This window comes from Narcine bancroftii, chromosome 6 (assembly GCF_036971445.1).
Source record: "Narcine bancroftii isolate sNarBan1 chromosome 6, sNarBan1.hap1, whole genome shotgun sequence".
NCBI classification, from domain to species: Eukaryota; Metazoa; Chordata; class Chondrichthyes; order Torpediniformes; family Narcinidae; genus Narcine; species Narcine bancroftii.
In genome coordinates, this window is record NC_091474.1 from 192,627,746 (window position 1) to 192,771,924 (window position 144,179).

Sequence of the window (144,179 nt, forward strand, 5' to 3'; positions counted from 1 at the left end):
TGCAAAATAAAATCCAGGAAGGATATACTCGGTGACCTGAAGCAAATTAATAACAATGCTTTCCCAGGGAAGCTAAAGGTGTGGTATCTCCCTTTTGGCCTGCCACCATGACTCATGTAGGAACATAGGAAGTAGGAACAGGAGTAGGCCAAAAATGGCCCATTGAGCCTGCTCCGCCATTCAATAAGATCATGGTTGATCTAATTTATGATCTAACTCCACCTACCTGCCTTCTCCCCATATCCCCTAATTCCTCCATCATGTAAAAACTTATCTAACTGAATTTTAAATATGTTTAATGAAGCAGCCTCAACTACTTCCCTGGATAGAGAATTCCAAACATTCACTACTCTCTGGGAAAAACTATTTTTCCTCATCTCTGTCCTAAATCTACTCCCCCAAATCTTGAGACTGTGTCCTCTCGTTTTAGTTTCCCCGGCCAGCTCAAAAAACCTTCCTACATCTATCCTATCCATACCCTTCATAATCCTATATGTTTCTATAAGATCTCCTCTCATTCTTCTGAACTCGAGCGAATACAATCATAGACGATTTAATCTTTCTTCATAAGTCAACCCCTTCATCCCAGGGATCAACCTAGTAAACCTCTGGACCGTCTCCAAAGCCAGTATATCCTTCCTCAAATATGGAGACCAGAACTGGACACAGTACTCCAGGTGCGGTCTCACCAGTACCTTATACAGTTGCAACATTACCTCCCTACTCCGGAATTCAATTCCTCTAGCGATGAAGGCCAACATTCCATTTGCCTTCTTAATAACCTGCTGCACCTGCAACCTAATTTTTTGCGATTCAACATTAACAATATGAAAAGTGGCTTTATCAAACATTGATAAAATGAAGAGAATAGCCCCTTTCCTACTGCCGATTACATCTGATTAACCCGCCAATATCGCGGGTCAAATTGCGATAATCAGGTGGTGTGAAATGACATAACTGGACAGGATGAGTAGATTTTAACTGGGCTCTGATACATGGAGGAAGCAAGTGTTAGAGCCTGGCTGAGTTAACTCATTAATTGCCTTCTGGTGGTGTGAAAGCAGAACTTGCTCTCACATTGTCATCACTGGAGGTGGGACCCCCCCCCCACCTTAAAATCCCAAGTTGCAGTATTACCTGCAAATAATAATGTTGTGTGAAAGGCTTTCAGAGTCAGCTTGCCCTGAAAATTTTCACATTTCCAAGGAAGGTCGGCAGTGAGAAAGGGGCAACTGTTTAGCTCACAATCAAGGAAGAGGCTCAGACTAACTAGATATCTTAGTAGAGTAAGGTTTTATAGGGATGGAATCCTGTCATTGCCATTGTCTAGCCTTGTGGATGATTACAAATGTACCAAAGTGAGGCTGGAGATGATACTCAGGGAATCATGGGACCTGTGCATAAGAGGTTCTGCCCCAGCCTTGTCGACAGGCAGAAAATGGACGCCGGCTGCAGCAGTATGGAATGCAAAATCTGCACCCCAATACTGGGATATAGTGGGTTATGTGCAACAATGTAGATGGGGGCATTGGCTTAGAAACAAAGAAACTTCCCCGGCAGAAAGCAAGTCCACCTGAACATCGGCAACTGGTGCTGGATAAAGTGCGTCAACAAGAAAAAGCAACCTGTTTGCCAAAGCCATATCCCAAACAAAACTAGGGCAATGGACAAAATGGGAGGGCATTGAAAGGAGGAGACAAACGTGGAAGTACATGTGGATAGTGAACTTTAAGAAAAGAAAAGAATGTCAAATGCCCCGCAGTCAAACACCCAGAACCCAGGCACCCTCCTATGCCCAATTCCTTTCATTCAAGAGGGAATATGTCACAGGACCCATTCCTCCTCAATCCGAAATTTAAGCCAAATGAACATAGCCAGAGACTGGAGATTGCTTGTAGACCTTGGCCAGCAACTCATCTTTCCACCGGAAATTGCCAGCACCAACCTGAGACCAGATCTGGTACTTTGGTCCCTCTCTCAGCAGATTGTCTTCATTATTGATCTGATAGTTCCTTGGGATTAGGCACATCCAGTGAACTGGAACATATTCAAGAACATCTATAGACTTGAATTAATATCCTTCAGGTGTCACTGATTTCATCAAGACCTGCACACCCACCTGCGCATAGAACCCCTGGACAAATTAGAGGATTCACATCCTGCTGAGGGCAAGAACAAGAGTGTTCAAGGCCAGGAATCTAGATCTCTACAAGAAGTCTAGGTTGATTTGCAGAAGGTCATCTCTGAAGCAAAATGACAATTCCAGAGGAAGCTAGAGACAGAGGCAGATACACTCCAGCTATGGCAGGGAGTGCAGGCCATTACAGGCTACAAAGCAAAGGAGAACATAATAAATGGCTTTGATGCTTTATTACCCGATAAGCTGAATAATTTCTTTGCCCAGTTTGAGAAGAAGAATCAAACAGTGCCAACTAGAGTCGCTGCAAAGGCTGAGGACCCTGTGATATCTGTCTCTGAGGATGATATCAGAACATCATTCGAAAGGGTGAACCCTCGCAAGGCATCAGGCCCTGACGGCGTACCTGCAAGGTACTAAAAATTTATACCAACCAACTAGCTGGAGTCTTCACGGATATTTTCAACTTTTCATTGCTGCAGTGAAAGGTTCCCACCTGCTTCAAAACAGCATCAAACATCCCAGTGCCCAAGAGGAGTAGTATGAGCTGCCACAATGAATATCAGCCAGTAGCACTAACTTCTTCTGATGAAATCTTTTGAGAGGCTCATCATGACCAGAATTAACATGTAACTAAGCAAAGATCTGGACCCACTGCAATTTGTATATTGTCACAATTGCTCCACTCTGGATCACATCAAAAAATTCATACATACAGCTGCTCTTCATCGACTGCAGCTCAGCCTTCAATACCATTATTCCCTTAGTGTTGGTCAAGAAGCTACAAACTCTGGGTGTCTCTACACCCCACAATACAACTGGATCCTGGACTTTCTCATCAGAAGACCACAGAGAGTATGAATTGAAAACAACATCTCCTCCTCACTGACATTCAACACTGATGCACGTCAACGATGCGTGTTTATCCCACTGCTCTTCTCATTATACACCCACAATTGTATGGCCAGGCACAATTCCAATGCAATCTACAAGTGTGCTGATGACACCACAGTTGTCGGCAGAATCACAAACGGCAATGAGGAAGTGTACAGGAGGGAGATAGATCAGCTCATTGAATAGTGTCTCAATAACAACCTTATGCTCAATGTTAGCAAAACCAAGGAGATGATTATGGACTTCAGGAGGAAGTCAAGGGAACATGGCCCAGTCCTCATTGAGGCCTCAGTAGTGGAGAGGGTCAAGAACTTCAAATTCTTGGGTGTCAACATCTCCAAGGATCTGTCCTGGAGGCTCCATATTGATGCAATCACAAAGAAGGCTCACCAGTGGCTATCTTTTGTGTGATGTTTGAGGAGATTCTGTATGTCACCAAAGACAGTCATAAACTTCTACAGGTGTACCGTGGAGAGCATTCTGGCTGGTGTCATCACTGACTGGTTTGGAGGTGCCAAATTTCAGAATAAGAATAAAGTCCAGAGGGTTGTTAACATGGCCTATGACATCACAGGCACCAGATGTCACTGCATCAAAGACATGAGGTGGTGTCTTAAAATTGCAGCTTCTATCCTTATAGGCCCCACTACCCAGGCCATGTCTCTTCATTTTGCTACCATCAGGAAAAAAAAGGTACAGGAGCCTAAAGACAAGCCCTCAGCGGCACAAGGATGGCTTCTTCCTCGCTGCCATTAGATTCTTGAATAATTAGTGAACCAAAGACATGGCCTTTCTTTTTATGCACTATTATTTTAATTTTTTATAGTAATGTTGTAAGATGGTTATGATATCCATGTTTACACTGTGATGCTGCAGCAAAACAGCTAATTTTATGACTTGTTCATGACAAAAATTTCTGATTCTGTCTATAGAAGAAGCAGTGACATGGTAGTGCAGAAGGATTATAAACCAACAGACATTGAACAGCAAAATGTGAACATAGAAGTTTGAAAATCCAGACTACTTGGGAATTAGGTCAGTCCAGATTTTCGGATTCTCTGGTTTCCCAGGCAGTAATTTTAAAATTCAAATGTAAGGCAGAATAAAGACATGATGAATAGTTTATTCCTTACCAAATTCAGCATGCTTCATTTATCAAAATGAGCAGTTTTGTAGAACAATAAAGTTGTCACTTGTTGCCACTGTGCATGTGTGGCGCTTAAGCACATACTCACACAAAAGCTCACTAAATTTAAAAAATTTGAAAGTTTGGGAACAGTCCAGAATCTTGGGTGGTTCGGATTTCTGGTATGCGGATTTTGGACTTTTACTGCTGATCAACCCTGAGTCCACTTTGGAATTCAGCCAACATTTCCTACAAATGGCAGCATTTAATTCGTATTCTTTTGAAATCTTTCTTCCTGGAGTGGAGGAGCTGCCTTCTGTGACATCTGATGATGAGATCGCTACTTGTTATAACCTGCACATAGAGGCACGCCCACTTAAAGACTGAGAGGATTTATTTTCACCTATGCCAAAGAACAGCGATGTGCTATTCATTCAATCAGCATTATCATAGAACCAACTGATAGACACATTTGGCAACCTTCAATTTCTAGGTGGTTAGCTTTCAAGAATTAATTAAATCAAATATTTCAATTTGCAGTAAGTTCAAGGGGTGTATCGAGCAATCAAGAAAAATATAACCTGTGCAATTTGTTAGTCAATTGTAGGTGAATATTTCCATTAAGATAACTGGTTACAGTGACTCATTACAAATTGTAGATAATCTTCTCTTACTTCAGGTTAAAACACTTAAAATAATATATAGAGACACAATATTCAATGCTGTCAATTTTTGTTTTGATAAATGAAGTGATACTTTTTAATAAGCAAGAAGGGAGGTTGCGGTAGTTCGCTGAGGACCCACAGCAGTTTTTGTGTTTCTGTGTGCTAAATCTACAAAAAAAACTATTTGTGATTTAAAAAATGGTTGCAATTTGCTGCAACTATCTCTAATAATCAGCCAAGGTCTGTTTGACACTGGATTTGAAAAGGAGCATCATCATCTTTCAATCTTAGCAAGAACCCTGGAGAGTAATCGATTTTATTTCTTTAACTTTACATGAGCTTTCCAAATCAGGAAGTCAGCAGTATTTTGAAAGTCTGGGGATATTTACAGCCAGTTGGAGTTCTACAATTTCCACATGGGTAAAAGACCAGTGTTCACGTAGAGAAAACAGCAAAATACTCTCCATCTTAGTGGATGCCAAACAACAGCTACATTGCCTTGGGTAAAATTACTCAAGCTTATGGTGTGAATTTCAGTAGAAGCATGGTACCAAGCCAATTGGAATAAACGTGCATAGGATACATACCAACAACGGCTTGAGATTTGACAGATTGGAAATTGACAACTTACAACATTCAATTGGTCCAAAAGGGTATTATGATATAATTTGGGTTGTCAGTTAAAAACTGACCTCACCACTATACAGGAAAAGATGCATTTGTCAAATCTGTCTACAAGTATGACATTTTAGAAATTGAGAGAAAATTTCTTTGCATTTCATATTAATATATATATGGTTCTAGCATATTAAATTCATTTTCATATTAGTTGGCTTTAGAACAATTTCAGGTTTCGTCAGCCCTCAGGTTGATGCAGATTCATGTATTCTTTAATTGGCAGCCCCATTCTGGAATGACATGTAAAACTGCATAAAGAGTGACATGATCACATCTTGGGCACAGAACTACTGCTGCTATTTAAATAACTTTATTAGCGTAACATTAGTATTTGCTTCTGTCTCCAAGGACATGAACTGAAAACATATAAAGCTTGCGTGCTCTGGGATACAATTATTTCCATCAGGATTTTAGTAGCATAAAAAAGGCAGTGAAAACAAAAGCCTCTGTTGAGTTCTTTATGCCTGCTAAGTTATATTGAACCAATATCTGAGATTTTACAATTACAGGCCCAGCTAAGGGAAAATAAGTATAGCGTGAATTTCCTTTCTGTAGTGCCAAAATATTTTTATTTCTGGCACTTAACATGAATGAGTATCATGTGAAGAAATAATTTGTACTGGCCCCAATTCTCTCCACTTGACAATTTATTAGTTCAATGTTAAATAAAGACATTAAAGAACATGAAATTAAAGTGGATAAATGAAAGTAAGGTACAGATCAGCCACCACCTAACTGAACAGCAAAGGGAAAAAAACAGCATATTCCTGTTCTAAAGATTAAAAAATAACAGAGAAGGCTCAGTGTACTCAACAAGTTAGGCCACACCCCTGGAGAAAGAAGCAGAGTTCACGTTTCAAATCAGAATGACTCTTGTTCATGTTTAATAATTTTATATGGCATAATAGATAATGCCTGCTGCTCATGGAACATTACTCTGGTGCATGAACTTCTAACATCCCTTTTCATGCCAGTCTTACATTTGTACTCATTATTTATTTGGAAAATGAACTGTGTTTAGGCTCTGCATTGTCACCTTAACTCTTGTGTAAATAGGGTGCAGTACCTCCTTTTTTGGTTTAATTTTTCTTCATTTTCTTTTTTTTTTGGAATTTTTTTAAAGTTTCCATACATGTATTAATGTCTAGATACAGAAAATATCCTTCATACATCTCAAATCAGTAATACATAGTATGATATACCCACAACCCTTCCCACCCCTACCCCCAAATAATAATAATGGCCCCAAAAGCATAAAATAAAAGCAAAAAGAAAAAAGAATAAGGAAAGAAAGAAAAAGGAAGAAACACACTTGGTTACTTGAGTTTCAATATATTAAATCAAATTTTGCATTTACAATATTAAACAAATACTAATTCCAATGAGTTGATAAGGTTCTTGAGGTTTAGGGGATAGTTTTTATAATGTAATATCTACAATATGTAAATATTGGCACCACATTTTTAAGAAAATGTGTTTATTTCTTAAATTATATGTAATTTTTCAAAAGGTGTACAACTTTGTATTTTAGCATGCCATCTGCCCATTCCCAAACATGAATCTGATTTCCATGTCCCTGCTATACATTTTCTTGTGACTGCTAATTCACTTTACATGAATTTCTTTTGAAACATATTAAGTTTCAGTTTTGGCTTTGTACCAGATATATTACCTAATAGGAAAAACAATGGATCTTGAGGACATTTAATTTTAATGACCTATTCTAAAAATGGTCCTAATTCTGTCCAAAATGGACCCATGACCAAGGGGAGTGTAAAAAAGTACCTCGCTCTTGATAAATCATTTATTTGATAAATCTGATTTTAGTCTATTTAATTTCTGTGGGATAAGATATAATTGATGTAAAAAGTTATATTGAACCATTTATATCTAATGTTTATTGTCTTTGTCAAACTATCATGACATAATTCCAAACAAATTTTCTCCCCAATACTAATGTCTTGATCAGTTTCCCACCTTTGTCCAAATCTGTTGGATTCCTTTTTTTTCTGCATCTAAAGCCACTACTACACTTACATCTCCTCCTCTCTGTGCCAAGTGTATTATATACTGATCAATCTAGTCACTTTATCTACTGACTTTCTTGTTTTAACAAATCTGGTTTGATCCCATATTTAATAACTTTGGTAAGTATTTTGCCAACCAATTTTCTAACATTTTTGCTACTATTTTATAATCTGCATTTAACAAAGATATAGGTCAAAATGAAGATGGCTTTAAAGGAACTATTTTTTGGGAATCACTGTTATTATTGCTGTTTTAAAGGGTTCTGATGATGTATGTGTTTCAGCTGCCTGGTTTAATACTTCCATAAGTATAGGAATTAATAAATCTTTAAACTCTTCATAAAATTCAGGCAGGAAACCATCCTCTCCCAGAGACTTATACTTTGTAAAGAGCGCAGTGCCTCTCTAACCTCTATTAATGTGAAAGGAGCAGCCAACTCTTTTTGATAATCCAAATTTAATTTAGGTAAATTAATTTGTGATTTTAAAAAATATCTATTTTATGGTCATTTTTTAAAATTCTGATTGATACAGCTTTAATTAAAATTGTTTAAAATTATCATTAATTTCTTAAAGTTTATATAAAATTAAATTTAAGTCATTCTTTGTTGCAATAATCATTCTTGAGGCTTATTCTGCCTTTAATTGCCATGCAAGAACCTTATTCGCTCTTTCACCTAATACATAATACTTCTGTTTAGTTCTCATTATCGCTTTCTCTGTTCTGTATGTTTGTAAAGTATTATATTGAAGCTTTTTTATTTATATCTTCATTTATCCTCACTTACTTGACTCTGTAAATCTTTTTTTTCTAAATTTATTATCTCTATCTCCAATTGTTTTAATTCTGTCATATAATCCTTCTTAATTTTACAGGTCTAACTTAATATTTGACCTTGTATATACACCTTCATCGCATCCCATAAGTTAAATCTATTTGAAAATAAAGAAACCAAGTTAAATAACCAAAGACCCCCAATAATACACAGCATTCCCCCCCCTCTACTTTATGGCTAGTGGCCAACACCACAAACACACACATGATTCAATAGATGTCAGTCCATATTTCTCCTGCTCCCCTGAATGTTCATTTTTACTTCAATTCATATTCAACTTTAGTACCTCCTTTAACAGCAATCTTTTCTACTTCTACTTCTTCTATTTCTTCTTCTATTTCTTCTTCTTCTTCTTCTTCTTCTTCTTCTTCTGTTCTTTTTATTCATCCTCTTCATCACTGGCCTGAAGTTCTGTTAAATATTCAGCTTCTACAGGTAGCGATTAAAACAAGCTGCCTTCCTTAACTTGACTTCTCACGCATGTGCAGTGATGTGTCTTCTTCCTCCTCATTGCCCTTCCGTGACTGCAGCTGAGTTAGTGCTGCAGTTTGCTGTGCTACCTCTTGCCACTTGGGTAGGAGTCTTCACCACAGTGCCTGGATCATCTGCAAGATAGACCTCTCTTCTTGCCCTTGCTGTTTTATTTGTTGCCCTTCCAATGGGCTAACAATGTTTTTTTTTAATCCTTTTTAGGTGACATTTGTAAAATGCTCTCTGTCTGTTTAAGAACAATTTCTAAACATTTTCAGTCTCTTCATTTAAAAAAAAAACTTTTTCTCCGGAGAGCCAGGTTCTTACATCCTGGCTCTACCTCATAATGGGATGTTTCTTCACCCCCAAGCCCCCCACCTCCCCATCCAACAATTTTCTTCTTTTGTCTAACATGATATGAAAACCAATAAAAAGATTGACAAACAATAGGTCCTGCATTCAAAAAGGCCAATCTAAAAGAATTTTTAAAAAGTCATTAAAGTTTAATCTCAATAAGCACAATTTTTGCACAGAATAAATTTTGCCATGAAATCAACCCTGAATTTGCAAAGAAAAATAATCAAACATTGCAAAAAGTTATAATTAAATATTTTCCCACTCACTCATTATGTACAGTTCTAGCCAAACTGCCCTGTCAACTGCATTGCTCAGTCTAATGATCTTTTACCCTCCACTCTGCTGTATCCAAGTCGCCACAATTTTGCAGCTTCTTATTTGGTCATCTTTATGATTCATTTTATTCTGCAAATACCTATGCTTATTGCAAAGGCTGATTTTTTTTTTATTCATTAAAGGGATGTGGGTTTGCAGGCGGAGCCAGCATTTCCTTGCCCATTCCTGATTGCCCTTGAGAAGGTGGCTTTTTAAACTGCTGTAGTAGTTGAAGTGTGAGTAAACTCACTATGTTCCGATGGAGCGACTTCCAGGATTTCATCTAGTGATGGTAAAGGAAGGGCAAGGTATTTCCAACTTAGAATGTTGTGCTGCTTCTGGAAAAACTTGCAGATGATGGTTTTCCCATACTTTTGTGGCCCTGGTTCCTTTCATCCATTTGGCAGATGCTGTAAGAGGTAGTAAGAGAACAAAGATGGAAGTGGAGGGTTGTTTTTCAGACAAAAGGCTTGTGACCAGTGTCATGATGAGCAAGTTTGTGGATAACACTAAAATTAGTTGTTTAGTGGAGAGTGAAGAAAGTGATGCGTTAGGAGGTCAAATAATTGGGAATGTGGACAAAGAAATGGAAGATTGAATGAAACTAAAAAATCTGTAATTATGAGGTCACAGAGGGTGCTGGGTATACGGAATGAGCTGACCGAGGAGGTGGTAGAGGAAGATTGAAAAGTTTAAGAGACACTTAGAACATAGAATATAGAACAGGGAACTCTACAACACAGTACAGGCCCTTTAGCCCTTGATGTTGTACCAACCCATATATTCCTTTAAAAAAAGTACCAAACCCTCCCTACCACATAACCCTCTATTCTTCTTGCATCCATGTGCCTGTGTAAGAGTCTCTTAAGTGCCCATAATGTTTCAACCTCCACCTCCATCCCTGGCAAGGCATTCCTGGCACCCACAACTCTCTGTGTAAAAAACTTACCCCTGATGTCTCCCCTACACCTCCTTCCCTTCACTTTCTACATATGTCCGTAGTATTTGCTATTCACGTCCTGGGAAACAGGTGCTGGCTGTCCACCCTCTCTATGCCTCCCATTATTTTGTAGACCTCTATTAAGTCTCATCTCATCCTTCTATGCTCTAAAATGAAAATTTCCAGCTCTGATAACCTTCCCTCATAGACATTTTTGCAATCCAGGCAACATCCTGGTAAATCTCCTCTGCACCCTCTCCATAGCTTCCACATTCTTCCTATAATGAGGTGATCAGATTTAACACAATAACCTAAGTGTGCTCTTACCAGAGATTTGTAGAGTTGCAACATGATCTCTTGACTCTTGAACTCAATTGGCCTATTAATGAACCCCAATATCCCACAGGCCTATCAACATGCCTTGAGGAATGTATGGATTTGGACCTCAAAGTCCCTCTGTTTATCCACACTCTTAAGTAACTAACCGTTAACCCTGAACTTAGCCTCACACTTATCTGGATTGAACTCAATCTGCCACTTTTCTGCCCAACTCTGCATCCAGTCTATATCCTTTTGTAATCTATGCCAACCTTCCACCCTGTCCACAACTCCAACTATCATATCATTTGCAAACTTACTGACCTTTCTGCCCCTTCAGCTAGATTATTTATTTTAAAAAATCACAAAGGCTAAGGGTCCCAGAACAGATCTTTGCAGAATTCCACCAGTCACCGACTTCCACACAGAATACTTTCCTTCCATTGCTACTCTCTGCTTTCTACATTGCAAGCCAATGTTTTATCCACACAGCTAAGGGGGATCCCATGCCCCATGACTTTCTGAACAAGTCTCTCATGAGGAACCTTGTCAAATGCCTTAGTAAAATCCATATAGACCATATCTGCTGCTCTACCCTCATCAATTTCTTTTGTAACCTTCTCAAAAAACTAAATTAGGCTCATGAGGCACAACCTTCTTTTCACAAACACAAGCTGACTATCCTTGAGTAGACTATACTTCTCCAAATAGTCATAGATCCAATCCTTAAGAATCCCCTCCAATACTATGCCCACCTCTGATGTAAGACTTATCATTCTATAATTCCCAGAATTCTCCCTATTAAACTTTTAAAACAAGGGGACTACATTTTTTATTCTCCAATTCCCCCAGCACCTCCATTGCAGCCAAATAGGATTCAAAGATCATAGCTACTGCCTCAGTTATCTCTCTCACTTCCCACAGCAACCTAGGGAATATTGCTTCCGACCCTGGGGACATCAATCTTCATTTGAAGAAAATCCAACGCTTCCTCTTCCTTAATATCAACATCGTCCAGCACACAAGCCTATTCTATTTTGACCTCACCCTGATCAACTTCTTTATCTCTTGAAAATACTGAAGCAAAGTATTCATTTAGGACCTCCCCAACCTCCTCCACCACCAGGCACATTTTCTCCTTTATACGCTAATGGCCTCATCTTCATTCTCGTCATCCTTCTGTTGTGTTTTCTTTGGCTTGGCTTCACGGACGAAGATTTATGGAGGGGGTAAAAGTCCACGTCAGCTGCAGGCTCGTTTGTGGCTGACAAGTCCGATGCAGGACAGGCAGACACGGTTGCAGCGGTTGCAGGGGAAAATTGGTTGGTTGGGGTTGGGTGTTGGGTTTTTCCTCCTTTGCCTTTTGTCAGTGAGGTGGGCTCTGCGGTCTTCTTCAAAGGAGGTTGCTGCCCGCCAAACTGTGAGGCGCCAAGATGCACGGTTTGAGGCGATATCAGCCCACTGGCGGTGGTCAATGTGGCAGGCACCAAGAGATTTCTTTAGGCAGTCCTTGTACCTTTTCTTTGGTGCACCTCTGTCACAGTGGCCACTGGAGAGCTCGCCATATAACACGATCTTGGGAAGGCGATGGTCCTCCATTCTGGCGACGTGACCCACCCAGCGCAGCTGAATCTTCAGCAGTGTGGACTCGATGCTGTCGACCTCTGCCATCTCGAGTACTTTGACGTTAGGGATGAAAGTGCTCCAATGGATGTTGAGGATGGAGTGGAGACAACGCTGGTGGAAGCGTTCTAGGAGCCATAGGTGATGCCGGTAGAGGACCCATGATTCGGAGCCGAACAGGAGTGTGGGTATGACAACGGCTCTGTATACGCTTATCTTTGTGAGGTTTTTCAGGTGGTTGACTTTCCAGACTCTTTTGTGTAGTCTTCCAAAGGCGCTATTTGCCTTGGCGAGTCTGTTGTCTATCTCATTGTCGATCCTTGCATCTGATGAAATGGTGCAGCCGAGATAGGTAAACTGGTTGACCGTTTTGAGTTTTGTGTGCCCGATGGAGATGTGGGGGGGCTGGTAGTCATGGTGGGGAGCTGGCTGATGGAGGACCTCAGTTTTCTTCAGGCTGACTTCCAGGCCAAACACTTTGGCAGTTTCCGCAAAGCAGGACGTCAAGCGCTGAAGAGCTGGCTCTGAATGGGCAACTAAAGCGGCAACGTCTGCAAAGAGTAGTTCACGGACAAGTTTCTCTTGTGTCTTCGTGTGAGCTTGCAGGCGCCTCAGATTGAAGAGACTGCCATCCGTGCGGTACCGGATGTAAACAGCGTCTTCATTGTTGGGGTCTTTCATGGCTTGGTTCAGCATCATGCTGAAGAAGATTGAAAAGAGGGTTGGTGCGAGAACACAGCCTTGCTTCACGCCATTGTTAATGGAGAAGGGTTCAGAGAGCTCATTGCTGTATCTGACCCGACCTTGTTGGTTTTCGTTCAGTTGGATAATCATGTTGAGGAACTTTGGGGGACATCCGATGCGCTCTAGTATTTGCCAAAGCCCTTTCCTGCTCACGGTGTCGAAGGCTTTGGTGAGGTCAACAAAGGTGATGTAGAGTCCTTTGTTTTGTTCTCCGCACTTTTCTTGGAGCTGTCTGAGGGCAAAGACCATGTCAGTAGTTCCACTGTTTGCGCGAAAGCCGCACTATGATTCTGGGAGAATATTCTCGGCGACACTAGGTATTATTCTATTTAGTAGAATCCTAGCGAAGATTTTGCCTGCAATGGAGAGCAGCGTGATTCCCCTGTAGTTTGAGCAATCTGATTTCTCACCTTTGTTTTTGTACAGGGTGATGATGGTGGCATCACGAAGATCCTGAGGTAGTTTTCCTTGGTCCCAACAAAGCTTGAAAAACTCATGCAGTTTGGCATGCAGAGTTTTGCCGCCAGCCTTCCAGACCTCTGGGGGGATTCCATCCATACCTGCTGCTTTGCCACTTTTCAGTTGTTCGATTGCCTTATATGTCTCATCCTGGGTGAGGGCCTCATCCAGCTCTAGCCTTAGGGGCTGTTGAGGGAGCTGGAGCAGGGCGGAATCTTGGACTGAGCGGTTGGCACTGAAAAGAGATTGGAAGTGTTCTGACCATCGGTTGAGGATGGAGATCTTGTCGCTGAGGAGGACTTTGCCATCTGAGCTGCGCAGCGGGCTTTGGACTTGGGGTGAGGGGCCGTACACAGCCTTTAGAGCCTCGTAGAAACCCCTGAAGTCGCCAATGTCCGCGCTGAGCTGGGTTCGTTTGGCGAGGCTAGTCCACCACTCATTTTGGATCTCCCGGAGTTTGCGCTGAAGATGGCTGCATGCGCGACAGAAGGCTTGTTTCTTCTCTGGGCAGGACGGCTTTGTAAGGTGAGCCTGGTGGGCAGCTCGCTTCTTTGCCAGCAGCTCCTGGATTTCCTGGCTGTTTTCGTCAAACCAGTCCTTGTTTTTCCTGGAGAGAAGCCCAGTACCTCTTCAGTGGATTGCAGTATGGTAGTCTTCAACTTATCCCAGAGGGTTTCAGGAGACGGGTCCGTGAGGCGGGTTGAATCGTCGAGCTTTGCTTTGAGGTTTGCCTGGATGTTTCCTCTCGCTTCGTCTGACTGCAGGTTTCCAACATTGAACCTCTTTCTGGGGGCTTTACTGTTCCTGGGCTTTGGCTTGAAGTGAAGGTTGAGCTTGCAGCGAACCAGCCGGTGGTCAGTGTGGCATTCCGCGCTGGGCATGACCCTGGTGTGGAGCACATCTCGTTTGTCTCTTTCTCGCACCAGGACGTAGTCCAGGAGGTGCCAGTGTTTGGATCGGGGATGCATCCAGGTAGTCTTAAGGCTATCCCTCTGCTGAAAAAGGGTGTTTGTAATGACAAGCCGCTGTTCAGCGCAGAGCTCCAACAGGAGGCGCCCATTGTTGTTGCACTTGCCGACGCCATGCTTGCCCAGGATTACAGGCCAGGGCATACACATCAAATGCCTTGGGGTTATCCTTAATCCTACAAGCCAAGGCCTTCTTATGCCCCATTCACGCTCTCTCTAAATCCTTCCTTAGGCTTCTTCCCAGCCATGAGCCCCACTTGTTTTCTGCTTCATTGGCTGTGTTCATGGATAGAAAATGTTCAGAGGGGGTATGGGACAAATGCAGGTAAATGAAACACACTTTGGTTGGCATAGATGAGTTAGCCTGAATGGACTGTTTCCTTTCTACATTATTTGATAACTCTTTTATAAAACATCCTGGGTGCTTCACTGGAAATCAATCTGGCAAATATTTCCTGCAAGCTGAGAAATGAGAAACTGGAACATGTACCAACATTTTGACTGAAGAAGCAAATTCTGATGAGTATTTTTAATGAGGAGAAGAATTTGAGAAATAATTCCAAAGCTTAAAATGTAAAAATGTGAGGCATGGGCACAATAAGGGTGGGTGGGGTGGGGGGTAGGTGTTGCAACGGGGACAGCAGATACACCGCAGGTTAGAAGTGTTGCCAATGGACTGTGTGGCTAAAGGAGATGATAAGAATCTGAGGTGTGAGACCCTGGAAAGACTGAAACTTGAAGATAAGAGTTTTAAAATCAAGATTCAGTCACTGCGGTTGTTTGAACATGGGAATGAAGTGCCTTAGAGTATGCAGAGTAGAGTTCTGGTTTAAACCCAACAGCATGAATATTGATTTTTGCAAATTCGGGTAACTCTCACTTTTATCTGATTCCACTGTTTTCAAATCTTCTTTTCCTACTCCTGTTCTTACTTTTCTCTTTAATGCTCCCCCCATCCCAATGGTCTCTTCAAGTCTGTACTTCCACCTTCTGTCCAGTACCCTATTACCTCTTAGCCCCTCCTTAGCTTCTACTAACTCCTGCTGACTTTTTCCTGTTTGATATACTTTATATTACCCTCTTCCTATTTTAGGCTAGATAAAGGGTCCCAACCCAGAACATTGACAGACCATTTCTTTCCATGGGTGCTTCCTGATGCTTTGAGTTCTACCAGCTTCTCTTTGGCTAGGTGTTTGGTATGCGACAGTTGGACTGACATAAGTGGTTGTTTCTCCTGTTCAACTGTTCAAAATGAAGCCATAAAACCTTTTGCATATATTTGAGAGAGGCTCACTGTCTCATGAAAAAGCCAACCTTCACTGCAAAGTCTCTTCGAGAGATGTCTCATACCTTGTCAAGGAGCCCAGGCCTGAAACTTTGGTTACCCTTTGCTCCCTATGGATACAGCGTGACCTGCTGAATTTCTCGAGGACGTTTGTGTTGCATGTGACCCTCACCAGCAGGATAGGTTTCCCTTCGTACTGAACCTTGTGGCCCTTGATCTTGTGTTCAAGTCTCTACTGCAGAATTTGAACTCGTCTTTTCACCCAGAAGTGAGAAGGCATGACTCAACGAGCGCTCAACACAATGTCAAAATATTGATTAATGAATAAAATTCATTTATTTATCCCTAATTTATAATAATTTAGTATTAAATTAGTTGACAAACCAATCATAATTATGCCACGAAGATGTATGAAAAGAAATCCCTATTACAAGTCATGTAAAGATTGATCAAGTAAAAATAAGTAAATCAAGTGTCTTTTTCTTCATCAGGGATTTATTAATTTTTCAACAAGTATTCTCTCTTCCTTGAATGCATTTATTTAAGAAAAGGCATCAAAGCATTCAGTTCTTAATGGTTGGGTCATCAAGTGGAACAATCATGCAATTTAATTACATTGTAGTAGAAACCATTAAGCAAACTGAGCAATGAACTATTTTAAAATTGTAATTACTTTCCTCTTTATAATCGAGATGATGATACTAATCATGTGCTACCTAATTATTTTTCATATTATTGTCATATTATTTTTCTTTTCAGCCATGTAAAATACTAGCTAAAATTTGGTTTAACTTTCTTTGATATAGCATGAAAGGAAGACGAAGCAGGAAGATCTAATCATGACCAACTTTCTTTTAATAGTTGCATCATGTCTGTCAGCAATACCAAAAGTTATGAGACAAGCTTACTTCTGATTTCTGTGTGTGATTTCACAGCTTCCTTTGACAGCTATTTCCATTAGAATCGCATAGCTTTTTTTTTAGTAGGATTTCACAGTTCTCTTCCGTTCTGTTGGAGTGAAACATTGATAATCAGCTAATGCAGCAAATTGGAAATCCCAGTGGCTCATCTCACCAGGTGATGTTTACTGCATTGCCCTCCAGCTCACAGGACACCTGTTCCCATAATCCCTTTCAGCTCACTGGGGACTGTTTTTCCCAGGCTCCCCTCCAGCTCATTGGAACCTTGTTCTCATGATCCCCTTCAGCTCACAGGATTCTTGATCCCACATTCTCCTTCAGCTCACTGGGGACCCTTGCCCCATGCTTCAGCTCACAGGACCCTTGTTCCCAAGCACCCCTCCAGCACACATGGCCCTTGTTTCCATCTCCCCTTCAACTCATTGGTGATTCTTTAGGTTTTCAACAAGTCTGACACCCACCACCCCACCCCACCCCCTCTTTCCACAGTGCCCCAAATGTGGCACAGAAAATCTGCTCGTCCATGCTAGATTATCGGAGTTTTACTGTCCTCTAGAATTTCACTTCATTGCGGGAAATTATTAATGCAGGGGATATATCACATCCCCTTCAGCAGTTTGGCTGGTTAAGTCCTTCCAAAGCCAAATATTAAAGTAAAAATATAAATCATAGGAAGAATATATAAAAACAAAAAAACAGTTAAGATTTCAGCTCAATGTCAGTTCATCAGACTTCTTGCTTTGTTCTCCTAATTACAGACCATCCAAGTACCAAGTATCTGTCCTGCTTGATGGTTGCAGCTTCTTTAAATATCTTTTCAGTTCTGGTTTATTTGTTCTATTCAAGCTTCACTAACTAAGCAAATGAAGGAAAAATATTGAAATGAAACTCGTCAAGTTTATTATCATGTGATTGCACAAGTGTAACCTGATGAAACAATGCTCTCTGGTCCACAGTACAAAACGTGCAAGCACAAATAAAACACATACAGACAAAAAAATACAAATGTAGAACAAGTATTCCTATATATAAATTAACACATAAATATTGTTCCACAAATATTAGAGCCTCGGATGGTTAGTGTGAGCTGTTCCTTTGATAGTTTAGCATTCTCACTGTCTGTGGGAAAAAGTTGTTTCTCAGGCTGGCTCTGATACTCCTGTATCTTTTTCCCCAACTTGTGCAGTTGAAAGATGTTGTGTGAGGAGAGGAAGGAGTCCGCAATGATTTTGCATGCCATCTTCAGACAATAATCCAGGTAGATCATGTCAATAAGGGGGGAAGGGGAGAAGGGGTGCTGGTGGGAGGTGGGTGGAGGGAGACTCCAGTGTTCCTCTCTGCCACTCTTATAGTCCTGTGGATTGACCTCCGATCCATTTATCTGCAGTAACCATGGCACACTGTAATGAAGCCTGCCAGGGTGCTCTTTTTTGAGCTCATATGGAAGGTCAATACAACTTTGGCCGGTAGCCTTGCCCACTTCATTCTTCTCGGGAAGGGCAATCACTGTGGCACCTTCCTGACAAGTGAGGAGATGTTGTGTGTCCATGATAGGTCACAAGTTAAGGGTGCTCCAAGGAACTTGGTGTTTTCTACTCTGCCCACTACAGAGTTATTAATGTGCAGTGGAGAGAGTGGAGAGTATCCAGTTCCTTAGAGCCCAAAACATGAGCTGTTTTCCATATTTTAACTGTGTTTTGAGGCAATCATTGTGGTTAATTTCCAGAATGAGCCCTACTCAAGATGTTCAGTAAGTAATGCACAATTGCTACAGGATATGTGTCTGGATGATGCATTTCACCCACCAGTTAAAATGGAAACTTTCTTCCCCTCCATGAACTCTATCTACATCTCCTGCTGCTTTGAAGAAACAACCAACATACTGAAGGTCCTATCACTCCCTAGACACATTTTCTTTTCCATACTCCCATCAGGGAGAAAGCTCAAGAGGGTGAATGCACTTAAAGACAGTTTCTTCCCTGCAGTTATCAGGCTCTTGCATGAACCCCACAACAGGGCTATCATGTACCCTTGCTTTGCACTAATTAATCTTTTTTGTCAATGTAACTCTATTCTCTGCAATTGTGCTCTGATTGTTCGACTTTATATGGCCATATGATTATTATAGTTAACCTATTCTTCTAACCTGTTAGAAGAATCCTTCTCGATGTACCAAGTATAAAGTGACAAATAAACATAAACATCTGTTCATTTGTTCACAGGAATTTATTAGTTAAATATAGATGGGACTTCTCTAAAACACTAAGCATTAAGTAGATGTGTTTCATCTGGATGTAAATTAAAGTTTGAAAATTGTTAAGATTACTAACAGAATTGCTGTGGGCTAATTTTCAAATTCATGCAGTTATGTGTTGTAAGTGAGGAACAAGTATCCACCCAAAAGGTAGAATCTGTTTGGGACAAAATTTTAGCACCAGGAAAAACTGAATTCAATGGTCAGAAATGGGCGGCATGGTTAGTATAGCGGTTAGTGCAATACTATTGCCTCACCATGAACAGGGTTCATATCCAGAACTGTCTATGAGGAATGTATACATTCTTCCTGTTTTTGTGTGGGTTTGCTCCAGATTCTCTGGTTTCCTCCCACTCTCTAAAATGTATAAGGTTTGTAGATTAATTGGTCATATGGGCGTTTGGGTGGCACGGGTTCGTGGGCCAAAAGGACTTATTACTCTGCTCTAAATTAAAATTCTTCTTCTTCTTTTCTTCTTTGGCTTGGCTTCGCGGACGAAGATTTATGGAGGGGGTAAAAGTCCACGTCAGCTGCAGGCTCGTTTGTGGCTGACAAGTCCGATGCGGGACAGGCAGACACGGTTGCAGCGGCTGCAGGGGAAAATTGGTTGGTTGGGTTTGGGTGTTGGGTTTTTCCTCCTTTGCCTTTTGTCAGTGAGGTGGGCTCTGCGGTCTTCTTTAAAGGAGGTTGCTGCCCGCCAAACTGTGAGGCGCCAAGATGCACGGTTTGAGCGTTATCAGACAAAAGTAGCCAATAATAAGCATTTCCAGATCATTTAACAGTACTCCAGAAACTAGAATAAGTACTGTTTGGTGTGAAAGACATTTGTCATCTGATACAACTTCCATGTGGAAATATTGCTGGGGGAATTAGTAATTGGTATTCCTGTGATAGAATCACTGCATGGACTGAACCCCACTAAGGTAAAGCACACTAGTTATATGCTCTTCATTAGTCTCCATGGCCCTCTCCCCACTATTGTGCAGAATTCCTTAACCTAGCTGCCCCAAATCTTTTCCCACAAGCTTTCTGCTGGAGGCCTACATGAAAGATGTTGACGCACACCTCAAACATCAAGACCTTTTCAGGGTTCTTTGATGCAGTTATTTTTCCTCCTTATCACCGTGCATTGATTGTGGTAGATTTTAATGCAGCAATCAGACTGCTACCCTTGAGACTGAGTGGGTCTCTGTCACTAGTCCATCATCACACAGACATTTTTTGCGGCCCCAACAGACCTAATCTTGCCCTGAATCTTGTATTTTCCTTCATTTACTCTGCATGAGATAAAGGGATGTTTGTATTGCCTATTCAGAAAAAACGAAATGCTTTCATTGACCTCATGCTATAATTGAAACAAAGTATAATTTTCCAGGCCATTATGAGAAAGCAGTTATATTATTCTGATTATTCTTCTTTGGCTTGGCTTCGCGGACGAAGATTTATGGAGGGGGTAAAAGTCCACGTCAGCTGCAGGCTCGTTTGTGGCTGACAAGTCCGATGCGGGACAGATACACTGGCATGAAAATGCAACAAGGTTTTGGTTGGATAAGCTTGGTATTACATTTCTGATGTATTTTCTCTTGTCAATATTTCTCAAATAAATTCATTTATGACATTATACATTCGCCTGTAAATTGAAACCAATGACTTTTCTTTGATGTATTCAGGTTAGTGGAATTCAGTTCTAAGCAAAATGATTGTGGTAAATTGCTCACTGGAGAATTGTAAGGATGCATTTAGTCTCTTACCAGTCGAAATGACAGAGTGTTTCATCCAATTATCTTGTGAATTTATTTACAAATCACAGTGTGGTTTTATATAAGAGACAGCAGAAATTAAAGCAGCAAATATGCAGGGGGTATCAAAGAGAAGGTGCAGAAATAATAAGGTTTAATGGTAATTGATTTTAACTTCTCTATTATTGGATGGGATTCCCAAGGCACTAAGGGCTTACCTGGGTGGAATTTAGTGTTCCATGAAAGTTCTCTCCGACCTAATGTGAATGGCCTCATTACAGAGGAGATGGCATCTAATCTCCCATTTGGAAAGGAGACAGGGAAGTTTCAGTGACCCTGTGGCTAAGGCCCTCAAGTTTCAGTGGGGGAACACTTTTTGGACAATTAACCATAATTGTATTGATATTAAAATAGTTATAGAAGCCAATAGGATTGGTTCACAAGTTGAGAACTAAATTAATGCAAGGGTCATTTTCATGGCTTCAGACTTGCAAAGAATGATTGGAAGAGGCTATCAGCAGGTAAAGTAACACCTGGCAAGTGAGAGCCTTTTCAAAATGAGATTGGGAGAGTCCAGGGCCAACATGTTTCTGTGCAAGTTATGACCAAGGCTGGAAAGTTAGGGAAGTAAAACACAAAACTCTACAGATATCGTGGTTGAAGTAAAAACACAATGCTGGAGAAACTCAGCAGGTCAAATAGATAAAGATAAAGATAAACAGTGTTCTTTATGTAGCAAAGGTAAAGATATATAACCAATGTTTCAGGCTTGAGCCCTTCATCAAGGCAGGTTAGGGAACTCTGGTTTTAAAGGTTATCAAGTGTCTGGCCAGGAAAATCAAGGAAGATATATGTCAGGTATTGACAGCTGGGATCAGTGTATAAGAGATGTAGGAGTACACTTGTGAGGGAAATCAGGAGGGAAAAAAGAGAAAATGAGATGGCTTTGGAAGAAAGTTTAAAGGAGAATCTGGAGGTAGTCCAAGTCATGTACGAAGAGCAGGATGTTAACCATCGTAAAAAAAAAAACAGTGGCCTTTGTAGACCAACAATGTTGCCTTTGTGTGGAACTACAGGAGATGAGTGAGGTCTTAAATAAAATAAAAAGTTGTGTGGGCTAGTTGTGTGAAGAGAAGAGTGATGTGTTGGATCAGATCCACATTACAGAAAGAATCAAAGACTTGTTGATCCAAACCAAGGCTTTTATTAGCAAAAGACAGGAGCTCTTCTGACCTGGCTAGGGACACAACCCTTTAAGGCCCAGACAGTAGGCATGGCTTAGCTCTCAGCCAATCGCTGTAAGCACAGTCTAGATACTGTAACTATATACACTATATACATTGGTGATAGATCTGTACTATCACACACTGATAGTCTTAAAGGCTATGAAGTTGGATAAATGTATAACATCTGATGAAGTGTCTCCTACGATATTTTGGGAGGCTTGGGAAAAAAAATTGGTGGTGCCCATGCAGACACATTTCAGATTTATCAGATTTCAGATTTATGATCAGAATATATACAGTACATGACAGCACATACAACCCTGAGATTCTTTTTCCTGTGGGTGCAGCAGAATTACCACTAATTGGTAGTGCAAAAAAAACCTGTATACCATGTAAACATGTAAACAAAGGAATTTAAACAGATAACAAATGTAAACAAAATGACTGCAATGCTGATAGAATAAAAATGAAAATCAATAAAGTGCACAAGTAAGAGTACTTAAATGAGTCTCTCACTGAGTTTGTTGTTGAGGAGTCTGATGGTGGAGGGGTAGCAGGTGATCCTGAACTTTGTAGTGAGTCTTGTGTCACCTATACCTCTTTCCTGATGGCAGCAGCCAGAACAGAGTGTGTGCTGGGTGGTGAGGGTCTTTCATAATCGCTGCAGCTCTCCAATGGCAACATTCTCTATACTCAATAGTGGGAAAGGTTTTGTTAGTGATGCCCTGGACTTTTGGAGGGCTTTATGGTCATGGGGTATTGGTGTCCCTACACCAGACCATGATACAGCCAGTCAGCACACTTTTCATCACACCTCTGTAGAAATTTGCCAGGATTTCTGGTGTCTTACCAAATCTCTGCAAACTCCTGAGGAAGTAGAGGCGCTGAAGTGCTTTCTTCACAATGCCATTAGTGTGTTGGGTTCAGGAAAGATCCTCCAAGATTCTCCCAAGAACTTAAATTTTCTCACCCCCTCCACATCTGATCCTTCAGTGATCACTGAATCATGAATCTCTGGCTTTCCTTTCATGATCAACAATCAGCTCCTTAGTTTTGGTGACATTGAGTGAAAGGTTGTTGTTGGTGCATCATTAAGCCAAGTTTTCAACCTTCATCCTGTATGTGGACTCATCTCCTTTCCTTTATACAACCCACTACTCTGTATCGTCAGCAAATTTGTAGATAGGATTATTGTCATACTGAGCCACACTATAGTAGGTATAAAATGAGTACAGCAGGGGGCTAAGAACACAGACCTGTGCTTTTCCGATACTGGTGGAGATTGTGGAGGAGATGTTCTTACCAATCTTCACTGATTGTTCTCTGGAGGTAAGGAAATCAATGATCCAATTATAGTGGGATGCTAACTCCCAAGTCTTGTAGTGTGCTTATCAGTTTTGAGGGGATGATGTTATTAAATGCGGAACTGTAGTCGATAAAGAGCATCGTGATGTATGTATCTTTGCTGTCCAGGTGTCCAGGGTTATATGTGGAGCCAGTGAGATAGCTTCCACCATAGTCCTGTTACTACAATCGGCAAAATGGAATGTAACCATCTCGCTGCTCAGACAGGAGTTGATATACTTCAACACCAGCCTTTCAAAACACTTCATCACTATTGATGTAAGTGCTACTGGTCGATGTTCATTAAGGCAGGTTAATGCACTCTTCTTGGGCACTGTTTGAAAAAGGTGGGCACCACTCCCTGCTGGAAGGAGATAACGAAGATATCTATGAGTTGGTCAGAACAGACTTTTAATACTCAGCCATGTACTCCATCCAGGCCAGATGCTTTCCTTGGTTTCACTCTCCTGAAGGCAACACGCACGTCATCCTCAGAAACAGACAGGATGGGATATTTAGGGGATGTGGGGGTGAGAAGGGGTTATTCTTTGCTGTTACTCTGGGAGTGAAGCTTTTCCATCTGCTGCTTCACCGGATTTAGTTTTGTAACAGGCATTTAGGCCCTGCCACAGCTGTCATGTCCCTTGTTGTTTCTATTTTCACCTGGAATCTCCACTTTGCCCAGGAGGTAGCTTTCCACAGGTCACATATAATTGTTAGCCATGGGTGATGTTCTGGAAGACTGGAGAATGGTTAAGGTTACCCCTTTATTTCAGGAAGACTGCAAGAACAAGCCAGGAGACAACAGGCAGGTGGTGGGAAGAGAGAATTCTGAGTTCGTGTGACTCTGCATATGGGAAATCATATCTCACAAACGCAAATATGTGTTTTGAAGAGGCAACCAAGAAGGTAGAGAGGAGCAAGGTAACAGATGTTTTCCACATGGAATTAGCTGGCCTTTGAAAAGGTCATGAATGGCTGGCTCATCCCAAAGGTCATATAGCATGGAATCCATGTTGAGCTGAACAAACGAAAACAAAATTAGCTTTGTGGTAGGAACCACAGGCAGATAATGGTAGGTTGTGTTGCTTTAGAAATACAGAATGGTTACAGGCCCTTCCTGCCCATGATCCCAATTAACTTACAATCCCCATATGTTTTAAAGGATTGGAGCACTTGGAGGAAATCTATACAGGCATGTAGAGAATGATGTACAAACTCCTTACGGACAGTGCTGGATTTGATCCCAGGTTACTGTCACTGACACCTTGAGGGCCTTAGCCACAGGGTCAATTGTTGTTCTTTATCAAAAATTGACAGTTTGGATAAGAATATGATTGGTGTGGTTAGTAGGCTTGAAGATGACACCAAAATCAGTGGTGGAGAGGACAGGGGTAAAACTTATCTGAGATTAGAACGGCATACTATTCAATGAGGAAACTTTGCCAAGGAATGGTAGATCAAAATAAAATAGGAGGAGTTGCATTTTCAAAGGTTAAACTGGGAGAGGACTTGCACAGTAAATGGAAGAGATCCCTGAAAGAGGATTCTTTTTCCAAGAATAGAGAAGTCAAAAATTAGAGGGCCCAGATATAAGGTGATAGATAAAAAATTTAAAGGGGATCTGAGTTTTTTTACAGTAAAGGTTGTGGGTATGTGAAACAGATGCCATTGGAAATGGTAGAGGTGGGTAAAATTGCAATATTTAAAATACATTTTGATTGGGGCATGGATTTAATGGGATATAGGCTAAACTCAGACAAATGGTACTAGCTCAGGTAATCATCTTGGTGGGTAAGGCTGACCCAGGCTCTGACCTTCCATCCATTGAAGATGTCAATGTAAGGTACTGTCTCAAGAATGCAGCAAACCTCATAAAGGAACCTCATCACCCTCATCACAACCTCTTATCGCTGCTATCTTCAATTAGAAGATGCAGAAGCCTAATGACCAGCACCTCTAGGTTCAGGAACAGTTTCTTTCCAATGGCTATCAGGCTCTTGAACTTCCCCTTGTTACACTAATCATGGACTGCTCCGAAACCACCAAAAGGCCTGTCTGCAATATTGGAATGTGACTTTTATTTGCTGTATAATAATTGTGATTATTTATTATTTATCTAGCTTTTATATTTATTATATCTTTTTAATTTGATTTAACTTTTGTTATTTTTTTTTTAAATTTTACTTATCATTTGTATCAATACAAAAAGAATAATTCAATAATGAAGTAATCATTGTAATTCATACAAAATTAGACAAAAAATATTCTCCCCAACACCCCTCCCTCCCAAAGGAAAGAAGAAAATGAAAGGAAGAAAAATATTTTTTATAGTTTCTAATTCAGAGGGGTGGGTAAGTGGAGAAGGTGGATGGAATTTTATTCATAAAATCCATATATGGTTTCCAAATTTTATAAAAGTTTTCAGTTCGATTTCTTAAGCTATATGTAATTTTTTCTAAAGGTATACAATTTTACATTTCAATATACCATCTGCCTAATTGTACCACACTCTCAAATTTCCAAGCCACTGCTATACATTTCTTTGCCGTCGTTGTTGCTATATTTAACAATTTTTCTTGAAATTTGTCCAATTTCATTTTTATAACTTTTTTGTGTACATTCCCAAGTAAAAATATTTTTGGATCTTTTTGTATCTTTGTCCTAGCAAAACACTCAAATCATTCCAAAATCATTGCATTTTCTCACAGGACCATACCAAATGTAAAAAAAAAACCTCCCTATTTCCTTGGTACATCCAAAACACTTATTTAAATAATTAGAATTAAACCCATTTAATTTATATGGAGTATAGTATAACTGATGAAGAAAATTATATTGAACCATTTGATATCTAGCATTAACTGGATTTGTAACACTCATTTGACACAATTTTGACCATATTTCCTCTTGAATTTGTATATTTAAATCTTTCTCCCATCGTATAAATCTTTTTACCTTGTAGTTTCTTGTAATTTTATATACATATTAGGAACTAATTTCTTAATAATAAGTGCACCTGTTATTACACCTTCAAAGTGACTTTGTTCTGGGAGTCTCAAATCTGTTCCTAATTTCTTTTTTAAACACCGTTTTAATTGATAAAATGCAAAAATTGTATTGTTTTGTATATTAGATTTATCTTTTAATTGCTCAAAAGTTAAAAAAAGAAAGATCCTAAAAAACAATCTTTTATCCTCTGTATACCTTTACTATACCAATGATCAAATAAATAATTATTCAAAGTGAAAGGAATAAGTTGATTTTGTTTTAATAACATTTTAGGTCATTGATAATTTTTATCCCTCTCTCCATATGCACCTGTTCCATATTTTCAATATACGTTTTAAAATTGGTACTTCTATATTTCCTTTCAACAATTCTCTATTCTATTTATAGAAAATTTGTTCTCCAATTTTCTTCATTTCAATCTGAACTGAAGCTGTTTTTTTTCCCTATTGATAAACGGAGGACTAAATCCTCAATTGAGCTGCTTTATAATATTTTTTTTAATTCGGTAATCTTATTCCTCTCTGATAAAATTTCCATGTTAATTTTTCAAGACCAACTCTTGACATTTTACCTTTTCAAATAAATTCTTGTATAATTTTATTCAAATCCCAAAAAATAATTCTGCTACATGAATGGGTAACGATTGAAATAAATGTTATATTCTCAGAAAAAAAATATTCATCTTAATACAATTCACCCGTCCTATTAACATTATACTTAACTTTTGTTATTGTAGCACTTTTTTTTACCAAGTACCTGTTTAGCAGCAGCAAATTTTTAAAAATGGTGTATATGCCCATTTTACACTGTATATTGACAACAAACTCATTGTCATTATTATCAGTTGTATGTAACACACACCTAAAGTTCAATACTAATTGTTTAAATAGGGACAAGTTTCTCATGGAGCCTGCAGATCTGAGAGTTCTCTATTGAGCCCTTCCTATTTGCCTGTCCAATCCTCTCTTGTAGCTTCCTATCATGAAACACGTGTTCAGGATGTCGATAATAAGCCAGCTGCTCTGATATTCTTTCACCGCTTTGAGTGAAATATGGAAGTCTGCAGACATTGTGGATGTAGTTCTGCTGAGTTCCTCCAGCATTTTTGTGCTTTTACTATGAGCTTCTTTATCTGTCTGGCTGCCACTAACAATCAGTATATAAAGTATAAATGAAATTTGAAGAGCCAATCTAAGATATCTTGATCACACCTTGATTACATTGATTATGTATTTTTACCTTTGCTATATAAAGGATGCTGTTTGACCTGCTGAGTTTCTCCAGCATTGTGTTTGTACTAAGATTTCTTGGTTTTGGTACTCAAAGATTTCTGGCCAAAAAAAGAATTCAGTTAAACTCACCCTTGGCCACTTCAGGTATTGAAGAAAATTTAGGTGGCAGATTCTAACAGACATTATCACAATTAGAAATGATAGAAGATCATTTGCATTTTGCAAACTGCACTTTTAGGCAGTATAAAATGATTTATGATCATTACTAGTCTGGAGAGGTATTTGCATGAAAGTTTTGTAGGTCAGCTGAAATGTTTTAGAGCAGCAATTAGTGTAAATCCTCTGCAAAATGGATGCAGTATGCTGGTAATATTATTTTGGACTGCAGAATTTCAACAGCCAGTTGCAAACTAGATGCAAACTAGAGAACCAGCAGGTAATTAAGAAATAGTGTGCTCTTATTTGATTGGAGAAGTTTTTTACTGGGTATTTTCTTTTTCCTTTCTACCTTCAGAGCAGTTGGAGCCTGCAGATACACAATGTATCAGATCTGACATACAGACAGGTAAAAGATTCCAATTTTACACTGATTTAGAGGCGTAAGCCAAGAAACCGTGCTTGTTCGGTGCTCATAACAGGAATACTGCCAGAAGTATCAATCAGTCTCTATTTTTTAATATTTTATTTAAATTTCTGTACATGTATTAATATCCAAATACTGAAAATAAGTCATATATTTCAAATCAATTATACATGCTACATATTATACCCCAATGAATGCCACCAATCCCCTCCCCCAAATAATAATCCCCAAGGAAAGAAAAAGCAAAAGAGGAAAAAAAGATAGAAATGAAAATATAAAAAAGTTAAGAAAAAAAACAAACCCAGTTACCAAAATATCACTACCATTCACACAATGTTGCCTTTCCAATATCATCATTTATATATCCCAAGGAGTTAACAAGGGTGTCATAAGGTTCAGGGAAAATGCTTTATAAATTAATACCTATGGTATGCGAGTATGGGCACCAAATTTTCAAAAAGGTAGCTTATTTATTCCTTAAATTAAATGTAATTTTCACAAGAGGTGTACATCTATATATTTCCGCATACCATCTTTGCATTCCTAAATGGGAATCTGATTTCCATGTCACTGCTGTATATTTTTATGCAACTGCTTTTCACAAATTCCTTTTGAAAGAAAAAATTCAATTTCAATTCTGACTTATTTAACCTAATTTAACCCCTTTCTAATTCTAAGTGCAGGTGTATGTAATGTGTGTGTAAGTTCAGAAAAGTTATTTGGTTAGGAGTCCAATCTTACTTCTCCAAGCTGCAGACAATTCTTATATTGTGCACAGAATTTAACATTTATAAAGTTCACCAAGCTTTAATGGTAAATGGTTACCTCTCAGGAAGGTTCTTATCAATTTTCAAAGAGAGATTCATTGTTCCAGGACATCCACAACTGATGTACTTCCATCAGCCTCTTCAGTGTCTTGCTGACAAAACTTTCCCCTTCAGAGTTCTCCAGATGATAACCTCTTTCTTTCAGGTCACCACAGAGTTCCTTTTTGTTTTACTTATTCCAAGTCAAACATTAGACAGCCAGTCATCTCCTCTTGCATGAACCACAAGGGCTTTGACCAGGCCATCTTCCAAATGGCTTTCCACAAGCTTTCCAGCTTGTCCTGTTCCAGTCCCAGCTAATTCTGCTGGATGTAATACTTTGGAAGTGATCTCTGTATGTCTCTCTCTCTCTCTCTCTCTCTCTCTCTCTCTCACTGAGAGAAAGTCTGTTTGACTCTCTCTGCTTGCAAGACCACATGACCCTCTTAGAATATCTCCAGACAGAATGCGGTTTCGACAAGATCTTTCATCTGTTGCCATTTGTACACAATAATCCATTAGTGAAGTCTCTTGAGCACTCTCCAAAGCTCTTGCAAAAGCTGTGGAGCTGGAATGAGGCAGAGCTCCAGTATTTTAAATAAGATCTGTCTTGAGGTGTTTGTATGTAACCTACTTTAACAAAGCTTTCCCAATTTATCTCCCAAAAAACATTTCTATAAACTCTGTCACACTATCCAAAATGGTCTCAATTTTGAACATAACCACACAGAATACAAAAAGATCCCATCTCTGGACTACACCTAAAATATTTGTCTGATAAATCTGATTTTATTCTATTTAATTTTTGTTGAGTAAGATACAATTGATGTAAAAAGTTATATTGAACCTATCTACATCTAACATTTATTATATTTGTCATACTATCATAACATAGCTCCTGTCAATTTTTCTCCACAATACTTATATTTAAGTCCTTTTCCCATTCCTGTCTAGACATATGGATTCCCTGCTTCAAGGTTCCCTTTTGCAATAATATATACATAAAAGATATAAATTTCTTAATAGATCTATTGCAAAACAAATTTCTATTTCACTTCTTTCAGTCAATAACATTGTTGGACCCAATTTAACTTGTAAATATGCTTTAATTTGTTAATAACAAAATATTGTGTTATTTTGAATCCCATATTTATTTTTTAATTGATCAAATTACATTTCGCCCTTCATAACAAACTGCTATATTTCTAATTCCTTTAGAGAACACAATATTAATAAGTCAATTATTCAAAGTAAATGGTATGTCTATTTTGAATTGAAAGTATTTTAATTAACCCAAATTCTTTATTCTCATTTTGTTATTTACTTTATTCCATATATTAATCAGATGCTACATTAGTGGTGTATTCCTGTCTCCAGATGTTAATCTCAGTTCCCATTTATACATGAAATCTTCTAGTAACTTCTCTCCTATTATATCCAGCTCTATTTTAATCCATGCTGGTTTTTCTCTCTCTCTTCAAAAAAAGTAGAGAAATCTCATTTGTACAACTTTATAATATTTTTAAAAATTTTTAAGTTGCACATCTCCTAAATCATATTTCCAAGTTAATTTTTCTAACAAAACTCTTGGCATCTTATTCATGCATCTATTAAATTTAAATCATTAATTAACAATATGATTTTAGCTGTATTTTTCCTTGTTATTGCTCTTGTAGATCTAGCTAAAATTGGATCTAAACAAAAATAAAATCTCCACCTGTTAATATATTTTCATGTGCATTTACTAAATTTATAGATGTTTCTTATATAAATTTTAAATGATTTACTCATAAATACTCATGTGTCCAATATTCTGAAAAAATATTGACAATGTACCATAACAAATTTCCCTGCAGGATAGGTAATTACATTTTATATTTTAACTGAAATATTCTTATTTATTAAAATTGCCACTTCCCTAGATTTTGAATTAAATGACAAAACCCCAATCTCTCTTTAACTTCTGATATATTTTTTCAATTAAGAGCTATATCAACCTTCATTTTCTTAATGTATGACAAAATCCTATTCCTTTTCACCGTGCTATTATGCCTGTTAATATTAAACCTTAAATTATTCAATACTTTATTCATTGGCATCTTTTAAAAACAAATGGAAGCTGCACCTCCCCTTCACCTCTTCTCCCATCTCTTTGCTATTTCAATTTTTTAAACTCTTGTGCTAAGGCTTATCTGTCTTATGAATCTAGGTAAAAAAAAAGATAAAGAAGGAGGAAGAAAGATAATATAAAAATAAAAACAACAAAAAACTCTATTAACATTGTTCAAATAATACACATTACCCCCCCCCCCTCTGTTTTAAGAGTTGTGGCCCATGCCACATAAACATACATGATTCGATAGATGCCTGTCCATTTCCTTCCTGCCCCCTAAATATTCACTATTAGTCCAATTCATTTCCATTTGACTGATTCAAGTAATTTTAATTCATTCCTTATAAATCAAGAAAAATTTCAGACTCCTGCTTGCTATACTGCTCCCGATCAGCTTTTTGATGAATAGTCGGTAAAATATCTGCATATTCCAGGGTCTGTAAAAACCTTGTTCATTCCTCTTTGCACAAATATCTTGAGAGTTGCGTGGTGGTGTAGAATAAATCTATAACCTTTTTTCAACAAGGTATTCTTTACTGGATTGAACTCTTTCCTTTTCTTCAAAAACTCAAAACTAATTTCAGGATAAAAGAAAATCTTGTTTCCATGATTATTTCATTGGGCCCTTTCTCTCTTGAGCTTTCTTTGCTGCTACCTCTAATACTTTCTCTCTGACCTGATAATGAAACTTTATCAATGTAGACCATGGCTTTTGATCTGGTGATGGTCAAGGCCTTTGTGACATTTTGTATTTTATGTCGTATGTTTTAAAGGAGATAAATTGTGGCAGGTTTTTTTTTAAGTGTAGGTCACATACAAACACTTCATAACAGATCTCATTTAAAATACTGGAGTTCTGCTCACGCCAGACAGTCTGGCTCTGAATGCCTTTGCAAAATCTTTGGGGAGTACCTATAGAAACTTCACAAATGGATTGTTATTTTGGAGGGCAACAGATGAAAGAACTCAAATGATTAGTTCCAGAGCTGCAGGCTATCTGAGTGCAGTTTGCTGTTCCAAGAGGGTCATGTGGTTTTGCAAGCAGAGGGAGTCAAACAAGTTTTTCTCTGAGGAGAGAGGGAGAGGGAGAGGGAGAGGGTTCTACAGTTCAGCAGCAGCACCTGGGCCTAGAACATGACAAGTTGGCAAGGTTGTGGGATAACCACATTTTGAAGGGTGAGTTGTGAGTTCTTAGTTCAGCCTTGTTAAAACCCTTGTGGTCCATTCAAGAGGAAAGGACTCACTGCCTAATGTTTCACTTGAAATAAGAGAAACAAAAATCCGTGGTGCCTGAAAGAAAGAGGTTGTCATCTGGAAAACCCTGCTGGGGAAACTTTCTTCGGCAAGACACTGATATGGCAGATTAGAAGGAATCAGTTTGTGTCCAGCAAACAATAACTCTCTCTGAAAACCAACAAGAGAACCTTCCTGAGCGCTAATCATTTACCTTTTAAACATCAAAGCCTAGTGAAAATTTATAAATGTTAAATTCTGTGCACGGTATAAGAACTTGGAGGAATGAGAAGTGAGATTGGACTGTGAATCAAAGAACTTTTCTGAACTTACATACACATTACATACACATGCACTTAGAATTAGAAGGGGGTTAAGTTAATTGTAATAAGTTAAATTTTGATCCTGTTTTCATGTTTAAAGATAATTAAAAGCAACTTTTGCTTAAGTAACCATTTGTCTTTGTGAATATCTATTGCTGCTGGGTTTTGGGGTCCTCTGGGCACCTTAAAGCCCTGTGTACACTTTCTATTTCAATATCACCATGAAACTCATTCTTTCCAAGAACTTCAGGGATACATCATTGGAAAATGGTGCTTATATTATTCCCTTCTTTAAGGTGAATAACTTTGGTATTGTTCCTTCTACTAAAATTCTCTATAACTCCACAATCTCACACAATTGTTTATTCAGAGCAGCAAGTTCATCAGTTGAATTCTCCAAATTATCCATTCTATCCTGAACCATTTCTACAGCAAATTCCACATTTTAAATTCTTTCTTCCATATCTTCAAATCTTTTTTGCATTCTGCGTACTATATCATAATATTTCTTAATTTTCTCATCTGATTTTTTAAATATCTAATCTCACTTGTTTAAGCTCTTTCATCAACATCAGTGCTTCTGTACTTAAACACTAAGTTTTTATTTTTATTTTAAATTCGCTACCTCCTTAGTAACAGTCACTCCTACTTCTTCTTCTTCTTGATTCTCTTCTTCTTCATCTCCTTCATCGCTGACCTGCAATTCAGCCACGTATTCTTCTTCTGTAGTCAGCATTTCAAACAGGGTGGCCTCTCTAGCAACTCCTTCATATTCTTTTGATCTGTGCACATGCTCAGCGACATTTCTTCCTCTACGATGCCACTCTGTAACTGCAGCTATGACGGTGCTACAATTTATTGAATCGCCGCCTTTAGGACTCTTGTCAGTTGGCTGGAAGCCTTCACTACAGTACCCAGATCCATCTGTGAGGTAGGCCTTTCTTCTTGTCCTTGTCATTTTCTTTGTTGCATTCCCGATGGGCCAACAATGTTGTTTTTCTTTTTTTCAATGACATTAAGAAAATTCTTTTGGTTTACTTTTAAACAATTTCTGATACTTTGATTTCGATCTCTTTACTGATTTTACACTTTTTTAAACTATTTTTTGGGAAAGTCAGATTCTGACTTTCTGACTCTAGGTCATCACATGACATCCCCCAGTCATCCTCTCTCAAAGGATCCCTGGCAGTGAGGCACTGAGTGCAAAACCTTATACCAGCAAAGTGACCAACCTGTGATGCAAGAAGCCCAACATCTTCAACAGGGCAGCAAGATTGCATATCAGCCATAAGCTCTTTTCACCTTTGATCATCAACATATGGTTTTATCCTCTAAAAGTGCCCATCATGTACATTGACATCTATACAGTGTGAAGGGAGGAAGGTTTAGGGGAGACGTCAGGGGTCAATGTTTACTCAGAGAGTTGTCGGTGTCTGGAAGGCATTGCCAGCAGCAGTAGTAGAAGCTGGATCAATAGGGGCATTTAAGACATTCTTAGATAGGTACATGGATGAAATAAAAATAGAGGGCTATGAGGTAAGGCGGGTTTTGCTTTTGTTTGTAAGTATATATGGATTGGCATCATACCATAGGCCATAGAGCTTATATTTTGCTGTAGTGTTCTACATTCTATCAATGGCATGCATAAATAAGAGAAATGTAAAATAGGGGCTTGGCACATGTATCTTCTTTCTTCAACCAGGAAGGCTGAATTAAGATAAGAACTCTATCTAGGTTACTCCCTTAAATGATCCTCAATAGGAAGGATATATTTGTTATGGAGGGAGGGCAATCATTTTTTGCCAGATTGTTTCCTAAAATTGTTCATCCTTCATGGATAGATTTAGCAGATTGTCCTATCCTCTCAAGATTTTTGAAGAAAGATTCACACGTTATTTTTCAGGGGCATTTATGATATTGATATTTCCCCTGGCTGAGATATCAGAAACAAGCAATCACAATCACAAAAAAATGTCCAATCATTCAGGGGAGAGCTGAGAAGAAATTTCTTCATCAAGAGGTTGCCAAATCTTTAAAATTATCTGTGCAAATTGGTGGTGAAAGCACAATTGCTGAGAATCCTCAATATTTTTTTTAATAATATGCAAATTAAGGAACATATGTTATTGCAGGAAAGTGGAACTGAAGTAACAAATTAATTGGGATCATGTTAAATGTTGGAGCAGATGTGAATGGTTTACTCCTGCATTTATTTCTATTTTTTATCTATCTTATATTTTTATCTAATTTGTATGCATTTTGCCTTATTCATGCAGTTAAACAGAAGAGCAGTAAGGTTCTAAGTAATTAACAGTTAGTGTTCTTGCTTAATGATGCCTGAAGTAGCAGATGCAGGGAACATAAAACAAAACTATCAGTCTGATTAATTAATAGTGGTACAATAAATATTTTTTTCAGTCAAATGTGTCTCTTGCAAAAAAAGCTACATCAACCTTCATTTTTTTTTAATATATGCCAATGCCCTTTTTTTCTCTTAATCGGATTATTAAGCCCATTAACATTAAAGTATCAAAATTTAAATTAGCTATTAAGTCATATCTTAAACACCCCACCATAAATGGCGAAGCACCTCCCTGTGGCTCCAATACAAACAAAACCAAAGATCTCCTCAAAGAAAGGAAAGGAAGAAATAAAAAAAACATTAAAAAACCCACAAAAAAACAAATAATATGATTAATATTACCCCCTCAATTAAATGGGAGTGACAATTGCCACAAAGTGGCCGATGACTTTGGAAAGATTGGTAGTTGAACCACCTCCCCCAAATAAATCAACAAAAAATAAGACATAAAAATCATTTCAATTATGAAATGCTTATTCCAAATCTCGATTAACCTGATCATCAACAATTCCAATATCAATCAACTGGTGAGATTCCATCTCTCGCTTCCCATTTTTCCCTTTCAGAACCAAAACAAGCTGTAGAGGAAACCTTTCTTGACTTTGCACCTGCTTATTATCAGATAAAGAATTAGCAAATGTAAGAGCTTCAGCATCATCAGTAAAAAAGTGAGAGTGATAATCTCCATAAAATACTTTAAGTACATAAGGATAGCGCAAGGCAAATTTATATCCTTTCTTCCACAAAACAGCTTTAATTGAATTAAATTCTTTACAATGTTTAATTACAGCTTGACTCAAATCAGCATAGAAAAATACTCTATTATTTTTAACAAGTAAAGGATCCTGATTGCTTCTCGCATTCTGTGCAGCAAGTTTTAAAATCAATTCTCTGTTCTGATAATGCAAACATCTATCAAAATAGAATGTGGAGCTTGACCAGGAAGCGACTTCCTTCTTATTTCTCAGTGGCCTCTATCCAATTCCAGAGCATTCAGGAAATATGCTGTTCCCAAAACCTCGGGAATCCACTTCTGGAAAAAAAACTGAACCACATCTGGACCTTCAAAATTTTCTGGAAGACCAATGATTTTAACATTATTTCTATGACTTTGATTCTCCAAGGCATCAATCTTCTTCAACAAATCACTTTTCTGAATTTCCCAGCCAGTAAACAAATCCTCCATCCATCCCATCCTTCCTTTACATTGGTCCACATCATCTTTACAATCAATAAATTCTTCTTCAATCTTCTTAGATTTATCCTGAACCTTATCCACTGCTTTCAAACATTTTGCCATATCCATTTTAATAGAATATATTTTCCCCTTCATATCAGCAAACTGTTCCTTCATAACTGAGAATCCTTGACTCATTTGTAAAGCAAGTTCTCCATTTGTTTAGACAGATCAATAGGTAAAGTTGGTTCTGAATGGTGAAGGTCAGACTTAAACTTTAAAGTCTGCCTCACCATGGGCCTACCCTTATATAAAACTGTATTCTTCTCCTCCATAGGTTGTTTCTCCTCCTTTTCCAGTCCAGCTATATCCTCCTCTTCCTCACCCGTCGATATAGAGGTCATCTCGACCAGACTACGGATACAGACTCCCCCCCCACCCCGAGAGTCCAGGATCACTGGACCGAGGGAGGTCGGGTCCATTCACAGCCTGCACCATATTGGGTGTAACGCACATGCGTGAAGTTTCACGCAAGCGCAGTTGTTTGACTTGATCAGGAGGAGATCGATGTCGGGCACTGGCACCATCTTCTGCAGCAGTGCATGAAGTCTGTGCCGGTGTAGTATGCACCTTACCAAAGGACTGCTGACATTGCAATCGAGGCTAAAAAGAAATTGAGTCCCGATGCTCCGGAGGTTCCACTTGCATGGTAGGCAGAGATTCTTCAGTAGTTGTTATCTGTTTAATAGCCGTTTTCTTTGCTGGTTGAGTTTTAGTTTTCCTCATAGCTGCTTGTAGAATACTTCAACAGTACAATCAACAGGTTCTAAAAATATTTTTAAAACGTGTTTTGAATAGTTCTGCCAGGGGGAGATGTCTTCCCATGTCTTCTCCCTATGCCATCATGTCATGCGCCCCTCCCTCCCATGAGAAATACTTTATGTAAAGTTAATAAAGGCCCTATATGTGATTAAACAAAACCTCAATTATTGCATAGATGAATGCAATAAACTCAATTAATGTTATTGTCATTTATTGAGTACATCAAATGTTTTATTTTCAAATGTTTTCAAGTCATTATTGTCTGTATTCACTTTTATAAACAAGTGCTTGGCCAAAGTGACAGAAATCACCACTTTATCCTTAGTTATTTTTTGTTAAAATATATTAATCCTATTTCCTTAATAAAGTTAGACAGAAGTGGTACCACTGGAATGTTTTTACATTAAATATTTCATATTATATCTGTCAATCATCAAAATACAAAACATATTTTAGATAGCGAACTTTTGTAAAGTTTTGAGTTTGTTCTTTATTCAATATACAAAGGGAACTCCTGCTGTGAAAAATTATGAGCCTGGAATTATCCCCAGCTGCAATATTGAACTGAATATGGGGAAGGCTTGATATGTTAACCAAGTGTTGTAGTTTGCCTTGTCAAATTGAACTCTAGGGATGTATGGGCTACTATCTGCCTCATTATATCACGAGGCAATTTTGGAAGAATGTATTCATGGTTATTTCTGGACTTCCACAGAATGCTATCTCGATAATTGGAAGGCTAAGAATAGAGAGTAATCCTGTTCTAAGCTGTGAGCCCTCACAAAGTTACTCCTCAGTAATTCATTTCTAAATTCAAATAATTCATCTGCAAAATGAGCTAGATCAATAATATTTCATTCTGCTGCACTTGTGCCCTTCAATACAAATTGTGTGCTGTAGAGATGAAGGAAGATAGGAATGTTGCAATTATCCTCAGTACACATCTAGACATCATATTTCTGTAATGATAAAAATTGAATAACTGTAATGACTTCTGACTGTTTTCTTCATATGTTATTCTGATTCTGGTCTCATCCATCCTGTCCTTCTGAGAAATGCACAAAGTACATAAAAGTCACTGATAAGGAGTGCTTCTTTCCCAGGACTGGTGACCTGTGGACTCAGCATCACTGATAGTTTTGGAGCCATGGAAAGGAACACACAGCAATATGCTTAAAAATAGGAACAATGTCTTAATTACATTTTATTAAATAAATTGCCTGTTGGGACAAACAGCAGGAATTGAGTATGGAACTTCACTGCATCCAGAGAGCTGCAGACAGAGTGTGAGAGATTTTACTCCATGCCGTTGTACTGAATATTAAAGTTGAGGGGGATATACTACTTATAATATTGTAAAAATCTAAGAGATGCATTGAATGTAAAGAAACAGGAAAAGTATTGAAAAATGAACACAAAACAATGTCACTGACACACAGTGAAGAACAGGCTATTAATTTATGGTAAATAATAAATATATATAAGCATTAAAGTTAAAGAAAATGATAGGATTAAGCATCCTTTTTTATTAAAAGGGCACCTGCCTGATATAAATATGTTTAATACATAATTGCACTATGATGCAATAGAATTTTATTTATTAATATTGCTGTATTTTTGAAGTCTGTAGTTACTATTGTTATCTATGGCTATGTCTCCCCTTAGAACTCTGCTCAACATTTATGCCCCTCCCTCCCTGTGAAGGAGTCAAGTTTAGTTGGTTTCTTCTGTACTTCTCTCCTACCAAATACATAAAAAGCATAACAAGTATTTTATGATTTCCAACTGTGATCTCTTTAAAATATGCTGAGGCCCCTGGGGTTGGGGGTGGGGGGGGGGGCTTATGGCATCTGTTGAGTATGGCAGGTCTAGAAGAACAATGATTATAACTTGAGATTGTTGTCTCACATTCGAACAGCTACTTGGTGACAAGATTTAAATTTCACCCAGAGTGCGATGAGATTCCTGTCTAAGGGAATAAAATCACTACAAAGTGAAATACAATTATTTATTCGATGAAGTTATAATTTCAATATTGTTACAGGCCCAGAGGATCCCAAAACCCAGCAGCAATAGAAATTCACCAAGACAAATGGTTACTTAAACAAAAGTAGTTTTTAATTTTCTTTAAACATAAAAGCAGGATCAAACTTTAACTTATTAGTATTAACTTAACCTAACTTAACCTCCTTCTAATTCTAAATGCACATGTATGTAATGTGTATAAATTCAGAAAAGTTCTTTGATTCACAGTCCAATCTCACTTTTCACTCCTCCAAGTTCACTGGTATCAGGCAATTCTTATACTGTGCACAAAATTTAACATTTATAAAGTTTCACCAAGCTGTGGTGCTTAAAAGTAATCGTTTCCCACTCAGAAAGGTTCTCATTGGTTTCAGAGAGAGATTCATTGCTCGTTCGACACACACATACTGATTCCCTCTAATCAGCCACTTCAGTGTCTTGCTGAAGAAACTTGCCCCATCAGGGTTTTCCAAATGATAACCTTTTCTTCTGCAGGTCACCAAAGTTCCTTTATGTTTTCTTTATTTCAGGTAAAACACTTTAGCCAGCCATTTCCTCTTGTATGGAAGACAAGGGTTTTCAATAGGCTGAACTCAGAACTCACAACCTGTCTTCAAAATAGGGATTCAACAAGCTGTCATTCTGGCATGATTGCAGAAACCAGTTCTCTCTCCCTTTCTTAGAGAAAGCCTGTTTGCAAAACCACATGACCTTCTTAGAACAGCAAACTGCATTCAGACAGATTGCGGCACTGGACTCAATCTTCCGAGTTCGTTCATCTGTTGCTTTCCAAAACAATAATCCATTACTCTACAGCATGTCCAATTAATGCCTGTTTGTGAAGTCTCCATTGGCATTCTTCAAAGTGTTTGTAAAGGTGCTCAGAGCCTGGACTGTCTGGCTTGAGCAGAGCACTGCCATTTTAAATGAGATCTGTTTTGTTAAGTGTTTGTGTTTGTTTGTGACCTACACTACTTCCACAATCTATCTCTTTCAAAAACATATTTATATATATAATATAAAATCCATCACAATATTAATTAAAGTTCATTATGATAATACTATCTAAACCTTGTAATTTCAATGCATTAGAATAATCCTATATCCATTCCTGCACTCTGCCAATTCCACTACCCAATCCCCTCCAAACAAGTCTAAGTGTCTAAATGTAAAATCACATAAGGCTGGAGAGACTGAGCAGGTCAAAGTGTCCTTTATATAACAAAGGCAGAGGATAGAAATGTAATATCTGAAACGTAAGGACAGGCATTCAATCCAATTGATATTTGCCAGCATTTTTGTTTCATTTGAATTGTTGCCATGCTCTTGACTTTTCAAATCATGTCCATGAGGAGCTGATGATTGATACAGTCTTGGAAGGGCAAATGACCTCTTTCTATGTTGTTTCTCTCTTTGACCCTGTGCTTTAACCACTCCATCTCAAACTTTACATTTTTCACTGCCATTTACTTTCATCACAATGAGGTGTTATTTTATATTTCATTATTAAAAAATAATGTGCTTGGATCTTTTAATGATTGCACTTTACATGTCATCTTACAATTCTTGGAACTTACTTCAAAATAGTCTTCTGTTGTATATGGTCAATATCCAAGTGGAATCAAAACAAACTATTCTACAAATGTAATGTTACCTTCATCTATTAATATTTTGCTTCATTTGAAATAAGCAAGTGCAATGACAGGAAAGTCTACATGAATACCACTAGAAGTGAGGACGTGGCCCCATCACTTGGCAGAGATACAAGTTGTGCCCTGGATGAACTATTGTAGATATTTTAATACATTTTTCCTTATTATGTGTGGTCTGGTAGGTGTATTAATTTGCACTCTCAGAATTGTTTGACTTGTCAGAACAATATTTTGTCAATTATATTCAGATCTTTTTCGGATTTGCCAATTCATAATTTTGCTGGATGATTTGGATGGATATTGGAAGGAAGTAGATTCTATCTGGTGTTCTAATATTTTCTTATTAGCTAAAATTGGGAATGTGAAAAGACTTGATCAGATCTCATTTTATTTAAATAATCTGGCTTTGCTTGTTCCATTATACCACCTTCATCCAAAATGTTTGTCGAACAGATGCAAGTGAGAGAAAAGTCTTGACGTTCACTTCCTCTAATGGAAAGAAACATCTGATCATTATTACATCTGGTAATGCACCTGCAAGGGCAGTTTAAAATTCTGTTAGTAAACTCAAATTCTTACCCCTAGAATTGATTTATGTAGAAGAGTGAAACCCTTGCAAAAAATGTTGATAAGGCATTGAAATAAGAAGAAAATTAAACTCAAAATAAAATGGATAAAAATGTCTTTGACTTCTGAAGAAAGAATTGAATGGTATCCGGTAATGGTAATAAGCCGACATAGATTATAAACATATTTGGACAGATTCATTACACAAAGCCATCAACCCTTTGACTATGTGAGAATTCCTGCCATAAATTATCCTGACTTGAATGGATGCTGTTAAGCAGAAGCCATTGATAGCAGATGGTTGTGATATATTTTGAACTGTGATTGAGGCTTTAATGATTAGAATTTTATGAATTAATGGTCCTTTGGCTATTGCTTAGTGCTTTGTCTTGTAAAGGTATCTTTCAGGATATTGAAGGAATTTTGGTACATTTGTATTTTTGTTTGCATTCATGATTAATAACCCTGGCAAGGGAGAATTAGCTAATCTACTTGGCGACAGACAGTATTCCTACTGATTATTTTAGTTTGCTTATTTACAAAGATATACTTTGGAATGATAAGGATAAGAAAAAAAAACAAATAAACTGCACTCCAATTGTTCAATAAATCTTAAAGATGTGTGATAAGACTCCAACAATATTTTCTGATTCAGTGTTAAAGAAAAGATTTGGACATTCCTTTGAAACACAGGCCAACTATTTATTATATTAATTATATGGTGTTCTGATGCCTTCAAATCAATTGAGTTGTTGAATTGTTCAATTTATTGTTTGTTATTTATTGCTGATTGGTAGTTATTTCAGCCTATCTAGTGATTAGATTAGTTAATTTTTAAGCAATCACTGTAAATGACTTTATAGTTACGTGAGGCAAGCATAATGGTTCAACCCAAATGGATTAGGAATTGCATTCAACCTGAGAACTAAAATATAGTGTCCGACTGAGATGATTCAGTGCGTTGGCATATGGCTAGTAATATTTCTAGGGATCAGCCCAACATCCACTTGCCCTTCAAAGTCTTTACACTGACCTGGATAGTACTGTTGGAAGGTTTACAAATCTGTACATGTTTTAAGACATCAGAGGAATCCAATCATAGACAAAGAGATTTAGTTGCACAATGTAGCCAGACTATGCAAACTACAAAAGATGTTAAGCTTTTCTTGCCAAATCAAAAATATTCCACACTAGAAATTTGAAATTACGCCAGAATATGCGTGAGGGATCATTTTAGGGTAGGCAACCTCTGCAGCAATAGCTTTTCATTACAATTCCTATTCAAGTTAATTCACCTGAAAACATGGAAATAGATTAAAATGGGAAAATATCCAGTTGCAGTGGTCAAAAAAGTGAAAGAAAAAGGATCAGGCTCGTACACTGTACTAGAAAGATGTAGCTGTGCAAACAGTATAAATGGGTTAAATTAGCAAATAAGTGATGCAGGGAAAACAAGTTACTTGTACCTCTGATAACAGTCCTAATCAATAGAAAACATTTAATTTTCTATGCTCAATAAACACAGAATTTTCTTATGGATCAATGATGGGAACATTTTGAAGAAATTGATTACCTTTTATCTTCAATAAATTGACAATATTTGAAGGTACATTATTGTTTCTGCCACAATGTCATCATCTATCTATTGCTTACAGCAGGTAAATACTTGAGTATTAAGATGATTTTGACACCACTACTATACTTTTTATAATTAAGTAATTGTCACAGGGATGTATTCCTGTGACAAGGAATTTTAAAGATATATTAATAGATATTAATCACAATATGATTCAATGGTCAGTTAAAAATAATTATCATGGAAATAATTAATTGACCAGGAAATACAATATTACGTAGAAAATGAGGCAAGTTTATAAACATGATAATAAATAGAATGAGTGAGTTACCTAACTATATGTTACTAAGTGCTTTTTAAGATGACCTTAAGCAACACACAAACTGCTGGAGAAAGTCAGCGGGTGAGCAGCATCCATGTAAGGCAGTAGAAAATCAATATTTAAGGCTGAATCCTTTCATCAGGAATAGCAAGAAAGAGGGCAGAAGCCCATGTCCACTCGTTCATTTATCCCATCTCACTGAACACCTCCCCTGCCACTTATCGCTGTGACTGACCAAGTGATCCACATACACCCACATCTCCTCCCTCACTACCATCCAAGGCCCCAAACAGTTCTTCCAAGCGTAGCAACACTTCATCTGCAAATCTGCAGGGATCCAATGCTCCCAGTGCAGCCTCCTCTATATTGGGTAGGACAGGTACAGATTGAGGGAATCATTCCATTGCTCCAGCTGCTGGAGAGGGTTCAGAGGAGGTTCACATGGATGATTCTGGGAACGAAAGGATTATTGTACAAGGAGCGTTTAACAGCTCTTGGCCTGTACTCATTGAAATTTAAAAAAATGAGGGGGGATCAAACTGAAACATTTTGAACATTGAAATGTGTGGATAGAGTATATTTAAAATGGGTTTTTCCAATGTTGGGAGAGTCTAGGACAAGAGGGCACAACTTCAGGATTGAAGGATGTCTGCATAGAAGAGGTGCAAAGGAATTTCTTCAGCCAGAGGGCAGTAAATCTGTGGAATTTGTTGCCACAAGCCATTGTGTAGGCCAGGTCATTGGGTGTATTTAAGGCAGAGATTGATAGGTTCTTGTTTAGCCAGGGCATGAAAGGTTATGTGAAGAAGGCCAGGCAGGGGGGTTGAGTGGGAAAATAGATCAGATCGCAATTAAATGGGTGGGCAGACTCGATGGGCTGAATAGTCCTATGTCTATGGACTTATCGTCTTATGGTCTGTCTGACCCACTTCATTCCTCCAGCATCTTGTATGTGGCTCCACTTTTCCAGCATTTGCATTCTTTCTTGTTTGCCTTCTTTTCTTAAGATGGGGACAATCAGGGTACCTTTGCTCCACCTGCCTTGTTAATAAATTTCTCCATTCCTGCATTCCTAGCAATTCACCAACTAGTATTTTTTATGGTTCCAGTTATCTCCAACTTTAAAAAAAAATACTGTTATGCTTTCAATTTTAAAAAAATAAATTGCAAGTGTAATTCACTGGTTCACAAATAATAAATCATCAATTACTAAGTTCTAACCTAATGAAAATAAGTCAACTAGCAATTCTGGATCCTGTTTTTATATTAAAAATCATGTTTGAAGTCTGTTTAATGCCTTCTCTTTGCTAAGAACAGGTTGCTCATTAAGCTGTTGCATATGTTCTGGTTCATATGAAAGCGATGTGATTTATGGATCTTTTGGAATTCATTAGGATGTAATCACTGAAGTGTCTTGGGATTTTTAAAAAATATATATTGTTTTACAAACTATGAGTATTTAAAGTGACATTTGCAAGACTGACACATAAAAAAAATTATTTCTGCATCTATTTTTGTGAATTACATGGATTAAAAATGCTAATCCAGGGCTTCAATTTATTTGTCAGGAAACTTTATTACACAATGATATGAGAGAGTGAAGAATTCATATTTTTTTTTCAATCTATATTTTTAAATTCCAACCTGCCAGCACAGAGAATTGCAGGTTTATTCAGATGTCTTCAATAAAATTCTTAAATTCAGTGCACTTTAATGAAGGAAAAAATAGTCAGTAGTTCACTTCAGAACTGCTTGTGTGGGGAGATTCTTCCCGCTCTTTGAAATAGAAGGATCTCTTGGAAACATTGCTGGAAAAATCTTTGAACTGTTAAGGGAAAACATATTCAACAGATTAATGAGAACTAATCAGTTCCATTACCTATTTCTGGCCTACCTGCACAGTATGGTACACAGCATGATATAATGCACAGACCAATATTTTCCATTTCCATACTCTCCACCTTGTGGTTTGCCTTTGTTTTAGAGCAAATGAGTAGAATATGGCAAGCCTGACATAAATAGAAGCGGAAAATACGACCTCAATATCAGCGTGCAACCAGCGGAAGTCAATGTGCACAGGAACTGGAACTTATCTTCGGTTTTAAATTGAAGACCAATTCCCCTAGCATGTTGTCTCTAATTATGGGGAAAGGGTTTAGGTTGGAGTTCATAACCCACCTAGCAGTTGTGTCCTTTCATGTTATTCCAGCAGACCGAGGAATAACCTAATTATTTTTCTGTGGAGTGTCTTGCAATTAAGTTGATCCTAACCTAGCCCTCTCTTTCACCTAGATTGTCATAGAACACAAAGGTTTATCAGCATTCTAGTCCACACACAACGACTGAGTGAGACTAATTAAAGTTTTGCATGATAAAGATTCAGATTTTACAGTTATGCTAAGAACAGGAAATGGGACTAATTTTTTTCTTTGGCTTGGCTTCGCGGACGAAGATTTATGGAGGGGGTAAAAAGTCCACGTCAGCTGCAGGCTCGTTTGTGGCTGACCAGTCCGATGCGGGACAGGCAGACACGATTGCAGCGGTTGCAAGGGAAAATTGGTTGGTTGGGGTTGGGTGTTGGGTTTTTCCTCCTTTGCCTTTTGTCAGTGAGGTGGGCTCTGCGGTCTTCTTCAAAGGAGGCTGCTGCCCGCCAAACTGTGAGGCGCCAAGATGCACGGTTTGAGGCGTTATCAGCCCACTGGCGGTGGTCAATGTGGCAGGCACCAAGAGATTTCTTTAGGCAGTCCTTGTACCTTTTCTTTGGTGCACCTCTGTCACGGTGGCCAGTGGAGAGCTCGCCATATAAGACGATCTTGGGAAGGCGATGGTCCTCCATTCTGGAGACGTGACCCATCCAGCGCAGCTGGATCTTCAGCAGCGTGGACTCGATGCTGTCGACCTCTGCCATCTCGAGTACCTCGACGTTAGGGGTGTGAGCGCTCCAATGGATGTTGAGGATGGAGCGGAGACAACGCTGGTGGAAGCGTTCTAGGAGCCGTAGGTGGTGCCGGTAGAGGACCCATGATTCGGAGCCGAACAGGAGTGTGGGTATGACAACGGCTCTGTATACGCTTATCTTTGTGAGGTTTTTCAGTTGGTTGTTTTTCCAGACTCTTTTGTGTAGTCTTCCAAAGGCGCTATTTGCCTTGGCGAGTCTGTTGTCTATCTCATTGTCGATCCTTGCATCTGATGAAATGGTGCAGCCGAGATAGGTAAACTGGTTGACCGTTTTGAGTTTTGTGTGCCCGATGGAGATGTGGGGGGGCTGGTAGTCATGGTGGGGAGCTGGCTGATGGAGGACCTCAGTTTTCTTCAGGCTATTTAAATAACTTTCAACATTCACAATGGGCAAATACTGTAATTGAAGTATGGATTTGCCTTTTCCAAAAGAATTTGTCATTAGAATGTATTTTTATTCATTCAAATGGTTTCAATCCATCTCATATTTCATAAGACAATTAAAATGTTGTTTATCATCTCTAAATCTCATGATTTTCTTCCCTTGTCCATAATTGATAAAATCTAAGACAGAGAATGGGATGGTATAAGGTATTAAACGAACAGGCAGGATGCATTACTGAAAGTGTTATCAAGGTATTACGAGAGGCAAAGTGCTCCCTTAATTAATAAATATTTGTGATGTTATTTCTTATGAATATAAATAACTGGGGCACAGATCTGCAAGGTAGGTCAGGTTCCTGGCAGCAGGAATTATAGTTGTAGCAATGAGTGTGTGGCAGAAGAATTATATCTTGGAGAAAAGAATGAACAACAATGAAATATATAATGAAAACGATTCTTCAAAGCCACCAAAACAGGCTGATTGCTTATGTGGGTCATAGCAGTATTTAAAATGGTGTCCATATTCAAAGAACATAATAAGAACAACTCCAATGGTCTTCCTTGGTAAGATTTTGAAATGTTCATTGGGCTCAAAAGCTATTGTATAAAGCTCAAGGTTGGTTTAAAGTTCTGGACATGGTATGATAATGTTTCTTCCCTTGAATGATTAATAGCTTGAAATTATGATAATCTTGTATTGAGATTTTTGACAGACAATTAAGGTTGCCCAAAAACACATTGAAAATACTAAAAAGGTTGGCAGCTTTGGAGAGGGAGAAAAGAGGCAATTTCAAGTTGATGAGTTTAATAAGGTGCCATCGCACTCGCATGCAATTTTGTAACTGTGATGGTGTAATTCAAATACCACACAGACATGCTGGGCATCCATAAAAGATGTGATACCATATATCCAGTGTTGCAGCAGGAAACAGGAAAACTCTTGTAGTGCAACTTCCACTGACCTTAATTGCAGTGGCTAGGTAGGAAACATTTTAAACTTGACTGTTTTGGAAAGTAAATTGCGTTTCACATCAGGAATTTTTCTGAGCTTGTGCGTGTAATCAGTAAAAGACCTCGAACAGAGGATAACTGAAATCCTACAAGGACAGCAAGAAATTTCCATGAACTTCATGATACCCTGTCACGTTGTCATTTTTTCCAGCAATGTGAAAACAGCTTGCCTGCATGCATTTCAAAGGTGAAATTGTCTAAAGGAATCAAGGGAACAAAGATAAAATAATAAACCAGAAAGCTAAATCCTTTCATTATATAACTTGTTTATTCAATCAAGGACACTTCAGTGGAAAGATTATCAACATGTTCTGTTTCATTTCTTATCACAATTTTTAATGAATAATAAATATGGAATATATTATCATTGAAAAGCTTTGGCAACCTTTTTAGATTTTATTAACATTGTCATTATTTTCACTTTCTATCAATCAAGAGAAATCTCATAAAATGTAGAATCACCCAGGAGTTTGTCAAGAGTGGTTTGCTATGATATGGAAGCAATGTTTATTAGCATTTTCAACAAGCTTTTCTCATATATTATTAGGACTTTCTCCCAGTTTTGCCCTCTAAAGCCATTTGAATTGGTAAAACAATGTTATATTTTTGCATCTTCTGAAGATCATTTTCAAATCATTATTTTTGAAATAATTTAATAATTCAGGTCCTTGTGATATTCTTGCTATAAAGCAACCGATCCTGACAAGAAAATTAATTCAGTAAAAATTTTGTGAACACTAGACATTTGCTGTTTCCAATCCTCATTGAATGTCTTAGCCACAGCACTAGGAAGAAAAACTATTGCTGATATATCATAGTTTGGAGCAGGATAACAGCACAGAGAAATTGAGCCTACTCAACCATTCAATAAAAAAATGGTAGATTATGCAACCCAGTGACACAAATAGCAGAATTGCTACCACACAGTTGTAGCAACCCAGGCTCCAGAGCTTGGAGAAGTTTGCATGTTCTTCCTCTGGGTGCTCCAGTTGCCTCTCACATCCTAAGGAGGTTAACTGATCACTGTAAATTGCATCTAATGCGTGAGTGAATGGTAGAATCTGGGTGAAGATGATAGGAATGTGGAGAAAATTAAATTGGATTACTATTAAATGGGTGGCATGAAGGTATGTATGAACTTTGTGGGCAGAAGAGCCTGTTTCTGTGCTGCATGAAACTATGACACGAAGATCCACCACAAGGTGAATGGTGAGGATTAGAACAGATAGGCTTATCCCTTATGTTGATTCATCAACAACTTATCTGTTTTCTATATATATATTCCTCTGTGAACAGGAGAATGGGGCATTTCATCAATATCTTGTCCCGAGCTATACATTCTTCAGTAACTTCCATATTTGTGGCTATTCCACATTAGGTCCAGTGCCAAGCACTTTTACTTGCCAGAGTGAAACAAGATGCTGGTTCTGAGAGGAATACACAAATATGTTGAAGAAGCTCAGCAGGTCATACACAGCCATAGGAAGTAAAGGGCAACTAACATTTCAGGCCTGAGCCCTTTGTCAGGTTTAAGTAAAAGCAGATATGTTCCTGAATATCAAGGTAGGGGGAGGAGGAAAGGAGAGGGGGGAGGAAGGGGCAAGGGGAAAGGCACAGGCTAACAGTAAAAGGTTAGCCTGAGAGGGTAGAAGAGACATGCTGAGAACTGAGAGGGGAAGAGGGTTGAAGGTAGCTCTCTGATAAAAGAAGGCATTATCATTGACCTCCAATTTCCGTAAAACCCTTTGTCTAGATTATTCTCTTTCCCTATCCTCCTGTCTCCTTTCCTCTATCTACTGACTGCTGCCCTTCCTTTTCTAATCAAGAGTTCTCTTGATTTATGTCCTAAATATCTGGTCTATTATCTTGTGATAATGACCCCTTCTTCCAGATCCTCTGGGTACCAGGTCATTGTCATTAGATTGGAGCTTGGGAAAAGCCCTGAATTTTATGCAAGAACATGAGAATCAATGTTGCAGTCATCTTGAACCTATTTCATCCCCAATTCTCAGAACTTTTCATTGCCAATCATTTCAAAGATGGCCCCTCCAAAAAAAGTCAACAAATTTTCTATATGTATCTATGAACAAATACTTCTCCAGATACATCATGCAGAGGAACTTCCCAAGATTACGAGAAACTGTAAAGAGTTGTAAATGCAGCTCAAAGCATCATGCAAGCCAACCTCCCCCACAGTTATAAAGTCTAGATTCAGTTTCTGTTGGTTTGGGAAAGCATCCAACATATTAAAGGACTCACCCACCCTACTCATACTTCTTTTCTCTCTCTCTTTGGGCAGGAGATACATGAGTGTGTAAACATACATCAGAAGATTCGAGGAAAGTTATTTTTCTGCTATTATCAAATTCTTGAATGGAAATCCCATAAGTATAAAAAGATAGTTTTCATTGACTATATAGAACATAGAAAATACTGTAGAACATAGATCATTACAGCACAGTACAGATCCTTTGGTCCTCTTTGTTGTGCTGACCTACATATTCCTACCAAAAAATATCTAAATGCTTCCTACCTCATAACCCTCAATTTTTCTTTCGTCCATGTGCCTGTCTAAGATTCTCTTAAATGCCCCTCATATTTTAACTTCCACCACCATCCATGGTAATGCATTCCAGGCATCCACAACATTCCATGTAAAAAAATGTACCCCTGATATCTCCTCTGAAATTTCCTCCTTTCACTTTGTACAAAAGGTCCTCTGCTTCTTGATATTCCTGCCTTGGGAAAAATGCACTGGCTGTCCACCTTTACGATGACTTTCAAAATATTGTAGACTTCTGTCACCTCTCATTTTTCTTCACTCCAGAAAGAAAAGTCCTAGCTCAGCTAAACTTTCCCCATAAGACTTGTTTTCCAATCCACGGAACATCCTGCAAGTCTCCTCAGCACTTTCTCCATAGTTTCCACATCCTTCCTGTAATGAGGTCTCCTATTACAGAAGACCATGAATTTGTATTACTCCAAGTGTGATCCCACCAGAGGTTTCTAGAGTTGCAACATGATTTTTCAACTCTGGAACTCAATTCCCCCAACTAACGAAGCCCAGCATCCCATAGGCATTCTTAACTAGCCTATCAATGGAGTGGCATCTTGAGAGATGTATGGATTTTGACCCCAAGGCCTCCACACTGTTAATTATCTGACCATTAACCCTGTACTCATTCTTCTGTTTTGTCCTTCAAAAACGCATCACCTCATACTTATCTGGATTGAACTCCATCTGCCATTTTTCAGCCCAACTCCTTATCCTGTCTATATCCTCCACTCCTCCAATCTTCGTATCATCCATAAATTTACAAACACATCCTTCTGCTTCTGCATCAAGGATTATGTCATTTATATTAAAAAAGTATTTTCAACACCATACTTTTTTTAAATTGTAACATGCTGTGTTATATGGAGGCCAACTTTTCCAGATAGCATACAAAACAAAGTTTATCACTGCATCTTGGCACAAGTACCAAGAAACAATTCAAGTTTTGCTGTCAATGTTCCATAGGAGTCTGGATTATTACCAGAGAACCAAGAACTCATATTCCTTTGTCAAGCCTGTCTAACCTTCCAAAGGGGCATCTTCTTAAGGGATTTTCTTTTTAAATGGGTCTTTCAAAACCAATATTGTGTAATATGGCACATAATTCCACCAATGCATTCTCAATCACATAATGAGATATTGCCAGTGAAGTAGATTAGTGACATTATCAATGTCCTCCTGTATACTAATGCATTGTTCTTTGTAGCTTCAAAGCTCTTTCTTTAAGTTTGAATAGTCTTCAAAAGTATCATAATTCATGTTGAAGCCAAGTCACTCAAGTTCCCAAGTGCTAACACAGCATTCATGTGTTTTCTGTGAACAGCTGGGGAAATGATGACTCCTTCTGTTGTCTGTGTTGCAAGCAGTTTTTAGAAAATAGGCATCATCTTACAAATGTTCCATTAGCGGTCATGTATTGCTCAGAAACAATAATCCCCACAGATGTACAAATTAAGAGCAGGAGTCAGCCACTTGGCTGCTCAAGCCTGCGCTGATATTTGATGTGATTACGGTCAATCTAGTTATAACCTCAAATTCCTAATCCTGTCACCGCTTGCTCATCAAGCAATTATATTTTTCTAATTTAAAACTGTTCTGTTTCCACCTACCTCTGAAGAAGAATTTCACAGATTTATGATCATCTGAAAGAAATAAGTTTCAAGTCATCTTTATTTAAATGGACAACCCTCAGCTCAAGATTGTCCTACAAAGGGAAGCAACCTCTTCATCATGAGTCTGTTAGGATTTTATATTTTTCCATCTTTCACTCCAGCAGAGAGAGAATACATTTACAAAAGATATAAGAGTTAAAAGTGGCCATGAGATATCCCTGACAGATATGATAAAGGAGAATCCTAACATTTTATTTAAGTATATTAGGAGTACAATTGTAACAATGGACAACAGAGGTCCTCTTCAGGATCTGCGTGGTAATCCTTGTGTGGAGTGAAGGAAATTGGGTGAGGTATTAAATTAATATTTGTACTTAACATGGAGTAGACCTGGAAGCTAGTGAATTCAGGAAATGAACATAATGATATTATTAAAGACAAGATATTGGTGGTCTTGAAGTAAATAAAGGTGGATAAGTATTCCAGCATGATCAGGTATATCCTATGATATTGTGGGAAGTAACAGAAAAAATGATGGTGGCATGGCAGATATATTTGGATTTTTATTAGGAATGAATGAAGAACCAGAAGACTGGAGCATGGCTAATATGCCTTTATTTAAAAAGTGCAACATTGACAAACCAGGGAGGATTCTGAGAATACACTTGAAAATACAAGGACTGTGTATATACAGTGGAAACTTGGGACTATTTTATGCTGGAGCATGAACATTGCAAAACTTTAAGAGCCACATCACACTTGATTGGTGAGCATGCTCAGTGAGACACATTGTAAGAGCCACATCACACCGAGTGGTGAGGATGCTCAGTGCGACAGTGTATTCATGCATGACCAACAGCCTGAGATGGAGAAAAGGTTTGTGCTGTAAACTTACAAGCTTCTCTGAGTGTTTATTAAAACTTCAGATGGTACAACCGAGGACATAACATGGTGGCAGCAGCGGGATTAAAAGAAACCCACATCATAAAGGAAAAATAAAATCCCTATAAACCTAAATAAACATGAAGAGAAGGAAACAAAGAAAAAGCAGCATTACCTGACTACCAGAGCTGGAGAAGGTGATGGCCACAGCAGCAGCAGCATTTCACCCAATCATGGACGGGGAAGCCGACGACATCATAGAGGCTTTTAAAAAGTTCAAGCAGAAGTGCAACCTGGCATTCAAATATCTCCTCAAGGGAATCACACCAGAGGAAAAGGTTCGTTACATCCTTCTTTGGACGGGGGAGAGAGGACTAGACCTGTTTAACAGCTGGGAACTGGCTGAAGGGGAAGAAAATAACCCAGAAAGGATATTTGAAAAATTTTCCTCTCATCTGGAACCGAAATTCAACCATAGAATAAAGCGATATGAATTTCAGGGATTAAAACAAGAGCCTGATGAGTCAGTAGATAATTTCTTCACAAGGCTAAAGAACATTGCACCAAAATGCAAGTTCAAAGAAATAGAGGAGAGAATAGTAGACCAAATAATTTGGGGAAGTGCTCATCCTGAAGTGCAAAAAGCTCTCATAGGAAAACACAGCTTGAAACTAGCAGATGCCGTAGACGTAGTTAGGGCCTTCAAGGCCACTAGGAGGCAAATGCAATCCCTCTCCATGAAGGTCAACATGCAGCACAGTGAAAGAAGGATCAAAGCCATAAAGCACACGCAGACAAAGTTGCAGACATCCGAGAACTGCAGGAGGTGCGGCAGAATACACCCCTTCAATGACTGCAAGAAATGCCCTGCATATGGTTCGAAGTGCAGGACCTGTGGGAAGGTCAGTCATTGGGAAAAGATGTGTAGGTCTGACGTGAAAATAGAAAGAAACCAAGAATACAGAAGGAAAGTACACCACATCAAGGGAAGTGACAGCAGTGACTCCAACTCACTGACGCTCGGCATCGAAACAATACTCCTTCATGAGATGTCCAAGAAAGGGAAGGGAGAAAAAAATGAATTGCACACCATGATCCAAGTTAAAAGAAAGATCAGAAATAAACCAACAACATTCAACATGAAAATAAAGTTGGATACTGGATCACAAAGCAACATTCTCCTGCTTAGACTGTACCACCAAATGTTCCCCGAGTACATAAAGAATGGGTCCCCAGAGGAAGGCGCACTAGAAGCCGCAAATGTCATGCTCACAGTCTACGGTAACCCTGTGATTAAACAACTAGGAAAAGTCCAAATAAAAGGCAAACATAAAGGAAAAAGCATCATATGCACATTCTTTGTGGTTGATGCCGACGGACCAGCAATCCTAGGCCTGAATAGTTGTCAAAAATTACAGCTAATCTCTGTAAGCAATGAGATCAGGGAGAAGAAAATGTCCAAGAGGATCAATAGTGACACCCCACTTGAGCAACACCCTCCGATCACAAATAAGGCCAAGCTCATGGACATGTACCCTGAATGCTTTGCTGACACAGTTGGGTGCTTTGGGAACTTCGAATACCACAATACTATAGACCCAAAATACAAACCAATAATCCATGCTCCATGGAAGGTGTCAATAGAGCTGAAACAAAAGCTAAAGCAGGAGCTGGAAGAAATGGAAGAAAAATGAGGAATAGCAAAAATAGTAGAGCCAACTGACTGGGTAAATTCTATAGTAGTAAAAGAAAAACCGAATGGCCACCTAAGAATATGTCTGAACCACAAAGACATGAAATCCCAGGCAGAGCTTCTGAATGGCAGAAAGTGCAAGACAACCCTCCCAAGCAAAATCCATCCAACAGACGACCAAGAGGAAACAAGAAAGTTGACTAACGTACAAGAGGAAAGTCGTCAACATTATAATAAACATGCACAAATATTACCAGAACTCTTCCAAGGGCAGCATGTGCATGTTCAAGAGCCAGTGATAAAAACCTGGAGTCCAGCAAAGGTTGTTAAAGAAGCTGAGATGCCAAGGTCATTCATAATTGAGAGAGAATCTGGCAGGCAGCTGAGACGAATCAAGAGCCACATTCGCCCGACCACAGATCTGGCACGGAAAGCGCCAGAAGGACCAGAAGCTTCTAAAAATCCAACAACTTGTGAAGGAATATGAGTAGAAACCCCAGCCAACAACACTGTAACAACTGAACAGCAAGCAACAGGGTAACCGAGGCTAACAACACCACCACCCACAACCGTACTAACACCACCGAAGCAAACAGACACAACAAGGTCTACGAGGTGGAGAAGCAACATCCTACCACCAGTGCTATTCCGCTGAAAACTGCAATTGTATAATTAGAATATTTAGTTCTTAATGGCAAGTGCAGGTAAAGAAGCAGTAACAATTTATTTTTAAGAAATTTAAATCTTAATAAATCTTTTAGTATTTAGACTTTTTTTTAGAGAAGGAGGGGAGTTATATAGAGTGGAAACTTGAGACTATTTTATGCTGGCGCATGTACACTGCAAGACTGTAAGAGCCGCATCACACTTGATTGATGAGCATGCTCAGTGAGACACATTGTAAGAGCCACATCACACTGAGTGGTGAGCATGCTCTGTATTCATACATGACCAGCAGCCTGAGATGGAGAAAAGGTTTGTGCTGTAAACTTACAAGCTTCTCTGAGTGTTTATTAAAATCTTTGATGGTACAACCGAGGACATAACAGACATGGTTTTTCACATGGAAAATTGAGTTTTACTGAATTTTTGAAAGAGGTGACCAAGAGGGCAGAGAAGTAGATATTGTCTACATGGATTTTAGCACAGTTTTAACAATGTCCTGAATTAAAGCCTGGTCCAGAAGATTAGGATGTCATATGTGGTGTAATTAGTATGAATGGACATAACACCAAAATTGGTAACATAATGGACAATAAAGAATATCTAAGATTAAAATAAGATCCAGGTCCACTGAAAAAGTGGACAAAAGAGCGTCAGATGGAATTTAACTCAGACAAATACAAAGTTATATGTTTTGGGAAGTTTGACCAGGCTAGGACACACACACTGAAAGGCAGAATTTTGGGGAGTATTGCTGAACAGAGAGACATCGGGGTACAATGGATAGTTCGCTGAAAGTGACCACACAGGCGGACAGAGTGTGTGTGTGGCATGCTTGATTTGATTGTTCAAAGCACTGAGTACATGAGATGGGAATTGTTTGTTATAATTGAACAAAATGATAGTTAGAATGCATTTGGAATATTGTGTGCAATTCTAGTTGTAACACATTAGGAAGAATGTGATTAAGCTCGTGTGGGTGAGGAGAAAGTTCTCAAGGATGCTGCGGGAGTGGAGAGTTTGAGTTGTAAGGAGAGATTGAATAGGCTGGGGTTGTTTCACCTCATGAAGGAGGTCCTTAGAGATGTTTTCTTAATTGAGATTATAGAGAGTATAGATATCCAGCATCCACAAATCTGGAGAAAATAGGTTTAAGGAGAGAGGGGAGATGTTTGAAACAGATCTGAGGGGAAAGTTTTTCTTATTGAGGATGATGGTTGTATACAAAAAGGAGTCAGGGGAGAAGGTAGAGGCAGGTACAATTACAGGGATGAAAAGTCATTGGGAATAGAAAAGGAGTGGAGGGATAATGGTAGCAAATGGGATTAGAGAGGAAAAGGCTTTATGGACCAGTTGTTTCTGTGTTGTATGAATCGATGAATGTGAGACAACACACCCATGTATTCATCCTGTAAGCATTCAGAGAACTATATCTGAGGTCTAACAGAAGAAATTCCCCAAGTAATATACAATAAAATTCTGTTGGCTTTCTTTAATTACTTGTTGCAGCTACATGCTCGCCTTTCCTGAATGATGCTCTGAGTCACCCAGATCTCTCTGCACCTTAGAACTCGGCAATGACTCACTATGAGATCATTTATTTTTGTTTCTGTATTTTCCCATTTCACATTCTTTCACATTGTACAGCAATTACATTTCCCCTCTCACTTAACCTATCCAAATCAATTTGCAGCCTTTGATGTTCTCTTTCCTATCCATCTTCATGGCACCAACAGATCATACCTTTGGGGTCTGCATTCAATTCCATTGTATAAATTGTTGGCCACTAAGGTTTTCACACCTGGGTGATGCAGCAGAGTGCACCTTACCTACCAGAAGAAAACCCATTTTCACCTCCACACTATTTTCTTTTAGCTAGATGGGTTTTTTTGTTTCCCAGAGAACTGATGTGGCACCTGCTCAGATATCACCAGTGTCCTTTTACATATTATTTCCTTTAAGAACTCCAGAAATTGGCCAAAATTGATTTACCTTTGACACTGACTCAGATTACTGATTACTGGAAGTTTGACGCTGATTACTGGAAGTTTTTAAGTGTTTTATCCTCATATATTTAACATAAAGATATATAATTAAAGGGCAGTATGGTTAGATTAATGGTTAGCACAGCACTACTACAGCATTGTGACCAGGGTTCAAATCTGGAACTGCCTGTAAGGAGTTTGTATATTTTCACCATATCTCTACTGGTTTCTTCAGGGAGCTCCAGTTTCCTCCCACCCACCACAAATGTGTGTGGTTTGTAGGTTAATTTGTGTATTTGGGCAGTATGGATTTGTGAATCAGAAGGGCATGTTTCTGTGCTATATTTCTAAATTTAAAATATGATATGATGAATGTTAAGCTAACTTTAGTCATTTCTGAATCCCTATTTTGGATAAAGGAGTTACATTTGATATATTGCTGTATGAAGGAACTTGTCCTGTATGCAGGGAATCTTGGAAAACCAAAACTAATGCAGTAACTCTTTCAATAGTCACCTTCATCATGGCAGATTTCAGTTACTTCTTCAACTTTTCCACTAACAGTCAGGAATACTATAATTATCAGGATATTTCCACTTTAAAAGATCATGTTTCTTGATTTTTGGGCCATTCTGGTTTCCCAGTGGTACCAATGGTATTCATTTAAAAAATAATGGTGCTCTACCACTCCAGTTGCAATGGTGAGCAGAGCTCCAAAAGGGTCTCAGAGTTAATAGCCTCCTAATCATATCAGCAGTTTTCAGCCAGTGGCTTGGATGTCTAGGGCTCCTATAGAGGAGATAGATGCAGAGGTTATGGGACCACAGGAAGCAGCATCATCACAGAAGGTGGTTGGATTTATGGACACTCAATAACTCTCATTTTTCTTCTTGGTAGGAGTTCTGGACTAGAACTATAGACCCATAGAACATTACAGCAGAGAAACAGCCCCTTCTTCCCTTCTAGTCTGTGCCAAAATATGTTTTTTTTCATCTAGTCCCATTGACCTGCACCCAGTCCATAAACATCCATACCTCTCCCATCCATGTACCTGTCCAAATACTTCTTAAATGTTAAAATAAGCCCACATTCATCACTTCAGCTGCCAGCTTGCTCCACACTCCCACCACTCTCTGTGTGAAGAAGTTCTTCCTCATGTTCCCCCTAAACTTTTCTCCTTTCACTCTTAACCCATGTCCTCTGATTTGTATCTCACCTACTCTCAGTGGAAAAAGCCTACCTACATTTACTCTGTCTATCCCCCTCATAATTTTAAATACCTCTATCAAATCACCCCTCATTCTTCTATGCACCAGGAAGTAAAGTCCTCTCATGTGTAACCTTTCCTTGTTGCTCACTTCCTGAAGTCCAGGCAACATCCTAGTAAATCTTCTCTGTACTCTTTCTATCTTATTGATATTTTCCTGTAGTTAAGTGACCAAAGCTGATCAAAATACTCCATGTTTGGCCTCATCAATGCTTTATACCTTAACATCCCAGCTCCTATACTCAATACACTTTGATTTATGAAGGCCAATATGCAAAAGATCTCTTTACAACACTATACAACTGTGACACCACTTTAGAGAATTATGTATCAGTATTCCTAGATCCCTCTGTTCTACCGCACTACTCAATGCCCCACTGTTTACCATGTAAGTTCTTTCTTGGTTTGTCCTTCCAAAATGCAAAACCTCACACGTGTCTGATTAAATTCCATCTATAATTTTTCAGCCCTTTTTTTTTTACCTGGTTCAGATCCCTTGAAAGCCATCTTTGCTGATAACCATGCCTCCAATCTTAAATGACAAAAGACAATGGTCCCAGCACCAATCACTAAGGTAAACCATTAGTCACAGGCCTCCAATTTGAGAAGCAATCATCCACCACTACTCTCTGGCTTCTCCCATCCATCCATTTCACTACTTAAGCATGAATGCCTAGCGTTTGAACCTTCCTGACTAACCTCCCATGTGGAACCTTGTCAAAGGCCTTACTAGCTTCATATAGACAACATTGACAGTCTTTCCTTTGTCAACATTCCTGGTAACCTCCTCGATAAACACTTAAGATTGGTCAAACATGAACTACCTCACATAAACCCATAATGACTATCCCTAATCAGTTTCTGTCTATCCAAATAATTGTATATCCGATCTCTAAATACACCTTCCAATAATTTACTACTGATGTCAGGCTCACTGATTTATAATTTGCAGGGTTATTTTTGGAGCCTTTTTTAAACCACGGAACAATGTGAGCTACCTGCCAATCCTCTGGCACCACACCCATGGCTAAGGACATTTTAAATATTTCTGCCAGAGCCCCTGAAAATTCTACACTAGCCTCCCTCAAGGCCCAAGGGAATATCTTGTCAGGCCCTGAGGATTTGTCCACCCTTATTTGCTTTAAGACAGCAAATACTTCCTTCTCTTTAATCTCAATTTGTTCCATGACCTCACTGTTTGTTTCCCTTACTTCCCATGACTCTGTGCCTGTTTCCTGAGTGAATACTAATGGATACAAATAACATTTAATATCTCCCCCATCTCTTTTGGCTCATGCAACCTAATGTGACTCAAGAAGCCTCTTTGTGTGCGTTCGCGGGCAGACAGAAGTAAACAAATGTTGTGTATATATTGACATGATAATAAAAGAATCTTGGAATCTTTACCTTGGCCAAAAATAACTGAAAATTAGAACTATTAACTTTTAGCAAGAATAGATATTTACTGTTTGTTGCGATAAATATTTGGTTAAAATAAAATCAGAGCAAGTTGAGAACCCAAATTATCTTTGTTGATGATATTCCTCAATAAGAAAAATGAATTTTACAGCAGGAAATTAGTACCATACGGAGAAAGTTTTTAATATTATCTGAAGTTACAATACAAATGAAACAAGAGTTTTACTGGCTTTACTTGAAAATTTGGAGGTTGATGGTAAAAAATACTACTTAATTTGTATGTATCTCAATTGAATGCAAAAACACACTAAATAGTTCAAGGATTTGCCAAATTCTATGTAATAACATGGTAAAATATCACATTGTTTTTACTCCATCAATCTCCCTCAAAGAGCTAAAAAAAAAGCCATTATTTTACTTCATTTATCCAACTTGTAGCCCCAGATGCCAAAGGGATCTTTGTACTTAGTCTGTAGCCTGATTTGCTTTGATCTCCCGCTACTGGACGATAGATATACAGTTGAAAACTTAATTAGATTGTCCCCCGAGATCTCTCAACAGCTGTAATTAGGTTTTCAAATGCAAAATTTATAAAAAAAAGGAAACAACTAACATCCATCAAAATACAAATCAGGTTTGAATAATTCTCTCAGAATATTATCATTTGGAATATTTTCAAATCAAAGAAAAAAATTACCTGGTCTAATCAAAGTGCTCATGATGACTTTCATAAATGACATCCAAGAGACAATTTTGCAAGCTGCTTTTGACACACCTATTTAAACACAGTGGTGGGGGGGGGGGGGGGGTCGGAATTATGAAGAGCAGGAACTACTTAAAGGAGGAATAATTGATTATCTAAATAGAAGTATAGATTAACAAGGGAATATCCCTCAACCCAGAGACAATATTAAGACTGCTGCATAATAATGACCCCCCAATGTTCCTTCTATTTTTGATGAGTGGATGCCTTTCTTAACTTTGCTTTCACTAAAATGTTATGTTGATCTTCCTTATCAGACAACATGAAAAGATCATTGAAAGTTGAAAGTGACTGGTGGAAGTTAAAATCTCAAGTATGAAATGGTGTTAGGATTAGCAGTTAATTACCAATAGGTTTTCAGAAGGTGAGCTGCAGTATTGGATGAGTACTGCAATGAAACAAGCTAACATTTCAGGTGTGGCTTTTTATTCAGATATGTTAAAAACATCTTTACAATTGAACAATACTGAAAAAATATCAGAATATAACAAGTGAGGGAACAGATGTGTGGACATTCTAGTTATGTATATAAATATGATCCATGAGAGAGAGAGAGATTTACAATGGTGCTTGATACTATTGAAAAGCTGTCTTTTACAGACAGGTGGTTGATGTGGCAATTCTCTTGTTTTAAAGGCAGGCTGTCAATGGTTGAAAATCTGTCGCCAGCAGACACTAGATTTGGGATGGATATGATTACCTTCTGATTGTTGTCGATGGGTTGCTACTACTGTACAGCTGTTAGAATCCATTGTAATTCAAAGAAGCAGGTAAAGGTAAGACAGCTATTGACAAGTGTTCCCATTTGCAAGAGTGAAATACTATGATGTGTGTTGAAAGGAAGCAAGCTGTTATGTGAGATTTACTATGCTCACGTTAATGGCATTAATGCTAAATAGCTGATGAGCTTGCATGAAGAGTAATGTGGCCTTGATCTGTAACTTAAGGAAAGATCAAAAAAAAATTTAGACTTTAAATCTGGAATTTCTATTCAATAACACATAATAAATTAATTTGATGGCAGTGGCCCTTCTAAAGGTTGCTTCTCCAAGAAATGGTGACAAATTGATATTATGGATCAAATTCTCAAGTTGATAATGAAAGTATATTCACTAAAGTGGGAATCACATAGTATCAGATTCTGGTTCTGCCCATGTGACAGGGAATAGTAGCGAAATGGTGACTCTCTTGAAATTCTGATCTGATGATAGTTTAGGATTATTATAAAATCTATCTTTCCATCTAATATATACATATTATACATATACATTCAACCAAAATATGACCAGAAGACTTATTTTACAATATATTGAGAAAGAGATGCAACTCATCCCAACAGGAAGAAAGCAAAGTGTTGCAAATGCTGGAAATCTGAAAGAGAAACACCAAATATTGGAAATTCACAAGTTAGGAAGGATTCTTACAGGGAGAAACAAGAGGCTAATGTTTCCTTCACCAGAACTGTTAAAAAATAGATTTTAACATGAATTAAGATGTAAGTAAAGGTAATGGTGGAATAAAGAAGGACATCTACCACAAGGTGGAAGGTTGATAAGATTATGGCAGCAAAAAGGGTGGTGGTTCAAGATTGGTGATGGGACAAACAGGAACAAACAATATAAAAGCAAACTGCTGGAGGAAATTATTGGACTACATAGCATCTGAGTTCTTCCAGCAGTTTGTTCTTTGCTCCAGCTTGTAGCATCTGTCAATAAAAACAAGGCATCAACAGGAGAAATTGAATCAACAGTGGAATTAACTGAAGAATAAAATACCATTTCCAAAGCCTACCAAACTCAGCACTGAGGAACCATTTCAGATAATCACTATTTCCATCAGTTTTTGTTTCAGAAGTTTATGCAATTTCTTTCAGTGATTAAGGGAAATTACTTTGTTTCTCCCTTTTATTCCTCTTCATTAGCATTTTTTTTCATCTTCCAATATCATCCCCGCGATGATACTATTTTCTGCCTTCCATATCAACATAGACCTTGCCTTGCTCAGGCTCAAAACATTTGTGGCAATCCACATAATTGTAGCGGCGAACCGTCCTCGCTTGTCACGCATATTCAGCGGGGCAACCACTGCAAAGATGGTGTCGTGGGTCCTTCTCTTCCGGTGCAGGCCAGAAGAGCACATGCGCGCTTATATCAACATGACATTAGTTCCGGAACGTGAGGGGCGGGCTGAGGACGGCCTTAAAGGCTGCAGCATGAACTTTAAAGTAAATAATTTGTGCTAAACAAGCTCACTGCTTGTTGTCTCTGATTTTTCACTGCGCTCACGCACAAGACACTCCCAACAAGTTTCCACAGAATGAAGACTCGGCAATAATGGACCCTGCTGCTGTAGGTGCTGTTGCATTAAAGCTGCTGACCTTCTGGACCACAAGGCCCCGCACTTGGTTTGGCCAAGAGGAGGCCCAGTTCCAGATCAAACAGATAACTTCTGAATCGACGAGATACTTTTATGTTGTCAGCTCGTTCGACCAGGAAGTCGCTTCACAGGTTGATGACCTCATCCAGGCGCTGCCAGATACATAGCTCTTAAAACCCTCCTCATTAGCAAGTACAGACTTCCATGGTGCAAGAGGGCCAACATTCTCTTTCACTTGGACGGCCTAGGGGATAGGACTCCATCCATCCTCATGGACAAGATCCTCACCCTGGCAGAAGGCCACAAGCACTGCCTCATGTTCAAGCAGGCGTTCCTCGAGTAGATGCCCAAAGACATTAGGCTCCTATTGTCCGAAGCAGATTTCAGTGACCCACATAGATGCTGAAAATACTACTGCTCTGAAAATCTCGACTGCTCCAAGTGCAAGACCATAGACACAGTCAATCGCATTATACAGCCACCACCCAGGATAACGCCCAAGGCCAGTACAACATATGAGCCGGCCACCCCCCTCCCGAGAACTGAATGATCCGAGCCAAAATGGTTATTCTACGATCAGCGATGTGGTGCATCGGCACGCAGGTGTTGCCAGCCATGCTCATTTCTGGGAAATGACAGACCCAACCATTACTAATGGTCATGGCATCTGGCCAAACGAATACCCTGCTCCACGAGTGCAACAGGATCATGAGCAGCAGGTTCCTCATGGACACAGGGGCAGAGATAAGCATAATTCCCCCTACATTGCTCAAGACACACACAAGACCTCATGGCCCCACCCTGCATGCAGCTGACAACACCGCCATTTAAACTTTTGGCAAGAGGCAAATTCCTATCCGTTTCGGCGAGACCACTTTCAATTGGTCATTCATGCTGGCTTCTGTGGACAAGTCTCTGTTAGGTGCAGATTTCCTGCATGCACACTCTCTACCAGTGGACCTCCTACACAAACGACTAGTCAATGCAGATACTTTCCAGATGGTACCCCTTGGCACGTCCAATGAGCCATCCACCCAGCTCACCTCCGTGGAAACTCCACACAGCCAATACAGCCGCCTCCTCTCTAGCTATCCCTCCATCCATCCTGCGCCCTCAGTTCACCGCCATCATGCCGAAGCAGTGTCCAGTGCCACATCGCGACCAAAGGCCTGCCATTGCATTCTCGAGCCCATCGTCTAGCCCCTGACAAACTCAACCTCACCAAAGAAGAGTTTAAATGCATAAAGTAACTCAGTATCGTCTGCCGTTCTGACAGCCCAAGGGCTTCACCCCTCCACTTGGCGCCCAAGTCCAACAGCAGCTGGCGACCCTGTGTAGACTATAGACACGTCAATGATGCAATGACACCAGACTGCTACCCAATCCCTCACGTCCAGGATTTCTCAGCAAACCTCCATGGTGCACAACCTTTCTCTCAGGTTGACCTGATTGTTGAATACCACCAGATCCCTGTCCACCCAGACGATGTTCAGAAGACCAATATCATCACCCCTTTCCTCATTTTCAAGTTCCTTTGCATGCTGTTTGGTTTGAAGAATGCAGCCCAAACATTCTAGCGCCTCATGGATGTAGTTGGGCTTTCCTCCTCATATACCTGACGTTATCCTGGTAGCGAGCAAGTCTCCTGAGGAGAACATCTTACATCTTCACCAGCTATTTGACCAACTTGCTGAGTTCAGCCTCAAGGGGATTGATTTTTTTGGGCCACCGAATCACCAGAGACTGCGCCATTCCTTTACCCGACAAGGTAAAGGCTATATGGCAGTTCACAAGGCCAATGACTCTGAAGGGGCTGCAGGAATTCATCGGCATGGTGAAGTTTTATAACAGGTTCTTTCCCGCAGCCACCAACATCATGTGCCTAATTTTTGCTTTAATACCGGGCTTCACAAAGGAACTCAGGTGGACAGATGAGGCGCACTCTGCAATCAAAAAGACCAAGGAGACCATGGCTAATACCATGATGCTGGTCCATCCATGCATGAATGTACCCACAGCCCTCACAATCGACGCATTCAACACAGCAGTAGGTGGTGAGCTGGAACAGTTCTTGGACAACACCTGGAGGCCCCTTGCCTTTTTCAGCTGCCACTTGCGACCACCTGAACTGAACAACACATTCAACAGAGAGCTACTAGCCCTCAACCTCACCGTCTGCCAGTTCCACTACTTTTGGGGGAGCGACCTTTTGCGGTCTACATGGACCACAAGTCATTGATGTTTGCATTCTCCAAATCTTCCAACCTGTGGTCTGCCCACCAGCAGTGACACTTATTTTACATCTCCGAGTTCACCAACTCCATCTTGGGCAAAAAGAACGTTGTTGTCGATGCACCCTCCAGGCCAACAGTTAATGCCCTGTTGCTAGGCATCAGCTACCATGAACTGGCTCATGCCCAATAAAATGATCCCGAGACAGAGAATTTCAGGATGGTGATCATGAGTCTGCAGCTCCAGGTCCTCCCACTAGACACCAATGGTGCGACTAATTTCTGTGACATCCCCGTGGGCCAACCCCAATCCCTTGTCCCCACCCAATGCCGAAGAACAGATTTCAACACGATACACAGCCTATCTCATCCCTCTATCCGGATGATGGTACGGATGATATCCTCCCGTTTCATCTGGCACAGACTACGCAAAGAGGTTACAGAGTGGGCAAAAACCTGCATGGATTGCCAGACTGCAAAGGTCCAGCGGCACACCAGGCCCTGCCTCTAACATCAACTCACAGGTTCCAGCACGTCCACCTCAACATAGTAGGCCCCTTGCCACTCTTCCAGGGATCACGTTACCTGCTCACAATGGCAAACAAGTTCACTTGATGGCCAGAGGCTGAACCCATCCCGGGCGTCACCATCGAAACATGCACCAGGCCTTTTCTCTTCGCCTGGTTCTCCCATTTTGGAGTCTCTATGCACATTACTCCCGACCAGGGGGCCCAATTCATTTCTGTCCTTTGGAATGAACTTTCCAAACTCCTGGGCACCCAGCAACATCTCACCACTGCTACTACACTCAGTCCAATGGCCTGGTCAAGTGTTTTCATCATCTCCTTAATGTCAGCACTAATGGCATGGTTCAAAAGGGCGAACTGGTTAGATGAACTATCAGGGGTCCCTGATAGCTTCACAGAGCACCTAAGGATGACCTCAAAGCTTCCCCAGCTGAATTAGTATATGGTGAGACCATTGCAGTCCCGGGCCAGTTCCACCCTTCAGCACCCGGCCAAGACACCGACACTGCCATCGTACTGGAACAACTGAGAGAAAAATTGGGCTTACTCATGCCACCACCACCTTCACGACACTGTCAACCACCCTCCAATTACCCCGCAGACATAAACTCCTGCGAATATGCCTTCGTGCGAATGGCCAGTCACAGGACGCCCCTCCAGCGTCCCTATGAGAGACCCTACAATGTGCTCCAAAGAAATGCATTCACTTTCACTCTTGACATTGGGGCAAAGAGAAACTTTTGACACTGGACCACCTCAAACCAGCCCATCTGGACATGTCAGAACCGGTAAAGGTCCCACCGCCAATCCCACAGCCACCGAAGCAGCAGATCTCACTTTGAAACCACCAGTGCTGGTTCTGGGGGAGGTTGTGTGCCAACGCACATAATTGTAGAGGTGAACTGGCCCTGCTTGTCACATGTGGACAGCGGGGCAGCCGGAACAAAGGTGGCATCGCAGACCATAAAAGCACATACACGCTTACATCAAAATGACGTCAGTTCCGGAACGTGAGGGGCTGAGGACTGTCTTAAACTTCAAAATAAATCAGTTGAGCTAAATGAGCTTACAGCTTGGTGTCTCAGTTTTTTCACTGCGCTCCTGCACAACAAACCACAATATATCTTTACCTCCTACGGATGCTTCAAGACCTGCTGAGTTCCTCCAGTGTTTCTGTGTTTTCACTTAGATCTTGCCTTTGTGATTCCATTCCCTTATTTTTTTTCTCTGCCTCTTCAACCTGTTACCCAGTTCTGATGAAAGGCCAAAGACATCAACTGTGAAATCTGATTGGGGGGGGGGGGGGGAGGGGTGTGGCCATGCTGGATGGCTGAGCTCTCTGAGAAAAGTTAATAAAAGATGACCAAAAAGTGGTTTTGATAGATTTTTTTTGACTGGAATAAATGTGGATATACCTTCTGAAAAAAACTGTTGAAGGATGACTGGAAAATCGCATGGAAAAAAACCAAGATCAATGATGGAAAAAAACTCTGGCATCACCAGCCATTTCAATGGACAATGTGGGTGGATATGTTTCCTCTTCCCAAAGAACATTGGATCTGGAAACTCTGTTACAAGAATTCAGAGGTCTGGGACAATGTTTCACCAATGTGGGGATTGCTACTAAAAAGTTTACCATTTCAGTGAAAGAGGTGGGTGAAGACATTAGCAATTTAACTAGATGAATGGATAGTGCTGAGAGAGATCTCGGCAAACATGACAAACAAATTGAAGAATTGCAAAAGTAAGCCGAGAAATGGGCGACAAGTAAGCAACTTCTTCTGGACAAACTGGATCACATGGAGAACTTCAGTCAGAGGAACAATGTGAAAATAGTCGGCCTGAGGGAAGGTGCAGAAGGCAGAGATGCTGTGAAATACTTTGAGACTTGGATTCCTCAAGTTCTTCGCACCAAAGAACTCAATGAACGTGTCCATTTTGAACGTGGTCACCGAACTCTTGGACTGATGAGAATGGGTGAAGCCCGCCCTCGACCCATTTTGGTGAGATTGCTGAGCTTCAAGGATGGGGAGATGATCCTGAGAGTTGCTTATGTAAATACACAGAATTCTCATTCCCCGATAAAGTGGAACAATGCAGAGATCATATTTTTTTCAGGACTTCAGCAACACGGTAATTCAGAAAAGAAGAGAGTTCGACTCAGTCAAGAGGCAGCTTACGTGATGTTGTACCCAGTGATGTTGAGAGTGGAAATCTCTGAAGGCAACAGAAGATACTTCAAACTGAAAGAGGAGGTGTTAGAAGGAAAAGAAAAGGAAGACAGACACAAGAAAGATTGACTGTCAAAAGAATGGTGTAAATAAGATATTTTAAAGTTTGTTTTAGTGAAGGTCATCTTAAATTTATTAAGAAATGTCAAAATTTTATCCTATCTACACTTCTCGGGGAGCTCAAAAAAGTAGAAAGAAGGTACTGAGGTAACAATATGGTTCAACTCTGGTTTAAGCAGGGGAGTTTAGTTTTCAAGATGGTGCTTTAGGGTGGGGTTCTTCTTTTTCCTCATCCCTGGATGCTTTCACAGGTTTTTTTTAATTTTATGGGCCTCAGGGACTTACTGTCTATGTCACAGTCAGAGTGGAGGTTGCATAATTTTTTGCGTGAGGGTAAAGATAATGAAAGTGTTTACATATTTATTTATTTGAACAGCATTTCTATGGATAAGACTTTGATGTTTATAAGTTTTAATGTTAATGATTTGAATGGGAGTCAAAAGGAAAATAATATCTACATATTAAAAAAAAAGATAAAAGCTGATGTGGTGTTTCTCCAAGAAACACAGCCTATTAAAACAGAACATGATAAACAAGTGGTTATGGCATAGGGGTGGGGGGCAGGTCTTTTCTTCATCATTTAATTCAAGAGCAGTGGGAATGGCAATCCTGATTATTAAAAATTTTCCGATTACCATAGAAAATATTTCTGTGGACCAAGCGGGTAGATATGTAATGATAAATGGCAAACTTTTTTCAGAATCTTGGACATTGATGAATATCTATGACCCAAATTATGATGATGAGACCTTTATGAAGGATGTGTTTCTAAAAATGGCAGAGGGAAGGCAAAATATACGGATTGGTGGAGACTTTAATTTTTGTTTAGATCTAATTCTCGATAAATCTGCAAAAATGGTAACAAGAGCTAAGGCAGCTAAGTTGACTCTTTCATATATGAAAAACTTAAATTTGATGGATGTGTTGAGGCAGTCCAATCCAAAGGAAAGATATTACTTGTTTTATTGAAAAAGATATGATCCACATACATGAATAGACTTGTTTTTATTATCATCGAGTTTGAAGGACAGAGTAGTAGAAATTGAATACTTACCCAGGATTCATTTGGATCATTCACCACTAACTTTAGTCATACAAATATCAGAGAAACAGGAAAACAAATATAGGTAACGATTGAATCCGATGTTGCTAAAAACTGAGGATTTTAGACAATTTATAAGATGGCAGATTGAATTTTTTGTGAAACAAATTTGGGATCGACAGATAATAGTTTTTTTTTTAAATATGGGATTCATTAAAGGCATACCTAAGAGGACAAATGATTTCATTTACAAACAAAATTATAAGAGAATTTAATGTAGAAATAAATAAACTGGAGAAAGAAATAGGTGAATTAGAAAAAGAATATCAGAGAACAGGGGAACAGAATAAATATAGAATAATTGAAAATAAGAAAATTCAATACTTTATTTTGCAAACAGAGATGACAATATTAAACACAAAACAGAAATACTACAAATTTGGAGACAAGGTACATAAAGTACTGGCATGGCAAGTTAAGGCTGAAGAATCAGCAAGAGCTATAAATACTATACATAAGGAAAATGATACAGTTACCTATAATCAGAAAGAGATAAATTAAATATTTAAACGACATTATAAAAATTTATACAAATCTGACTCGCCGGGAGACAAGGCTGAAATAGAGAAATTCCTGGATGGTGTGGAACTCCTGAAGTTGAATGATAAGGACAGACAGGAGTTAGATTTACATTTTACTAGGGAGGAAATAGAAAGAGCATTAGGAAACCTTCAGGCTAACAAAGCTCCAAGCGAGGCTAGATTCCTGGCTGAGCTTTATAAAGAACTTCAGGATTTGCTAATGCCTTTATTCATGGATGTATTAGAGCGAACAGTAGAAACTCATACATTGCCAGATTCCTTCTCAATGGCAATAATTACTGTACTGTCAAAAAAGAATAGAGACTCTATGAAAACAAATTCTTACCCACCAATATCTCTTTTAAATGCAGACTACAAAATAATAGCAAAAGCACAGGCTGGGACAGTATTTACCTAAATTAATACATACAGATCAAATGGGATTTGTTAAGAGTAGACAAGCATCAAATAACCTGGTGCAATTATTTAACATAATACATTTAGCTCATTCAAGGAAGGACCCCAATATAGTAGTATCACTAGAAGCAGAAAAAGCATTCGATAGACTCAAATGGCAGTTTTTGTTTAAAACATTGGAAAGATGGGCAGCAGTTCTGGTAGTGAATATATTGGAACAATCTTGGGCTGAATCGTATAAAGATGGGGTAACTTCGATTATCAATGCGAGATATGGTTTGGTGCAATATAATTTTTTACATCAATTATATTTGACTCTGCAAAGATTACTCAAATCAAAACCAAAACTATCAGACAGATGTTGTTGATGTGAAATAGAGGAAGGAACATTTCTTCATTCAGTGTGGTCAATTTCTTTCTGGCAATAAGTGTCAGAAGTCTTAACAAAGATCACTGTAGTTAATTTTCCTGATAACCTGAAATTATATTTATTGGGGAATTTTATAGATATTAGTAATCATTCCGCAAAGCAGGACGTCAAGCGCTGAAGAGCTGGCTCTGAATGGGCAACTAAAGCGGCATCGTCTGCAAAGAGTAGTTCACGGACAAGTTTCTCTTGTGTCTTGGTGTGAGCTTGCAGGCGCCTCAGATTGAAGAGACTGCCATCCGTGCGGTACCGGATGTAAACAGCGTCTTCATTGTTGGGGTCTTTCATGGCTTGGTTCAGCATCATGCTGAAGAAGATTGAAAAGAGGGTTGGTGCGAGAACACAGCCTTGCTTCACGCCATTGTTAATGGAGAAGGGTTCAGAGAGCTCATTGCTGTATCTGACCCGACCTTGTTGGTTTTCGTGCAGTTGGATAATCATGTTGAGGAACTTTGGGGGACATCCGATGCGCTCTAGTATTTGCCAAAGCCCTTTCCTGCTCACGGTGTCGAAGGCTTTGGTGAGGTCAACAAAGGTGATGTAGAGACCTTTGTTTTGTTCTCTGCACTTTTCTTGGAGCTGTCTAGGGCAAAGACCATGTCAGTAGTTCCTCTGTTTGCGCGAAAGCCGCACTGTGATTCTGGGAGAATATTCTCGGCGACACTAGGTATTATTCTATTTAGTAGAATCCTAGCGAAGATTTTGCCTGCAATGGAGAGCAGCGTGATTCCCCTGTAGTTTGAGCAGTCTGATTTCTCGCCTTTGTTTTTGTACAGGGTGATGATGGTGGCATCACGAAGATCCTGAGGCAGTTTACCTTGGTCCCAACAAAGCTTGAAAAACTCATGCAGTTTGGCATGCAGAGTTTTGCTGCCAGCCTTCCAGACTTCTGGGGGGATTCCATCCATACCTGCTGCTTTGCCACTTTTCAGTTGTTCGATGTTTGGCCTGGAAGTCAGCCTGAAGAAAACTGAGGTCCTCCATCAGCCAGCTCCCCACCATGACTACCAGCCCCCCCCACATCTCCATCGGGCACACAAAACTCAAAACGGTCAACCAGTTTACCTATCTTGGCTGCACCATTTCATCAGATGCAAGGATCGACAATGAGATAGACAACAGACTTGCCAAGGCAAATAGCACCTTTGGAAGACTACACAAAAGAGTCTGGAAAAACAACCAACTGAAAAACCTCACAAAGATAAGCGTATACAGAGCCGTTGTCATACCCACACTCCTGTTCGGCTCCGAATCATGGGTCCTCTACCGGCATCACCTACGGCTCCTAGAACGCTTCCACCAGCGTTGTCTCCGCTCCATCCTCAACATCCATTGGAGCGCTTACATCCCTAACGTCGAAGTACTCGAGATGGCAGAGGTCGACAGCATCGAGTCCACGCTGCTGAAGATCCAGCTGCGCTGGATGGGTCACGTCTCCAGAATGGAGGACCATCGCCTTCCCAAGATCGTGTTATATGGCGAGCTCTCCACTGGCCACCGTGACAGAGGTGCACCAAAGAAAAGGTACAAGGACTGCCTAAAGAAATCTCTTGATGCCTGCCACATTGACCACCGCCAGTGGGCTGATAACGCCTCAAACCGTGCATCTTGGCGCCTCACAGTTTGGCGGGCAGCAACCTCCTTTGAAGAAGACCGCAGAGCCCACCTCACTGACAAAAGGCAAAGGAGGAAAAACCCAACACCCAACCCCAACCAACCAATTTTCCCCTGCAACCGCTGCAATCGTGTCTGCCTGTCCCGCATCGGACTTGTCAGCCACAAACGAGCCTGCAGCTGACGTGGACTTTTTACCCCCTCCATAAATCTTCGTCCGCGAAGCCAAGCCAAAGAAAGAAAAAAAAAAGTAATCATAGAGTATCATAGAGTATCATAGAGTATCAAACATTGTTTACCAAGATTGCACTGGTGATAGCCAAGAAATGTGTGGCAGTCACATGGAAGTCAAATACACCTATCTCTTTGGCAAGATGAATATCAGAAATGGACAGTTTTCATATGGAATAGATCACTTATAATTTGTGAAACAAACATGATACATTCCTCAAGATATGAAAACCATATTTGAATTATATTGGTGCACAAGGGTAATATTGTTGTTGTAAATTCATGATCTTCCTTTGATTTTATACTATTTTTTTGAAATGAGCCCAGAGGACCCGAAAACCCAGCAGCAATAGATATTCACTAAGACAAATGGTTACTTAAACAAAAGTTGCTTTTAATTATCTTTAAACATGAAAACAGAATAACCCTTTAACTTATCACTATTAACTTAACTAACCTAACTTGACCCCCTTCTAAGCACATGTATGTGTAATGTGTGTGTAAGTTTAGTAAAGTTATTTGAATCACAGTCCAATCTCACTTCTCATTCCTCCAAGTTTACTGGTTGCAGGCAATTCTTATTCTGTGCACAATATGAAGTTCACCAGGCTTTGGTGCTTGAAAGGTAAATGGTTACCACTCAAAAAGTTTCTTGTTAGTTTTCAGAGAGAAATTTGTTGTTCTTGGACACCCACAACTGATTCCTTGTAACTAGCCACTTCAGTGTCTTGCCGAAGAAACTTGCCACATCAGAGTTCTCCAGATGATAACCTCTTTCTTTCAGATCACCACAGAGTTCCTTTTTGTTTCTCTTATTTCAAGTGAAACATTAGGCAACCAGTCCTCTCCTCTTGCATGAACCACAAGGGCTTTGACCAGGCTGAATTAAGCAGTCACAACCCATCTTCAAAATGGTGTTTTCCACAAGTTTGCCAGCTTGTCCTGTTCCAGTCCCAGCTGCTGCTGTTGACTGTAAAACTGCAGAACTGAATTCCCCCCCACCTCTCTCTCTCAGAGAGAACACCTGTTTTACTCTCTCTGCTTGCAAAACCACATGACCCTCTTAGAACAGCAAGTTCCATTCCAGACAGCCTTTGGCTCAGATGAGTTCTTTCATCTGTTGTCTCTTTTTAAACAACAATCCATTAGTAGCATCTCTTGGGCACTCTCTAAAGCTTTTACAAAGGCTCTTGTTCCGGCCTGTCTAGCATGAGCAGAGCTCTAGTATTGTAAATAAGTGTTTGTATGTGACATACACTTTAAAAAAAACCTGCCATAAATTTCTCCCAAAAACATATCTATATACAATTCAAACACAATGTAATCTGTCACATTTTTTAGACTGTAAGCTCCGGTGGTGGATGGAAAGACCCTGTATCCATTTATCCTGTTTAAGTTAAGGGGAGAGGTGATAGCGGGGGGAGGGGGGCTTGAATGTTTATTGCTTGGAAAGTTTATTTTTTGGTTGAATTTTGTTACAAATATTTATAAAAATGTGAATTTTTTATTTTGTATGTAAGTGGCATATAGACTATTTTACTATATTTATGTAAAAAATGTATATTTGATTTATATTTGAAAATCAAAATAACATATTCAAAAAACATGTGAAATCTGATATTCTTTCTCCACAGATGCTGCCTTTCTATTGAGTTATTAGTAGCATTTTCTGTTATTTTTATCATAGATTTCCAGAGGAGCTCAATTTTTTATAAACAAAGAGTATCTCTTTTTATTTAAACAATTAAGAAAGGTAAAAATATTCAACTAACTTTGTTTCTTTCTTCTCATATGGAGTCTTAATTACTTTTTGAAACCCCCATTGTATTGCATCCATTGGATGTAGCTCATAGGCAGATAATTCACCTAGCAGTGAATAGTTCATATCCAATTAAGAATGAAATAAAATTAAAATCTATTATACTCTGAATAAACGTGTACTTCAGGGCATTTTAGCTATTGTAATTGAATGTGGCTTTGTTTGACATTTAACAGAAGTGCAAATAATGCAGAATGAAAATTATAAATGTGTTTTTTTTTTAAGAAACACTGTTAACTCTCCTGCTGGCTCAATGTCAGTTCTGAAACTAAGCCAAGAATGATAGAGGTCCCTAGTCCAAACTAAGTTAATGATCTTAATAGCTTGATACTTGATAGCTGATTCAACTCAGCAAGGGTTCTTTAATATTATCATCCAAATCCATAACTTATATAGTCTTAGAACCCACCAACTGGAAGTTCCACTCTGGAACATGCATCATCAAGGTTTGATCATTCATGTTGTGCTTTCACCATTAATGTGTCAAAGTACTGGATCTCATTACAGAGTAATTCATTACAGAGACTGCAGATGGTCAAGAAGATGGTTCACTTCATCAACTCAAGAGCCATTAATAATTATACAATGAGTGAAATCATTGCTGGTGTCACTTATATCCAACAAATGAGTAAAAATACCATGAAACATCTGACAGGATTCCTGACTATTGCTCCTTAACATTTACAAGAACTTGTGGAGTATATTAAGGTTTCCCACTTCTGGAATTTTGAAAAGATAATGGGTTTTGATGGACTGCCACTTGCTTGATGATAGTAGAACCAATACCAAATCTCAAAGGTCTGCACTTCAGTAGCACGAATACTACATAATTCATATGAGAACTAGAAGCAAGAGTAGCCCATACCATTCTTTCAATGAATATATGGCTTGTATAATGCCTGGCAAATGATTTTAATTCCCAGTGACATTCATACTTTCAAATGCAGCATGGTTAGAGCAGGAGTTACCACAATGCCATTACAGCACCAGCTCGAATTCGGCATTGTCCATAAGGAATTTATATGTTGTCCCCTGACCTGCATGGGTTGTCATTGATATTCCTGTTTCCACCCACCCTCCAAAAATGTTCTTGTTTAGTAGGTTAATTAGGTGTGATTTAGAGTACTCGAGATGGCAGAGGTCGACAGCATCGAGTCCACGCTGCTGAAGATCCAGCTGCGCTGGATGGGTCACGTCTCCAGAATGGAGGACCATCGCCTTCCCAAGATCGTGTTATATGGCGAGCTCTCCACTGGCCACCGTGACAGAGGTGCACCAAAGAAAAGGTACAAGGACTGCCTAAAGAAATCTCTTGGTGCCTGCCACATTGACCACCGCCAGTGGGCTGATAACGCCTCAAACCGTGCATCTTGGCGCCTCACAGTTTGGCGGGCAGCAACCTACTTTGAAGAAGACCGCAGAGCCCACCTCACTGACAAAAGGCAAAGGAGGAAAAACCCAACACCCAACCCCAACCAACCAATTTTCCCCTGCAACCGCTGCAATCGTGTCTGCCTGTCCCGCATCGGACTTGTCAGCCACAAACGAGCCTGCAGCTGACGTGGACTTTTTTACCCCCTCCATAAATCTTCGTCCGCGAAGCCAAGCCAAAGAAAGAAAGAGAGGCACTGGTGTCAATGGCTAGTATCAGCTTCTTCTATGTGAAGTGGAAAATCAAGAAATACCCAGTCAAATGTGATGCCAAAGGTGGTAATGGTTTATGTTTATCACAAGTGATGTTATGTCTTGATATACACAGAGAGAAAAAAAATCATCCATTAAGTTTGATGGGATGGTAAGTCTATAAATAAGACCTTGTATAATTCCAAAATTTAGGAATAGCACAGAAGCATCAATTATTTATAGGCTAAAGGCATGATGTTGTCAGAATAGACCACATCATGACCTACAGGAAATGGAAGCTCTCTGGACCCAATATATCAGCAGGCACTGAATTTAACATCAGATGCCTCTTTTCATTTGCAGTGTGAATTTGCATATCACAAATAACATATCACATGTTAAAGGCCTTTTCATTGCTGAAAGGCAGATCAACAAGCAACGGTAGGAGTTATATCTGTCAGTGAAGGTAAAGGTATCATCATGATGTTTCTCTTTTTCTCAGCATGAGAGGCAATTAAGTTGTGTAATTAAAGAATACAATTACTTTGTTGTTGATATGTTCGATGTACCACCAGTTGGAGTGTCTCGTTGTAGCCCTTGGAGTCATCCAGCATGGAACAGGCACTTCAGCCCAACTCAATGATGTTGACTAAGTTGGCAGTCTGGGCTAGACCCACTTGTCTGCATATCTTTCAAAACCTTCCTATCCATATTTCCAAATATTGTAATTGTAACTGCGTCCAATGCTTCTCTTGGCAGCTTGTTCCAGATACTGACTACGTTTTGAGTAAAAATATTGCTACTCAGGCTCCTCTTAAATCTCTCCCCTCTATCCTTGTACTTGTGTTCTCTCACCCTAGAATCACCTACCCTGAAAAAAGACTGAGAGCATTCACTTTATCCATGCCCCTCTTAATCTTTAAACATCCATAAGGTCACCCCTCATCCCCCTACATTCTGGGGAACAATGACCCAGCTAATCCAACCTCTTACTGAAACTCAAGCACTCCAGTCCCAGCAGCATCCTCGTGAATTTCATCTGCACTCCTTCCAGATTATTGATATCCTTCCTATATCTGGGAAAGCAAAATGATTAGCCTAGGAGCAGCACAGTTAATGTAGTGGTTAGCGCCACACTATTACAGTCCCAGCAACATGGTTTGGATCCATCACTGTCTGTAAGGAGTTGTTTGTTCTCCTCGTGTCTGCATGGGTTTTCCCAGATGCTCTTTTTTCTGCCACCCTCCAAAAATGCACAGAGTTTACAGATTAATTTGGATGGCAAAGACTGGCAGGACTTGTTACCATGTTATATCTTTAAATTTAAAAACGACATATGTGTGGTGTCACCAACACTTTGCACAGGTGAACATGTGGACCCAATCTTTATAGTTAATACTTCACCTAATGAAAGTGAATGTGCCAAACAACCTCTTCATCATCTGGGTCGCCACTTTTGTAGAATAATGCAGTTGTTTTCCACACTTCCTCTGTTCAACAACTCTCGCCATGGCCCAGCCATTCACTGTATTAGTTGAAGACTGATTTCACTTACCAAAGAGCAGCACCTCACACAGTTACATTTCATGCACATTCCCATCTAATTCTGTTGTAATCTTGAATAGCTTTCATCACTGACCACGTCATGACAAATTTTGGTGTCATCTGCAAATGTACTAACTGTATAAAATACAAAAGCCCATCATGAAGTGAACATACCATCTTGTTTTTAAGCTCTTGAAGTCCTGCAGATATTGTGGTAAGTGGTTACCACTATTCCCCCCACAAAAAAAACTGCTCAAAAATATATTATCGTTCATAATTTAAAAAATCAGCAAAAATGACATGGAAAATGCTGAAAATGGCCAGCAGTTTTAGAAAGAGAAATAGTTAACATTTTAGGTCAAAGACCTACATCTGAGCTAGAAAAATGAGCAAACAAGTTAATTTTAGATTGCAGAAAGGATGAGTTCAAATTAAAGTTTATTGCCAGAGTAAATGTATGACATTGCATACAACCCTGAGATTCTTTTTATGTGGGCCAGGTACAATTTCTAATCACCAGTAATGGTAAACTATACTCAAAAAATAAATAAATGTAAACACTGTGCAAATGCAGATATATAAATATACTGTAATGAATAATTAGAAATATATGAGTCCTTAAATGAGTTTGTTGGGTGTCTGATATTGAAGGGTAGCATCTATTCCTCAACCTAGTGGTACATGCCTTGTGCCATTTGAACTTCATTCCTGACGGCAGCAGCGAGGACAGAGAATGTCTGGGGTAGGTCCTTGTTGAATGCTGCTGTTTTCTGAAGGCAATGTTCCATACAGATATTCTCGATGGTGGGGAGAGTTTTTCCTGTGGTGTACTTGGCTGTCCACTAGATTTTGTAGGATTTTTTGCTCGAAGATATTGACCCCACATCAGGCCATGATGCAGCTGGTCAGCACACCTTCCACCTCTGGCATCGCTAGTGGGTTGGACTGCACCAGGTGACACCCTCAAAGAAGTGACACCAAGATGAATCAAGTGGTTTTGTCTGCATGCGCTACAAGGTCAGCTTTGCAGCCCCACCCCCCAACACCCAGTCAGCACTGCCGCTGTCACCCTGGGGTGGGGGTGATACCATGAGTTACCACACTGGATGATACCGACCCTAGTGATGCCACTGCTTTCCACTACATTTCTTTACAAGTTTGCCAAGGTTTCTGATGTCATACCAATCCTTTGTAAGCTCCTTAACATTTGTGCTCTTTCACAATGGCATTAATATGACGGGATCAGGAAAGATCCTCGAAGATAGCAACTCCCAGGAATATAAATTTGCTCACCCTCTCTAATTCTAATCTATCACTGGATTGTCTACTTCTAGTTTTCCTTTCCTAAAGTCTACAATTAGCTCTGTGGTTTTGGTGACATTGAGTGCAAGGTTGTTGTTAGTGCATCATTCAGCCAAATTTTCAATCTTCCTCCTGTGTGCTGATTCATTGCCCCTTTTTATACAACCCACTATCACCAGCACATTTGTCGATAGAGGTACACGATCCTTCATCCGGACATCTAAAATCCGGAAAGCTCCAAAATCCAGCAAGTGGGGAGAGACACGGCAGTGTGAGTTGGGGGGGGGGGTGGATGGAGGGGAAGAGACTGGCAGCGTGAGTTGGGGGGGTGAGGGGAAGAGACCGGCAGTGTGGCTCAGGCAGGTGGGTGAGGGGAGAGTCTGGCAGCACAACTTGGGTGGGCGGGGGGAGACACTGGCAGTGCGAGTCAGATGGGCAAGAGGGGGAAGACCGGCAGCGGGAGTCGGGCGGGCGAGGGAGGAAGACCAGCAGCACAAGTCAGGCGGGTGAAGGGGGGAAGACCGGCAGTGCGAGTCAGGTGGGCAAGTGGGTGGGGAGACCAGCAGCGCGTCGGGAGGGCAAGGGGTGGGGGAGACCGGCAGCTCGAGTTGGGCAGGCAAGGGGTGGGGAGACGGTAGCATGACTGAAAGGGGGTGGGGGTGGATACGGCAGCACAATCCAGGTGGGTTTAAATCTGGCTTTCCGAAATCTGGAAAAATCCAAAATTCGGAACACACTGTCCTCCAAGGGTTCCGGATAAAGGATCCTGTACTTATAGTTTTGTTGTCGTAATGAGCCACAAAGTCATTGGTGTAAAGCAAGTAGAGCAGAGGGCTAAGTAGGCAATCCTGTGGTCCTCCAGTGCTGATGGATATTGTGGATGAGATGTTTTTGCCTGATCTGCACTGATTCAAGTGTGGAGGAGAGGAAATCCAGGTTTCCATTTACAACTAGGGTATTAAGTTTGCTGATCGTTTTGAAGGGATGATGGTATTGAATGCTTAACTGTAGTCGATATAGAGCCTCCTAAATATATGTGTATTTGCTGTCCAGGTGTTCTGGGGCTTTGTGTAGAGCCAGTGCCATGGTATTGGCCAGAGACCTGTTGCTGCAGTAGGTAAATTGGAACGGATCCATGTTGCTGCTCAGACAGGAGCTGATATGCTTCAACACCAGCCTCTTGAAACACTTCATCACTGTGGATGTGAGTTATTTAAGCAGGTGGGTGGTTAGGAAAGGGGAATATCATGAACACAAAGGAACATGTTACATTTAGGAAATTCAGATCAGAGGTCTTAATGAGGGAAGATTATCCCCATTGTCCTCCTAAACTGCTATTTCCTCATGGCTAAAGTGTCATATCCTGACTCTGTCAATCATCTGCTCATTTACTATTTGCCCTAGGATAATCAATGGTGCATCCCAAATGCATTGGAAAGACTTTCACCTGTGAACCCAATTATAGAAAATGGAAATAATAAACTTCAAATTGACAGAAAATATTCATAATCCTTGAGTATTATTGCTTTAATAGCAGCTCCATGGCAATCCAGAGTTTTGAACATTGGAATAATTTTAGGTGCAGAATATTTGTTATCAAGAGACAGGGTTTTCTCATGACACTTCTTTCAGGGAATTGTATTCCCAAATCCCTCTGTTCTACCTCATACATGTCTGCATTAAACTCAACCTGCTCTTTTTCTGCCCATTTCACCAGCTGGTCCAGATCCCTCCTCAAGCTTTTAAAACCTTCTTCGCTGTCCACAACACCTCCAATCCTAGGGTCATCTGAAAACTTGCTGATCCAGTTTACTACATTATCATCTAGATCATTGATAAAGATGACAAACAACAATGGTCCCAGCAGACCGCTAGTCACAGGCATCCAATATGAGAAGTAATCTTCTATCACTAGTCTCTGGCTTCTCCCATCCAGCCATTGTTGAATCCAGTTCACTACTTCACCATGAATATCTAGTGTTGGAACCTTCCTGATTAATCTCTCATGCAGGTCCTTGTTAAATACCTTACTAAGATCCACGTAGACATCATCCACAGCTTTTTCTTCATCAAGTTTCCCGGTAACCTCCTCAAAAAGCTCTATAAGATTGGATAAACACAACCTACCATGCTCAAAGCCATGTTGATTATCCCTAATCAGTCCCTGGCTATCCAAATAATTGTATATCTAATCTCTTAGAACACCTTCTAATAATTTACATACAACTGACATTATAGCAGAGCAGAGAGTTTCTGAGATCAGTCTCAGATGGAATGCCAGCTGTGATATTTCATAATAATTATTTAAAAAATACACCAGTTATTGGTTTGGTTTGTTTTCTTTCAATTCCAATATCATACAATTCCCTGCTGCATGAATAATTAAATCATCAGCCTTTTTGTAACCACCCTGAATGTCCTGGAGGAACTCAGCAGGTCAACAGGTATCCATGGAAAGAAATGTACAGTTAACATTTTAGATTGCAACCCTTCATCAAGTTGCCCTAATAAGAGGGTGGGAGGGGCAAGAGGAATGTATACCGACTGGTAGTGATATGTAATTACAGATGGGAGGGAGGAGCTCCCAGTGTGGTCTTATCTACATCAAGGAGACTGGATACAGGTCGATGATCACTTAATTGGCACCTTTGCTCTGTTTCTTGTCACAGCAAGGTCGTTTACGTGGCCAGCCACTTCAATTCCACTTCCAATTCCCATAGATACATGTCTGTTCATGGCCACCCATCTAACATGACCTTTACCCACACCTTCCTCTAGTTCCCCACCCTATCCCTTCCTTTCTTCTCATTTGTCTGGCCATTTTCCTTATCGCTTCTTAGCTCATTTCTTTTCTTCCTTCATTCACCTTTATTCACCTATCACCTTCCAACCTGTGCTTCTCTTCTTTCCCTCTCCCTCCCTTATTGGTGCTACTGCCTGATTCTCAGCAGTTGGAATGAAGGGCTCTGGCCTAAAACTGTCTATTTCTTTGCACGAATGCAGCCTGACCCACTGAGTTTCTCCAGCACTTTGTGTACTGTTCAAAATTTACTGCATCTACAGACTTCTTGTTTACAATGACCTGTTTGTAGTGTTTTGTGTAGAGCAGTGGTTTTCAATTTTTTAAATTTCCACTCACATACCACCTTGAGTAATTCCTATGCCATAGGTGCTCTCTGATTAGTAAGGGATTGCTCAAGGTGCTATGTGAGTTGGAAAAAAAAAGGTTGAGCATCACTGCTCTAGACCCAATTGTTACTGAAATATTTTGCTTGAGGAAAATTGTCATTGGCCCATTTCCTTTGGAGTTATGAATCCATGCACATAACGAGTCAGTTAGGTACGATTAAAACAGTAGTTTTCATACTTTTTCTTTTCACTCACATCTTTGGCTTGGCTTCACGGATGAAGATTTATGGAGGGGTATGCCACGTCTGCTGCAGGCTCATTGGTGACTGACAAGTCCGATGCGGGACAAGCAGGCATGGTTGCAGCGGTTGTAAGGGAAAATTGGTTGGTTGGGGTTGGGTGTTGGGTTTTTCCTCCTTTGTCTTTTGTCAGTGAGGTGAGCTCTGCGGTCTTCTTCAAAGGAGGTTGCTGCCCGCCAAACTGTGAGATGCCAAGATGCACGGTTGGAGGCGATAACACTGGCGGTGTTCAATGTGGCAGGCACCAAGAGATTTCTTTAAGCAGTCCTTGTACCTCTTCTTTGGTGCATCTCTGTCTCGGTGGCCAGTGGACAGCTCGCCATATAACACGATCTTGGGAAGGCGATAGTCCTCCATTCTGGAGATATGACCCACCCAGCGCAGTTGGATCTTCAGCAGCATGGATTTGATGCTTGCGGACTCTGTCAGCTGAAGTACTTCGATGTTGGTGATGAAGTCATTCCAATGAATGTTGAGGATGGAGCGGAGACAGCACTGATGGAAGCATTCTAGGAGCCATAGGTGATGCTGGTAGAGGACCCATGATTCGGAGCCGAACAGGAGCGTGGGTATGACAACGACTCTGTACATGCTGATCTTTGTGTGTTTCTTCAGGTGGTTGTTTTTCCAGACTCTTTTGTGTAGTCTTCCAAAGGCACTATTTGCCTTGGCGAGTCTGTTGTCTCTCTCTTTGTCGATCCTTGCATCAGATTCCACCTTAACTAACCCCTTACTAATCACAGAGTACTTATGGCATAGGGAATGTTTAAGGTGGTTTGTGAGTGGAAATAAAACATTTCAAAACCACTGGTGTAGAAGTTTTTAATATTGCATGCTAACAATGTGCTTGAATACAATATTATTTACAAAATTCTCAAAAAGAACTTATATTTAACCAAGATCTATAACAAAAAATGCTCACCAAGCACACAATACTTGTGTACTCAATGTTGAATTCAACATGCTATTTTCAGAATTGACAACCATAACTGAAGGTTCCATAAAATACATTTTGACACCTTATCACTAAATTATCCATGCCACAATTTCACTATTTTTAAGTGAATCAACTTATATTTCTTGGCAGAAAATTGTGATTATCTGTGAATTGTGTTAAAGCCAATATACAAATAAATGAAAGAACTCATTGTTTACTTTAACCCTTGAGTTCTGAATCTCATTTGAAACACAGAAAGTTATGTTTCTTGTAATTAAGCCGAGGTAAATTGAGCACAGAAGGTACCAGATATGTATGACTAATTTCAATCAGAGAAGAGGATCTGATTTGACAACATTGTACCTCTTGAGAGAAGAGCTTGCCGCAAATATACTCTGGACGTGAAGAAATAAAAGTATTATAATAATGATTTAAGTGCAGGAGATTTTGTTATGATCAGAATTGTTCATATTTACATTACAACATAGCAATACATATTTTTGAATTGTCTCTATCAGAGAGTCAGCTGTAATCTATCATACTAAATATTAATGAAGTCAGTGATTTATTTGTTTTCTATAGATACCAATTTTCTGAGATTATTTTCAAAGGAGAAGAAATACTGCAACACCTTTGTTTTGCCTACGAAAACGAGTTATCATCTTATAACATTTTAGTATATCGGGGGGCATGGTAAGATGGTGTAGAAGGAAGACGTGTATTCCACCTTTTCCCAGTTGGATTACTAAATACCCAGTTTTAAAAATGTATAAAAGTGGTTAAAAAAAATATTTACAGTTGTTTAAATAACAGTGATTTATGATGGCATCATCTTCAGAAAAAATTACCATACAAAAGTGCTGAAGAGTTGAGGTCTACCTGCATAGCTGAATCCACGGAATCATCGTTGGGAGTCTCCAAGCCCCAGAGGACTCCAGCCCATTCAAGTTTGACGTTGGCGCCGATCCTGCCTCCCCAAGATGGCACCGACACTTTGGTGAGCTCAGCCGTTGCCGACCTGCATTCACGTGAAGCCATGCACGTGGGTGGCATGGCTGACAAGGGGACCCGTAAACTCGTGACCTCACTGGGTGGCCCGGGGTTGCGCAGTGTAGTGTCGGAGGACGATCCTGTGCGTCCGGTGGCATTGCCTGGCTTGCATGGGGCATCCCAGGTCTGAGAATTGCGGATAAAGTATGGGCTGTGGGGGAGCCTGAACGCCAATGTCTGAATAGGTCGGGGTACCGGTGTCGGGTGTCCAGACCTGCAGTCGTTCAGCTAAAGGATCTATGATGACTGAGGAAGAAGAGGAACTTATCTTATTGGAATTTGTCCAGGAGGAGGAGCTTGTAGTTAAAGGAGGTAGACTTCAAAAAGTGGAGGTGGAATCTGGAATGGATTCAGGGTTTACTGTTGTGGAAGGGATTGCTTGTCAAATGCACAATGTGACAAAACAAATATTAATACAGGTGAATCAAGGATTTATGGAGATGAAAAAAAAATGAATACCCTGTGTGATGAAATGTCAACTATAAAACAGGAAATGACTGTAGTTAAGAGTGATATTAATAGATGTATAAAATTAATTGATACTGTGCAAGATAATTTTAAGAAAATTGAAACAGCATTTTCTGAGTGTCAAAATCAGGTGGAACATAATAGAGAAAAAAAATGGAAAAAGTGAAGATCCTTTTGTAGATTGGGGAATTCAAAAAAGAGATTTATTGAAGAAGATTGATTAGTTGGAAAATCAAAGCCGAAGGAATAATGTGAAAGTAGTTGGTCTTCCAGAGGACATTGAAGGTTCCAATCCTATAAAAAAAAATTAAGCATTGGATCCCAGAGGTGCTGGGTAAAGAGCTTTTTCCTGAAGGCTTGGAATTGGATCGGGCTCATAGAGCTCTGAGAAGAAACCACTTTCAGGACAAGCACTGAGGGCAGTCTTGATTCGTTGTTTAAAGTACCAAGCTAGAGAAATTATTCTATGTATGACAGTACAGAAAGCACGGCAGAATAAGTCTCCATTAATGGTTCAAAATAACAGTGTGTTTTATTATGCCGATTTGAGCCAAGAGGTTATTAGAAGAAAACAACGAGAATTTAATATGGCCGAAGATGTTTTGTGGTGAAAAGGCTATAAGTTTGTTTTTCGTTATCCTGCAATTTTGAAGGATTTTATAGAAATTTTCAATCTCATTTCTTTGAGAATGATCATGATGTTTTGGTTTTTGCTAATTCTTTGCCGGAACTGTGAATGGGTGTTCTCCTCCACTGTCTCCTAAGAGGAGGGTAAATGGAAATGCAAATAATCATGAGTATAGAAAGAATGGTAAGTATGTAAAGAAAGAAGAATTGACACAAAGTCTTCTTGATGTTGAAGATCCAGAGCAGTTGTTGGGCGTGGAATCATTGGGCTGAATATATGGACTATATTTTATTGTGTTTAATTAAATAATAAATATGTATCTGGCTGGTGGGGTGGATGACAATGAAAACTTTGACAGTCATCTGCTGCTAGTGGGTTTACCACACCCAGATTTTTAGGGTATTACTACCTTTGGGTGGGTTTTGTTTGTGTTTTTCTGGTTTTTATTTTTTTTTTAGGATTTTTTTGAAGAATTATAGAGGGGAGCATTATTTTATAGTGTGTAAATACATTAGTAGTTAAAAAAAGATGTCTACATTGAATTTTACAACTTTTAATGTTCAGGGATTAAATAATCCAATTAAAAGAAAGAGAATATTGCCTTATATAAAAAAATGAAAATTGATATTGCTTTTTTACAAGAAACACATTTGACTGAAAAAGAATATTTGAAATTGAAAAGAGATTGGGTTGGTCATGTTTTTTCTTCTTCTTTTAATTCTAAGGCAAGAGGAGTTGTGATTTTGATTCATAAAAAATTACCATTTGAATTGGAATCTTCAGAGGGGTATGCTGGCAGAGTATTAGGAGTGAACTGTAAAATTTTTGCTGAATCTTGGACTTTGCTAAATCTTTATGCCCCTAATACAGATGATGAGTGGTTTATTTCAGAACCTTTTTTACTGTTAACTCAAGCTAGTGAAAATGTCTTAGTTGGTGGTGATTTTAATTGTGTTCTGGACCCTTTATTGGACAGAAATCAAAAAGTATAAGGAAATAAAAGATGGCAACACAAATTAATGCATTAATGAAAGATTTAAATTTGGTGGATATTTGGAGAAAAGTTAATCCTACAGAGAAAGATTTCTCTTTTTATTCTTCATGTCATGATTTGTTTTCTAGAATTGATTTATTTTTGGTATCAGGACATTTGCAAGGTAGAGTATTATGAGCTGAATATAAAATTAGAGTTATATCAGATTATTCATTATTACTTTTTTCTTGTGAAAGTTCAGAGGTAGTAAATCCATCATTTAGATGGAGGTTTAACGCAATGCTATTGAAAAAAAACAGAGTTTGTTACTTTGGTTAAAGAGTATATTTCTTTATTTTTGACCAAGAACGTTAATTCTGTGGATAGTCATTTTGTAATATAAGATGCTTTAAAAGCTTATTTGAGGGGGCAGATTACTAGTTATTCTACGAAAGTTAAGAAACAATATATGGAAGAAAGTTTAGAGTTAGAAAATAAGATTGCTAAGTTAGAGAAAGATTTTCAGAAAGGTGTAACAGAAGATAAAAAATTTGCATTAGTGAGGTTGAAATTACATTATAATACTTTACAAACTTATCAGTTTGAGCACTTAATTAATCGATCTAAACAACATTATTATGAGTTGGGGGTAAGATCTCATAAGGTTCTTGCTTGGCAATTGAAACCTGAACAGACATCTCGGACTATTAATACTGTTAAGAAGAATTCAAAATTTACTTAAACCTCAGGAAATTAATGACCAGTTTTATTCATTTTATCTAAAATTATATACTTCTGAAGGGAAACAGGATAATGGTTCTATTGACTCTTACTTATCTAAATTAAAGTTACCAGTATTAGATGGAAATGATATTCAGGAATTGGAATCTCCATTTACAGATTTTGAAATTAAGGAAGCTATTCAGGAAATGCTTAATGGAAAGTCCCCAGGGGATGATGGATTCCCTGTGGAATTTTATAAACTTTTTTATGATGATTTTTCTAATGTATTTGGAGAAGTGTTGAATCAAGTTACTGAAGATCAGAAGTTACCAGAATCATGTTCAAGTGCTTTAATAACTGTATTTCAAAAAAAGATAGAGTTCCATTAAAAGTGTCTTCATATAGACCTATTTCTTTATTAAATGTAGATTATAAAATTATAGCGAAAGTATTAGCTAATAAACTTGCTAAATATTTGCTCAAATTGGTACATGTTGATCAAACAGGTTTTATTAAGAATAGAAATGCATCAGTCAATATATTTCGGTTAATTACTTTGGTCAACGCATACCGAAAGCAACCTAAACATTTGATGCAGAAAAAGCTTTTGATAAGGTTGAGTGGGATTTTTTATTTAAGGTGTTAGAGAAATTTAAATTTGTTCCTTTTTTTATTGGTTGGGTTAAGGCTTTATATACAAACCCGATTGATAGGGGGTGACAAATGGACAGATGTCTTTACCATTTAAATTGTCTCATTGAACTCGACAGGGCTGTCCATTGTCACTAGCCTTATTTGCGTTGGTTATTGAACCATTAGCTCAGGCTATTAGACAAAATTAAGAAATTGGAGGGATGAGGGTTAAGAATTAAGAATATAAAATTAACTTTTTTGCGGACGACGTGTTGGTATACTTGACAGAACCGGAACAGTCATTGAAACAATTGCAAGAAGGTTTGTTGAAATTTGGAGAATTATCAGGATATAAAGTTAATTGGGATAAAGGTAAAATTTTACCAGTTGGAGTGGGAGATTATTCTGAATTTAAAACTATTACAAAATTAAGGTGGACAAGTAAAATTAAATATTTAGATGTGTTTATGGATACTAATTATCAATTATTATATCAATTAAATTATGTACCTATATTAAGATGGATTAAAGCAGATTTAATTAAGTGGAAAGATCTTCCAGTAACTTTGATTGGTCAGGTTAATTGTATTAAAATGAACATTTTTTCCTTGAATTCAATATTTATTTCAGTCAATACATTGTTAACTTTCTAAGGGCTTTTTGCAAGATTTGAATAAAGGAGTGCAAGAGTTTTTATGGAAAGGTAAATTAGCTTGAGTGACGTGGCATAGACTTACATGGAAGTATGCATTGGGCAGACTACAATTACCACATTTTCAAAATTATTATGAAGCGGCCCAGTTGAAGTTTGTTAGTACATTGATGGATCTAGATCAGCCTCCTAGCTGGGCTAAAGTGGAGATGGCGTGTATTTCTAGGGTTGAGACACATGAATTTATATTTCATTGGAATTTGATTTTGTTACAGCAAAATGATATACCGATATTGAAACATTTGTTAAAGATTTGGATTTAAAAAAAAACAGGATGTTAAGGTCGAAAGATAAATTAGTAATTTTAACTCCATTGTATAATAATCATCTTATTCCTTTTTCAATGTTTAATAATCATTTAAAGGTTTGGGATTCTAAAGGTATAAAGACAATACAAGATTGTTTGGTAGAGGGGAAATTTCTTTCTTTTAATCAATTGAGAGAAAGATTTGATACACCTGTAAATTCTTTGTTTGCATCTTATCAACAGAGCTTTGATAAAAGATAATTATGGTAGAGAGATGATTTTACCTATTTTGTCAAGATTTGAATCTTTGATTTCCTCTATACCAAAAAAGGGTTATATTTCAGTTATGTATAATTTGTTACAAGAAGAAACAAGCCTTCTGTCGCACATGCAGCCATCTTCAGCGCAAACTCCGGGAGATCCAAAATGAGTGGTGGACTAGCCTCGCCAAGCGAACCCAGCTCAGCGCAGACATTGGCGACTTCAGGGGTTTCTACGAGGCTCTAAAGGCTGTGTACGGCCCCTCACCCCAAGTCCAAAGCCCGCTGCACAGCTCAGACGGCAAAGTCCTCCTCAGCGACAAGATCTCCATCCTAAACCGATGGTCAGAACACTTCCAATCTCTTTTCAGTGCCAACCGCTCAGTCCAAGATTCCGCCCTGCTCCAGCTCCCTCAACAGCCCCTAAGGCTAGAGCTGGATGAGGTCCTCACCCAGGATGAGACATATAAGGCAATCGAACAACTGAAAAGTGGCAAAGCAGCAGATATGGATGGAATTCCCCCCAGAGGTCTGGAAGGCTGGCGGCAAAACTCTGCATGTCAAACTGCATGAGTTTTTCAAGCTTTGTTGGGACCAAGGAAAACTGCCTCAGGACCTTCGTGATGCCACCATCATCACCCTGTACAAAAACAAAGGCGAGAAATCAGACTGCTCAAACTACAGGGGAATCACGCTGCTCTCCATTGCAGGCAAAATCTTCGCTAGGATTCTCCTAAATAGAATAATACCTAGTGTCGCTGAGAATATTCTCCCAGAATCACAGTGCGGCTTTCGCGCAAACAGAGGAACTACTGACATGGTCTTTGCCCTCAGACAGCTCCAAGAAAAGTGCAGAGAACAAAACAAAGGACTCTACATCACCTTTGTTGACCTTACCAAAGCCTTCGACACCGTGAGCAGGAAATGGCTTTGGCAAATACTAGAGCGCATCGGATGCCCCCCAAAGTTCCTCAACATAGTTATCCAACTGCACGAAAACCAACAAGGTCGGGTCAGATACAGCAATGAGCTCTCTGAACCCTTCTCCATTAACAATGGCGTGAAGCAAGGCTGTGTTCTCGCACCAACCCTCTTTTCAATCTTCTTCAGCATGATGCTGAACCAAGCCATGAAAGACCTCAACAACGAAGACGCTGTTTACATCCGGTACCGCACGGATGGCAGCCTCTTCAATCTGAGGCGCCTGCAAGCTCACACCAAGACACAAGAGAAACTTGTCCGTGAACTACTCTTTGCAGACGATGCCGCTTTAGTAGCCCATTCAGAGCCAGCTCTTCAGCGCTTGACGTCCTGTTTTGCGGAAACTGCCAAAATGTTTGGCCTGGAAGTCAGCCTGAAGAAAACTGAGGTCCTCCATCAGTCAGCTCCCCTCCATGACTACCACATCTCCATCGGGCACACAAAACTCAAAACGATCAACCAATTTACCTATCTCGGCTGCACCATTTCATCAGATGCAAGGATTGACAACGAGATTGACAACAGACTCGCCAAGGCAAATAGCGCCTTTGGAAGACTATACAAAAGAGTCTGGAAAAACAACCAACTGAAAAACCTCACAAAGATAAACGTATACAGTGCCGTTGTCATACCCACACTCCTGTACGGCTCCTAGAACGCTTCCACCAGCGTTGTCTCCGCTCCATCTTCAACATTCATTGGAGCGCTTTCATCCCTAACGTCGAAGTACTCGAGATGGCAGAGGTCGACAGCATTGAATCCATGCTGCTGAAGATCCAGCTGCGCTGGGTGGGTCACGTCTCCAGAATGGAGGACCATCGCCTTCCCAAGATCGTGTTCTATGGCGAGCTCTCCACTGGCCACCGTGACAGAGGTGCACCAAAGAAAAGGTACAAGGACTGCCTAAAGAAATCTCTTGGTGCCTGCCACATTGACCACCGCCAGTGGGCTGATAACGCCTCAAACCGTGCATCTTGGCGCCTCACAGTTTGGCAGGCAGCAACCTCCTTTGAAGAAGACCGCAGAGCCCACCTCACTGACAAAAGGCAAAGGACGAAAAACCCAACACCCAACCCCAACCAACTAATTTTCCCCTGCAACCGCTGCAACCGTGTCTGCCTGTCCCGCATCGGACTTGTCAGCCACAAACGAACTTGCAGCTTACGTGGACATTTACCCCCTCCATAAATCTTCGTCCGCGAAGCCAAGCCAAAGAAGAGTATGGATAAGTCGGATTGGGAGAAATCTAAGCTTAAATGGGAGAGTGATTTAGTATTTATTTTTCCCGATGATGATTGGGTGAATATGGGTCAGGATAATGTAATTAAATTTACTAATGTAAGATATGGATTGGTTAATTATAATTTTTTGCATCAATTATATTTGATCCCGGAAAAGCTAAGAAAAATATGGGCTTAGTAATTCAGATTCTTGTTTTAGATGTGGCTCACATATTGGAACTTTTCTACGTGCAGTTTGGACTTGTGTTAAAGTTCAATCATTTTGGCAAGGAATTAAAATTGTTTTGGAAAAATTATATAATTTTATATTACCATTAGATCCAATGATTTTTTTGTTGGGAAATTTGTATTCGTTAAGGGGAATGGGAATGGACAAAATTCAAATTGCTTTTGTACGTTTGGTGTTATCAATAGCGCGTAAATGAGTTGCTAGTACTTGGAAAGATGATACTGAGATAATATATCATGTTGGCACAATGAATTGAAAGTATGTATTGTCATGGAAAAAAATTACTTATAATTTACATGATAATTATTCTTCTTTTGTTAGTAAGTGGTCTCTGTATTTGAAATATATGCATTTAGATATACTTTGAAATGTTATTAACATTTATAATATTTTCTTTTTATATATAATCTATTTTTTTTTTGTTCCCCTTAAGGGAGCTGGCTGAAGGGATGGGAGGTTGGGGTGGGTGTTAATGTAAAATCTTTTTTTTTATTACTTCTATACTGTATGTTATGTTTTTTTCTATCTTTTAAATAAAGTTAAAAAAAAACATTTTAGTATATCATAGTTTCAAAAGGATGATATCTTTTAGCTTTCTGCTGAGCCTTGAAACAAAGTCTTATAGTGTTAGACAGCAGAGAAACAGGCCCTTCAGCCCAATTCATCCACACTGACTATTGTAGATATCTATCTACTCAAATCGCATTTGCCTGCATTAGGTCCATATCTCTTTATGCCTTTTCTATCTCAGTAGCTGTCCAAATATCTTTGACTCTGATTGTCTCCTCCTGTACATTCTTCACTGGCAGCTTGTCCTAACAAAAATCATGATTTTTTTTTTGTGTGGAAAACTTACACCAGATCTCCCCCCCCCCCCCCCCCTTATCTTAAACATATTCCCTCAAAGTTTGGACTTCGCCACTAAAGGGGAAAAAAAACCTCGATATATCCTCATAATTCTGGTTAAAATCTGGCACTCTCTGTAAGGAGTTTGTACATTTTCTCCATGCCTGTGTAGGTTTCTTCCTGTGTTCTATTTACCTCCCACTCTACAAAAGCATACCAGATTTGGAGGTTAATTGGAGGTATTTGGGCGGCACAGGCTGGGAGTGCCTATTACCATGCTGTCTGTCTAAATTTAAATTTAAACATCTATAAAAAGATTTGGCAACACTACATACCTTCTTACTTTCTTCCGTTCACCCTGCCAATCCCATTCTAGCTTACTGAGCCATTCAGGCTGACTGGCAAAAAGGACTGACAACTTCCTGCAGGATCCAGAGTTGTTCCTGTTGGGAAACATAATGGACATAAGACTTACAATGAATCTGTCCAAATTTCAAATCCAATTCATAATGATCGCATTGGCTGGGCCAGGAAGTGCATAGCAGTTACCTGGAAATCCGACTCATGCTTGAGCATTACTCATCGGAACACAGAAATGCAAAGCTGTGAACCCCCAGAGAAAAATTACTTACAACTTAAGAAAAAAATATAACACTTAAAAAAAAAATTGTCAGCCATACTTAAATACCATAAAAACACGACTATAGTGTGGACCATCATGCCTCGCCGCCCTACCTTCTCTATCTATCCCTCAATTGGTTGTGGGGGGGGCATCCCATTCCAACCAGGAAAAGTCAAGAAAAGAAAGCAGCCTGAGTGCTGACTGCCGTGCGCTGACAAACCCATAAATCCCCGATATATGTTTCACACCTTGGTTGTGAGTGTCTTCAATGTTGTGTGTAACTGTGGTTAGTTAAGTGTTAATTGCTGAGGGTGTGGCAGGGGAGGGGTGGGGGAGGGAGGGAAACGGAAGGAGCTTGAACTCTGCAGAAAACTTTATATAGAATTGATAAATGTAAATTCCTGATACTCTTAACATTGGCACTGATAATGTTGATAACTATTTGAGTTTATGTTTGGAAAATCATAAACAAAATATTCAAAATAAAAGGACAGACAATGTCATTCATTGGAATATGCGGATAGGATAAATCAAGTTATATTTTGAAGAAACAGTGCATCGAGCCGCATCAATGGGAGAAAAAGAATTGTCAACATTGCTTGCCAGAAACCTTTAACAGGGCTGATCTGGTCCAAACCATTTGTTAATCCTGATATTTCTGATGAAAAGGCTTGACATCCTGAACTCTATTCTTTTTCTCCAACTGATGCTGTTTGACCCACTGTGTTCCTCCAGCAGATTGTGTTTGGTTTCTGATGCATAATTCAGTTTCTTAGCAAGAGCATTTGTTTAGGCTCAGCTGAATATACAAATAAATGAAAGAAAACTTTTTTTTTAACTTTAGGGCTTGATATTTTGAACCTTACTTGAAATGCAGAGAAGGTTATTTCAGTTCCAAGGTTATGGCAATTTTTTTTGTGTGTGAGTTGATAAGGTGTGTACGTTGTTATGATTCTAACACCCACCATGTGCCACACTGCTGTTGTTAGCATTGCCATTTGTGAGCGTGATGTACCTACTGGGCTTGCACGTTTTAAAAAAAATCAGGAAAATCATTTCCCAGTTGCCCACCATCACACAGTGGCTTGGTTCAAGTTTCTTGCCAGAGACTTGAGCACAAAAATCTAGTAAACTCTGAAGTGAATAAGGATTGTACTGTCAAACAAAATTTCAAAATGTAAGTTTATTGTATATGGATAAGAATAGTACACTGATGCTCCAAAATTCTTATTTGTTGCAGTTGAATAAGTAAATAACTTACTCCAACTACAATAGAATACATTAAATTTCCAAAACAGAAAAAGAGATAATAAATTTAAAAGAATAGAAAGATAAATGCTCACAGTTGCAGTTAGTGCAAGAAAAAAAAGTGATGTTTCTTTTAGTGATCCCGAATTAATTTATGATGAGGTTCAGGAGCCTGGTAGTTGTTTAATAAAAAACTGTTCTTGAACTTCGAGGTGGTGGATTTTAGACTTCTGCACTGAAGGTGCAGCAAGAAGAAGTTGTAACTAGGCTTATGGGGGTCCTTTATGATGTTGGCTGCCTTCTTGAGTCTGCACCTCACATTTATGTCTTCAGTAGATGTGAGGTCAGTGCCCATGGTGGTCATCCAATTTTCTGCAGTCTTTTCTGTTTCTCTGAACTTGAGTTACCAAACCAGTCTGTGACGCAATCAGTCAGTAAACTTTCCACTGTACACTTGTAGAAGATATGAACTACCAGGAAACTGAAGGAACTAACTCTCTCCTCTGCCATCCCTTCAATAACGACAGATGCATGGTCCCTCGGCATTGTATTCCTAAATTCCACAATAAGCTCCTTGGTCTTGCTGATGTTGAAACAAAATTGTTGTTCTGGCACCACACAACCAAATACCCAAACTCCACCCAATATTCTGACACATCATTTCCCATTATTCTATGAACACTGCTATTGTCAACACATTTTTAGATTGAAATTGAGCCAAACTTGGCAATGGTCATGAATCTGTAACAACAGAAGTATGATGAAAGCGAGAAAAATAACTCCATGCCTTTGAGGGAAAAAATGTTTCAACTAATATTACTAGTCAATATCATATTCCTTTTTAGGAGATTATTGTACATAAATTGAGAGCAAGGTTTCCAATATCACAACAGTGACTATACTTCAGAAACACTTTTATTGGCTACAAAACATGATGGCTTTTCAAGGAGGTTGTGTGACGTACTTGATCAATAGAATTCTTTGTCTTCAAGTGATCTTCAATTTCTTGCAGATTATTCACTGGGTATTTTCTAAAAGACTATGATCCTAACACATTTGTTGTTAGAGATGTGGCAGGTGTAATAGCATCTTTATGGGACTGTGGAACTGTTTCTATTGAGCAAGTTCCATGTCAGCCTGATTCCATCAGACATGCCCAGCTACTTCTGCTTGACTACTGACGTGAAGTTTGTAACCATATGATGCTTAAGACGCATAAACATTTAGCTCCATTCCCAATGTTCAAATTCAATCCACCTGGACTTATTCCCTTACATTATTGCCCCATTCTTTTTTTTAACTTTTTCATGCATTTATCATTCATAAATTATAGCAGGTACCATTGTTTCTGTGAGGGCATTCTACATGGACATTACTGATGTTGACTTGCTCTTATTCTTGAAACCATCACCACTTGTATGCAGCTGGGTTACTTCAAGACCACTTCAAGGAATAGCTCAAAATCTATTGGATTGGGATATAACCGGTATTACACATTTACCAAAAAGGACTTTCTTTCCTTAATGTTATTTGGGATTTAGTTCAGTTTGTGTGGCAATTCTACAACTGCATGGACACTTTGATGGCCCTTTTATTCCAGATTTCTTTTAACTGACTTCAAAACAACCACAACTATTATCAGAAGATTTTTTTTTTTAATCTCCTAACCTTTTCCTTTATTATTTTGGTAATGATGATCCATCTAAACCAATGGTTTTCAAACTGCCCCCCTAAACTCACATTCCACTGTAAGCAATCCCTATGCCATAAATGATCTGTGATTAGTAAGTGAGTGGGAAGATTGAGATCTGCTGCTCTGGACCCAATTATTATGCAATATTTTGCTTGAGAAAAATTGTCATTGGCTCATTTCCTTTGGAGTTATGAAACTATGCACAATTAGATATGATTAAAACAGTGGTTTTCAAACTTTTTCTTCCCACTCACATACCATCTTAAGCAATCCCTTGCTTAAGCCCCTATACCATAGAGATTTTTTTAAGTTGAATGTGAGTTTGGGGGAAGTTTGAAAATCACCGATCTAAATGTTCAATTTTCTGACTTCTTCTCTACTGGAAAAATGAGGAAGCATGTAGGAGGGTTTCACACCAACAGCCTTGCACTCAACATTAGCAAGACCAAGGAGATGATTGTGAACTTCAGGAGAAAGTCAGGAGGACATAAGGTCTCAGTAGTGGAGAGGGTCAAGAACTTCAAATTCCTAGATGTCAACATCTCCGAGGATCTGTTTTGGAGACTCCATGTTAATGTAATCAGGAAGACGGCTCATCAGTAGATATACTTTTTGAGGTGCCTGAGGAGACATGGTATGTCACAGAAGACTCTAGATAAACTCTACAGGTGTACTATTAAAGACATCTATAAGAGGAAGTGTCTTAAGAAAGCAACCTCTAATTAATTTAGAGTCCCATTTATATACAAATTCTTCTGCCATCTCTTTTTCTACCATGTGCAAACCAATTGAAACCTAGGAAGAAATGACCATATGATTAAAATAAAATAAGCAACAAATCCAGTCTGTGCAGCTAAATAATATTTCTTAAAATCAGCTAATTTTAACCCTCCCAATTTGTAATCCCAGGTCAGTTTTTCCATGGAGATTCTAGATATCTTGTCTGACTATAAAAATAAAAGAAACATGTACATTTAATTTTTTCTAATTTGTAGGTAATGGGATAGGTAATGATTGAAAAAGATATTGAGGTCTAGGAATTATTTTCATTTGAATTCAATTGACTCTTCCCAACAGTGTGATAGGCAGATTCATCCATTTATGTCAGTCCTCCTCAATTTTGTGCATCAAAGGGAGATAATTAAGTTTATATAAATCCTTCAAATTACTATTAAATTTGATCCCCAAATATTTCATTTCTGTTTTAACCCAATTAAAATGAGTGCAATCTTGATATTGAGTATAGTCCGCATTGCTAAAGGTAAAATTTCACTTTTATCTCAATTTATTTTATAACCAGAAGATATACTATAATTATCCAATACAGTCTTGAGCCTAACCAAGAAACCAAATGGGTCACCCAAATATATTAGAATATCATCTTCAAATAAATTAATTTTTTAAATTCTTTTTGCTCCACTTTAAACCCTTTTATGTCTGGATCCAATCTGATAAACTCTGCTAATGGCTCTATTGTCAAAACAAATAGAATGAGAGACAATGGGCAACCTTATCTAGTGGATCTATATAATAAGAAAGTTGATGAAATCTGTCTATTAGTAATTATTTTGGCTTTAGCTTGATGAAAGAGAGCTCTTATCCAATTTATGGATGTTTGACCTAATTCAATTTTCTCCATTGTCTTGAATAGGAAATCCTATTCAAGTCTATTGAAAGCTTTCTCAGCCACCTCCACGCTTGGGTCCATCTTTGTCTTAGCTAAATATAACGTAGTTAACAATCTGCAAATTTTGTCCGATGATTGCCTATTATTGATAAATCCAAATTAATCAGGAAAAAAGCAAATAATCTTCTATTGAGGCATGTATTTGATGTCTGGGACAGGATTATGGCACATAAAGAGTGATTATCCTCAAATACACATTCATTTCAAAATAATATAATACGCATGACTTTGGGAAGTAAAATGTTAAACATCTGGTACCAAAATGGTATCAGGTATATTGAGGATTATTTCAATCAACAGATTGAAAGTCATGTCTTTCGAGAAACTAAAAAATAAATATAATTTGACTAATAGAACATTCTTCTGCTATCTCCAATTATAATCTTTATTAAGGGATAAGTTGGGACCATCATTCCTCCTACCAATGTGCACAGATATGGAGGTTCTAGTTAAAATTTATTTCTACTATGTATTTCCTACTCCAAGACCCAAAAATTGGGTTATGAAGATCTCAGGAGAGATGGGAATCAGATTTGGGTTTTGTAATTGATCAACAATGCTGGTCAAATTTATACTTAGATAGTATGACAGCTCTTATTAATTCAAGGTATAGAATTTATATCTTAAATTCAAAAGTTATATAATAATAAATCTGAAATCAAAAATCTGTGTTTTAGGTGTGGCATAGATATTGGTACTTTTATACATTCTACCTGGTTATACATGAAATTAAGAACTTTTTGGATAAATTGGAGGAAATATCAATGAAAATTATGGGGATCAAATTCCCTCTTGATCCACAATTGTTCTTTTTGGGGAATTTGGCTGACCTGAATGGTAACTCCCAAAGTAAATCCAAATTTACTAAAATCACTTTGGCAATAGCCAGGAAATATACAGTGGTAACATGGAAATTCAATTCCCTCTTACATATGGAAATGAAAAGTTGTATAACCCTGGAGAAAATTACTTAGAATCTTAGATATGAAACATAACATATTCACAGATATTTGGCAGCCTTATTTGAATTATTTAAGTCTATTTATTAAATATTTTATATTTAATTTTCATCCCGTATTAGTAATTGAATATTTTTATTTTTATTTATTTGTTGATTGTATTAAATGGAAATGCCAACTCTTTCCCATTTTCCTTTTTCTTCTTCTACCCCTCTGTTCAGTGTTTCTTTTCCTTTCTCTTAAGTACTGAGGTTATTTCTAGGCTTAATGTGCATTTTAAAGATATAATTTTTTTGTATATATTTGTATATACATTAATTGAGTCCTCTGTGTGTGTGTGTGTGTGTGTGTGTGTGTGTGTGTGTGTGTGTGTGTGTGTGTGTGTGTGTGTGTGTGTGTGTGTGTGTGTGTGTGTATGAGAGATTTTTTAAAATCTTTTTCTCCTAAAAGTTAAACAAAATATAATAATAAAAAAGGAAAACTGCCTCTATCCTCAAAGATCCCCACCACCCAGGCCACGCCCTCTTCACTCTGCTATCATTGGGAAAAAGGTACAGGAGCCTAAAATCGAGTACTCAGCAGCACAAGGACAGTTTCTTCCCCACTGCCATCAGATTCCTGAATAATCAATGAACCAAAGACACTGTCTTAATTTACTATTTTTTTAAATTTATTTTTGTAAGGTGGTTTATATGAATGTTTGTACTGTGATGCAATAAATGTTGTGACTTGTTCATGACAATAAATTCTAATTCTGATTCCAACAAAACTATTCAAGGTATCATAACATCCTATCAGCTGCCCTTTTTCTTTATTCATTGATATTAATTGTTGCTTCTTTCATCTCTCCATATCAGTCTGTTATCTTTTGTCATCTTGGTAATTTTTTTTGTTGCTACTTTCAAAAGCATTGCCATTCTTCCCAAAATATAGTGGCCTGAGGTAGATAAAGTAGGAATGGTCTTCTTTTGCATTCTCAGCTCTAGATTATGTGTTTAGAATTCATATATTTTTTACTTCTTTTCAAAAATGGCTATTTTGCTTTTGTCAATTCAGAAGGCTGATTTATGCCATTGCATTGGTACCATATGTTCATTCTACTAAACAGCATTAAAAAAAAATGAAATAAAACACAAAAATGTGTAGTCACCGTGGTTGAAGTAAAAACACAATGCTGGAGAAACTCATCAGGTCAAATAGTGTCCTTTATATAGCAAAGGTAAAAATACATAACCAACGATTTGGGCTTGAGCCCTTTATCAAGGTATAGAAAAATGTTGGCAGGCATCTGAATTAAAGAGTAGGGGAGGCATGATTGCAAAGGCAGGAGATGATAGGTGGAGAAGGGAGGGAGCGAACAGCAGCAGGCAAGGAGAGGAAGGATGGCTGGGTGAATAGAGTGGGAAGGGGAAGAGAGCTTGAAGGTTAAAGGGAAGGGAGGAAGGGGAAGTTGAGGAAAGGAGAGCAGGTTAGCAGAAACCGGAAAAGTTGATGTTAATGCCATCTGGCTGGAGAGTGCCCAGTTTGAAAATCAGGTTTTGTTCCTAGATGTGGGAATATGACACAGAACTGAAATGGTTGACTACTGGGAGGTCTCTGTCACTGGTGTGGACAGAGAAAGGTGCTCAGTGAAGCGATCTCCCAATCTGCACCCAGTCTCTCCAATGTAGAGAAGGCCAAAAAGGGAGCACTAGATGCAGTAAATCAATCCTGCAGATGCACAAGTGAGGTGTTGCTTCACTTGAAAGGCCTGTTTGGGGCCCCGGACTGTGGTGAGGGAGGAAGTGAGGGCGCAAGTGTGACAACTTTGTGGCCACAGGGAAAGTGCCAGAGGGCAATTGGTGGGGAGGGAGTCACAGAGGAAGTGGTCCCGACAGAAGGCAGAGATGGGAGGAGAGGGGAAGATGTGTCTGGTAGTAGGATCCTGTTGTAAGTTCCTTAAATTCTGGAGGATAATGTGTTAGATGCAGAGATTGGTGGGGTAGTAGGTGAGGACAAAGGGGATTCTGTGTTTGTTGCATCTGGGGCAGAGAGGGCCAGGACAGATGAGTGGGAAATGGAGGAGATGCAGATGAAGGCTGAGTGTATGGTGGTGGAAGGAAGCCATGTTTGTGAAAGAAGGCAGACATTTCGGAAGATCTGAACTGGAAGACTTCATCATGGGAACAGATGCAGCAGAAACAGAAAAATTGACGGAAGGGAATAGAATCTTTACATGGGGACAGGGTGTGAGGAAGTGAAGTGAAGGTAGTTGTGGGGGCTAATATATGTTGCTGGAAGCTTGTCTCCCGAGAAGGAGACAGAAAGATCTAGGAAAGGGAGAGTGTTGTTGGAGGTGGACTAGGTGAGTATGAGATTGGGGTAGAAGTTGGTCGCAAAATGAATGAAGTTGACAAGCTCATCATGGTTGCATGAGACAGCCCAGATATAGTCATCCATATAATGGAGGAAGAGTTGAAGGTTTTGCCTGTGGAGGCTTGCAGCAAGGATTGGTCCTCAAAGCCCACAAACAGACAGGCATATCCTTTGATTTGCAGGAAATGAGAATGAGTTAAAGGAGAAGTTGTTTAAAGTGAGGACAAGTTCTGCTAGGTAGAGGAGGGTAGTGGTAGAGGGTGACAGGTCAGGTCTCTGGTCCAGAAAGAAGCAAAATGCTTTTAAGACCTTTTGTAAGGGGGATGAAGGTATAAAAGGATTGAACATTCTTCGAGAATATGAGGCAGTGCAGTTCAGGGAATCTGAAGTCATTGAGGAGATGAAGGGCATGTGAGGTATCGCGGATGTAGGTGGGAAGGGATTGGACCAGGGAGAAATGATGGAATCAAGCTAAAATGAGGCAAACAAGAGGAAACAATGGGTCTACCTGGATGGTTGGGTTAGTGTATTTTAGGTAGAAGGCAGAAACAAGGAGTGTGGGGATGGGAGAAAATTAGATTGGAGGCTGTGGGAGGGAGATGTCCAGAGGTGATTAGATTGGAACTGGTGTTGGAGATTTTGGCTTTTTAAAATTTTTTTTTAAATTTTCACACTGAGAACCATATCAGTCAAAATACTTACCAACATTTCCCTCTTAAATATACACAGTGGCATTTTCTCCCCTTTTTTCCCCCCTGCCTTCCCTCCCCACTTCCCACCCCCCTCCAAACCCATTAAACGTTCAACGTATACAATACAATAAAACCATTAAACAATGTCATCACACAATGAAAATAAAAAAATAAATGGTGTCATCGACTTTTACACACTGGATCAAGTCATTTTTTCTTCTTATCATGCTTGATGAGCTGTGGTGGGGTCCTTTAGGAGAGGTAGTGTCTGAGAGCTGTCGTCTGTCCTCAACAAGGTAGATGTCAGTGCACCAGATGACAACAGCACCACCCTTGTCTGCAGTTTGATGGTGAGGTCGGGATTGTTGCGGAGAAAGTGAAGGGAAGCACATTCAGAGGAAGTAGGATTAAGTAGGAATTAGAAAAAATATAAATAAATATGTCTTTTCTCAGTTAATTTGAGGAATGCATTTTATTAGGAAACATTCAACACTAGAAATCCAGCCTTGTTTCATGAAATCTTGGACATTAAAACAGTTGGAAAGAATTCCAACTCTTGAAGCAAATAATTTGTCTATTTTTAATAAATAGCTGGATTAAAAGAACCAGCTCTTGCACAAATTACTTTTAAAATTTATATGACAATTTTGCTCCAAAAATGCAGTGAAGAGTAGGAATCTAGTTTCAAACCCATTAAATGTTGATTACCATTAGACACAGACAAGACTGCAGATGCTGGAGAAGCAGCGTCAGGGAGAGAGAGAGAATGGTTGAAATTTCAAGTCAAAACTGTCACAAAAATTCTTGAAAGGAAATATATTTGAAATAGTATGCAGAGAACTTTAAGCCCATAGTTTCTGATCAGATCTGAACAAAGACTATGAGCAAACAAAGAACTACCAAGGCCAGACATCATCGATGGGTAGAAATGGTCAATCAACGTTTTAGGTCAGAACCCTTTATCAAGTCTAAAGGCAAAAGGTGTAAAGGGGAGGGGAGGAAGAAGGTGAGGGAACCAGAAGTGATGAGGAATTGGACAGGTGTGAGAGGTGGCAAAGTAAAAGATCATTATGAAGGAAGGGGAAAATGTAAGTACAAGAGTAGGTAAAGAAAAGATGGAAGCAGTTGGACCAGATAAGGGATGGGGGGTGGGGTTACCTAAAATTTGAAAAATCACTGTTCATGCATTAGATTTAAAGCAGTCCATGTGGAATATCCTCCTTGCCCAGTTTCTCGTGGTCTCTTCCTTAATCTGTCTCTTCACTTCTCGCACTTTGCCCTTATGTACACATAAGATATCACCACCTCTATTCTGTCTTGATAAAGGATCCAGACTTGAAATGAGGACTGACAATTTCTACCTATGGCTACTGTCTGACATGTTGAGTTCCTCCAGCAATTCTTTGCTTGCTCAGGATTCCCCAAGCTGCAGCTTCTGTGTTTTTTATTCTGAAAAATACAGCTGCCAACATAGATAAAATCTGTTGAAGCCCACCTTGATCAGACTATCATAAAAATCACTGGACTTTAAGCAAAATAGTTTTATCAGAAACATTTATAAAGTTATATAAAGTACAGTATGTTTTTTAGAAATAAGAATGCTAAAAAAATCAAAGGAAAAAAGATATGACAGAATTTTTTGTTTCCAGTTTATGATATAGTTATGTTAATTAAAGGTTGGAATTCAGTGTTTCCAATCAATGAAAAGGCTTTGCCCATTGGGAGAATAGTGTGTGAGTGCCACTAACTTGTCTACCTGGTGAAATAATATTGCCTGTGAAGCAATGAACTGAAACTAATCATGTAAAATTTGAGATAACCCTCTGATACTTGTCTTTTTTTCTTTGTACTTGAAGAAATGGAGCTGCTCTGTGGGATAAAGTCGCTGGATTTCAGGCAGAAAGTTTTGATTTTATGGTCTTTTAGCCAGCTCAGTAAATAAATAAAATACTGTGGTTCCAGATTTCACCAGACAGAATTGATTGGGATTATCAACAAGGCAGCATTTCCTCAAAGATTGACCATTTCTACCCATCGATGATTAATTTTTAAAATTAATCCCCAGGTCACAGATTGATTTAATATTTATCACTATTTCAGAGTTTATACAGTGAGAATTCCCCCCCCCCCCCCCAATCAAAGTTATTGAATTTACACTTTATGGAAGAGAATTCAAATTGAAAGAAAAATGTGGTAAATATACACAACAAATATCAGATATTAGATACATGTGTGTTTTTCTGAAGTGCTGTGAACTTTGATTCTTGTAAAGATAAATTCAGATACTACAAACCCAAAAGACAGACATCAATGAGATAGCTCATGTCAGCTATAGAACAAAATGTCTTTTGGTAGAGGATGCAAGCAGACTAAAGTGCACATTGAAGTTTTGCAAGATTAACAATGAGTTCATTAAATTCAGCAAAAATATTCCATCTCACATTTAACAGGTGAGGACAATTTAGCCCTTTAGCCATTAAACTTCAGTTGACTCATTCATAAATTGAATGCTTGAATACAGTAAAATCTCTATTATCTGGAATTCAAGCAACTGGCAGCCTCAAGCTGAAAATAAATAGGTATAATATATAAAAGTTTAAAATTGGCACCCCCCAGTGGTTAGTTCACCAATCCCGCAACCCACAATCTCAAGCAACTGGAAAATTCACTTTTCCACCATCTACCAATCCCCATTGGTGCTAGATACCTGGGGTCTTACTGAAGTTACATTTAGATATATTGCCAAAGTATTTGGGAGAATAAGACTTCAAATAACCCTTTCAAAAGTAAATGAGTTGATACAAGTCAAAATAATTCTATATGCGAGAAAGATGAACTATTATCATTAGACAATTCTGATTATATGCAAGTAATGCAAAATATCACATAGATATTCTAACAATGAGAAAATCACAGCTAAACCTTCTTTCCAAGGAGATAATTTCTCAACAATCTTCTGTCCAGGTTGTGCTTTATGAAATCGAAAGTAGGTGTTGTATGATTTTTCTAACCATTTGTTTAGTGGGCAAGAGTCAGAGGATTGTGATGGGGAAATATATTGAAATATAATGAACTATTGGGCATTGATTCACAAGCCTGCAAAATTGCATTCACCACCGGCAACTGTTGACTATTTCATGAACATTATGTTCATTTATAAATTAAATTCTAATATGTGGAGATACTGTAAACAGAAGCATATACATTTTTCTATCTTTACTGTATGTTTACATACTGATTTTTTTTTAATACAAGAAAGTACTAAATAATAGTCACTTAAATTGGTGCAGACTAGAGGGGCTAAGATGGCCTATTTCCATACTGTGATTGGTTATATGGTTATATATGATATGTAGTCACCAATTTCATTGTGGAAAAACCAAGCACTGATTAAAATTACTTAAAGGCCCAAGAATCCGGAGATGCTGCAATCTGATGCCAAAAATAAAAGTTGCTGGAAGAACTCATCAGGTCAGGCAGCATCTGTGGTGTGAAATGGGGAGTTGAGCTTTCCAGTGAAGACCCTTCATCAAGCCTGGTGAATAATCTTGATGAGGGATCTTGATGAGTGGGTCTTGACAGAAGTGCAACCTCTCCATTTCCCTGCACAGATGCTACTAGCAGCTTGTTAAAATAACCAGTCTCCTTTACTTTCTAAGTGTTGACTGTTAACATTTGAGCAATACAAGAAAAATCAAATGGATTCCCAAACTGTCCCAGACCAAAACCATAACATTAGGTTTACATATAAAAATAATACATAACAGCCTGTCAGTGTTAAAGGGAAGAGCATATTTCATTTTTTAACCTTCCCTTTTCATATCATAACTGTTCTACTGGGCATTTATTGCTTTTGCTTATAATAAAATCATAATAAAATCATTCATATTTATGTTTGAGCTCTATATTTCACTTTATTTCTTTTTCCATAAACAGTCTGTTGAAACTTCAATAAACTTAGCTACAGATATAAAAAGAAGAAAGGCTGGAAACTCCCAGCAGATCAAGGCAGCATCTATGGAGAGAGAAACAGAATTAATGTCTGGATCTACTAACTCTTTAAATTATTGCATGTTGGTGAAGCAACAACTGGAATACTGCATTCAATTTTGGACCCCTTCTCTAAATAAGGATACAGTAGAATTGGAGAGCTCAAATTTATTAGAACTGATCATGCCTAGGTTTTCTGATATACTGTATATTTTGACAGATAAGATGACCCCTGAACACCCAAACATCACCTGAGAAAAAGGGGTTGTTTTATAGGCCAGATAAAAAAAACAAGTGATTTTAAAATTCTGGCCAGAAAAGCAAACTGGTCCTGACCACGTTCTCACAACTGCCGCCACTGGTCCTGACATCTCCCCACCATCGCTGCAGGTCTCTGACCACCTCCCAACTGCCTCTGTTGGTCCATGACACCTCCCCCCCCCAACCACAGCATAGCCCACCCAGACATTTTACAATTCTAACTTGTAAAAGAAGAATTGTAAAGTGGGAGGTCCTGCTCCTGTCTGGGAACCCAAGGTCCCAGCTCCTGCCTGGGAGCTCGAGGTCCCCATTCCTACCTGGGAGCCCGAGGTCCCCACACCACCTGTGAAACTGAGGTCCCTGCTCATTCCTGGGAGCCCGAGGTCCCCACTCCTGCCCAGGAGCCTGAGGTGACTTCTTGATATAGATGGCACCACACCCAATGTTGGGAATGGAGTCCCCATCACCAACTCCAGCTGCAACCGATGCTGAAGACTTGGACTTCAGCATCTTCCAGGGCAGAAGCAAAGATTTTAGTTTAAAAATAAACTGTTATTGTAATCATGTTTGCTTAATTTACAGATATGTTACTTGGAGATTGGGGTGCTGTAACAAAGTTTGGATTGCTGCTGGTAGGCTTGGACACCAGTCTCTGGCATGATTGTAGCCACTCCGAGGCATCAAGCAGAAAATTGGTGGGTCATATTATACAACCCATATGTGCTAAAACCGTGAAATTTCAGACTGAAATTGGGGTTCAATCTTATCTGAAGGTCGTCATGTCTACCAAAATATACGATAGCTCTGGTGAGGAAAGAGATTCACCTCTTTTGACACTCACTCTTTTAGTCATTGATTGCAGCAGTAATTTATCATATCCAGTTTACTTATCATTAAACTAGTGGTGGAAGTTGGAGAACAGAGTACTTTCATCAGGTTTCTGCCCCTACCCAAAATAAACCACATTGGGCATTCAGGAAGATCATACTTCAGAAATAACTAATGAAGTGTTGCAGTTCAGCTTGTTATCAGAACATGAATTATTACTGAGTATTAATGGCTGTAGCTGTTTCTAGAGGAGCATTTGAATTCAATAATTTGTTCACTAATTAAGTGGAACGCTTGACTTACTCAAACCATACAACTCCTATTTATAAGGAATCATAAAAATGGATATTATGTATGGTTTTAATATATTTCAGAATAATTTGATTTTAATTGGAATTTAAAGGAGGCTCAGTGGCATATAAATTCAGATTCATGTGAAAACATACACTAAAATGGAAATGCACACAACCAAGTCCAGTTTCTCTGGATGGCGCCAAGAAAGGGGGCTTGTCAGGTCAGCCCTTGAAAAGGTTCATTACATAAACACTACTTTTTCAAATTGCACACAGTAGCCAGATATAATTTGAAAGGATACAAAGTGTCCTATGTGCTCCCATCATTGAATGGTTGAAGAGGCTGTTTTGCTGCATCAGCTGGTGGAGAGACTTGGTGTGTGAGAACTCCCATGGCAGACATGGAAGTCAATCTTCTACTACTCCAGAAATAATTTAGATTATGTGATGGCAGAGGAATGGAGAATTCCCAAGAGTCTCTCATCTGCCCCTCACATCTACACAATTTCAGTCCTCATGGACCTGATCCCATGGGCTACTAGTGTGTTAGACTACCCAACAAAGATGCATCACAGGAACAGACCTGCTTTCCTGTTAGTAGTCCACATAATGCTTCTTTATGCATAAATTGTCCAATGTGGTAGCAATAGAGTAACATAGACACTATATAAAGTTTATCATCACTGCAATGTGCACAGCAACCTTTGTATATATGCATGGATGTGGATGATGCAGAGTTTCAGAATGCATTTCGTTCATTGCATGGTCTGCATTACATTCAGTAATCAATATGACTCCACATTCGCATTTCATTGTGTATGAAAAGGAGCATGCACTGAATTCTTGGTCCAAAATAACTAAGAGTTGTTTCAGTTTCTGACAGCAATATATCACAATACTTGGAATCTAAAATAAATTCACTAGATTGAGCAACGTCAGTAGAAAGAGAAAAAATATCATGTTGTGTATTTATCACACTTTATGTTTGTAATGGATCTGTATAATTATTAATATTTAGATTAATGTTAAGCTTAAGATGGCATCATAAATTGGGGGGGAGAGGGGGGAACGTCATGTGTGCTTAGGATGTAAAATCCTGACCCTCCTTAAAATCTGTTTAAGAAAAGTGTCTGAAAAGTAATGAAACGCATAAAAACTCAATTAAATGACATTTGAATATCTCTACATGCTCACAACTATGGGGAAAAAGGAGAAAACTGCTGCGGCCTACCTGAACAATGCAAGGAAGGCAAAAAAACAAACGGGCAACAAGGCTTGATCTGACTCCAGAGCCAGGGACTAGCGCTTCTGAGATGAGTGGCTAGCCTCCACTGCTGCAGCGAAGTGCGCCAGGCCCGGTTGAGCAGGATGATGGCACCAAAGATGAAAAAACCAGAAGTCAGGCTGGAAGTCGGGCAGGCCCGTCCAAATCAGCATCGGAGTCAGGGAGTTCCTCTTCAGAAAGTGATCAAAGACAAGGTGATGATCAAGAAGAAACAAAATCTCCTATTATTCCTAGGGAAGTGAGTAATGTGGACTTATTTAAGGAAGGCTGAAATGAAAAGAGACATAAGTAAGTTAACTGAAGCTATGAATAAGAGGAAGAAATATATGGATAAAACTAATCATAGTTAATGAAAAGAAGATGGGGAACAAGTTAAAGATAGAATGTCTCATGTGGAAAATAATGAGACTGCTTGGACCATTATAAATCAAAAAAACTTTGTCAAAAAGTACTCTGTAGCGGCTACTCCTGACGGTGCTACTGAAATGAAGCACGTCCACACAGCATGAGGATGAACCAGTAACTGAACTTTATTTGAATCTCTCATGCTGCTTTAAGAAGATGACTCACTTCTTGTCTGGGGCACACTGGTCTGAGGGAGTGACGTCAGCGCATTGTGGAGTCCAGCCCAGCAATACACAACCAGGAAGTGGCAACATCTCCCAGGCAATGCGTGTTGCCAAATGCAGGCTTCTCTTGAGAAGTGAAGGGGGCCCCGCGCCATCTTGCCTCAACTGATTGGGGCGGCGATTTGGCCTGCCTAACCGTGTGGTCGCTCGGCCCGCTTCAATACCTTAGAAAATTATAGCATAAGAAATAATATTAAAATTATGGGTTTGAAAGAGGGGAACAACAAGGTATGCCACAATTTTATTATCAATGGATTCCAGAGGTATTGAGCCAAGAAAGTTTTGTGGGGTAAATTGAGATTGAAAGATATCATAGAGCCCTTAGACAAAAACTACCTCCCGAACAAAATATGCGTTCAGTGTCCATAAAATTCCTGTGTTAAAAACTACCTCCCGAACAAAATATGAGTTCAGTGTCCATAAAATTCCTGTGATAAAATCTACCTCCCGAACAAAATATGCGTTCAGTGTCCATAAAATTCCTGTGTTAACAGGAAAGAGAAAAGGTTTTGAGAATAGCTGCTCAAAAAGCTCGTCAGAGTCAAGGGCTGCTTGAATATCAAGGAAGCAACATTTTATTCTGCCCAGATATCAGTGAAGATCTTTTAAAATGAAGTATTCAATTCTGTGGAAAAAAAAATCTATTATAGGAGAAAGGATATTGTTCTTTTCTGCGACACCCTGCAACCTTGAAAATTTTTTTTATGCCAAATGGCCATAGCAAGTTCCTTGCTATCTGGAAGCAGAGAAATTTATTGGAATCTTGCCAAATCTACAGACTGGATGAAGACCTTGAAGACTAAATATGATATTTATTTTTTTTATATTAAACCTGTGTGTGTGGGGGCGTGGCAAGATGGCGTAAGGATCAGACGTGCCTTCCAGTCCTCTCCTGACTCTATCTTATTGTTTTGTCTAGAAATGCCCGTTAAAATTCTTTAAAAGTTTAGATAATTTCAGTGCTGTTAATTTAACTTATCATGGTACAATTGGTGGAAAAGAGCAAAAAAAAAATGACAACAGATCATCAAAAAACTACATTTTCCAAAAGTTCAAGTTTTGGAGCCTACCTACAGGAAAGACACCGGGACTCAGCGTGAAATAGATCCCAGGAGAGAGGTACAGTGTTCGGATGTAGAGCTCTATGTTACATTGGTAGAGCCCCCTAAAGAGGGCGCCAAACAGCCTTTAGAACTCAGAGGCATTTGTCATCTGTAGAGGTGGCGCTGCAAACTGCATCTCTTGAGATACAAGAACCTATACAACTTGATGTACTGGGAGAATTTAATACATTATGGACTGGGGAAAGCCCCGGCCAGCGTCCTCCAGTCATTGCTGGAGAGGCTGTGGCTGGGGTTTCCACACGCAGTCATACTACAAGGAAGGCAACCAGAATGAAGGAAGGAATAGAAGATCCTTTGGAGAAGAAGCAGGAATCTGTTGAACCAAAATCTCTTCCAATTGAAAAGATTTTTGTGAATCTTGAATCTAAATTATCTTATACAATGCAGGGATTATTCAAGATTATGGCTGAACTTGGTACTAGGTTTAATACTTTGGTGAAAATACATTCTCAACAGATGGCTGAGTTTGGAGCTTTTAAGCTTGAATTGAGAGATAAATTTAATTTGTGTGAAGAAGATATAGACGAAATACGGGATCAAGTTTTTGATGTGACCAAAATGGTCGAAGACTTACAAACTCAAAATAAAAATTTGGTGAAAACGATTGACTATTTGGAAAACCAATCCAGACGGAACAATATAAAGATTATTGGTTTGCCGGAAGTCATGGAGGGACCAGACCCAAGAAAATTTTTTACTGAATGGATTCCGCAGGTGCTGGGTCAAGAACATTTCCCGGAAGGTATAATACTGGAACGTGCTCACAGAGCCTTGCGTAGAAGACCTATTTCAGGTCCAAGTCCAAGACCTGTTTTGGTTCGTTGCTTGAATTATTACGACAGAGAAATAATTTTACGAGTGGCTATTAGAAATGCACAACAGAGAAAATCACCCTTGATGATTCAAAATAATCGAGTTTTCTTCTATGCGGATTTGAGTCAAGAAGTTATGTTCCAACAAACGGGAATTCAATCCTGCTAAAGAGTTGTTGTGGAAGAGAGGTTACAAGGCAACCTTTAGATATCCAGCTGTTTTGAAGGTTTTTCCAGATGGTTGCCAACCAAAGTTCTTTGATTCTCCAAAGGAAGCTATAGCATTTGCTCAAGAGCTGCCAATTACTCAGTTTCAACAGAGACATAGTCCGCCGCGATCTCTAAGAGATGGAAGAAAAGAGCCGTGCTCCAAGAAGGAATGGTTGTAATGGTGACTCGGCAGTTGGAGCTGATTAAAAGAAGAGTTGTCCTTTTTTTTAATGTTTTTTTTTTAAAAAGGGATATTAAATAATGAGGATGTTAGTTTAAGATGAAGTGAGAGTTGGGGGAGAGAACTGGATAGGCACTATTTCCTGAAAGTCATCTGCTACGTGTGAGTTATCTCACACCCATTTTTTTTGGGAGTTACCGCATTGCGCGGTTTAGACGGGAGGGGGTATTTTTAACCTCCTACCTGTTTTTTTTTTCCTTTTTTTTTGTATTATTAGATTAAAGAGTGAAGGGGTTTTTTTTGTTCAAATATTAAAAAAAGCATAAGAAAGTATTTGATTGTTTAAAATACTAAAAATTGATGTGGTTTTTTTTGTAAAGTTTATTCAGTAGATAAGGAATATCTGAAATTTAAATGTGAATGGGATGGATAAGTTTTTTTAAATATTTTTTCTTTAACTTTAAGGTGAAAGGAGTGGTAATTCTGGTGTATATTATTTTGCTACTTTAGTTATAGAACGAAGGGAATAATGATGAAAGTTATAAATTGAATTGTACAATTCTTAATGAGGCTTGAATTTTGTTTGTGGTTTATGTTCCATTTGTTGAAGATATAGATTTCGTTGTAGATGTGTTTTTATTATTTGGATATCTGAATTTTAACGTAATGATTGGGGATATTTAAATGTGGTATTGGAGCTTTTATTGGATAACTATTCAAGAGTAAAAGGGAAAAATGGTGGAAGAGTACTAAAATTGAATTGTACAATGCTTAATGAGGTTTGAATTTTGTTTTAAGATGGTGGTTTATGTGACTAATATGATGATAGATGTGAAGTTAGTTGATATTTGGTGAAGGTTTATCTCTATAGAGAAAGTTTTTTTTCATCTTTTTTTTCATGCTACAATTTTTTTAAGAATTGATTATTGTTTAAGAATTTTCGGTAGATAATGTTACTAACTTTACTAATTTTTTATATTAAGTTTGAGTTAAATATATGTTTCATCTTAACTCTGTTTGTTAAATATATGCATTTAAGTTTGATTTAAATATGTTTTTTAAGTCTGATATCTTAGTATTAATTACTTTTTTTTGTTAGTATTTTAATCGGTTATGGTTTTTTTTGTAAGTGGGTTTTTTTTCTCACATATATTATTAACTTTATTAATTCTTCACTCTTTATTTTGGGGGGAAGGGGGGGTTGGACTAATTTGAGTTGGGTTATTAATGTGTAATAATTATTGGGGAGGGTATAGTTTATTTAGATTACTGATATTGTATTGTAATTTTATTATTTTATTCTTAATTTTTTTAAATGTAATCCTATATGTTATTCATGTTATAAAATCTTAAATAAAGTTAAAAAAAAAAACCTGTGTGCGTGTGTGAATAATAGCTAATTTTGGTTAAATGTTTTCTGGAATGGCCATTAGGAATGTATTTTCATTTTCTTGCCCTCTTTCCTCCCTCCATTTTCCTGCACAGAAAATGATTTGTCCATGCAGACATCTTTCAGTTGGTACCCCTTGGAACATCCAATGAGCCAAACACTCACCTAGCCGCTGTGGAGACCTCAGGCAACCACTACCGCCACCTGTCTACCAGCTACCCTGCTATTCTGCACCCAGGACACAGCTATCGTTCACCCTGTTCCAATCCGTATGACTCCAAGTACAATTCACATGCAAGAGATGGAGCTGGATGAAGACCTTGAAGACTAAATATGATATTTAATTTTTATATTAAACCTGTGTAACCGAAAAGAAGTTGAATTATGGTTATGAAATAGTTTGTTAAAAGAAATGTACAATAAATCTCAGGAGGATTGGGAGAGGTGGAGGAGGTGCGAACCCCTGCTGATTCATATGTTTATCGGTCACAGCCTGCACAGTGGAAGGTGATAGTGTTGCTGTGGTGTTTTTTTACTCTGTTATATAGTATTGTTTTAGTAGTGAATCATAATTTACTCTTTTTCTGCACTTTCCTTTTTTGTCTTTGGATTGTCAGATGGGCCAAGGGAAAAAACCAAGGACAACACTGTCGCCTGAAGAACTTGGTGCATCATGGCCAATCCTAGTACAATCCAGTAGTTTATTTTTTTCCTTTCTTTAGTATGTTACTATATAACATGAAAATGAATAAGCAATAATCGATTTTGTTTTGGGGGATTGAGGTTAGGGAGGGTATTAATTTTTAAGGGAGGGGGTATATTTCCTTTTGTAGTCAGGACTAATCTGCACTAATATGAAGGAGCTATACAAATTATTTTATTGTGGTGATGCACAGGTGTACCGGAATGAACTGGCCCCACTTGTTATGCGCGATCAGCAGGGAAACCATGGCAAAGATGGCAGCGCGCATCCATCTCTTCCGGTCAAGGCTGGAAGTTGGAATGAACACTTGCTTCAGCGTGAGGCAAGCGGCGGAATGTATGTGCAGTCTGGACTCTCAGCCTGAAAAGCAAGCAGGAAAGTTTTAAATAAACATTCTGTTTATTCCAAGCTAGCAGCCTGCATCTCCAGTCTGTACCACCGCTCTCTCACAGTGCTCTACTGTGGAAAACCTGATGAGTCTCCACGCTCTGAAGACTCAACAAGATGAACTCCGCACCAGTAGATGCTGTACCATTAAAGCTACTGACCTTCTGGACTAACCAGCCCACACTTGGTTGGGCCAAACAGAGGCCCAGTTCCAGATTAAGCTTATCACTTTCAATTCAACGAGGTATTTCAACGTCATTAGCTCTCTTGACCTGGAGACTGCCGCCCTCGTAGATTACCACATACAAGCTTCGCCGAAAGAGGGTAAATATATGGCTTTAAAAAAACCTCCTTATCAGCATATACGACCTTTCCCAATGTGAGAGGACCATTAGACTCCTGCACTTAGATGCTGACAACACTTGTTAACACATGCCAGAGGACATCAGGCTCTTGCTCGCGGACACTGATTTCAGTGACCCACATAAAGTCGCAGCAAAAACTAATGTCCTCTACCACACCAAATGCGAGACCCCCAAGACGGTCAACTGACTGACCAGGCTGCAGCACGAGTCCACCCAGAAGGCAAGACCCCATCAGAGTGCTGCACCTGCCACCCAAGCCAAGCTCCCACAGATCAACGTCTGTGTTTCTACCATCAACGTTGAGGGGGTGAGGCTTGAAAATGTTGAAAGCCCTGCTTATTTCAGGTAAATGAGCAGGCCAGCTGCCATTAGTGGCCGCAACTGCTGGCCGACAGAACAGCCTGCCTCATGCGTGGGACAGCATCTCGGGCCACAGATTCCTTATTGATACAGGATCCAAGATAAGAATCATTCCATGAGACCACAAGGCCCCTTCCTACAAGCAGCCAACAACACAACCATCCTGACCTTTGGTCGGAAGCTCAAACCCCAGCGTTTCGCCGAAAGGGATTTTTAGTGGCAGTTCACGCTGGCAGCAGTGGACAAACCCCTGCTGGGCATAGATTTCCTTCAGATTACTGGTGGACCTGCACAGAAATGATTTGTCCATGCAGACACCTTTCAGTCGGTACCCCTTGGAACATCCAATGAGCCAAACACTCACCTAGCCGCTGTGGAGACCTCAGGCAACCACTACCGCCACCTGTCTACCAGCTACCCTGCTATTCTGCACCCACTGTTCACATCCACACAACAATGCCATGGTGTCCAGCACCACATTAAGACCAACGGAACCCAATCCACTGGTTGGCCTGTCAGCTGGCACCCGACTGACTCAAACTGGCCAAGGAGGAGTTCACTCACATGAAGGAGCTAGTCATTGTTCATAGGTCCGACAGCTTGTGGGCTTCACTCCTCCACATGGTGCCTAAAGCCAACGGCAGTTGGCAACCCTGCGGTGACTACTGTCATTTGAATGATGCTATGGTTCTGGACTGCTACTCAATGCCTCACATTCAGGACTTCACAGCCAACCTTCATGGAGCCATCTGTTCTCCAAAGTGAACTTGATGCGGGGGAATCATCAGATCCCGGTCCAACTGGATGATGTCCAGAAGACGGCCATCATCACTCCATTTGGCCTTTTCGAGTTCCTGAGGAAGCCATTCTGAATGAAGAACACCGCATAGACATTCCAGAGGTTGATGGATGCGTAGGACATGACCTACCATTCATTTTCATTTACCTCGATGATATCCTGGTGGCAAACAGCATGCAGGAGGAACATGTGGTGCACCTACGACAACTATTCTCTTGACTGGCAGATGTCGGTCTCATCATCAACACTGCAAAGTGTGAGTTCGGCCACAAGGAGATTGATTTCGCTTCACGAAAGATGGTGCAGTGCCACTCGCAGACAAGGTAGAGGCAATCTGTCAGTTCCCAAGGCCATCCACTCTCAAAGGCCTTCAGGAATTTGTGGGGATGGTGAGCTTTTACAACAGAATCATCCCCATGGCAGCTGTTATCATGTGCGCCCTCTTTGACCTGATGACTGTCTCCACCAGAGACCTCGATGGGACAGATGAGGGGTTGCCCACTTTCAGAAGTACTAAGGAGGCCCTGGTGCATTCAACTATGCTAGTGCACCCTCAGATGGATGCACCCACAGCACTCATGATCGACGCATCCAGCACTTCTGTGGGCGCAGTCCTTGAGCAGTTAATGGACTATACATGGAGGCCAGTTGAATTCTTTAGTCACCATCTCCATCCACCAGAACACCAGTATAGCACCTTTGACAGGGAGTTCCTCACCCTCTACCTTGCAGTTCACCATTTCCGCTATTTCCTCTAAGGCTGGCCCTTCACAGTCTACACTTACCACAAGCCACTAACCTTCACCTTCCACAAGGTTTTGGATCCATGGTCCATCCGCCAACAGCGGCCCCTGTCATACATTTCGGAGTTTACGACCTCCATTCCCCATCTCACTGGAAAACACAACATAGTCACAGATGCCCTCTCCAGGCTAGCAGTGTGTGCCCTTTCGCAGGTCGTTGACTTCTACAAGTCGGCCTGGTTTCAATAATCTGACCTGGACACAGAGTGTTTCTGCACAGCCATCATGGCCTAGAAGACACCACCACCATCCTGTGTGACATTTCAACAGGAAGCTCTCCACCAAAGAGGCAGAAAACGGTCTTATTCACAGTTTGTCACACCCCTCCATCCGTACGATGGTTCAGATGGTTTTTGCCCAGTTCATCTGGCATGGCCTTCACAAAAAGGTCACAAAATGGGCAAAAGTGTGCGCAAACTGCCAGATGATGAAGGTTCTGATGCACACACGAATGCCTATCTAGCAGGTCGAGCCCTCCTCATGCCAATTCGAAGATGTAAACGTGGACATTGTGGGCTCTCTGCCTGTTTCGAGGGGATACCACTTCCTACTCACCATGGTGAACAGATTCACCCAGTGGCTGGAGGTGACCCCCTCCCCTTCCCAAAATAGCCACCAACACGTGCGCCAGGGCTCTATTGTCCACCTAGATCTCCCATTTCGCCATCCCAGCCCACATAACCACCAACCACGGCCTGCAGTTCACATCCACCTTATGGGGTGAACTTTCCAAACTCCTGGGGACCCAGGTACACCACTAAACTTCCTATCACACCCAATCAACAGCCTTGTGGAGCATTTCCACCCACACCTGAAATCAGCCCTCATAGCAGGACTCAAGGGTCTGAACTGGGCAGACAAGCTCCCTTGGATCCTCCTGGACTACAGCCCTCAAAGGCAACCTGCATGCCTCAACTGCTGAGTTGCTTTATGGGGAACCCCTCGCTATCCCAGGTCAGTTCCTGGCCCAGCCCAGGACCCAGGGCACACCCTGGAGCACTTAAGGGACAAGCTGGGGTTCTTTGCACCCCCTCAACCCTCACAACACTGCCAGCCCCCTCACATGTTCCCCACAACCTAACAAATTGTGCTTATGTCTTTGTATGCAGGGGTAGTCACAGACCACCTTTTCAGCATCCCTACAAGGGACCCTATAGAGTGCTCCACAGAATGGGTTCCATCTTTGCCTTAGAAATCGGGGGCAGAGAGAAGCTTTTCACTGTGGACCATTTGAAGCCCGAATGCTTGAATATTAACAATAACATTGTTTATAGCATTACTTAATAATTTATTATCTTTTCATAAAAAAAACACTTCATGAAATTGCTATTTTATTTCACTTAATTCAAAAGTACAAGCAATTGGCATGGTCAGAGTCCAGCAGCCAGCATGCAGAGGCAGGCTGCCAAAACAGCAACAGGTGCCATCAACGCAGCAGGACATTATTGGTGCAGGTTCAGCGGGGGGGGGGGGGGGGGGGGGGGGGGGGAGCGGGGGTGGAATTGTGTGGCAGTGCACAGGTGTGCCGGGATGAATCAGCCCCACTTGCTACGCATGGTCAGTGGTCCAGGCCGGAAGTTGGCATCCAACTTTCAGCCTGAAAAGCAAGCGGGTGAGTTTTAAATAAACATTCTGTTGTGATACATGAGCTAGGAGCCCGTGTCTCCAGCCTGTCCAGCCGCTCTCTCACAACGCACTATAATATATAACGTATGAAAATTTTTAAATTAAATATTCAAAAAAAATGGCATCATAAATTTTATGAATCCATTATTTTTTATTAGGAATAACACTGTTTATAGCGTTACTTAATAATTTATTGTCTTTTCATAAAAAAATCACTTTTCAATGAAACTGCTATTTTATTTCACTTAATTCAGAAGTACAAGCAATTGGTATTCCCAACCATAAATTTATTGAGAAATAATTTAGACTTGATTAGCAGGAAACAATGTGATAGTATGCATGGTAAAAGAGAAATAGATCATTGTTAACCATTCAAAATTTGCAGCCCTTTTTGAGGTCCACATTTTATTTCAGATCATATTAATTGGGGTAGCCAATTTTCAAATTAAAGAATAAAATTAGTTACAAAAAGTAGGCTATGCATCAGAGCAAATGTTCATGGAAATAGACTATGTTTGGTGACCATTGACAACTGCTTCTCAAGATGGGTTTTTTCTATATATTCTGGAATGAAATGCATTTCCAGGAAATATACAAAACACAGATTTAAGGTTGGCACATAATCAATCACTTTAAATGATGGTTAGAGTGATTTGAATGGCAATCTTGTGGTTAGTTAGCTATGAGATCATAAAACTCCATTGATTTGATTGGAAGATTGTGACTCCCCTCTGTATGTTTGATTGCTGGTAGTGCACTACCAGTAACCACAAAGAGGGAACGATAGGCTTTAAGTACAGAAGAACCTTGCTGGCCCAGATCCAGGTATAGGATTGGTGGGAATGGAGAAGTGGCACAACCTTTATGGCCCAGGACCATGGGGGAGGAGTCATAGGGTATGAGTCATCAGTGGGCGGGCCAGCTCCATATATACAGTACTCAATCATAACTATATACAATGGAGGAAACCTATTGCCGCACTGAAAAAATGTTTTGCTGCTGCTTAAATTGGCTGCAAAATTATCATTTTCATTGCCTCTACATCGTGACATCAAATTGTTTTACTTGTAGAACACAGTGGCATAGGCACTGAGGGGAAGTGTCCTGGAATTTGTGGCTGTTTGTCACACCAAACCACATCACATCTATAAATTATTCTCAATATTGGAGCAGAGTTAAAGTTAAATCCCTGAAGTGGAGGGGGGGGGGGGGGATATTAGATGTGTATCAGAGCAAATGTTCATGGAAATAGACTATGTTTGGTGACCATTGACAACTGCTTCTCAAGATGAGTTTTTTCTATCTATTCTGGAATGAAATGCATTTCCAGGAAATATACAAAACACAGATTTATTAACCTGTGACATAAACAGCATCTCTTAATTTAGATTTTGGTTTGCAAAGCAATGATTCTGATGTGGGCACTGGATGGGGAAGTGAAAGATATGTTTTATTTTCAAGATCACATTCACATAAAGTATTATAATCCAAATTCTCTCCATTTATCAAATTGACTAACCTAATATTGGTTTTAACACCTTCAGATTTTCAGTTTTTTTTTATTTGCTTGACTTAAAATCCCATGAACTGGATAATAGAGTGGTGCAGCTAAATCAAGTTGCAGTCTCACGTCTCTGGTGACCTTGGCTCAACCCCGACCCCCTGGTGCAGTTTGCATGTTCTCCCTGTCATCATGTGGGTTTCCTCTGAGGACCTTGATTTCATCCCACATAGCAAAGACATGCAAATTGGCAGATTAATTGGCCACAGCAAGTTGTCCCTAATGAACAGGCAAGTGCTAGAATCCGGAAGGGATCTGATAAGAATGTGGGGAGAATAAAATGGGATTAGTTTAGGATTAGTTTAAGTGAGTGCTTTATAATTAGCTTGGAATTGTTGGTTGAAAGGCTTGCCTGCTGTCTGGTTCTATGACTACAATATCTGTGTGTCACTCCTCCCTGGACTCCAACAATTGTATGGACAGATGATACCACCGATAACTTCTGATTCCGATATGGCCAGAATCTATGAAATAACAAAATGGTATTCAACCGAGAAGGGGAGAGAGGGGGACAGAAGCGGAGAGAAGGGGAGAGTCTTGTGGCTTAGTACCAGGACAACAACTTCTCTCAACACTAGTAAGACCAAGGATCTCATTATAAGAGGGGCAAAGCTCACATCCTGGTTTACATGAATATTGCTGAGATGGAAATAATAGGCTACTTTAGGGGTAAACTTCTCCAATAACATCTTAGTCTAAGCATGCTGCTGCAATGGTCAAGAAAGCACACCTATGCCTCTTCTTCCCCACTAACATGAGGACATTTGTCATGTCATAGCGTCCCTTAATAACCTCTACACATGAACAATTGAAAGCATCCTATCAGGATGGATCACTGCATGGTATGGGAATTGCTCTACCCATGCCACAAGGATTGTGAACATAGCTTGGTCCATCATACACAAAACCTTCTACTTTATATATTCCATCTATAACCCCCATGCTTTGGAAAAACAGTCAACATATTAAAAGACTCGTCCCCCCCTGGACACACCTTCTTCATTCTTCTCCCAACAGGAAGAAGATTCCATCAGCAGATTTAAGCATAGTTTCTTTCCTGTTATTATCAGACTCCTCATTGAACCCCAAAATTCTGATATTAAGTTTCTTTTACACCGTACCAACTAATCTCTTTCAGTAAATCTGCCCCTTTGCATAATTGCTTTGTGCCTTGCTTGTCTTACTCTTTTTGAGATGTCAACTGGTTTGCTCACAAAACAACCTCAGTCACTGCATTTTCAATACATATAGCAATTTACTTGAATTTGACATTAGATCAAAGGAGAAGTTGCATTATAAACATGTTTTGTGCTATTTTGTGTGATTTTACCAAAGTGGTGTTAAAACTAATTATTTTATTAAGTAAGAAATAGGTTAAAAAAAATGATTAAATCAGTTCAGCTTCTACAGCTGATAAAACACTGACCTGGGTTGTCCATACCTTGCAGAGTCACAATGAGACCACGACTGCTTAACCAGACACCTGAGGCTCAGTCGCTGAAATGACCATAACTAATGGAATCCAGGGTGCAGAGGGCCTGTTAAATGGGCTGTCAACTCACAGTGCAGGCAAGACTGAGTCCATGTGTAATGGTATGGATTATATGTATTTGTTGGCCAGGAAAGGCTCGGGCTGGCCCGCCCCCTAATGACACTCTCCTGTGACCCAGGCCATAAAGATCGAGCCACCTCTCCCTTCCCTGCACTTCCCTAGCTTGCATCTGGGCCAGATCAAGTCTTATGTACAATAAAGCCTATTGTTCCCCTCAATCTTTGCCCTTATGATTACTGGGGCAACTGGTTGTGCCCAACACCATGAACAGTGGGTGCTTAGAGGAGAGAGGGGGTTGGTTTACCATAAGCAGCAGTACTGGTCAATGTGATTTGGCCTTCTGGAATTAATTATATTCAATTTGGGTTTTTTTTAAAAAAAACAATACAAATCAGTACTCTTTTTAAATTACAGAGAATCTAGGTTGCTTTCTTTGCCATAAAATCCCAGTAGAGACTAATAAAATGCTACAGCCAATTTGTTCTCAATTGCTCCAAAACACTTAACTTTCCACCTCCCATTACCAGTCTTACTACTCTGATCTGAGTCCAGAGACTGGTATAAAAGTAAACACACTATGTTGGAGAAACTTAGCAGGTCAAATAATGTAGTTAATCTTCTTTGTCTTTGGCTTGGCTTCGCGGACGAAGATTTATGGAGGGGGTAAAAGTCCACGTCAGCTGCAGGCTCGTTTGTGGCTGACCAGTCCGATGCGGGACAGGCAGACACGGTTGCAGCGGCTGCAGGGGAAAATTGGTTGGTTGGGGTTGGGTCTTGGGTTTTTCCTCCTTTGCCTTTTGTCAGTGAGGTGGGCTCTGCGGTCTTCTTCAAAGGAGGTTGCTGCCCGCCAAATTGTGAGGCGCTAAGATGCACGGTTTGAGGAGATATCAGCCCACTGGCGGTGGTCAATGTGGCAGGCACCAAGAGATTTCTTTAGGCAGTCCTTGTACCTTTTCTTTGGTGCACCTCTGTCACGGTGGCCAGTGGAGAGCTCGCCATATAACACGATCTTGGGAAGGCGATGGTCCTCCATTCTGGAGATGTGACCCATCCAGCGCAGCTGGATCTTCAGCATCGTGGACTCGATGCTGTCGACCTCTGCCATCTCGAGTACTTCGACGTTAGGGATGAAAGCGCTCCAATGGATGTTGAGGATGGAGCGGAGACAACGCTGGTGGAAGCGTTCTAGGAGCCATAGGTGATGCCGGTAGAGGACCCATGATTCGGAGCCGAACAGGAGTGTGGGTATGACAACGGCTCTGTATATGCTTATCTTTGTGAGGTTTTTCAGTTGGTTGTTTTTCCAGACTCTTTTGTGTAGTCTTCCAAAGGCGCTATTTGCCTTGGCGAGTCTGTTGTCTATCTCATTGTCGATCCTTGCATCTGATGAAATGGTGCAGCCGAGATAGGTAAACTGGTTGACCGTTTTGAGTTTTGTGTGCCCGATGGAGATGTGGGGGGGCTGGTAATCATGGTGGGGAGCTGGCTGATGGAGGACCTCAGTTTTCTTCAGGCTGACTTCCAGGCCAAACATTTTGGCAGTTTCTGCAAAGCAGGACGTCAAGCGCTGAAGAGCTGGCTCTGAATGGGCAACTAAAGTGGCATCGTCTGCAAAGAGTAGTTCACGGACAAGTTTCTCTTGTGTCTTGGTGTGAGCTTGCAGGCGCCTCAGATTGAAGAGACTGCCATCCGTGCGGTACCGGATGTAAACAGCGTCTTCATTGTTGAGGTCTTTCATGGCTTGTTTCAGCATCATGCTGAAGAAGATTGAAAAGAGGGTTGGTGCGAGAACACAGCCTTGCTTCACGCCATTGTTAATGGAGAAGGGTTCAGAGAGCTCATTGCTGTATCTGACCCGACCTTGTTGGTTTTCGTGCAGTTGGATAATCATGTTGAGGAACTTTTGGGGGACATCCGATGCGCTCTAGTATTTGCCAAAGCCCTTTCCTGCTCACGGTGTCGAAGGCTTTGGTGAGGTCAACAAAGGTGATGTAGAGTCCTTTGTTTTGTTCTCTGCACCTTTCTTGGAGCTGTCTGAGGGCAAAGACCATGTCAGTAGTTCCTCTGTTTGCGCGAAAGCCGCACTGTGATTCTGGGAGAATATTCTCGGCGACACTAGGTATTATTCTATTTAGTAGAATCCTAGCGAAGATTTTGCCTGCAATGGAGAGCAGCGTGATGCCCCTGTAGTTTGAGCAGTCTGATTTCTCCCCTTTGTTTTTGTACAGGGTGATGATGGTGGCATCACGAAGATCCTGTAGTTAATAGAGCAAAGTTAAAGACACATAACCAATGTTTTGGGCTTGAGCCCTTTATCAAAGTATAAGCAGAATGTAGTCAAGCTCATAATTAAATTGTGGGACTAACTCAATGGGCTGAATAGCCTATTTCTCCTCTTGTGATATCCTGTATTCTAAAAAATAATTGACCAAAACGCTGACCCCTCCAACACACCACTGGTAACTTGTAGCCAAGCAAAAATGGATCCCTTTATTCCCACTCTCTGTTTCCTATCAATCTGCCAATGTTAGTATCGTTCCTGTAATTCCATGGTTTCTTATCTTGTTAAGCAGCTTCGTGTATGGCTCCTTGTCAAGGCCATTTGAATATCCAAATATAAAACATCCACACCATGTTCTTGGTCTAGCCTGCTTGCTACATGTATTTTTGTTCTTGATTACAATTTAAAATGATCGATAAGTAGAAATTCTGCATGGCTCACAAGAAAAAAAGAGAATCTCAGGGTTGTATGTGATGTCATGTATGTATTCTGACAATAAATGAACTTTGACTGTTGAGTTACTTAGCTCTGGAATGCTTCTGGGATAAGGAGAGCAGGACAAAGAGACTGGGGCAGGGCAGCAATTTCTAACGGGCGGAGATGTGAGGGACAATTCAAACTGGGGCAGTCTGTTATCACTTTGAGCAGTGTCTTCCAGTCCAAAGAATGACCAGAACCAAGTAGGGTACATAAGTGGCCTTACTGCTTTCCCCAAACCATCAATCAATGAATGTCATAATTAAAGTTCTAATTCGAGTGCTACTGTAAATTATCCCTTGTCTAACTTTGTAAGTCTCAATAGTTCAAAATATGACTCAACTGAATAATGTCTCCGAAGGAAAACCAGAGGTGTACATTGAGGGAAAGGTTGCTTTTTGTATACCATTCAGCCAAGGTTTGGGGATTTGGTTTGGAAGAAGAGAGAATTGTATAGCAGGTATAGGTGACATGGAGCCAATGAGGTACTTGAGGCATATATAGAGAGCAAGAAAAACCTCAAGAAAGAAATCAGGAAGGTTAAAGGACATGAGGTTGCTTTGGCCGACAATGGGAAGGAAGATCCTAAGGATTTCTACAGGTATATATAGAACAAAAGGATAGTAAGGGACAAAATTGGTCCCCCTGAAGTTCCAACTGGTTGGCTTTGTATGTATGGAGCCAAAGAAGTGGGGGAGATATTAAATGCTTTTCTTTTAAATCCATCAGTATTCACTCAGGAAACAGGCACAAAGTCATGGGAGGTAAGGGAAACAAGCAGTGAGGTCATGGAACATATAAAGGTTAAAGAGGAGGAAGTATTTGTTGTCTTAAAGCAAAGAAGGGTGGACAAATCCCCAGGCTCTGACAAGATATTCCCTTGGGCCTTGAGGGAGGCTAGTGCAGAAATTGCAGGGGATCTGGCAGAAATATTTAAAATTTCCTTAGCTATGGGTGTGGTGCCAGAGGATTGGAGGGTAGATCACGTTGTTCAGTTGTTTAAAAAAGGGCTCCAAAAGTAAACCTGCAAATTGTAGGCCAGTGAGCCTGACATCAGTAGTAGGTAAATTATTGGAAGGTGTTCTTAGAGATCGGACATACAATTATTTGGATAGACAGAAACTGATTAGGGATAGTCAACATGGCTTTATGTATGGTAGGTCCTGTTTAACCAATCTTAAGAGTTTATCGATAAGGTTACCAGAAATGTTAATGAAGGAAAGATTGTGGATGTTCTCTATATGAAGCTAGTAAGGCCTTTGACAAGGTTCCACATGGGAGGTTAGTCAGGAAGTTTCAGACACTAGGTATTCATGGTGAACAGGATTTGATAATGGCTGGATGGGAGAAGCCAGAGAGTAGTAGTGGATGACTGCTTTTCAGACTAGAGACCTGTGACTAGTGGTGTGCCTCAGGGATAGATTCTAGGAACATTGTTGTTTGCCATCTAAATCAATGATCTGGATGATAATGTTTGCAAATTTGTAGATGACACTAAGATTGGAGGCCTCGTGGATAGTGAAGTAGGTTTTCAAAGCTTGCAGGTGGATCTGGACCAGCTAGAAAAATAGGCTGAAAAATGGCAGATGGAATTTAATGCAGAAAAGTATGAGATGAGGCATTTTTAATGGACAAACCAAGAAAGGACATGCACAGTGAATGGTAGGGCACTGAGGAGTGCGGTAGAACAGAGGGACTTGGGAATGCAGATACATAATTCTCTGAAAGTGGGATTGCAGTTAGAGAGGATTGTAAAGAGAGCTTTTGGCATATTGGTCTTCAGAAATCAAAGTATTGAGTACAGGAGTTGGGATATTATGGTAAATTGTATAAGAGGCCAAATTTGAAGTATTGAGTGCAGTTTTTGTCATCTAACCATAGGAAAGGTATCAATAAAACAGAAAGAGTGCAGAGAACATACAAACCAGAGGACATGGGATACGAGTGAAATGGGAAAAGTTTAGGGGGAACTTCTTCACACAGAATGCTGCCTCAATTTTAATATTTAAGAAGAATTTGGACAGGTACATGGTTGGGAGAGGTATGGAGGGCTATGGACTGGGTGCAGGTCAGTGGGACTAGACAAAAAAAAATGGTTCAGCACAGACTAAAAGGGCTGAAGGAGCCTTTTTCTGTCCTGCAGTGTTCTTTGCATTATACAGGAAATATCTTTATTCCAAAACATCATATCCCTGAGGTTAGTTTTCTCCCAAAAAGCAGCCTTTGCAATGTTTGAAGTTGCAAATCTCTAAACTGCAGGGAATTATCAATGTCACAAAAATTTCAAAGTTTTCACAATCACTGCACACAAAATGTCTATAGGCATCTTTCTTTTAATGAACTAAGCAAAGACCAGGAACAATGTAGAAAAAACACTGTATTTTAATTAATTGACAAACAAAATAAATTAAGCAAGAAATGTAATCATTTTGCATCTGAAATGCCTAATAATTCTCATGAGAGGACATGAAAAAAATTATTTGTGATGAAAACATAATCACCAATTTTTGCATCAATTCTTAAACATTAAAGGCCAGGTGTTGTCTTGTGGGGAAGGTGATATCTTTGTTGCAAAGCAAGAGGAAAGTAGATTGAACACTAGTTTTGTTTTTAAATGAAACATTTTTAAAAATCTAAAAAGAAATGCAATTAGAATAATGGAATAAACACAGATTCAAAATGAACTGTAAACAAATGATCCTTATTCCTGATTTTTTGTTGTCTATTGGAGATATGGCAATATAAACTAAAGATTTTCAGACCTTAAGCTCGGTCATATTTCAATTTGTCATCTAAGGCTGCCTTTTCAAAATTCACACCATGCGACAAAATAACCCAAATGAAAGTTGGCAGTTAACTTTCTCTGTGACTGGGATCGTGGGTTGCTTTCTAACTGTCTTGAGGTACTATTAATTAATTCATGCCTGTTTAGCTAAATGAGACCTTATTTGTGGTTATCAACTCACTAATCCTCCTCCTACATGCTTGCTGCCCTAATCATTTTGTCTGGCAAAGTTCAAGGTTTAAGAGGAGTCTCTGAAGAAATCATGATGCCTCTCGAGATGCATTTTCAAATGGTACATGCGGCAACCATGGTATACTGGCGATAAAAAGGGATGCTTAAGTTCATCAATAGTCCAAGTCAAATTGACTGATTTGACCAAGGTGCTGCCAAGGTCTTGACTTTCATTGCACCTATGCACATCCATGAAGAGGACAGAATTCCTTCAAACTCGCAACTAGTATGTTGTTGGTAGTAAATAAGAAAATAACTGGTGAGAAATTGTGCCATAATACCCACCAGAACTCTTGCACCTTTAGATGGGTCATTTATTAATCCATTTCAGATCTGTTTAGAATCCTTGTTGGGAATTTGGAAATGATAAATAATTGTTGGCAAGATTGGAATTGGGAAGGAAGAGATGGGTCAGATTAGATTCTCTCTTGGTTGGACGTGGTGATTCCATGATATTTATGTGTTGCAAATTTTTTTGTCCCTTATGTTGCTGAGCCAACATGGCCATTCATACCCCACAGCTAATGGACATTCTCGACCCCAAAACCTGCTCCTGAAACAATTTTTGACTTTACAATTATAATGGAGCCAAGTGGAAACAACTGGGCAAGCTTATTAATGTGAACAGTGACTGTAATCTTGCTGAGGAACTGATTATTGGCTTTTGTTAACATCCCAGGTTTAATTCGAGCCATTGGAAAATCTCGATAAGCATTTCCTTCATTTTTATCACAGCTAATTAACAGCATTCTAATTCAAGGGGTGACCTTATATCAAACACTATCAATCATACTGTGGGTTTCATGTTCATATTGTTTTGTCACAAATGTAATATGTTTAAACTGGTGTCTCTTTTGCACTTTAGAGCTGTGAACAGATGCTCGATTATGATGGTAATAACTGAGAGAAGAACGTTTCAGATTAACAGGTTTTCTAGTTTAGTTTTAAAAATTTGAAGTGTGATATTCTGAATGGCACTGTGAACATTTTTAAAGTTTACAAACAATCATTATGATGGTCCGTTTGCATAAGAAACAGTCAAAAACAGATGTCTACTGCCACCACTTTGGTTAAGGCTGAAGTGTAGGCATCCAGTGGTGACATTTGAACTTCAGTCATTTTCACGTTGCAACGGATACACAGCTGGTAGAGATTGCATCCAGGGCTGAAACAGGACTGGGTGAGACTACGTAAATTCCCCAATATATGCTCACAGTGACTTATGTTTTTATTATCTAATTCCCAAAAAGAAACATCCGAAATGGATGAATGAACAGCCTAGTGAAAGGAGCATGTTAGATGGTAGGTTTAATCAAGAAAGTCTGCAGAATCTGGGGTTGAGTGCAATATACAAATATGCTGAAGAAACTCAACAGGTCATACATCTACAGGAAGCAGAGGGTGGAGGGGAGGGAGGAAGGATGAAGAGGAGTACAGAGGGAGGGACAGGGGAGGCGCACAGGCTAGCAAGTAAGAGGTTGTAGGTGGATACAGATGGCAGGATAGAACTGAAAAAAAAGCTGAGAAGTGATAGTGGGAGAGGGTAACTCTCTGATAGGCAAGGGGAGGGAAGGTGGTGAAAGGAGACAGAGGGTTAGGGAAAGAGAGAGACATGGAGGAGGTGTTTAATGGAAATTGGAGAAGTTGATGTTAAAGCCTTCTGATGGAGAATGCCCAGACGGAATATAAGGTGTTGTTCCTTCAATTTACAGATAGGCTTTGTTTGTCATTATGGAACAATTGGCTCACCTAATGATTTACCATATCCTCTCCACTTCCTTCAACACACCAACTGGGATTTTAATGCAAGATTCTCACTTAATGGATTGATTATTTCATTCATTAATGGTTATGAGCAGAATAAGTAAATGGAACAAGTAACATTTCTGACTGCTCCAGGGTGATTGATCTGTTTCTATTTGTCGTCAATCCATGATAATCTACTCTAGGGACACAAACATTGTCACTGCTTTCTTACCAATTGCAAATTGATACAGATGGGATTTTGTCTGTCATAGATGAAACACGACAATGACTTCAATTTTAAAATGATTCAAACTGGAAAGAACATAATTCCATTATTAAGTTCTAACATTATTAATAACTCCATTATTAAGAGTTGGCTTTTGACAACTGAATGGCAACCATAATTATGAGCAGAACAAATTAAGCATTGATAAATAGGGGGAGTACTCTCAGTAATTGTGGTGGATAACATTCAGCAAGCTTCAGCAATTTACAGGATTATATGCTATACCTGTTATCTATATTATCAGAAATATCCTGAATACGCAATGCACATGATTTTCAAATGTGACATTTGAAAGGATGAAATGGAGGAACCGGCTTAACAGTGTTGCCTCTGGAGGAATGGAAGTTCATTTTAACTCCCTCTGCCTCGTGATATCCTGGTACCAACAAATCGACTGTCCACTTTATGCATCTACCAATTTTAGATTCCATTGAAGTCAATGGAGAGTAAAATTGGACACTGAATACATTTGATCTGTCAAATTTTTGAACAGTTGCATTGGCTAAAACACAGTAAGGACATTTCTGACGTCTTTGCCATGCTGCAGGTCAGATCTCATCATGGCCCATATTCAATATACAGTATGGCTTAAACTAACAGAGAAATGTGGAGAGAATAACAGAAAGAGACCCTTCAGTCCACTGAGTTTGCACTAATCCTGAACCACCCACTTACACATTCTACATTAATTGAAATGTTTAATTCTCCACATGACAACACACATATTATTCAAGGTTACCATACTTAGAGCATTGTATTCAGTTCTGGTCACCTCATTATAGAAAGGATGTGGACAATTTAGAGAGGGTGAGGAGGAGATTTACAAGAATGTTGCCTGGATTGCAGAACATGTTTCATGAAAAAAGATTGACCGAGCTAGAACATCTCTCTTTAAAGGTTGAGAAGTGACTTAATAGAAATGTATAGATTAAGAAAATGATAGGGTGTACAACCCTTTCCTCAAGATGGCAAAAACCAATCTAGAGGACATCTGTTTATGGTGAGCAGAGGGAAGATATCAGAGGGGTTTTTTAAATATAAATACACAGAGAATGGTAGGTGCCTGGAATGCATTGCCAGAGATGGTAGTGAAGGCCGGTGCAATATTCAATTTTAAAACCTCTTAGATCGGCCCATGGAAGCAAGAAAAATGGAGTGCTATGGGTCGTGAGGGAGGGAAGTGTTAGATTGATGTGGAGTAGGTTTATAGAGTTTGGCACAATATCATGGGTGAAGGCCTTGCACTGGCCGGTCATGTTCTAGATTCTATGTTCATTAAATGAAAATATGATTAATTATAAATATGGCTAATTCAACAAAAATAAACATATAATGTTGTTTCAGTCTGCATGGTTGATAATATTCAAGCACTTTCAAATATTGATGATTTTCCAACAATCCAGGTTCAGTCCTGACCTCCAGAGGTTCCACATTATCTCTTTTTCCTCCAGTTGCCATGGATCCCCCTCATCAGAAAGACATGAGGGTTGGTATATTATTTAGCAACTGTGAATTACACCTAATGTGTGGATGAATGGGGAATACGGGAGGAATAAAATGGGGTTAAACAAGAAAATCTACCGAGGATGGGATCAGGAGTAGGACAAATGTGCTGAGAAACTCAACAGGTCACGCAGCATCCCATAAGGAGTCATGTGAAAGTGGACTTGCAAATACTTGACAAACGAACACAAATACAATTACAAATTTCACCGTGGTTTATTATTGGGTTGCAAAGCATGAACATTCTGTTACAGTGACAGCCACTGTCACATGCAGCCACTCTCACTCCAAGGGAGAACTCCTGCTAGGCTCATAAATTGTATATATAGATAGACAGAGACATGGACAGTGCAAGAGAGACAGAAGAAAATATATAAATAGAATATATATAATAGAGAGAGAGAGAGAGAGAGAGCGAGAGAGAGAGAGAGAGAGAGAGAGAGAGAGAGGGAGAGGTTTGTGTGTGTTTGGACAACACACACATAATTCTTTTGACTCTTTACACTGGGACATGTCCCTTACCCTTTGGTTCAGTCTTTTATTGTCTTTGCCAAATAAGGAGTTGTTCTTTAGTGTCAGCTTTAGCCTTACTGAATTATCAACCTATTAGTTAAATACAATGTGCTCTGTTTTTCTATTTTTGTCAACACTTAAGAGACTCACATTCCTCAGTCAAAGATAACCAATGTTTCGGGCTGGCGTTGCTCTCTCTATTGAAAATATAAATAGGTTTTACATTGTTTACACTCCACTTTTTGCATTGATTAATTAAAATATGCTAGAATATTGCACAGAAAAACATAATAGGGCACTTTCAAGCAAGGAAAACACTTGTCTGTAAAGCAGAAGTTCTTCGCCCTTATGCCTAAAGATTTACCTCTCTGAATGCGCTGTGGCCAGCACCAATTCCAACCCTTCTCAGGAAAGAATAAACGGCGGAGGGCCTGACCTGAATGTACAGCCCCTGCAAATGGATGTTTAGGAGTGGGTTGATGATGTCATCAGCCTGCAACCCATCTCCCCACTTACCCCTCTCCCTTCATGACCATCTCAAGGCAGGGGCGGCAGGTGGGAGCCATCAGGCAGCGGGGGCCAGAAGGAACCATGGGACCATCAGAGAAGCGGGGATCGGTGGGAACTGTCGGGGTAGCAGGGGCCGGCAGGAGCCTTTGGGGCAGAGGGGGCTGTCAGAGTGCGGGGGCCAGCAGGAGCCATTGGAGCAGAGGGGGCCAGCGGGAGCCGTCAGGGCACCAGGGGCCGGCGGGAGCCATCAGGGGGCAGCTGATGCACACTGTGACAGTCTCACTGGGCCACTTTGGCCTTCAGGGCCACTCTCTGTGGCTCAAAACGTGACAGATCAATGGCTGTCTTTCCTACGCATAATCCCCCATGCAACTGGAACTGTTCTGGGAAACACAGAGCGGTTCCAGCTGCATGAGGATTATGGGTAGGAAAGATGACCATTTCTTTGCCGTGTATTTATGATGCGTGGTGCCACTGCACCAGTTGCCCTGCCTCCATCGGCTCTGGAAGTTGCTACGAGATGCCTCTCCATATGAACGTGACGCTGGAGCAGCCTTTTAGGGCTGCTGTGTAAAAGGTAAGTTTTAAGTTTTCAATCTGCTCTTGAAACCGGCTTCCAGGTGGAGGCCTGTCATGAACTGGCCAACTGATTGCAATGAAGTGAAATCAAAGATACCAAATGGCAGTGCAGTACACAAAGGGATGGAGAAATTTAGCAGGTCATTCATCATCCATTAAAAGTAAGAGCCAAGTGACTATTTGGACCTGAGCCCTTCTTCAGGATTTCATTTAAATTTAGAAACACATCACAGTAGCAGGCCATTTCGGCCAACAAGTCCCTGCTGCCCAATTTACATCCACTTGATCTACACCCCTGGTATGTTTTGAATGCTGGGAGGAAATCAGTGCCCTCAAGGAAAACCCACACCGAAACAGGGATGAAAGAACCAACTCCTTGCAGACAGCGTGGGATTCAAAGCGTGGGATTCAAACCCTGGTCCCGATCACTAGCACAATAAATGTGCTGTGCTAACCACTACACCAGCTGTGCAACTGCAAATGTCAAGAATTGGGCACACACCTGAATCAAAAAGGTGGAGGAGGGCAGGGTATGGCGAAGGGGGAGGTGGAGGAGAAGGAGGAGATTAACAAGTAAGAGGTAGGGGGAAGGGTAGACTAGAAAGAAACTGAGGAGGGAGAGGGCAGAGGACCAAAGCATTCATTTAACTTTCAAGCAGGATTATGACCATGGATGACTAATGTTATGAAAAAATAATTAACAAGCACAAAGCTGGAAGATGCAACCTCAAAAGCATGAATAGCTTACAGCACAGAAAGCAATTTCTCAGCCCATCAAGTGGATATCACTGTCAATATAGTCTTGACAGCTGACTTTTATTCCTGTGTCCTTTCTCCATTTCATTTAGTTTTTAGTTTTAGATATGGATTTACCTTCTTCCTCTGTTTCCACAATACCACTGTATTGTCTAACAAACTGCTACTTTAAATATATTCTGCACTTTTCCTTCATTGTTTTGATTATGATCTTAAATTCTTGTCTGATGAGTAAAAGACTCATAAATGTTTTGCTTTTCTTTGGAAAATTCCTCAGTAAATTGAACTGGCTTCTCGGAACTTGCCCTTATCTGTGTGCTCAAGTAAAAGAAAGTTTGTTTTCAATGATCTTTTTCTTAATTTTATTTCCTTAGAGGTGTGCTTCAATGTTCAATACGAGTTTATTGTCAGATACACAAGGACAATGTACGAATGCACCAAAATTCCTACTTGCTGCAGCCCCACAGGTACATACGATACACCAACTACAGTAATAAAACTTTAGATTACCATTAATGCAAGGCAGAAAAAGAGATAACAAATAGATAAATAAATATTCAAAATTACTGTTACTGCAAGAAAAAAACAGCAAGGGTTCAGAAGTGCAGGCAGATCTTTTGGTAGTCCTGGGGTACTTTATGGTTAAGTTTAGCTTTAAAGTTTTTTGTAGAAACTTTATAGGAAAGGTACATGTTTTAATGTTTTATTTCAGCTAATTATGCTACCATTGAAGTAATTAGAAAGGGCACAATGGGCCCAAATGTCAGTAGAAATACAAGTTGTGGTGAAATGCTCAGCACAAGTGGAAAATAACAATCTGATTCTAGTCAGATGACAATTGCTGGGTCAATACTGTTAGGTCTGCTTTGTTCATGAATGAGTGAGACAAACACCAGACTGAGTCGAAATCAGGGTTCTTTGTTCTTTATTACCGGATTGTAACACTTGCAACTAACCATGTTAGTCGGAGAATGCATTCTGCCGTTATCAGCAAAATGGTGATTTTTTATACCCTTGGATACGTGCTTAGAACATCATCATATCATTACTTGTCCAATGACTAAAACTGTTGCTATCCTTTCCCTGCTAGCTTCCTGCCTCTCAATCCATCAATGTCTCTCTTATCTTGTAAGTACAAGGATGCATTCACATCTTGTTACAGCCCTGTACAGGGTAACTCCTTACACATTCCCATCTCATGATGTTTTACCTTACAATACTCAAGTTAAAACCCCATGTCTGCTGCAGAGTACTGCATCTTAATGATACCTGAATCTCATTTAAATGTTCTCTACATATTTTTATTAATTGGCAGTTGTCCAAATTTGCAGCAAAACATAGCAACTCAAGTCAGACTCAGTCGTCAAGCCATTAAATTTGAGCTCTGAATAGAGGGGATTTCTGAGGTGTTAAGTGTACTAATTTGGTTCAATAAAACTAGGGCAGCACTGAAAGGTTACTGCATTTTAATGAATACTTCAGTGCTCACTCAAAAAATGTCCTGTCCTGAAGACTGGCTGGACAGGGCACAGGAAGATATGGAATCAGAATGCATTTCTAGAGTTTCATTCAGATTCACAGCATGTCCTTGGATTCTTCACTGAAAGAGAATGTTAGTCACTTTATTTGTGTGCATGGAAGTCACAGCCAATTTTTACATTGCCATCTCCACAAGCAGAAAATAAATTAATATATTTTTGGAGGTGTAAAGTCAGGACTGCTCAATAAACCTTTTGAGTCTCAGTGAACTATGGATGATGAAGCTGCGTGATAGCTCCCATGACCTATGTTCAGTCTTGACCTCCATCCAGTGCTGTCTGTGTGGGCTCAGCCCAGGTAATGTGCTTTCCTTGCACATGCCAAAGATGTACAGGTTGATAAGTTAACTGGCCACTCTAAATTGGCATCAAATAAAATTGCCATCTGTACAAAGTGAAGGGATGAAAGTTTAGCAGAGAGGGTAAGTGTTTTACACAAAGAGTTGTGTGTGCCTGAAATACATTGCCAGGGGTGGTGGTAGAATAGGGACATTTAATAGACCCTTAAAGAACAGGCAAACGATTGAAAGAAAACGAGAGGGCAGGTTTTTTTTTGGTAGGTATATATGGGTCGCCACAACATTGTGAGTGGAAGGGATTGTGCTGTACCGTATTGTTCTATGTTCTATGAATAGATTAATGGTAGCTCCTTGAAGGAGAATAAGTTGCAGAGAAAATTAATGTGCATATTCTGCAAGCATCCCCTTGATCTGATGAAATAGTCTCCTTCCATGTTGTATGGAAAAGTGCTGGCTGAAAGGTAACACATCCAAAATTGTAGTTTCCTGGGTGTATTCTGGAGAATTATTAATCCAGATTATACAATCACATCCTGCACAAGAAGCTAACTGCTAACCTTCTGTGGGACTACAACCCAACTGCTAAATTAAAGCATCCAGAAGGTGAATAATTAAGCAGGAAGGGGAGGAGGCTCCATGAACATGAGGATCTTCAACTACGATGAAACTTGGTGCTTGAGTGCAATAATAAGATTGAAACATTTGCAATCACTTATAGCCAGAAGTGCTGAGCAGCTGATACAACTTGGGACCCTCCTGAGATTTCCAATATCACAGAAGTAAGAGTTCAACCAACTTATGTAAATCTTTTCATTAATTTCAAAAAGTAGTTGAAAATAATGGAAATGGTAAATAATGTGTTGCTGGATACCTATGCTCTGTATAGATCATAGAGCTCACTGTATAGAGCTCACTGTATAGAGCTCACTGTATAGAGGTCACTGTATTGAGCTCACTGTATAGTGCTTACTCTATAGAGCTCACTGTATAGAGCTCTCTGTATAATGCTCACTGTATAGAGCTCACTGTATAGAGCTCACTGTATAGAGCTCACTGTATAGTGTTCACTGTATAGTGCTCATTGTATAGAGCTCACTGTATAGAGCTCACTGTATAGAGCTCACTGTATAGTGCTCACTGTATAGAGCTCACTGTATAGAGGTCACTGTATTGAGCTCACTGTATTGAGCTCACTGTATAGAGCTCATTGTATAGTGCTCACTGTATAGAGCTCACTGTATAGAGCTCACTGTATAATGCTCACTGTATAGAGCTCACTGTATAGAGCTCACTGTATAGAGCTCACTGTATAGAGCTCACTGTATAGAGCTCACTGTATAGAGCTCACTGTATAGTGTTCACTGTATAGTGTTCACTGTATAGTGTTCACTGTATAGTGCTCAGTGTATAGAGCTCACTGTATAGAGCTCACTGTATAGAGCTCACTGTATAGAGCTCACTGTATAGAGCTCACTGTATAGAGCTCACTGTATAGAGCTCATTGTATAGAGCTCACTGAAGGTAAGCCAAAACTTTCCAGTTACAAAAATGACATTCCCCCTCTTTCGTGCTGAATGGCTCAATGATTCTGTCTCGGAGCAATAATTAAACTGATGCTTGTGTAAACCACAGAGAAAAGTCTGGAATGCCTGGAATTATACCAAGCACAAAGGGAAATGGAATTGTTTGTAGGTGGGCAACTAGCCCAGCCTCAGGATATCACTGCAGGAGATCTACAAATGAAATGAATTTTTTTAAAAAATAACTGCAGATGATAAAAATCTGAAACAAATATGAAAATTACCCCAAAACCCAGCAGGTCAGGCAACAATGGTCAAATCCCTTCCATCAGAACTGATTTCATCCAAGAGGATGAATATCCTTGTAAATCTGCACAACCCTCCCCCCACCTCAATATAATCATATCTCGTGTATCACCTGGTGACCAGAAATGTACACAATACATTTGTTAAGTTAATGCTTATGGTTCTGCCATATCCAGCCTTGAGGCTCCATGAATGGCTCCTCAAAAAGTGAAGTAAAATGCTCCTGCATGTGACAAGATATTGACAACATTCAAGAAGGGCTTAAAATTGGCAAGTAATTAACAATAAAATTCAAGCAACGGGCAGCCTCAACCAACTCACCAAAAAAAAATAAAGAAAAATAAATTTTGAAAATTAAAATAAATAAGAATAAAATAATAAGTAAAGAATACTCACATTTATAATTGTAAAAGTAAATGTTCTCTCAAGTAATACATACACCTTTGGTGTAGATGGGAACAAGAATTCAGCCAGCGGTTGTGCTTTACTCATTGTGTTTGAATCTCCCAGGGTGAAGGGCTATTTGGGAGATCCACAGTTCACCCTGCTCAAGGTGTGTACAGATCTTTCATAGTGACGTCAGCCTTAAAGCCTACTTTATTTTAACACATGAAATATTTCAGTAAACAATATCAAAAATTATGTCCTTCCATTTCTTTTACTGTTAATAATGCAGTCAATTACAAGACATCAAAAAAATTAATCAGATTCCATATTAGTGCCTGACAACCATTTGCTGCAAATGTGATCACATCCTTCTGCAAAGGGACCTCCCCAAATAAACTGATATAAAAAGAAACTAGATGTGCACTACACAATGAATTTCATTCTAAGCTCTAATTGAATTTGCAACAAATGTCACTTTCCATTATCTGCTGTTATTTTTATCTCAGAGTATAAAATCGTAACATGTAATCTCAGGAGCTGACATAGAAAATAAAATCTAATCAATGGCAGCATATTAGCTAGAAGATGTTGAAAAGATAATCAAATAAATGATTCTCAACTCTTTTTAAGGCAACATTCTTAATTTGCTGGTATGTTCATAAATATTTGCAAATTCAGTAATAGGCATATTGTTCCAAGAACCATAAAAGTGAGATACTGGCTGCTTGTAGCACTTGCATGCCAATCAAAATCAAATATTCAATTCACATTTCAGTGTCTTAGCATTTAAGACATTTTTTTAAAGTTTTACTGGTCAACAGTATCAAGGTTGAACCAGAGACTGTTGAAACCAATCAGAATGGTTAAAAACTTGCAACAAGCACACCTATCACCAGTAATATTTATTGTTTAATCAGGGCCACTTAAGTCCAACCTGATTGTAGTTGTGATCCAGCTATAAACCAAAGAGAGATGAGATTCATATCAGTGCAGCTGAATTAGGCAGTAAAGTGCCCAACTAATTTTGCTGCACTTAGTTATTTCTAAAGCAAAGGAAATTCCTTTTAAAGCCCATTGCACATCTGGTCGGGCAGACACTTTTCTGGGGTCCTCGAAATCCTCCTCCGCGATGAGCGGCCAGATGTCCTCGGACAGCCTCTCCAGGATTATTTACCTGAACAGCGGGCAGGAGGTGTGGCCATCACAGAGAGCGAGCATGTCGCTTTTGAGGGCAGATGGGGCCCTGTCCTCCAAACTGTCGATATGCAGCAGATGGGCAGCACGCTCGTGCTTTGAGAACCCGAAAGTACGGGTTAACAGCTCTTTGATGGACACATACCTTCCTTGTTCCGAGGGCTGCTGGAGGAAATTGATAATCCAATTTGCCGTGTCCTGGTCAATGGTGCTGACCACGTAGTAGTAGTAGCGCGTGCCGTCCTCGGAGATCCTTCAAATGGCGAACTGCGCCTCGGCTTGCTGGAACCACGCCCATGGTTGGGCAGTCAAGAAGCAGGGCAATTTCAATGCTACAGTGTTGATCTCGGGTTGTTGCTCCATCGTCCGGTCCAAAACGCTGTTTGGACCGGTCGGGGCCACCACTGTAGCAGGGTCGCTACTGCAATAGCCAGGTTACAGCTCATGGTTTTAGCTCGAAATACAGAGGAAAGAAGACATGCATGCCGGTAGAGTGTAGTTGACCATGAGTTTATTCAGGGGCAGCTCTGCCTTTTATAGTGAGCTTGAACGCGTCACCACCGAGGCGTAGCTTGAACGGGCTGGCCATCGATTGGTCAATTCCAGCATCCGGGCCCTGATTGGGTCCCCTGCAATCCACCGGCAGTGGTTGGCCAGTTTCACTGTTCCACTGACGGCCTATGGAAATGGGTGTCTCAGCCTGTGCCAGGTCTTGCTGGTCGCCGCGTTCAACACCCTTTTCTGGTGTTGGCCTGAGGCGCAGGCTGCTACAACCTTCTTATCTTTATAATCTGAAGGAACCTGAGAAAATTGTTTTCAGTTATCTATTGGTTTCCAATACATGACCAACTTGGTGTAGTTCAATATTCACATTTCAAGTGGAAACTAAATGTCTGATTGTCAGATATTCAACACAAAGTTATTTCAATGCAGTTGTTTTCAACTCATGGCAAGTTTGCGCCAAAATATTATGTAAAAATTGACAAAAAAATATTTTGTATCATACTGAGAACTTGTCTGGCTTGACTTGCTCCAAATCAAAATGGTTGTTGAAGGAGAAAAAAAGGTAAAAATATGTTTTAAAGGAAGTTAAGAAGGTTGTCCTTTGTTGTCAGCATATAAGTAATGTCTGAACAAGAGTAATAAGTGATGTCTGTGCCTTGCTAATCCTTAATAAAACAATGAACTTTATATGAGGTACCTTAAAAACAGATGTACTTCTTGAAACAAAAATACTTCCATCTGGTGTATCTGAAATTAATTTCCAAAAGTGAAACTTCAAAAATATAGGAACATTCCTATATTGTTTAGTATGGCAAGAGAAGCACGAATAGAAAAGATGCATATTAAGGTCATAAGTTTAGGTCTGATAGTCAGTTGATTACATCCAGATTGGCAACGTGAATTGCATCAGCCCTTCATGAAATGAAAGTTTAGGGCTAGAGTTTACAATGTTGCTTTGCATGCATTTTGGCAAATATTTCATGTTGCATTGATTCAATAAGAAGGCATTGCCTTCTGTGCCCTGTATAAACACAATTCAGATTAGTGCAATTCTTTTTTTTTCAGGTAGCAACTCAGTCAGATCTACTGCCAAATTTCTGGTGATGACTGATCTTCCCTTAGCGTTCATTGCATCCTGAATATTCCATCATTGTAACAGCTTTGGACTAAAATGCATTGAAATACTTGGAAAGTCTAAGGCAAACAAACTCATGGGAAGTTTCATACCTTCCCTTGATTCTGACTCAAAAGCTGTTGAAAGGAAATAAAGATGAAGGCTGTTACAATGTGGAAATGGTTTTCTTTTAAGTACATGGTTAACATAATGGATAGCACATCGTTAATACTGTACCAGTGACCAGGTTTCGAATCCAGCACTATTTACAAGGAGCTTATATATTCTCCCTGTGAACTATGTGGGTTTTCTCCAGATGCTCCAGTTTCTTTCTACCCTCCAAACTATACGGTTGGGAGATTAATTGGATGGCACAAGTTTCATGGGCTTTCAACCTTGCTTGTATCATTAAATAGCTCTGGGTAATTCCTAATTTTTCAAGGCTTTCAACCTTGCTTGTATCATTAAATAGCTCTGGGTAATTCTTAATTTTTCAACAAGGCTTGTGATAATTTAATTTGCAAGCCTGCACCAGCTTCAGAGATACTTCCAAAACATAATTCTATCATCCGGCCTGTGGTTTTGGTTCAACAGAATTCAGGCATCACCTAAGATAATACCGCCACCCAGCACGTTTGTAATTGTGCGGGAAATGTCTGACTGTGCATGTAGTATGTTTCAAAATGTCGGAAAATTTCCAAGATAAAACCATAAACATACAAGCCTCCTGGAGTTGCAATATTTTGAACTCACGCCCTCTCAGAGGCCTTCAAATTCCTTTTCTGCTTTAAAATTTATTCACTTCAGGGCTCCCCACCCCACAAGAAACATAACTAAATTTGGGTGGTGTCAATAGTTTAAATTTGACCTGATAGATTTTGGCTTCTTCAATGTAATTCTCCCCACACCCCCCCCCCCCACCCGTCACATGTCAGGATAGTGTTAGATGTCTTTTTGAGTCTATATTTCAAATAATTCCCTGGTTCTGTAGCTGGCATCACTTATAATCTTGTCAAAGAAATTGCATTTGTACTCAAATGAGGGAATATTTAATTTTTTTCATTGTGTGTGTTACTTTGGGGAAAATCTTTGGCTATTTAGTGTTTAGCTCTGAATCATGGGTCCTCTACCGGCATCACCTACAGCTCCTAGAACACTTCCATCAGTGCTGTCTCCGCTCCATCCTTAACATTCATTGGAATGACTTCATCACCAACATTGAAGTACTCGAGCTGGCAGAGTCCGCAAGCATCGAATCCATGCTGCTGAAGACCCAACTGCGCTGGGTGGGTCACGTCTCCAGAATGGAGGACCATCGCCTTCCCAAGATCGTGTTCTATGGTGAGCTCTCCACTGGCCACCGAGACAGAGGTGCACCAAAGAAGAGGAACAAGGACTGCTTAAAGAAATCTCTTGGTGCCTGCCACATTAACCACCGCCAGTGGGCTGATATCGCCTCCAACCGTGCATCTTGGCGCCTCACAGTTCAGCGGGCAGCAACCTCCTTTGAAGAAGACTGCAGAGCCCACCTCACTGACAAAAGACAAAGGAGGAAAAACCCAACACCCAACCCCAACCAACCAATTTTCCCTTGCAACCGCTGCAACCGTGTCTGCCTATCCCGCATCGGACTTGTCAGTCACCAAGGAGCCTGCAGCAGACGTGGACATACCCCTCCATAAATCTTCGTCCGCAAAGCCAAGCCAACGAAGAAAGATTTTGGAAAACATCAAAATTACTGCTCTCCAAACTGAACCAAACATCTGCTCTATTGATATGGTTTGAAGCAGCCATTTTTATCTCAATTATAATAGAGCTGATATTAGATTTTGCTTATTGACTATTTGATCCAACCATTTAAAGCAATATTTACATTTTGAAAGGTTATCTCACTTATTACATTGCTAAAGAAATTTTAAAATGCATTTAATTCTTTTCATTTATTTCTAGTATCTGAAACATTCTCATGAGGTATATTATTTTTAAGAAGTAGTTATATTGTGGTCTGCTGAAGTAATAAATTGTTTTCATTTTTCTTAGTTTCTGTTTAATAATTTAAGAATTCTTATCCAGATGTTTTATCACCCGTTTTCAATTTTAAAAAGAACCTGGAGACAGTAGGTATCATGAAAGGAACAACTTTATCATTTTGCAGACAATTTGCTGATTGAAGGATGTGTGCTCATAAATTGTAATCTTCATAAAATGAAAAGCTCAAAGAAAAGGATGTTGTCTCAGAGAGTGAAGGTGACTACAGACATATTTAAGTACTCTTTGAGCTGCATGTTCTAACTTTCCCAGACTAGGAGCAGGACTGGGCAGTTGGAACAGTGGCCACTACACAATGTGAGAAGAAACTAGCCAAGTATCAACATCTGCAAGTTTGCTTTGAACTAATATCGAGACAATTAAGAACTGCTGTAAAAGGAAATGTCGATGGGATCCGCAGAAAAAAAATTGTAACAAAAATAATTAATGTATATTATTTACCATCGACTGAATACAGAACTCAATGAGTAATCAGTTTATACCATTGGTAGCAGTGACTAACCCACAGCAACAGTTTTGTTTGAGATAAAAATCTTTCGCAAGTGCACTTTCCTAGATTTAATGCATTCCCTGGCAAAGGAACATGATTTTAATCATGGTTATTAATTATGGTCCTTTTATAAAAATATACAACTGTCATAGTGGTTTTAAAAGCTTTGCTACAGTACAGTGGAATGGGTAGCATTCGTTACATAAAATTACATAAAATATAACTGCAGTAAGTTTCACAGTTGCTGGTTAACCATTTATAATTCCATTATGCAAACATTTTGAGACATCTTTTCTGTTGCAGTACCATACCAATAAATCTGGTTGATCTAAGACATGCATAAGATATATTTCCTACTTACATAACTTACCAAGTTGAGAAAAAGGTACATTTAGATTTGTTCACATTTCTAGCCTATTAAAAATAGGTCAAAAGGCAAATGGATTGCACTATTCTCTCTACTCTGCGGAAATACTGAGTTAAGAACAGTTCAGAATTCAGATGGATAATGGATGAAATGACGTGAAAAGATTATTATCTCCTGAAAATTCTTAGCATTATAATGTTATTTTTCCCTCAGACTTTGCTTGGGTCAATTAAGAGAGGTCAAATACATTAAAATCCTCAAATCTTTTCTGCATCTTTCATCTCAAGCCAGCGTCTAGTCTAATGCCACAAAAAGAAACTAACAAAATAATGGAAAGTTAGATGAGTCAGGATTCTATAACAGATTTGAAGGGCAGACAAGCCTCCTCATGGTTCCTAATTTGTATGGTCTTGTGGTTAATTAGTCACTGAAGTGGCTAAAGAGTACCCTTAGACAGATACTGTTTGGAATATGTCACCTTGATTGAGCAATCGATTACTGGTCTCACTCAGCATATGCATTGAAATGTATAAACACATTAGATATTTTAATAATTTTTCATGTCAGCTTTGTGATTTCTAAAAAAAAATTATATTTTCAATTGAAGGTATTAAATCTTTTGTTATGAAAAAGGATACCGTAAATCTTCAAGTATAATGCAAAAAAAAATTCCCCTCAAAAATAGGGGGGGGGAGTCACATTATACACGGAGTAAAATTTAATTTTTTTTCTGCAAATCATAACTCGAGCCGGAGAGACGCCAGTGTGACTCAGGCAGGTGAGGGGAGGGGGGTCATGAGAGATGGCAGCGCAATTCAGGTGGCCGGGCAGGTGGAGAGACGCCAGCGCAACTCAGGCAGGTGAGGGGAGGGGATGTTATGAGAGACACCACAGTGACTCAGGCAGGTGAGGGGGGGTCATATTATACACAGGGGTAAAATTTTCCCCCTTTTCCCCCTCAAAAATGGGGTGTTCGCATTATACACGGAACGCATTATACACAAATATTTACAGTAATTGTAGAAACTAAATAGAAAGCACCTGACATGAAGATGCAGAGCTCCTTTATTCTTTAATGTGCATTTGTGGTGGCCTGCCATGGCAGTGATTGAGCCAGTGCTCCAGACGGCGAGGGCAACCAAAGGCCTGCAGCCCGCGCAGTGGCACTAGCCCCAACAAGCAAACGGTGGGTGGGTGAACGGCAGGAGAAGCTTTAAGGCAGTGACCCCAAAATAGCACTGGCCTTGCTGAGCAGCCAACAGTCAGGGACAGCATGCAGGGAAGAAGGGCATAGTTATGCAGGAAAGTACCCGCATGGGTAAACCCTCTTTTGTTATCCATGTTGTGACGTCAGCCAAGGGGGGCCACGGCAGGAAAGTTGGGCCTGAGCCCTAATAAAACTCAGCTTAACCTGACTACACTACATGTGTGTATCTTCTTTCGAGTAGCGCGTGGCTACACATTTTCATTTTTTTGGCCGATGTAAACAAGAATTTTTTTTTATAAGATTTACTTGGATATTAATATCTTAAAAGTTGTGATCTTGTCCGTAAACTGCTTTACATTGTAATAAGCTAAAACTTTGAAAATAGCAAATTCCTGCTTTCCTGTTGTTATGTGGCAAATGGCTGAGCAGCTACAGGGATTTTATCCCCCGAGGAACATGATTAAGGTTGTTATAAGAGCTATAATTTTACCCTTTCCTCCTTTAGAGGAGCTGGGGAAATATGCAACTCTACTCCTTTATAAAGCAGGTACAGCACTTTACATGTTCACGTGGAAGATTCAATGCATGTGTGGCCAGTATACTGTTTCTCAGCTATATGTCATTCTTGACAGAATTTTACATCCAGTTTGTGGATTTCAGACATTTTGCTACTCATGTGCTTCCTGCTGACAGCGCCATAACAAAGCAGAGTACTTGAGTGCCTTCACTTGGAAAGCAATCTTTCGATTCAATAGGTGAAATGACTGACCAATGGATTTCCTGCATCTAGAAGCTGAAATACTTAGCATGTCCAGATTAGATTAAGGGGGACCCATTAGGTTGACCATTTTGCTCTCCTCCCCCCCAATGGCCTACAGATGCTTCTCAACCTGCTGAGCTCCTCCAGCAGAATATTTCTGTATATATCAATGGACTCATGGATTGTGAGACATTTCTGTGTTTGCAGTCATGTGGTGGAACACGGTACAGCGGGCATGTCCTCACTGGGCTAGTCAGGCTGACCCACCTTCTGTACCCTCCCCATAAGATACCCTAATAAAGGCTGAGACCCCTAGTCTCCTCCCTCATACTTGCCTTGGACGCGAGCCAACAGCATGTAAGAGACACACCTGATTAATAAAGCCTTTGAATGCTTGCTTCGTGTCTGTGGGTGATCATCATTACGAGCCCAAAGGACCCCCAAACCCAGCAACAACAGACATTCACCAAGACAAGTGGCTTTCAAAACAAAAGTTATTTTTAATCAACTTCAAATATGAAAATAGAATCAAACATTAACTTAACTCTATACTTAATGAACCCAAGTTAACCCCTTTCTTATTCTAAGCACACGTGTGTGAGAAACAGAAGTACCTTCACAGATTTCGCTCGAGACAAAAATTGAGAACAAAGAACA

At 39.6% G+C, this 144,179-nt stretch overlaps 1 protein-coding gene and 1 long non-coding RNA gene across 2 annotated transcripts; one reads left to right on the forward strand and one right to left on the reverse strand.

Moving 5' to 3' along the window:
- Positions 1–41,037: 41,037 nt before the first annotated feature.
- On the reverse strand, positions 41,038–52,770 carry LOC138737699 (uncharacterized). Its single transcript, XR_011341160.1, has 3 exons — positions 52,709–52,770; positions 51,649–51,681; positions 41,038–41,155 (listed from the first exon to the last, which is right to left on the reverse strand). It is a non-coding gene; the product is annotated as an uncharacterized lncRNA (long non-coding RNA).
- An 80-nt stretch (positions 52,771–52,850) lies between these two features.
- LOC138737700 (uncharacterized) lies at positions 52,851–112,372 on the forward strand. Its single transcript, XM_069888298.1, has 4 exons — positions 52,851–54,930; positions 60,960–61,099; positions 105,795–105,907; positions 112,060–112,372. Exon 1 carries the CDS (start codon positions 53,256–53,258, stop codon positions 54,225–54,227), a length of 972 nt encoding a protein of 323 aa, XP_069744399.1. The 5' UTR covers positions 52,851–53,255; the 3' UTR covers positions 54,228–54,930; positions 60,960–61,099; positions 105,795–105,907; positions 112,060–112,372.
- The last annotated feature ends 31,807 nt before the right edge of the window (positions 112,373–144,179 follow it).

Coding starts and splice junctions, on each gene's coding strand:
- LOC138737700 (XM_069888298.1), top strand. CDS start 53,256: ATGCAATCCCTCTCCATGAAGGTCAACATGCAGCACAGTGAAAGAAGG.